This window comes from Chrysemys picta, chromosome 4 (assembly GCF_011386835.1).
Source record: "Chrysemys picta bellii isolate R12L10 chromosome 4, ASM1138683v2, whole genome shotgun sequence".
NCBI classification, from domain to species: domain Eukaryota; kingdom Metazoa; phylum Chordata; order Testudines; family Emydidae; genus Chrysemys; species Chrysemys picta.
The window spans coordinates 19058320-19174677 of record NC_088794.1 but is presented as its reverse complement, the minus strand read 5'-3'; the positions used below and the strand labels follow the sequence as shown (position 1 = coordinate 19174677).

At 47.8% G+C, this 116358-nt stretch overlaps 2 protein-coding genes across 3 annotated transcripts; both read right to left on the bottom strand.

Annotated features, from left to right (window-relative positions):
* Nucleotides 1–18727: 18727 nt before the first annotated feature.
* PM20D1 (peptidase M20 domain containing 1) lies at nt 18728–37805 on the bottom strand. Of its 2 annotated transcripts, none has more exons than XM_005306469.5 (13): nt 37565–37805; nt 34336–34422; nt 33432–33664; nt 32501–32587; nt 31542–31675; nt 28210–28329; nt 27237–27312; nt 26879–26940; nt 26493–26571; nt 23759–23830; nt 22119–22287; nt 21293–21392; nt 18728–20424 (listed from the first exon to the last, which is right to left on the bottom strand). In XM_005306469.5, the coding sequence occupies exons 1-13, from the start codon at nt 37770–37772 to the stop codon at nt 20295–20297; spliced, it is 1557 nt and encodes a 518-aa protein (XP_005306526.1). In that variant the 5' UTR covers nt 37773–37805; the 3' UTR covers nt 18728–20294. The 2 variants fall into 2 exon arrangements, with proteins under 2 accessions (XP_005306526.1, XP_065447576.1); XM_065591504.1 differs by lacking the exon at nt 37565–37805 and adding an exon at nt 35013–35086 and having other exon boundaries at nt 33432–33638.
* An 803-nt stretch (nt 37806–38608) lies between these two features.
* Nucleotides 38609–85925, bottom strand: SLC26A9 (solute carrier family 26 member 9). Its single transcript, XM_008172728.4, has 21 exons — nt 85799–85925; nt 72853–72995; nt 70231–70370; nt 69509–69619; nt 69020–69195; nt 66346–66510; nt 64686–64838; nt 63283–63365; nt 61072–61219; nt 57568–57681; nt 56279–56356; nt 54927–55022; nt 52172–52278; nt 51434–51503; nt 50508–50600; nt 49196–49315; nt 47893–48210; nt 47445–47499; nt 46024–46169; nt 43242–43319; nt 38609–42219 (listed from the first exon to the last, which is right to left on the bottom strand). The coding sequence occupies exons 2-21, from the start codon at nt 72975–72977 to the stop codon at nt 42172–42174; spliced, it is 2424 nt and encodes an 807-aa protein (XP_008170950.1). The 5' UTR covers nt 72978–72995; nt 85799–85925; the 3' UTR covers nt 38609–42171.
* Between the last annotated feature and the right edge of the window lie 30433 nt (nt 85926–116358).

The following is a 116358-nucleotide window of genomic DNA, read 5'->3' as shown; positions in this document are numbered from 1 at the left end:
AAAATCGGGACAGGGGGTGGGGTAATAGGAGCCTATATAAGAAAAAGACCCCAAAATCGGGACATCTGGTCACCCTAGTTCCCAGCCCTAGCGGGTGGGGGGATTTAGGAGCCTGGATGCCTGGGTTATAGTCCCAGTGCTGGGAGGGGCATGAGGTCTAGTGGTAAGAGCAGGGGGCCTGGGAGGCCTGTCTCCTGGTTCTATCCCAGTTTGGAGAGTGGGGTGAAGTCTGGGGGTTAGTGCTGGGAGCTGGGACTCCTGGGTTGTAGTCTGGCTCTGCCACTGATAGAAGAATACTTAGCAGCATCCCTTTACATTTCTAAACCCGAGAGACTTAGGTGATGTTTTGAAGTTAATTGAGAATTTTATTGCAGGATCAGTCAGTGCTTGGTGTGCCGTCTGGGCCCCACACAGAACAAGGGTCAACAGTAAACAGGGGTCATGAGTGCACTGTTACATTCCAGAAAACAGAATCATTACAATCATACTTTATCCCTACAGAGCACCTTTCTCTTCAATAGATCAGTGCACTTTTCAAACCTTAATTAATAAGGCATGGGAGATCATCACCATTATCTCTGTTTTGAAGATGAGGAAATTGAGGTGAACCCAGCAGTAGAATCCATCTCTCCTGACTCCCAGCCCCATGCCATAACCCCAAGCCCATACATTGCTCTTTGATAGCTCTTTACATATAAGAATCTCAACATGCTTTACAAATGTTAATTAATTAAGTCTCCAAAGACTTGTGCCTTGAAGACCTTAGATTTTTTTATCCCCATTTTATAAAGGGCTATGGTGGTGAGCCACTGATAGGTGACACAGCCCCATGGCCACTGAACAATTGTTAGTGGCAGAGTTGAGAATAGAACCCAGCTGTCTAAGGCAGGGGTCGGCAACCTTTCAGAAGTGTTGTGCCGAGTCTTAATTTATTCACTCTAATTTAAGGTTTCGCGTGCCAGTAATACATTTGAACGTTTTTAGAAGGTCTCTTTCTAGAAGTCTATAACATATAACTAAACTATTGTTGTATGTAAAGTAAATAAGGTTTTTAAAATGTTTAAGAAGCTTCATTTAAAATTAAATTAAAATGCAGAGCCCCCCCCGGACCGGTGGCCAGGACCCGGGCAGTCTGAGCGCCGCTGAAAATCAGCTCGCGTGCCACCTTCGGCACGCGTGCCGTAGGTTGCCTACCCCGATCTAAGGTATGGTCTACACACATTTTTTAAATGGTATAACCATTTTGGTTAGGGCTGTCATTTTTTAATGATAAAACCCCTGGTGTGGATGCAGTTATATAGGCAAAAATATGCCCTAAACCAGTATAAAGTATTCCCCTTCCTATATGGGAATAGCTATACCAGTATAAAGCCCTTTCCACTGGTATAACAACATCCACGCTAGGGCAATCATGTTGCTTTAACTGTACTGTGATAGTTAGTGCAGTACAATGTATGGTGTAGACAAGCCCTTCTAGACTAAGCTCTTCGGGGCAGGGACTGTCTTATGTTTGTACAGGGCCCAGCATGACGGGGCTGAAGACCTTTGGCACTACTACAATGCAAGTAATAATAATGAGTCCTGGCTTCCTGGCAAAGTCACTGGGAAGGGAAGGCATCACTTATCTTACAAGTTTGTTAATGCTGTATTTGTGCTATGAATCCTCATGGAGAAGTTGAGAGAAAAGAGATGGCAACTGGCTATGGACTTTGTGGACCTGGAGAAGGCGTACAGTCATGTACCAAGAAAACGAATTGGGTAGAGTTTGTGATGGAAAGGTGTGCAAGAAAGCTGTGTCCAGCTTATCCAGGATAGGTATGATGGAGTGACTACTGTAGTCCAGACTAAATGGGGCTACAGTACAGAATTACCAGTAATCATTGGCCTGCAGCAGTGCTCAGCGTCAAGCCCCTTTTTGTTTGCAATTGTCATGGATGTGATAGGTGAGAATATATGATGGCAGCTGCCTTGGAACTTGCTGATCTCTGTTAATGATAAGTGCAGAAGATGGTGAGACCTTGGGAGGCAACTTTGAACAGTAGCAACATGGTTTTGAGCGGGCTGGACTTAGTGAACGTTGGTAGACCAATGCTATGATAACTGAGGTAGGAGGACTCACCATGAAGGATATCACAGACAGAAACCGTAGAAGAAGAGTGCAAGACATTAAATACCTAGGATCAATGGATGCTGCTGAGGGTGCCCTCCTGAGTGATGTCTGGCATTGTACTAAGCTTCGTGGGGCAAATGGTGTGAGCTGACTCCAGTTGTCTGTGACACAAAGAAGCCAATATAGTTAAAAGACCGCATGTATACAATTGTAATTTGACCCATCTTAATGGAACAGAGACTTGGCCAGCCACAAGAAAGAAAATCAGTGTGCTGTCCACCACAGAGCTGAAGTTATTGAGATGGTCAAATGGTTGGACACCATGTTAGGATATGAAATGGAATTGTAAGGGGCCTAATGCAGTTTGTTCCAATAGAAGACAAGTTGAGGGAGGCTAGGCTACCTTAGTAAGGGTTTATCCACTGGAGATCGGGAAGCTGTATCGGTAGGATGGCTCTTGCAATAATTGTGGATGGAAGATGACCGAGGGGAAGACCAAAGATTCAACGTGGACTGGATATCAGTAGACCTCGGAGAGGCCAATCTGCATGACAGCCTGGCCTATGTTCGTGAGTTTTGTATGAAGGCTATAAAAATTGCAAATCCTGAAGAGGGAAGTGGCACGAAAGAAGTAGTAGTCCTGACTTCTACTCCTCGGCTCCATCCACCAGACCCCATTGATTCTATCAAGTATAGCTGCAAAGGGGAAAATATACCGATAAGGAGATACATGTTCTCATTCCCAAATCCTGTTTATGGCAAACTCCCTCTTCCCCCAACAAAAACACACCAAATGCAGTAATTCCTGCTGCTGAGAACTCATTGCTCACTGCTCTGTAGGATTCAATTTCTCTGAATGAAACCAGCTTGTCTGATTCAGACAGGTTTTTTTTTTTTTTTAAACTCACCAGTGGAACTTTTGACCAGTTGTTGTTTTTCCTTCCTGCCTTTCCTTTCCTCCCAGGAAATGGTCAACGGCAAGTTACTATCCAGAACTGATTACGTGATCCCAGGCTTGGTGCCTTAGAGACAGTGGCATCTGCAGCACAGTAGTGCAAGGGAGGGGGGAAAGGGAGAGGAGAGGATGGGGGCAGGGGTGCAACACAGGAACTGCTTCTGGTCTGCTTCCCCATCACACACAGAGTGAATCTAATATTACTGACACTAGTGACCTCATCTCTTAAACTACAGAAAACAAGGCCGTCGAGGTTGTGGAACAAGAGAGGCGTTCTGATGGAGACATCTAAAGAGTTATGTTTTGTGTTATTTAACCCCTCTGTGCTCAGGGAATTACAAGCTAGTTTTGCATGGGGAGTTGTTTTTCTTTTAGTATTTGGGATGGTTGTTTCGGAAGGGCACAGTGAATCAGACACTCTTTAAAGCGAGATTGGCATTAATAGATAGAATTAAACACCAAGCTGCCAGGTATCAGGTAAGCTTTTCCCACAGTGCTCCACTGATGAAGATCGATCTTGATACAGGTACCTATGCACAGCTCCGCCAGTGCACCTTGGTCCCAGCACTTAATTCACATTGCCACTGAAGCCTTGCTCCCAGTTCTGCCAGTGCACCTTGGTCCCAGCACTTAATTCACATTGCCACTGAAGCCTTGCTCCCAGCTCTGCCAGTCCACCTCAATCCCAATTTTTAGCACCTACAATTATTCCAGCGGGGGTTCCTGCACACAGCTCTGCTGGTTCACCCATGGTCTGTACAGAGAACAATGGATTTCTGATCAGGTCACAAAACAGACACCGAATGCCCTGCCTATATATATGTATATATTTTGGTCTAGCGTGTGGTGAGTTGGCAGTTACTGTGGGCCCTAGATAGCCATCTAATCTACCTATCTATTTTTCATATAGTGCTCATCCTCCTGGTATCTGGAATCTGAGATGATGGCAGAGGAGACTTTGGAAGGTCAGATCTTTAGCTGGTATAAATCAGCATGGCTCCATTGATCACAATGGAGTCAGGGCCGGCTCCAGGCACCAGCTGAGCAAGCTGGTGCTTGGGGCGGCAGATTGTTCGAGGCGGCATTCCGCCCATACCGGGACGGCCACATTTTTTTTTGTTCCGCTCCGGCCGCCCTGTAGGAGGCGGCGGCGTGGAGAACCAGAGCGCCCTGCAGGGCAGTCCTCTTCCTTCCCTCCCCGGTGACCGGAGCGGAGCCCTCGCGGCAGGAGGTGGCGCAGTGGGAGGGGCCGCGTGGCAGTGCCCCTGCTGTAGCCCTGGCCGCCCCCTTCTCTCTCTCTCCTGCCTGCTCCCTCCCTCTCCCCTCCCCCCCCAAGCCGGTCTCCCTGCACCTGTGCTCCGGCTGCGCCGCAGGTTTTTTTGTTTTGTTTTTTGCTTTGCCGTTCTGGCCGCCCCGTTGTTGTTGTTGTTTTTTTTTTTTGCTTGGGGCGGCCAAAAAGCCAGAGCCGGCCCTGAATGGAGTGATCGCAGTAGAACTACACCGATTTACACCAGATGAGGATCTCAGCCATTAGCTCTTTGCTGATCTCCAAACTTGCCCTCCCCTATCCCTGGTCAACTCCTGTTTTCTTGATTGCTCTCCCAGACTCATGTGAAGTGGTGATCTGTCCTCTCTCTTTTTTTAAAAGAGCAATGGCATTGAATAAAAACCTGGATCCCGCTATCCCTGAGCTGTGGGGAAGTTCAGCCCTGGATTCAGGTCTGGTTTTGCAGTTTGGGCCCACCCCATCATTTTAGGAAAGTGCCACTCCTGCACTGCATGAAAACTGCGGTTTAAACTTTGCACATGTGTTTGCTCCAGCTTTACAAAGATCCACATAGGATTTATATTTGCTTTGTTAATCTGGAAATAGTAGTAGAAGAGTGGGTGTATACTGTCCTTCTGAAAATCAGCTGCATGACGCATGCAAACAATGTAATCTATCAACATGGCAGTTAATGTAAATGTTAATATAAACCTCTATTGGCTGAGAATGCACCCGCCTTGTTTTGCTCTGTGCCCGAGATAGGTGTGTGGGGCATGCCGAGCTAGCACTGCATCTACAGTGTGTAAATTTCTTTTGCATGCAGTGCTGGAATGACCAAATGAGGAACAGGGAAGGAACTCAGCAGCTGATCCTGGAGGTTACAAAGACAGCTGGTGGCATTTAAAATCCTGCTGTCATTTACAGTGAGGAGGAAAATACAGCATTGCTGTTGCCACTGAAAGGGGAATTTGCCCCATGTCTTAGACACAGACCAGAATCAAAACCCTACATCCAAATATCCCAGAACATTGGGAATGCCATACATTGGAGCCAAACTTCACGGGTGAGCCGCATGTGTCCACTGAAGTCAAAGGGAGTTTTGCCTTTAAATACAATGGAATCAGAGTTCTGTCTATGTCCTTATTTAAGCACCATTACCATAATAATCTCACAACACACATTAGAGGTAGGAAAGTATTATTCCCATTTTTATTGATGGGGGAACAGAAACACAGAGGAACTAAGGCCCAGATCCTCCCAATTATTTAGACTCTTAATTTCCATTGAAATCAATGGAAGTCAGGAGCTTCAGTACCTTCGAGGATCTGGGTCTAAGTGACACAGGAGGTCTGCGGTGGAGCAAGAGTTTGAACCTAGGTTTCCTGTGTAGAATGACTGGCTACTTCCTCTTCCTCCCTTGTCCTGTCAGCCAGCCATATCCAAACTCCAGCTCTGAACTGTGGATGGGAGGGGATCCAGGTCCACTTTCCAGCCCCCTCTCTGTGTAAGACGAAGCTGAGTTCTATTTTATGCTCCCTCCCTTAGGGAACGGATTCAGAATTGCTTCCTTCGCAGTCATGTTACAAAATGAATCCGTGTTTAATGGAACGATAAAAAGAAAATGAAAATATCAAACCGTCTGGATTTATTTCCGCTAAAACGACACCAGGCCAGATTTTCTAACCTTCTATAGCAAAGCCTTGAGGCCCTTTTAAAATACTTCACTCCTTGGGGCATGCAAGTGCTAGAGCCAAATGCTCAGCAGGTATAAATCAGCAGAGCTCCACTGGGTTTGATTGACAGTAGCTGAGGGTCTGGCCCTGGATCAGTACCAATCATTCAATAACCTCCTGCCCATTTTTTCAGGGGGAGCTACATCTCCCATTGACCACCACTGCACTCATAATCGCAATGCAGAGAAGTGCAAGATCAGGCCAATTAGTTAATCCTCACTACCTCTCCACTGTGAGGGAGGTAAATATGAATCCCATTGTACAGCTGGGGAAAGTGAGGCACAGACAGGCCAAGTCACCCCCAAAGCCACCTCATATTCATCCTAGAGTTGGGAATAGAACCCAAGAATCCTGACTCCTGCTTTGATGCCTTGGCCACAAGATCATCTTACTTCTTTTGTTCAAGAAAACCTGACTTTTAGGACTCTCTTTGTTTCCCCCTTATCTATGCCTTTTGTACAGGTTTTGAAAATCCATGTGCTATGAACGCTTGCCCTCCCCACCGAACACAAAAACACCACACACAGAAGTGTGACCTTGTTTATTAACGGCCGGGCCAGCTGCATGCTCAGGAAGTGGAAGCATGAAGGAAAAAACCCCTGAGATGAGAAAACAGAAATAGATAAAGTCCAAAAAGGCTGCACTGACGTGCAGAGATCACACAGGCAGGAGGATGAAAGGGCAGGAAATGGGTTTCCAATTGCTGGGCAGCAGGTACAAAAGGCAGCAAAATGCTTAGGAAAAGAAACAATTTACAATCTGGCCACACTGGATCTCAGAAGATTAAGCCCGTGCATTGTACACCAGCCACATCATTTTTATCAGTACTAAACTGTGACTCTGGAGAACCGCATTGTGCAGGAGCCTATTAATGGCCTATGGAGTCATTAGCTACTAATTGGATCAAAATGGAGGTCCTGTTGTGCTGTATGCTTTACAAACAAACAGGAAGAAAGTCCTTGCTCTGAAGAGCTAACAGACTAAATAAATAAGATGGACAAAGGGCGGGTAGCAGAAAGGAAGTGTAATTATCCCCATTTCACTAATGGGGAACTGAGGCTCAGATGCTCAAAGGTACCTAATTACCAGGCCTCTGAGGTGTGCAATTCCCAGGTCTTAGAAAATTTGGGACAGAAAGTTTGAGTGAGTTGACCAGGGTCACACAGAAAACCTGTAGCAGAGAGAGGGTTTAAACCTGCATCTCTTGTGTCTTAGTTCAGACCCTCCTACAGTTCCAAGTCACCAGACTGAATACAGCCTGGGCTGATAGTGACTGAGAATTCTGGTCTATCTATAGCTGGGTGTGGAAGGAAGGTGCTAGAGCTTAATCTAATTCTTCATGGGCCAGGTGTTCATATTATGAAGAAACCACACCGTGGTTAACACTAACTGCAGTCTCAGCAGAGAAGCCAACGGCTGAATGGGTCATGGAGCCTGAATTATCCCTAGATGGGTCACTCCAGGACAGGGTCAATTCACATGGGCAGGAAGCATCATCTGATGTGTGCCCTATTCTGTAGAAAAAACACAGGACTTGAGGGCTGTGTTAGGGTTACCATATTTTGTGCCTCCAAATGGAGGACACTCCACGGCCCCCGGCCCCGCCCCCAGCCCCGCCCACACCCCCGTCCAACCCCGCCCCCCCAAAGTCTCCGCCCCCTCCCCTGCTTCCCGCGAATATTTGATTCGCGGGAAGCCTGAAGCAGGTAAGGGGGGTGTGGGGGGAGGAAGCGCGGCCCAGGCTGGCCCCCCGGCGTTTCCAGCCTGGGTCGGCTCGGGCCCTGGGGTGCCGGCCCCGGCCGACCACCCCCGGCTCGCCCAGCACTGCCGGCCCCTGGCGGCCCGGCGCACCCCCCGGCTCCCGGCCCCGCGGGCCCGGCTCCCCGCCGGCCCGGCCGACCCGGCTCCCCGCGGGCCCGGCTGACTGGCTCCCCGCGGGCCCGACCGGCCCGGCTCCCCGCGGGCCTGGCCGACCCGGCTCCCCGCCGGCCCGGCTCCCCGCGGGCCCGGCTGACCGGCTCCCCGCGGGCCCGGCTCCCCGCCGGCCCGGCTGACCCGGCTCCCCGCCGGCCCGGCTCCCCGCGGGCCCGGCCGACCCGACTCCCCGCAGGCCCGGCTGACCCGACTCCCCGCCGGCCCGGCTCCCCGCGGGCCCGGCTGACCCGACTCCCCGCCGGCCCGGCTGACCCGACTCCCCACCGGCCCGGCTCCCCGCGGGCCCGGCTGACCCGACTCCCCGCCGGCCCGGCTCCCCGCGGGCCCGGCTGACCCGACTCCCCGCCGGCCCAGCTCCCCGCGGGCCCGGCTGACCCGGCTCCCCGCCGGCCTGGCTCCCCGCGGGCCCGGCTGACCGGCTCCCCGCCGGCCCGGCTGACCCGACTCCCCGCCGGCCCGGCTCCCCGCGGGCCCGGCTGACCCGGCTCCCCGCCGGCCTGGCTCCCCGCGGGCCCGGCTGACCGGCTCCCCGCCGGCCCGGCTGACCCGACTCCCCGCCGGCCCGGCTGACCCGGCTCCCCGCCGGCCCGGCTGACCCGACTCCCCGCCGGCCCGGCTCCCCGCGGGCCCGGCTGACCCGACTCCCCGCCGGCCCGGCTCCCCGCGGGCCCGGCTGACCCGACTCCCCGCCGGCCCGGCTCCCCGCGGGCCCGGCTGACCCGACTCCCCGCCGGCCCGGCTCCCCGCGGGCCCGGCTGACCCGGCTCCCCGCCGGCCTGGCTGACTGGCTCCCCGCCGGCCCGGCTCCCCGCGGGCCCGGCTGACCGGCTCCCCGCCGGCCCGGCTGACCCGGCTCCCCGCCGGCCCGGCTCCCCGCCGGCCCCGCCGGCCCGGCTCCCCGCCGGCCCGGCTGACCCGACTCCCCGCCGGCCCGGCTGACCCGGCTCCCCGCCGGCCCGGCTCCCCGCGGGCCCGGCTGACCGGCTCCCCGCGGGCCGGCTCCCCACCGGCCCGGCTGACCTCCCGATTTTCCCGGACATGCCCGGCTTTTGGGGATTTCCCCCCGGACGGGGATTTGAGCCCCCAAAAGCCGGACATGTCCGGGAAAATCCGGACGTATGGTAACCCTAGGCTGTGTTCACCAGCTCTCAAAGCAAAGGGGAGCACCCATCAACTTTTCTTTGCAGAGGGGTAGGTTGGGATGTGACTGCCCAGCTCGGATGTATTCAGCTTTGACCCACATGCTGCGCAGGGCGTGACGAATACAGTTAACTGTCTCCCACGCAAATGTCCAGTGCTTGCCCCTGTGCTGAAGCATCTGGGCAGAGCACAGCCGGAAAGGCCCTCACTTCCTGTGTTCCGTGAAGCCAGGGGTTCCTGTGTCAACAGCTGCTGACGTGGCGACCGAGTGGCCACCTGTCATGTAGAAACGGGAGGACATGCCTAAAATTTTTTCACCTCATTCTGGGTACAGCCCAAGAGCTCATTTAGATTCATAAAATGGGCTGGAAACAGGATGTTATCACAGGAGAACTCACAGGCCTGATCGGGGGGTGACGGGGTGGGTGGGGAGGGGCTGATATTAATGAACCTGGAAACAACAGCAGTGCCGTTCAATCCCTTCACCCCCCCCCCCACTTGATGGGGCTGCAGCCTCCTCACAAAGCCCCCAAGGAGCAGTGCTGGATTAATCTTTTGTGATGCCCTGGGTCAGCACTAAGGATGTAGATAATGAGAGCACCCAGAACTGTAATAATAAGGATGAAGAACCCATGAGCTTTGGAAAGGATATAAATTCTCCTGCTTCAGGGTATAAGTCCACTAATGGGGGTGAGGATGAAACTTCCCCTGGGTGCAGGTTATCCCATAGCTATCTCCTGGGCTTCACGCATCTTCCTCTGAAGCAACTGGTGCTGACCACTTTGAGACAGGAGGCTGGACTGCATGGTGTGATCTGGTGTAGCAATTTCTATGTGCTTATTTTGCTCTCCTTCTCTGGTCTGCTCCACCTAAGAGCAAGGTATGAAAATAACCTGCCCCACCCTTTGCATCATGAGCCAAATGGGTAGCTAGCATCCAGTTAGCCACACGGTTACCACTTAGTCATCCTCTCGGTTGTGGAGCAGCCAAGGACCGGTCTGCACTACAAGCCGGAGCTGGCTTGTTAGATACCAGGTTAGTGTGTGACCCCGACATACTGGTATGTATAATGCAAGTTTGGGACACTGTATCCAAGAGATGTTCGTGAACATCCCCTGGGCTGTAACAAAGCACAACGGAGTTGGAGTAAAAGCACAATGGAAACTGTATGAAAAGCTGCCAGTGTCATATCTGGTGGCTTGGATGTTGACTCTCATGTCCCATCACCCCAGGCAATCCATCATTGCTGAAGAGCGCTTGCTCTTTCGACTCCCTCCCTGCTTTAACCGCCCCTGGATGCGGTCATTTCCCTTCCTGCTGAGAACTGGACATAGCTTCCTCTGGAGCCCGTCATCACCGCTCTTAAATCAGTCATAGGGGTCTCTATTGAATGATGCAGGGCACTCCCTTCCCCACCATGCTGAGCTCATTATCTCTGCAGCCCCTGCTGTCCCGGGGAAGCCAGGAGGCTGGAAACTAAACCCAAGCCTCCTGCACAGCAGCTTGGTGCAGGTGGGGCATGTGTAATTGAAAAAATTTCCCTGGGACAGTATTTCTGATGGCCACTAGCAGGATTTCTGCTCCATAGGAGGCCCTGTTGTTAACACCCAGCTAGCTCTCTGCATCTCACTGACTGCACTGCAGGAGAAAGCCTACAGGGCACGACAGCATGGCTACTTTGGGAGATTATAGGTAGAGTGTGAGTAGCAGGGACAATGGATCAGTTAGTGGCGATAAACTTCTCAGCTTTCTAGCTCAGCTATATCCCTGAATGGCAGGACTGGCATATCAGGGAGGAGTGCAGATTAGGACTAAAGTGCATTGGCAAGAATTTGTGTGGGGAGCTGTGATGGGTGTTTACCCCACACACAGTGAGAGAGGTTAATATGGATCTAAGAAGCCAATTAACCTGCCTGCTTGCATCTGGAGGATAGGCCAGGATGAACCCGTACCAGATGACTGGCAGATAGCTAATGGGATCTCGATTTTTTAAAAAGGCGCCAGACGCAATCCTGACAACTACAGGCCAATAAGCCTAACTTCAGTACCAGGCACGTTGGTTGGAGCAATTGTAAAGAACAGAATTATCAGACACAGAGATGAACACAGTTTGCTGGGGAAGAGTCAACACGGCTTTTGTACAGAGAAATCATGTCTCACCAATCTGTTAAATTTCTTTGGGGCGGTCAACAGGCATGTGGACATGGATGATCCAATGGCTATAGTGTACTTGGACTTTGAGGAAGCCTTTGATGAGGCTCTTAAGCAAATAAGGAGTTATGAGATAAGAGGGTGTGATGGGGGTGTACCCTCACACAGGCCCTGAAGGGGTTAATGTGGGCCCGAGGGGCCAATTAGGGTATTTCCCTGGATCTGGAGAGCCAGGCCTAAGTGAACAAGAATCCCAGCTGGGCAGGAGTAGGCTGGATTATAAATCTAGGAAGTTTGCAGTAGAAAGGGGCTGCATAGAGAGATTTTGCAGTCCGTCTCTGGGAGCAGAGAGGAGGGGAGGAGAAAGAGGGAAAATAAGCCCTGGGGTTCTAACCCAAGACGAAGGCCTCAGAGGTGTTTTAGGAAAAGGACGCCTGAGAGGACTAGGTAGGAAGAAGCTGAGGGAAATAGCAGTAAGGGGTAGGACTGTGCAGACCTTGGCTGCTTGTTATAGGGTCCCTGTGCTGGAACCCACTGTAGAAAGTGGGCCTGGGTTCCCTATCAACTGCTGGGAACCGCAGGAGCATTGGAGATGCCAACTGGACAGCTGGTCTGGAGAGACCACGTTACCCCATGTAGTGATCCCTGGGCTGGGAGGGAGGCCACTTTGTAGCGCTGCATCTGGTAACCAACAGTCACCTGGCAGTCTATGGCTCTGGCCCTCTGGCAGGCAGAACAGTAAGCGGTCCCTAGCCCAGGTGGCAATCACAGCCTTGGCTCTGGCCTTCAGGGCAGGGAACAGACTTTTGCCTAAGCCTCCTGGCTAAGGCAGCCAGCAAACACAGTCTAGGCCCACAATCTCCTGGCTGGGGCAAGCCACAAACAAAACACAGGCCTTCTGGCCTAGAGGTGAATAGGCCACCACCCCAGGGGTGGTGTTGGCAACCAGGGGACCCAGACCCCCCTCTACTCCACCAGTCCCAGCCCAGGGCCCTGACATTGGCAGATGGTTCCACCAGTGGGTCAGCAGGGATCCCACCAAAATACAGTGTCTCATGCTCTGGCAGCAAAACCGGACTACAATCTGGTTTCCCTGGGCTACTTCCTACCACAGACTGGGCGTAGGGCTCTGTATTCCCAGGGTCCTCCAGCTTCTCAGAGTACACGGCTGCCAGCAGTCTGGGCAATTCCTCTCACGGGTTGGTCTTCTCTGGGGACAGGGCGCTGCACAGCGCAGTTTCAGCTCCAGAGCTCTGCAGCAGGCTGGAGACATCTGCCTCGTTCTGTGGTAACAGCCCAAGTGAGCTGCAGGGCCAGCCCTTTATACTACCTACCACCAGGGCCGGCTCCAGGCACCAGCCTGGCAAGCAGGTGCTTGGGGCGGCCACTCCGGAGGGGGGTGGCACGTCCAGCTATTCGGCGGCAATTCAGCGGACGGTCCCTCACTCCCGCTCAGAGCGAAGGACCTCCCGCCGAATTGCCGCCGCAGATCGCGATCACAGCTTTTTTTTGGCTGCTTGGGGCGGCCAAAATCCTGGAGCTGGCCCTGCCTACCATGCCCCTCTGCTTCCGGCACGGGGGCTGATTTGGAGATGCCAACTGGGCAGCTGGTCTGGAGAGACAATGTTACCCCATGTAGTGGTCCCTTGGGCTCAGGCTCAGAGGAAGGTCAGTCTGCCTCACTACACCCCAGAAGGGGAGGACTATCTAGTGACCTGGCCGGAGGGCCGGATCAAGAGAGAGCACCCCAAGCCGTGAAGAAAGAGAAAGGGGTCACAGCTTGAGTAACTGACTGAAGAGGGTGCCAGACCTGGTGAAAGCTGATCCCCAGAGCACGACAAGGAGGTGCCATCTATGGTGAGTGAACCCCTTCACAGAGGGAAGGCCCTCACATGGGTCAGTAGCTGGCTAGGAAACAAAGGGTAGGAATAAATGTTAAGTTTTCACAGTGGAGAGAGTAAATAGCAGGGTCCCCCAAAGATCTGTACTGGGACCTGTGTTGTTTAGCATACTGATAAATGATCAGGAAAAGGGGGTAAACAGTGAGGTGTCAAAGTTTGCAGCCGATACAAAATGATTCAAGGTAGTTTGCTGAGGGCAAAGAGCTACAAAGGGATCTCACCAAACTGGATGACTGGGCAACAAAATGGCAGATGAAATTCAATGTTGATAAATGCAAAGTAATGCGCATTGGAAAACATAATCCCAACTATACATACAAAATGATGGGGTCTAAATTAGCTGTTACCACTCAAGAAAGAGATCTTGGAGTCATTGTGTACAGTTCTCTGAAAACATTTCTATGATTCTGTGGCCCTGGAAGGGGCAGGACTCTGCAAAGTGGACTGTCCAGAGGACTCTATGGTTAGAATAGGCCAAAAGACAGCTGGGGAAACTGAGGCAAAAGTCGCTGCAGCACCACAGCCATCCAGGAGGGGGCATGTTGGGCTGGCAACTTTTTCACAGGACCCATGCTCTAGAACAGGAGTGTCAAAGACCAGAACTGAAGGGCACTAGCAGAGCTGTGTATGTGGAACCCTTCTCTAGAATAGCAGGGATGCTGTATGCCAGAACTGAGGATCACTGTCAGAGCTGTGAGGGGAACCCAACTCTAAGATAGCCAGGGATGCTGCATGCTGGGATTGAGGGGCATTGCGTAAGCTGAGAGGGGAAGTTCCCACAGGATCTGCATGAAAAAATGGTCTCACAAGCTCTACAATCTTAAAAGAAAAAAGAGAAGGCAAAAGAGGAGCCAAGACTGCAAGATGGCTGGAGGAAATGCTTTTGTAAATACTCTGTTCCTGCCTGCTCCTCTCACTCAGTGCTTGACAGTCATGGACAATCATCCACAGGCACCCAGGGCTCAAAATAAACCCGGCCCTTTTAACCAGAAGCCAGTAACAGAGCTTTCTTTAGAAAATGCAGATGTGGAATTTGGCCTTTCCTTAGCTGTGCTGCAGTCAGCCCTGTATGCTCTGGTGTGATCCAGGCCCTGCTTGGCTACCTGATGGCTGTTAGACAACCATAGACATGTTCATATTCACTTTTGTAACCATTGTCAGAGGATTGTGAGCTTCATGGACATGGGATGGGGGGTAAGGGGAAAGGACAGGGCAAAGCTGAATACAATAGGGAGAGGAAAACTTCTCCACATACATAAGAGGATCATAGTAGTTCATGATGTAATGAAACTGAGTCCAAGCTGCAAAGTTGAGATTCAGAGCAGAAGTTTCCCAAAGTTCATGTGTACTTGGATCAGGAGTTCTGGCTTAGGCCCATTTCTCTACTGGATGATAGTCCATAGTACCTCATAGAGCATGTAAGAGAATGAAGCCATAGTATCCAGCGAGGTTTCTATACTGTGCTCCGTTCCATAATAAAAATTACTTACCCATGCCAGGCTACATTTGATCTTTACAAAAAAAAGCCAATGCATCATCCTTACACTGCACTTTATGCATTACCTTAGATCTTAAATACCATTTAAATGGGAGGCATTTTAGGAGGCATATAACAAGCCCGTGGGAAAGACTGAATGGGATGGAGAGAGAAGCTATTCTGTAGGGAGAGATTTATAGCTATCAGGGTGATGTGTAACCCTGTAAAAACCTAGACAGGTTAGCGAGATTTGACGGCCAATAATGGCACTAGGGGGAAGGAGAATAGGGGTAGGGGAGTCCTGGCTGATGGGGGACACCCCACGCTCACCATAAAAATACGGCTCAGTTAGGAAGTGGGGCAGCTGGAGCAATGGGTTAATACTGCAGGCCTGTACCACTACAGACCTCAGGTTAAAGCCTATCGAAAGCACCTGAGTGTGGTGGTTTCAAGTTGCATCTCTGAACCTTTATCTAGGACAGACACTGTACAATCCCAGCTTTGGCTCTGGGCTGGAGGAGCAGGGCCTAAACGAGGCTCAGACCTGAGGTGCATTGGCAGAACGGTGTGGCACACATTCACCCAGGACCTGCCACAACCAACCCTGCCTGCCAGTGCTATTTGCCCTACACTTCCCCTCACAGTGAAATGTGCTTCATTGAATCTCATTTAAAGACATAACCTTGCGTCAAGGCAGAGGGAAGTTTGTGTGGTAGCCGGACACTACAAAACGTAAAGGACATTTTTGCCTGGCTTGCTTCCAGCAGGGCCCTTTTGCTCAGATTGCTACAGACAACAGGGGGCAAATCCCCCTTTTCAGGCCACGGTATTTGCTTATACAACAATGTGACCTGAGTTAGGATTATGCAAACCTGCAGCACTCACTTTGTTTATGCCATGCCAAGGCAAGAGGCTGAAACTTTCAGAGCAGAGACCACTGCTGGCGCCGGTCAGAGGAAGCTGCCTCCCACTTTTGTGGGGGAAGAGGGAGGGAATGGGGTGTGCTACATTCATATTACTTTTGTTGTTATAATGGGTGCAGGATTAACGACATTATAGTATGTGGACTGAAATTACATGGAGGACAGATGACTGGAGTGAGTTCCTGCCCAATCTTATATATTGCAGTATGTCATGCCACAGACGCAACTAACTTGGGGCACTTAAAAATGAGTTAATGTGACTAAATACAACAAATACTTTAATGTAATCGATACACCTCATTATGCCAGCTTTACTTAATTGTATCATCTTATAGTACAGGGCATTTACTTCTGCTGTGTGCTAGTGGGAAAGGAGAATTGGAACCAGTGTTTTCACATTGTTAGAGCATGGGACTGCTCCGCTTTCATTTCACCGTGTAACCTTAGGTGAGTCATTTAGGCCCTGATCCTGCAAAGCACTTTAGCACCTGCTCAAAGTACAGGAGAAATTGTACTGGCATCAGCAGGGATAGGGTTAGTCCACTGCCTAAGTGCTTTGTTGAACTGGAGTCTTAGTCTCTGTATCTAAATTGTCCCATCTGTACCCTGGGAAATAATTCCCCTTACCTAACTTTGAAAGAGGCGTTATGAGACTAAACTAGCTCTTTGTAACTCATCCGGAGATACTTAGCGGAAAGTATGGCCCCCGGGCCAGGCAATATATTATTTTTATCTCCATATACATGTGTAAAGCCCTTAGCATCAGTAACTAATGTTTATTATATTCGTATTTATATTCTAAAGAATCATCTGTAAACTCTAGTACAGGGGTAGGAAACCTCTGGCACGCGTGCCGAAGGCGGCACGCAAGCTGATTTTCAGTGGCACTCACACTGCCCAGGTCCTGCCCACCACTCCAGGGGGCTCTGCATTTTAATTTAATTTTAAATGAAGCTTCTTAAATATTTTGAAACCTTATTTACTTTACATACAACAATAGTTTAATTATATATTATAGGCTTTTATAAAGAGACCTTCTAAAAAGGTTAAAATGTATTACTGGCATGCGAAACCTTAAATCAGAGTGAATAAATGAAGACTCAGCACACTACTTCTGAAAGGTTGCTGACCCCTGCTCTAGTACTTATACTCCTACATTTAATGGTTGCATAGCTCCCAAACCATCATTAAGGAGAGACAGAAGGATCAAGGGGTAGAGCAGGACATTGTCAAGTTGCACTCCAAATACACGATCAGCTTGAAGGTTTTTTTATCAATCCATAACCCACCTAATTCTTAAGGTAAGAGTTACCCTAGGCAGGCCTCTGCACATCTCTCCCTTGCTGTTTCCCTGTCAAATGGGATGACACTTACCCTATCTCACTGCAGATGGGTACTTGTGAGAATCAGAGGACTTGATCCAAAGGCCATTGACGTCAGTGCATCTCCATTGACTTCAGCAGACATTGGATTGAGCAAACTAACTATTTGTTGAAGGGATATGAGCGGGACAAGATTGCATTTGTCAAGGCTGCAGAGAATGAGGGGGGGCGGGAGATCAGGCTGGAGCAGGGAAGAGGAACTGGCAGGAACTAATGAAAGCCCTGATCCCACCACAGTTCTAAGCCCAGAGGCTGAGGTCTGCTCACCCACAGCTCACTGCAGGATTGCAGCCTATGTAGTGTTAACAAAATGAAGATGAAACATGCTCTATTAAGCGCTAAGTCTTATTAGAAGTCTGGCTGGGAGCTGCTCTTTAATTTACATTAGCCTGATTAAGATAATTATGTGCTATGTGGAATGTTACTTTGTTTCATGCCCACTGCAAACAAGGCTGAATCCCGGGAGAGTTGAAGGTACTCTACCACTTCAGAAACCGTGAGGGGTCCACACAAAGCTGTGCAGGCAGGGGAGAAACAAAAGGCCACTTAGCAAACTCCCCCACCACTAAAGACTTAATGAAACCTCAACATTTTCTCTATTCCTTTCTAAACAAATCAATGGGGACATTTTGGGAACATTCTGTTGCTCTTGGCTTAAGGCGGAATGCTGTGAAAGTGGTGATTATGGTTTCTACACTTCTTAATCTTCCCCTTTGAAACATGACAGCTCCTGCACAGTTAAATGGTGCTGCAACTTGGTGCGTCTGAATCAGTAAGGGAGGTGGTCTGCCTCCATCTCCAAGGCCTTGCCTACCTGCGATTGCAGACATTGTTGCAACTGCATTGGTGCAAACCCCTAGTGTAAATAAGCAAAATGTCAATCAGCCACAGTGCATTGGTGCAGCTCACTCTGCTTGAAACCACATCAACCTGCATTGGTGCAAATGGCAGCTTTGCCCAGAACTTAGTGTGTTAACCACTAGGTTCCCCCACACAAAGGTGCTTCCAACACCACCTAAACTATGAGACCACCATTTGGATTAGACGTCCATGTGGGTCTTCAATGTGCCGATCTCTGCTGCTGAAGGGTGAGTGCGGATAGGAATCACTGGTGTAACAGATACAACAGTCCTACTGTTGAGGGCTCCTGGCTGGTTCAATTACCAATGGTTCGTCTCTATTTTAGATTCAGCCTGATACTTCAAGGGACAAGGGGGTTTCAGGGGAAAAGCTATGTCATTGCAGCTTTCTAAAGCCACACAGGTAGCTTGTGAAAGTTGACTTTGGGGTGGTAGTCTCCCTACTTGAGAGCTGCCACTCTAAGCACAACAGGTTTCTTCTCAAGCCAGCCACGTGGTAGCACAAAGGAGAGATGCACTTGATTAAAGGCTTCTTGCTACCTAGCTCAGTGGGGGTGGGGAGTGTCAGGTTCAAGGGGAACCTCCTGTCACGGAAGTGGCAAATCCTGCTGGATATTTAGGCAGACCCCTAAACAGTTTATGGAAGGAAATAGACAAAGTTAATTGACACAGGCTTCGTACAGAAAGGAGGGCACCAGGGAGGGGAGATGAGGGCTGGTTGGAAAAATGTGGGTTTTTTCCTGTTTTGGCAAAAATTTGTTTTGATGGAAATTTTTTGACTAGCTCTAGTGAGGACCCAGGTGTGGAAATGACTGATGGCAGGGAAGAGATGAACCTCTTCCCAGCATTTATACATTCATGTTAGAATATTAAATAAAGACCAGGAAAAAATCTGCAATCCCATTTTTATTAGTTTCAAAACAAGAGCAGGTTTTATTTTTTATCAGTAATTTAATTTTAGTACATCTGTTGCAAAAAAAACCAGTGTGCACATAAACAGTTTGGTAAGAAGGAAAGTACAAGAATCAGTTTAATTATTTAGTTTTTTCCAAGATGACATTTCATTGTACCGTTCCTTATTCCTATACATTCTTCACCAAGAATACAGAGAGCACCTTCCATTCCAATGTATAACTTGACAGACATCTATGGAACAGTGCAGCTGAAAGAGGTTTTAGCTTGTTTCCAGCATTGCATTGCCTGTGTTAGTAGTACATGAAGTGGCTTTCACCCTATTTGCACTTGGGGATAGCATCTGGATCAGATGCCCCTTCTTGGCAACTGTTTGTTTAATAATGGCAACTTTAGTGAAAGGGAACATTTTTGCAATAGCCTAAAAGAAGGATACTTAATCCTGGTCTACATTAGCACTTTCTGGGAAATCTCCCTCTGGTGCAAACCCCTGGGTGGTAACAATGATGAGTGCACTAGTGCAAAGCATGTGGGGTTAGATGACATGGTGGTAAAAATGCCAATGGCCTGTCTACACTTAGGCTGCCATCATTACTAGGGCAACGGGGGGTGATTTCCTGAAAAGTGCTAGTGTAGACACAGCTTTAGCGTGCTAGGGACCTTTCCAGTAAAGTGCAGAGTGTTCTCGGCTCCACCTGACTGGAAGGGAACTGGAGTCATTCTGCACCATACAGAAACAAGCTAGGAAAGGAAAACTAAAGATGAAAAGAGAAGAATCACACCTTTTCTTAAGATTTACTTTTTCTTAAAGCTGCAATTCATCATTCTGGCACCACGATCATATAGTGCCTCATGGAGCTTACCAAAGAGAGCTTCCATTGACCTCAGCTCAGCACCTTGCAGATCAGTGCTTGAGTGTTTTGGGAATACATATAACGATCCATTTGGATGAAATTCGCCAATGTAGAGGGCTGGGACAAGGTGTAGGCACCACTTAAATCCTAATTAAATTCCTACTTTAGTGGGACTTAAGCCCTCCAGATAGGACTTGGGTGGTGCCTAAGCCTTGCACTGACTCTTTCCACTGGGGTGAATTTCGTGGTACAGTAAAGGAGTGGGGTTATGAAAGGAGATGGATTTTTCCAGAAAATAAATCTTTATTTTCTGGCCATTTCCACAGTTTTTCCATGTTGTGCTTGTTCTGTGTCTCCGTAACATTCCCTCCCCCAAGCTCCATCCCATAGCATTTCCCTTTAATATTAGCATGTATCTAATGGCTGCAGGTGAAGGTGAGGTGGTGTGAAGATCAGAGGCTTTTTCCATTGCTCCAATTCTCTTCTGCCATTTCAAGTTTCCCTTTACTTTTTGGCAGGCTTTGTATCTGCTGACAGCAGCCTCATTGCTTTTCATCTCTATGCAAATTACCATCCACAATAACCTAGTTCCAGAACACAGTGCAATGTCAATAAGTAGCTGTTTTGTATACCCCAAGTCACTGCCATCCCATGAGTCACCTCAATAGCTGCTCCTCTCCCCATTTCTTTTGTCTCACAGCTCATGGGAGTTTGCATGAGGCTCTGGGAGCTTGTTGATATCAGAGTTCTGAATCAGCTGGTAGAGAAACTCCACTTGTTTCTCATAGCCCTCAATTGAGATCCTCTCATTCAAGCCATGGACTCTGTTAAAGTGAGAAGAATATTTTTCATTACAATATGCATGAGCCACCTACATGGGAACAGCAAACCCAGTCCAGACTGCTGATTCCCCAGTTCTCTTTATAAAGGCTCGGGAATGTCAGGACTTAAGTAGGAAACAGTGTGAGACAAATACAAAATCTACAGAACAATGCACTCCAAGCAAGATCTTTTCCTGAGGGCAGCACAAGTGGCTTACTGATTCTAAGGCCAGAGCACAGTGGGTAAGACCATGGAGTGGGTAGACAGGGCAGGAAAGTGGAAGTATAGCAGGCACTGTCGGTCCCTGCATTAACATACCACAGGCCCTTTAGGTCAGAGTGCAGAACAGCTACCTGAACACTCTGCTCCTATTTCAGTTCCACTCGCATGGAAGATAAAATTGATGCGCTAGCAAGTGAACCAACTCCTAGCATGGTTAATACTTTTGTATTCACATAACTCCCAGCTTTAAAGGGTTAATCAAGTGGCAGTATCATGTTTGTGCCGGCATGTGGACATGCATATTAAATAAGGGCTTCACACTAGAACCAAACCTTTCAGAACCCAGAATTGTATTTGTGATCCAGCCAACCCTGCAAGTTCAGCTGTCCCACTGGAAGGAATGTTTGAACCAGGTCCTGTCTACATTTTAAACAGAGAAGAACCGGGGCTAACTCTCTCCCATAGCAGTTCTCACCCATTATGTATGCAGCGGGACTCCGCAGGAAATGGGTGGCTTTTGTGATTCTGAGGCACCCATACTGCCACACCACGGTATACAAAGTTGGGTTTCATTCTCTAGGCCAGCACATGCTAATTTGCTTTGACAATAGTCCCTAGAGCATTCCCCACACAAGCAGAATAGAATACCTGGGTAAATCGTCCGGTTTAAATACTAGTGGGTTAAATCGATAAATGGCATCTGTGAGATTAGTGAAGTGCCGGCTGTCTGTGTTTCCAATACAAATACCTGGAAAACAAACCCACAGGTCAGGTTGTCTCAGCACAAGTGAAACCAATTAGCCTTCAAGGAAAAAGGCTCGGCTGATGTTACATTTCTACACTTTGAAAACTTAAACTCCTTTTGAAAACAAATTATTGTTCCCACATCAGCACAGGAAATAAAGAATGCGGGAACTCTTTCAGCAACGAGAGGAGCTGAGCACCACACCTCGTTGGCTTCAATGGGAGCATCTGTCAGGATCAGGCTCTTATTTTTCTGTGTGTCAATTTCAAGCTTAAGTCCCTATCCCATAAACTGTGTAGCGTGGAACAGCTTGCATGATAAGGGCTTTAGATAGTTAGGTACAGCACAGATGAAGAAAGATGGTTTTTCCAGTCATGGAAGTGCAAACTGAAGAGCTAAAATGAGAAGACCTCCCCTGCCACTCCTTACATCCCTGAAGAGATTCCCTGGTATGTTTTGCAGGGAGACTCAATTCGAAGTTCATTGTTTCTGCCTGTTCGCTTTTTTCTATTTCCACCATAACTCACCACCCACCCACACACTCGCTCGCTCTCTTTTACTTTAAAGCAGAGAGATAGAACCTAACAGAAGAGGGAACAAGTTTCCAGTCGTTAACAGCTGGGGTGGAGGGATACACAGAAATGGAAACAAAGCAACTGGGGGGCAGGGGGAGGGTCAGGAATGTGGAAGTATAAGAGGAAACAATAATCATCATGTGTTTGCTCTTACCTGGAGCTACATTGCTGACATCGGGGAAAACATCCAGTAGGGTTCTTTGGATAATCTGGACTCCAAAGACATGATTATCCCAGGGGCTGACAGGGAGTGGGTCAAAGGCTTCCTGTAGATGTATCTTTACTCTGTCATCAGCAATAGTGTTTTTGACTATCTCTAGCACCTATGAACACAGCCAGAGGAACAAATAAGCAAAGGGAATGAGAGTTTTCCTTGTGGATGTCTGTGCAGGTGCCAGTTTCAAGGCTTGCCTTGTAAATCAATTGCCAGCTATGGCTCCAAATGAAGACATACAATCAGGACAGGGGCCATGTAGTGGCCTCATGGTGGAAGTCTGTTTTCCTCTTACACAATGCGCTCCTGGCATTAAAGGTCGAAGTACTTCCAAGGCAATCATTTATGGGTCAGTGCCTCAAAAGGCCTTCCTTAACCCCTTCAGTACAAAAGGACACCACTGTGTAGCTGGATCAGTCAAGTGAATGGAATACAAAAAAAGCTTTCAGCATGATTGTCCAGAGAGAGGGGTTTGATATTATTCATAGATAATGGGCTATGTCAGACCTACTCAAGTGTGAGAGATCAGGTCACCGTCTAGTGGCTGCAACTGACAGAAGATAAGCCCTAATACTATTACATAAGCATGTATGGTCCATGGCAAGATTCCCAAACCATGGATCACCACTGGTAGCATGTGAGCTCGATGTTTCATCAATTCACTTCACAATTTTTTTAAGGCGGGGGTATGTGAACCAATGAAGTGTGGGAGCCACTTGTCTATGGGTTATTCTGAAGAAGAATGACCCCCAAAGGCTGCTTAACATAGCTGCAAGTCTATATTTCATAGAGGGTGTCCCTCAAAATCCGTGCTGTCTCCTGTTCTCCATATTTAGAAGGTAGTGTTTAGTATCCAAAGTGAGTCTTCAAAAAGAGTCCTGTAAAACAAGCCACTGAGGGTCTCTCTCATTTATACTGCATTCATCACTGTGATATCTAGCACATATAACAAACATTAAAGCAACCAACAGGCCCAAAGGGACAATCTCCCCTGGTTACAGGCCCAAATAAAGAAAAAGACACAGTGGACACGTGCATCTTATGCTATCTGCTCAAAAGGAAAAAAACCTTGGATAAATTTGGCTCTGGCAGACTGCAAGTTGCAGAACACTCCCTTCCCCTAGACTCTAAACTTGGGGACAGCCAATGAGAGCTTTCTGATGGAAAAGACCTGCTGCAACGGGGGATAAGGTATTCTCAGCTGGCCAGATGCCATTACACTCAGAGATTTTCAGAAGACAACCAATAGCTTGACTTGCAGCTGGAAGCATAAAGGAAGCCAGCACAGAGCACAGATATTACATGCTCACATCTGTCATCTGCAAAATGCAGGCAAGCAATTTTGCACTATATGAAGCTGCTGAGGGGTCATCTATGGGAACCCTAGGTAGAGTGTATTACAACTGCGCAGTCTGGAGATGGCAGAGGCAAGATCCACAATAAAGAGGAAAGCTTGCAATCTCCAGACCAGTCAACAACTGTCTATTTCAAAGGTACAGGAAAGTTAAGTAAATGACACGTCAGGGACAAATGTCATGATGAAAAAAAATAGGTGACCAAATGTAACATGCAGACATTACCTCTTCAACCTTTTGTGATGGGTGGATCCGAAAATTCACAGTTGCTTTTGCGGAAGGTGGGATGACATTGGACTAGGGGAAAAAAGAGGCTCAAACAATACAGAGAAAGCCATAAGCAGAGTCAAAGGCCAATCACAGAACTGCCACTGTAATACTACATCATCCTGATATGCACTGCTATCAAAAAGTTTTAACTACTGCTCATGCAATTCCAGGGCTCAGGATATAAGGCCCCAACCAGCTCCCACTGAAATAAATGCCCAAACCTTCCACCATTTGATCTCTGTAAACATTAGTCATTTACAACACAGGTAGTTATATAAGGATTAGGCACTTTTCATTTAGAATTTTTTCTCTATGTGAGGAAGGGTTTGGCATTTTTTTTTTTTAAATAATAACTTCATTTTATCTGATGTCACTCTTCCAAAAAATCCTCCTTTATAGCTGAGTCCATTTCCCCAAAGGACACCAGGCATGACCCATGTACGTCACTTAACAGCATAAGTACAGATATGGAATTCCTGTTTTCTACAAAATATATTTTATACTTTGTTAAGTATGCAAGTTACACAGTCTTTGAACACACAGTAAAAAAGCAAGCAACATGTTATTTCTCTTCTCACCACTCAGTGTCACTGTTTACCTATTACATCTTGTTTTCTAGACAAGTGATCCTTTTCAGTAAAGATTTCCTTTGAGGAATGCACGAAGTAGGCCCAAACTATTAATTGCTCTCATAGACATAGACTTAAGGTCAGAAGGGACCATTATGGTCATCTAGTCTGACCTCCTGCATAACGCAGGCCACAGAATCTTACCCACCCACTCCTGTAACAAACCCCTAACCTATGTCCGAGTTATTGAAGTCCTCAAATCGTGGTTTAAAGACCTCAAGGTGCAGAGAATCCTCCAGCAAGTGACCCGTGCCCCACTCTGCAGAGGAAGGTGAAAAACCTCCAGGGCCTCTGCCAATCTGCCCTGGAGGAAAATTCCTTCCCGACCCCAAATATGGCGATCAGTTAAACCCTGAACATGTGGGCAAGACTCACCAGCCAGCACCCAGGAAAGAATTCTCTGTAGCAACTCAGATCCCACCCCATCTAACATCCCATCACAGACCATTGGGCATATTTACCTGCTAATAATCAAAGAACAATTAATTGCCAGAATTAGGCTCTCCCATCATACCATCCCCTCCATAGACTTATCAAGCTTAGTCTTGAAGCCAGATATGTCTTTTGCCCCCACTACTCTCCTTGGAAGGCAGTTCCAGAACTTCACTCCTCTAATGGTTAGAAACCTTCATCTAATTTCAAGTCTAAACTTCCTAGTGTCCAGTTTATATCCATTTGTTCTTGTGTCCACATTGGTACTAAGCTTAAATAATTCCACTCCCTCCCTGATATTTATCCCTCTGACATATTTATAGAGAGCAATCATATCTCCCCTCAGCCTTCTTTTGGTAGACTGAACAAGCCAAGCTCTTTCAGTCTCCTTTCATAAGACAGGTGTTCCATTCCTAGGATCATTCTAGTAGCCCTTCTCTGTACCTGTTCCAGTTTGAATTCATCCTTCTTAAACATGGGAGACCAGAACTGCACACAGTATTCCAGATGAGGTCTCACCAGTGCCTTGTATAATGGTACTAACACCTCCTTATCTCTACTGGAAATACCTCGCCTAATGCATCCTAAAACCTTATTAGCTTTTTTAACAGCCATATCACATTGGCAGCTCATAGTCATCCTCTGATCAACCAATACTCCAAGGTCCTTCTCCTCCTCTGTTACTTCCAACTGATGTGTCCCCAATTTATAACCAAAATTCTTGTTATTAATCCCCAAATGCATGACCTTGCACTTTTCACTATTAAATTTAATCCTATTACTATTACTCCAGTTTACAAGGTCATCCAGATCTTCCTGTATGATATCCTGGTCCTTCTCTGTGTTAGCAATACCTCCCAGCTTTGTGTCATCCGCAAACTTTATTAGCACATTCCCACTTTTTGTGCCAAGGTCAGTAATAAAAAGATTAAATAAGATTGGTCCCAAAACCGATCCCTGAGGAACTCCACTAGTAACCTGCTTCCAGCCTGACAGCTCACCTTTCAGTATGACCCATTGTAGTCTCCCCTTTAACCAGTTCCTTATCCACCTTTCAATTTTCTCATTGGTGTTCCAGAGCTGCAATTCTCAACCGTGCAGTTTATCAGGTTAAGACCTTGACTGTACCAGCCAGAACCTGCTGCCTCTCACTCTGCTGTGCTTGCTCTAACCCATTGTGGATTTAGGGATATCAGTCTTGTGACCATGGGACAAAGGTCCCAGCTATAGTAGGAAGTTGTCCTGTTGCTGACAATGGGTGGTCCAAAGTCTCAATCACACTCTGTGTAACAGGGTTGAAAATGTTTTTTATCCTGTCTACATTAGCACTTAAACCATTTTCAGCACCAGTTTAGAAAGAACTGGATAACAAATATTGTCATCAGTGAAACAATTTTCTATTGTAAACCCTAAGATGTGAACTGGGCTATACTTTCAGATGGAGTGAGGTTGGCAAAGCATGAAGGCCCAGTATAGAGGCTGAGTTTAAAATTAAGTGTAGGAGGAGACTAGAAAACCAACCATTCATAGTGGTACATCTAGTAGTATGTGGGAACCACCATTCTAAATAATACAAGCGTTCTCCTCATGCTACGTGGAGGAAAAATCAAACGCACACATGAAGCTACCTTGATTCCTGCATTAAACATGGTGATTGCTGTGGTGGTCCGAATCAAGGCATTAGTGGAGGGCTTCTGCTCGAAAATTCTGCATGAAAATAAGTTTTTAAAAGGAGTTTTGTATTTATAAAAGATATAAATGACAAAAGTGAGAATTAAATTGATTAGACCAACCTATGCATTAGCAGAGCAGCTACAGTATGTTTCAATTATTAATTAAAGCAAGGTAAATGCTTTATAGTCTGATAAACTGAGAAATAGGATGGCTGATTTCCAGGGAAGATCAGGCTAATTGGCAAGAAAGCTAGAGGACTAAAGTTTCTAAATGGACATTGGTTCCCATGTTTCATGGGGGCAGAGGCTGGGAGTGTGAAGAGGGGATGTGTTCCCTTTACCTGCTGACGATGGGCGAGAACAGCCACAGGTTGGTCATGACGAGATTGAGAGGAAAACAGAACTAAGTGGTAAGAGAAAACAAAGATACACCAATTATCAAAATTCCAGCTTTGGAGACTGAAGTGATGTCACGACTCAGTGCAGAACACAGGGCTAAGGGATCCATCTATGTACAGTATGAGAGGGATGCTGCAGAGGGAGAACTATTGCACTTAAGCTTTGAATTCTCCTTTCTGAGTTAAATGATTTTAACAGAGATTAGGAAAACCCCCTAGGTAATTTACGTCTGGGGCTACTTTTAATTTATTAATATCAATGATGTGAAACTTGAGAATGAAGCTACAGTTGAATACTTACCTCTGAAGCCAAGTGCTCAAGAATCATGATTTCTGGTCCATGGCCAAACAGATTGGGCATGGGATTCTGCTCCAACCTACAACAAGCAAATGAGCATTTGAAAAAAAACTCCTCATTCTACATTATTGCAGAAAACAGGTTGCATTTTGATTCATAGATTTGACCAAGAGCTTGAAATGTAGCCATATCTCTCTCAGTTCACAAATCAAGGAGAACAACTTCACCACGGATTTCAGAGCATTCCTGTCTCATCCAAAGATGATATTTTGGGGAGGATGAAGAGATAGCCAAGGCTGGCTCCCAATGGGAAGGAAGGGACAGTAAGGGAGATGTGGAAATCTATAAAAATGGTAGGCCAAAACGATAGCAAGTCTCTCTTTATTTCAGGCACTTCTATAAAACAACACCCTTGCCCCCATCAATCTATTCTTTATCCATTGGGATAGGGAGGCTGAGAAGCAGGAGCACTACCTTGTACCACAGCCTACAGGATATAACATTTTGATACCACATCATGTTTATTTGCTTGCATAGGTTCACCTGTAGGCAGCAAATACAGTCACAAAAGATTCTTGGAGAGAAATTCTGGCAACAGACAAAAGGACAGAACAAAAAATAGATTCCTGTCACCTTTGCGGATATCCAAATTCTAGGGCTACTGAGTGACATTTAGGCCCCTGGCGTAAGTCTGAATAGCCCTGATGATAATCTAATTTATGCCTGGCTTTTTAGGGTTCCTAGGGACCATTCCAGGAAGTGTGAATAGCTGGAGTGCAGAGGTGCTCCAGCCATGCCCTCTTCCCCTGACCACAACCCCTCTGCAGGGGTTGCATATCTGCACACTTATAAGAGCCATAAGCTTCAGTTTTAAACATACACAGAGAGGTACAATATATAGCGCTGAGGTCGAGTCTGTTTAAGGAGATTTCGCATGACAAGCTTAGGTCTGTTACACAGCCAGGTAAACTCTCACCTGGACAATGCCGCTGCAAGAATACCGATACTCGTCTCCTTAGGAGGCACAGAGGAATGACCTTGCTCTTTTTCCACACTGAAGTTCGCTGTAATTGAACCCTTCTCTGTGATAGCTATTCTGATGAACAAGAAATAACTTCATCAAGCCAATTCCAAATATTACATAACCGGAGTTCTTCAGCCTCTACAGACTGTAGACCAGAGGTTCCCAAACTTATTTGGCCTACCGCCCCCTTTTCAGAAAAAAAATTACTCAGCGCCCCCCTTTTCAGAAAAAAAATTACTCAGCACCCCCCTGGAAATCTACCTTCTTTAAGCAAACAAGCAGAAAGATGCAGTGACAAACTTGTGTTCTTTTATGTATCTATATTTCTACCTACGTCCTACAATATAGTAAAGAAAGATGTGTTATTACAATATCGCCCACGACATCAGGTATACAGTGTTTTTTGCGTAAGATGGCAAAAGACAACCAAACTAAAATACTAATGAAACTAATAAACTGGGTTTTGTTCTTTGCTCAGCATTAGATATATGTATTTGATATTAAACTGTCAAATATCAAACTAAATTTATCAAGAAATAATTAATTAAAAATAATCAATATGCAATTAAAAATCAGTTAATAGTTTTAATTTAGTTTGCCCTTATTTAAATAATTGTTCCTTATTAACACACGCCTTATTTACCAATTAACACAGATGATTCGATAGATATAAATAAATGTTAATAGTTAAGTTTTTTACGATTTCATTCCCGTTTTCGTTAATATTGTAATAAAAAATATGACAAATATATTGACTGTACACTTCAAATAGTACTGTACCGACACAAGCCTGCTACGATTTTATTATTAGTAAGCACTAGAGACACAGAAACGTACGGTAGATATGTAAGAAAATGTATAAAAATACTCACGTGTAAATTGCTGTTTTATTGAAACAACAATAATACAATTTGCTTTGTATGTGATCCGTAATCCGTAAAGATTGAAGGTATTGAATATGAATAAAAAATTTTAAATACTTATTGCACTATTGTTAACTGCTTTTTACACAATTAAGAAACAATCTAAATTAAACATGTCGCCTATTTATAGTATCGTATTGTAAACAAGTCATTACACGCACATATTCCTGCCGATGCATGCTGGACTTCCCGACAATGCGCGACACGCTCGCCTGCCAACACTTGCTTGTTAAGAGCTGTTGGCGGACTTGACACCTGATCGGTTATAATTTGTGAATTTATTTGGAAAATAAAGTAATCACTACAACTTTAACTCTATGTTACACAACAGATGAAACATGTACGAAGGGTTTTTCAAAATTTTCTTATATTCTTTCTTTATGCTTCCACCGCCCCCTTATTTTTATTCAACGCCCCCCAATTGCACCTGAGGCTACTACTGCCCCCCTGGATCGTTCCAGTGCCCCCCAGGGGGCGGTATCGCCCACTTTGGGAACCTCTGCTGTAGACAGAGGGAGCTGATATGCTTATTTTTTAAAACCAAATAAAAATACTCTAACAGCAGCAGCGGCAGCAACAAAAAGCATTTAAAGCCACACCTGAGTGGTAGGAGCACTGAGGTCTTAGCTCTTTCTCCAGATTTCACATCACACAACTAACACACTTGCTCTGGCACAGCTGCAGTACCCTGCTTGTGACAGCACTGCTCAGAGACTGAAAGTAAGTGCAGTCGGAAGGCTCTTTGCTTACATTTTGCACCACGGCTGCAGTATTGTTGACAGACCAAGTGTCTTAAAAACAAATGTCATTTAAGTATAACAAGAGCGTTTCATGGTAATTAAAATGAATGAATGATTACAAACACCTCTGTGGAGGTTGACAATAGGAAATACTTATCCTATGCAGTGTTTTTAAAAGCTTAAATGAGAGCATTTTAATTCTTGTTTGATGTCAAGAGCCAATTGCTGTCTTATTAAAGCTAAACTGCATTCATATTTCAATATATAGGTATTATATTTTCCACTGGGAGACTGGCCCATGCACTTGTCCATTTTATATGCTCCCACAGCCAACACGAAGATTATGGGGGTCTCTTTTTCACTACAGTTCTGCATGAAAACCAGAATGCTCCCCACAAAGACTGAATTGCAGCTTTGAAGAAGGAAATAGATTGTAAAACTGAAACACCTATACGCAGTCAGATCTGACCCTTCTATCAACAGTGTCTGATAGTGCCCATGCTTATCACATTTGTTTTGTCACCAAGTTCTTTATATCACAATTCCAAATCCCATTAGCGCCTGGTTGTCTTTTCCCTGCTTTTTAGAACAACAGATAAATGAGACTGACTCATCACAGGGCTTCCTAAATTAACCACCAGGTCTTCAGAGGATTGTCTACCACAGAGGGAAAGGGACAGAATTCATAACTCAACAGATAGCCCATTTCCTCATTCTTTCCTACTCAAGATAAAGGGTCACCTTTGCATTCCCTCAGAAAAGGTATGAATCAAGCTTACAAGCTGCATGCCAAAGACAAACTTTTGTTACATAAACACTTCACAGGTAAATCAGGGTTGCTATCTAAGCTTTCCAAAGAGAAATAGCATTGACTGCATGCCCCATCCTGCCATATGCACAACCAGCAAATAGCAGTCAGGAGGCTGACACACTGATTGCCACAATGGTGAACCAGCCTCAGGTTCTGTTGTCAAAACCTCAACTACACATCAAAGTTACTAAATTTTTATCTAAAGAAAAAAAACATAAAATCCCTGGGGAGCTATAAATGACAGCCTAGGAGACAGCTACGTATAAATATGGGCATCTCCATCCTTAGCACTGTGACTCAGCTGTAACCTAGCCAAACTCACCAACTCAAGTAAACAAAGAGGTATAACAAGAGGGTGATACAGTGACTGGTGGGATGAAAACCTAAGGGTGGGTTTCCCAGCCAAGTGCTCTATGCATTAGCTAAGGATGCCTAATCTTTGCAACACCGAGGGCTGCAATGAAAATCTGACAGGAGCTTAAGAGCCACACACAAATGTATGTAAGTATGTAAATGTTCTTCATTATTAAATATGCACACAACCCAAACATTCGCTTGTATTTATATTTTCACTGAGATGAACAGAAACTGCAATCAAGTCACCAGCAATAAAACCCTGTAGTTCATCGGCTGTGTCTTCACCAAGGAAGAAAAGAGCAGCTGCAGGCCACATTTTAAGACGCCATAGAGGGCCTTTATTTTGTATTATGGACACCGCTGCATTAGTCCAAACTAGCAGAGTCTCTCATACTTACCCATAAAGCCAGGGATCAAGCCCATTGTGTTAATTTCTCTTCTTTCCTTACTTACACTGCTACTGGATTCTTTATTCCCACCAAGAACCCATCTAAGATAACGCTTCCCTCATCTAGCAGGAACGAAAGCTTCACTCCTCTAGTTTTCAGCAGAGCTGCAATCTTCATTGCTCCCTTATGACCAGATACCTACGAGAGTCCAAATCAGAGGAATTGCCATATTGAATCGCACAAGCAGTCCATCTAGTACAGTATCCTGACTGTGACAGTGACCAGTGCTACATGAGAAAGGTGCAAGAAACCACAGAGTGAGCAATTAAGAAATAACCTGTCCATGGGATGAAGTTTCTTTCTAACCCCTGTCAATTAGTGGTTGCTTATGTTCTGAAGCAAGAGAGTTTACATCCAGTCTAATATAATTGAAGATGTTCTCATTATTCATGAGCAGCCTCAATGCTACCCCACAGCAATGAGCTCTACAGCTTAATTAGGCATTGTTTAAAAAGGTATTTAATTTGATCATTTCTTATCTTTCAATTTCACTGAATGCCCTTCTTGTCTTTATGAGAATGGGCAATTCTGCTACCCTATCATTCTCTATTTCTAGCTCTATGTCATTAATGAAGACTCTGTTAGATAACGGTTCACCTGGAACAATCAAATACATCTTAACCTGGATTTTCACATTTCACTCATGCACTGTACTTTTTACGTCTGACAGCCATAGAAAAGCCATACCAAAGAATAGTACAGATTTACCCTTTTCCTCTCTCTCCACTGAGTAAAACCCTGATGCCCAGGTCACTGAGAGCTGAACTGTCAATATATACCTATGACTGCAATGCTCTAAAGAGTGATTTGTCAATGCAACAGTGATCATCAGGGGGTTTCACGGTAAATAATCCTTAGAAAGTTGATTTAGTCAAGTATAAGGACAATGCAGGCAACTGGATATCCAAGAATCAAGCTGCTCTTATAGGAGGAAACGAGAGAGAGACAGACTGAGAGAAATACCTCTTCATCATGTCCAATGCCAATATAGAAAGATCTGCAAGGTCTGTAGTCTCTTCTCAGCAGGAATTCTAGAGCTTGCAGAATACCCTGTGGAATAGAGGCAGCATGTTAGTCACTGTGTCCTTTTGCTCTCTGAGGTTGCAAAGAAGAGCTACTTCATATGGCGAAGAACATGAAGATGTAAAGGAAATCCAGTACTTTCACAGTCCTCAAGCAGGCTTCATTCTTTTAACTATTTCAGGGTTTCTTTTCACTCCACCTAGTTGATGATAATCATATTCTTTTGCAAACACAATCCAAGAGACTTAAGAATCCTCAAGACTCAGTGTGTCACATAATATCAGAATAAATATATAAAATAGTATAGGCTTGATCCTACTCCTACTGGAGGCCAAGGCAAACTCCAACTGACTTCAAAGGGAGCATGATCGGGGTCTCTATGCCTGAAAAACCCCCACTTAATTGAGCCTTTTTATTGCATCTAGACTGCATATGGTATGGCTCTCGCTAGTTGTAGCAAACCCATTACTTTAATGAGGATTAACTTTTTATACAAAAACATTACTAAGGAAGAACAAAGAAAAATAAGAACAGTGGGGATGAATTTTGTAATCTGTTAACACTTGTGTTTTTTCCAGTCTCATCTATTTTTTTTTCTTCCTAAACTGTGGTCATTGTCTGATCAGCAGTGGTTAGTTTGTATTTCTGCTGTCTTGCCGCATCCATTTTGCCTCATACATTGCAATGGTTAATTTTGATTTAGTTGTTTATGGGATTATTACTGCCATTCTCAAAAGCTAACTAGTTCCAAAACAGACGTTCTCAAATCACAAAACTATGGGACTGTTAATTATTTACCCATCAGACTCTGAACAAAAACATTCCTTAGAGTTTTTCATCGCTCTGAAATGAGGTGACGGAGAAGACATACTATAGCAGAATTTTTGTTGTCCACTGTTCCTCGTCCATAGATGAAACCATCAAGTTCCTTAGCCGAGAAAGGAGGGACATGCCACCCCTCTTGGGAAGCTGGGACTACATCCATGTGAGCAAGCAGCATGTAGGGCATGAGCTGGGGGTCAGAACCCTGGACAGTGAAGAGATGGCTGTATCCCCCGATGATCTCATGTTGAATGAACTTGGTAGAAAATACAGCAGGAAAAACTGTTTAAAAATAAATTCAAAAGAAGAGAGAAATATACAAAGGAGAAAAATCAGCAAGATCTTTTCTATTCCACCACCAAAATTATTGGGAATATGACACGAACCTGTTAGCGGAATTTTGCCACGGACTTTAAGGGAAGCAGGGTCTATAGTGAATTTTAACATGCATGGCAATAAGACTACAAAGCTTGATACGTTGCAGGCAGCAAACGTGCAAGCTTCTCTCAAACAGCTTTACCAAACTGTCCCAATCTGCAGTGGAAACTATCACTAGAGCCTTGTCTCCCTTGGCAAAACAGGAGCTGTAATTCACCACCACTGCAGTTGTATTGGACGATGGAACCTACAGACAGGGCTCAGACAGGTTTAGGCTTTTTTATCACAAGGTTGTCTAACTGTCTTCAGAGCAGGGTTATGACATGGAAGTAAAAAAACACCTATGCCCTGTCTATGCTCAGTTTCTACCATCAGTGGAAATACACCACAGTTGAACTGCAGGTCCCATTTTGGCCCTTATGGTAATCTAGTCCCCTTTTGAGAAAAATCAAGATAAAAAGTGCTACACCAAAACCAGTACTATTCCATTATATTCAGAATCTAAACCTTCTTCTCAACTTGTTGCCAACCTCCTGCCCTTTTATTAAAAATATGTAGGAATGTAAATTCTGTACCTTTTTTAATATAATTCCCAAATTCTGCCAAGGCTGTTGTATTTTGGTCCTCTGGAGAGAAGGAAACTGTTTGGATTTTGATGGCACCTTAAATGAAAATATGGAGTAGAGGATTTTTGGCAATGATGACAATCGGTCTGACAGTCCTTTTAACTGTAATTTGAATAGGTAGGAAAACTAAGATCCTGAGTATTTTGTAGACTTTACAGATCCCAAGACAGAAGGATAGAGGTAGTATTATCCTCAAAGAACTGACCACATTTTAACCTCATTAAGTACATTCTGGCTACCCTATTAATGCCTGTGCAGTTTCATATAGAATGTTCTTCTTTATTACTTGTTCTAAATTGTTGTGTCTTGTTGTTACAAATTGTTAAAAATGCTACTGCTTTCCACTCTGGAAGCAGCTGCATTTCACTGGATTGTGAAGATTGATTCCTTGTCAACATAACATTTTAGGATTAAATGCAACTATATTACTAGATGGGAATTGAAATATAATTGCACCATCTTTTTCAATAAGCTTCCTAATGAAAAACATTACTTTGGGCTCAAGCCTGAGTACACTCAACTCTCACTAAATGCTTAGCACCTCACAGGATCTTGCTGAGTGGAAAATGTGAGTTGCCTCATCAGATTTATATGGGAACAGTGGTGTTAACTGAATCATCCTTTACCTCAGACGCTGCTGCTCCATGATGGCTCATTATGCCCCACTATGGGCCTGCTCCTGCTCCCATCTACTTCATCAAAGGTCTCTCTAAAGAGGATTTTTTTGGTTTCTAATTAAAAAAAAACACATTTCCACCTGCTAGGTAATAATTCCATCAACTAAATACAGAAGAGCTTTTCCTCTATTTTAATAGTTGTAACTATTGTTTGATGCCTGTGTCTGGTTTTCTACTAGCTGCCACTCCTAATGTAATCCATATACCCCACTAGCTGTATGACAGGATGTCTGCAAGGCAGAGGTACAAGATTTGAGCGAGAAAGGAAGAGGGGGCACTAATTTATTTAGTGTGGCAAAGGGACATCTGAAGATGTACAATTGCAGAATGCAGACAAACTGTGTTTTGTATGTAAGAGGGATGAGGTATTGGAGAAGACTGTCAGTGGGAGGAAACAAAGGCTGCAGGTGTGTGAAATTCTGGTTCCAGTTAAGACAAGAATATCTGCTGTGGGAAAGCATAATAATTCATTTATTGTCTGGTTTTATCTTTGCAGTACAATCATTTGGCAGATTCTAAAACATTTATACAGCTTTCTGGACAAGTTTTTCCCTGCCATCCACTGCAAATATGGTGCAGCCTCATGGATTCACCTACTTCTTATCATCCCTCTTCTATAGACTTAATATTATATTTATGAACAAGGGATGAGGAATGGGCCAACCAACAACAACACTAGCACCTTGCATTTACAGATCATCTTTCATCAAAAGTGCTTTATAAACTAAAACAGCTATACCACTCTGAGACATCCAGGCCCCTGGTTGTGGAATCCCTCAATATCCTCTCTTCCTTTTTCATTAATATCTACATTGGACCACTCAGCAAGATTGTTAGAGTCAGGTGTTACCAATACACAGATGAGACTCAGGTGTATGTGTCCTCCACTATCTCCAAGACACATCTCCAGGTTTTGCTTAGGATATCTAGTGGGGTCAAAGTATATGGCTGCAAATGTAAATATACCAGGTATTTTGAGACAGCCATTGCATCATGCAGTGCTAAAGAATCTTAACTGATAACAAGCAATGACTTATACAGAGGAGCTATTAAAACAATATTATTCCCTTCTTTCATTTGTCAGCAGAAGAAATAAATCCTCTTTTTTTTTTTTTAAAGAAATGATTTTCAATCTTTTTCTTCTGCAGTTTTTCTTTCTTCCCTATCACCCATAGCATGTACTTTCTGCAGTGTCATGGAAGCAGGGTAGGGAAGGATGTAATACACAAGTGAAGTGCCTTATGGGGATAAAGGGAGGTTGTCAGTTTCAGGGTGGTGTCAGCTGCCTCAGTTGCTGGAGGGCAGTCAGTGGAGGGGTGTCAGAGCTTGAGGATGGGTTAGCTGTTTCCTTGGGCATGTGCCAGTGTCTGAGAAGTGGTGCTGGGAGGGGAGCAGGCCAATGTGTAAGCAAGCAATAAGGGGCTGAATAGATGCTTAAAAGTAAAGTGACACAATGGGAAGAAGACAGGGGGGGGGGAGAAGATAGTGTCAGTTGAGGGAGCCCTAATGCTCAAGCAGTTTCTGTCTGTGCCTGAGGGTGCATGGTACACATGGGAGAGAAGTGCCCACTGAGGAAATTCTGCCAGGGACACCAGACTAGAGAGGTCAGTGCCCTGGGGGTTTCGGTAAATGGATGGCATTAGTAGCTGATGAGGAGGCATCAGTACTTAAGGGATTTCTGGGGGCTCAGTGTCTTCAGGGCAGGCTCAGGCCCTGGAGAATTCAGGTGGAGGATGAGTCCTGAGTGGAGGGGGGTTTCAGAGCACTCAATCTCAAGAGGGCCCTAGGATGTTGTCTTAGCCCCAGAGGAAATGGGGGGAGGCAGCCTAGTAGAAGTTGCTTGGGGGAGAGTCATGATGGAGTTTTGGTGGCCAAAGGTGGGGCAGTTAAGGAATGTAACTTTAGGGAACCAAGGGGGTGCACTCCTCAGCAGAGATGGCGTGCTGGTCCGGGCGGGAGACTTAGCCACGAAGGGGCAGGGGCTGAAAAAGGTCCGTCATCAGGGCGGATCATCAGGGATGGGGGGAGTGGGGGTATTTGGGATGGGATTACAGGGTCCAGGATTTGTCGAGGGGTGGAGTTGGTTCTGCTGGTGGGAGCCTGCCGGGAATGGGGGTTTGGCCCCAGGGGGTTAGCCTGGTTGGCGTGTGTGTGTGTGTGTATGTGGGGAGGGGGGGTCTGTGGAAAGATTTAGTCTGGCAGCAGGAGTTCTCGGGAGCAGTGTTGGTTTGGGGAATCCCTGGTGGGGGTGGGGGGCTAATCTGGGGGTGAGGGGTTGTTTGGTGGGAGAATTAGTCTGGGGGTGGGGATCCCCGGGGGCAGTTCCCCTGGAGATCAGAAGGGCAGTCTGAGGGGACTGGGGAGTCCCGGGGTCCCCCCGGGGTGGAAATTAGCCGGGGGCCGGGAGTCCCAGGGGCGGGGGTTGGCCTGGAGGGTACATGGGGGCCGGGGGGGGGGGGCTCCCCCGGGGATGGGGCTCTGAGGGGTCCCGGCCCCTTCACCTCTCAGCGCCTCCTTCAGCTCCTGTCTGTCGCGGGCGCTGAGCTCGAAGCCCAGCGCGGCTCGCCGCCCCCAGAGCCGCGGGCCGGGCGGGGGGCGGAGGACGTAGGCCCGCACCAGCAGCACGGCCAGCAGGGCCAGCGCCGCCCCGCAGAGCCCCAGGCAGGCGGCCCAGGCCTCCCCACGCAGCCGACACCACCGCTTCGCCATGCCGCTCCGCGGGCCTCGCGCGCCGCCCGCCAATCACCAGCCGCCAACTCAGAGACACTGGCCAATAGGCGGCTTCGTTCAGCCTTCGCGGCAAAGCCTGCTGGGAGTTGGAGTTCCCTGGCCCTGACAGCTGTTTCCGGAAGCTGGACAGCTCACGTGCCGTGCCCAGAGCAGGGGGCTGGAGCCAGGGCTCTTGGGGTCTGTTCCCAGTCCCGGGCAGAGTGTGGGTCCCACCCTAGGGGCTGGGGTCTGTTGCTGCTGACTCCCTTTGTGACCTTAGGCAAATCACTTCACCTGAGTATCCCCATGTGTAAAATGGTAATCGTACCTACTGGCTAGGGATGTTTTGAAGCTTAATTAATCACACAGTTTAACACACAACGGGATCTGCAAGTGAACACCACCATTGAAGTGTATAATTCTGTATGTTACATGTGTTGTGTTTGTTGCTGCCGTTAGCAGCAGGAGGGCAAGATCTGTTCTCTAACATAACTCAGTTCACGCTCATCTAAGTGCAATTTCAGTGTACCTCTTGTTGGGGCCAGCAGACTAGGAAATCCAGCTATGGCATTAACAATATTTTTAAAATGAGAGAACTCTTGAGAAAAAGGAGCACCCTTTACTGATAAATAACCATGTGATTTATATAGGAGAGTTGTGTAGCGTGGATTCTATAAGAGTAATTAATTCTGCAAAGGCGTAGAAGCATACAGAAACTCTAGGATAGCACGGGTAAAATAAATTAACTATAGGCATACTACCACCATACTACCAAGTAGAATTGGCATAAGGGTTCTGGGAAACTGTACTCCCAAATCAGTAGATAAAGCATATGATCAGTCACATATTGTTTATTATCAAAAAAAGAAGAACCAAACCAATATTAAATTAAATAAATTACACAAACATTTTGAGCTGGTTATGCATCATGCAAGTATCAAATAAGGCTTCAAAGTAATTACATATTAATATCAATAGACTTTCAGAGACATAAAAGGTCATTGGAAGTTTAGAATTTTCCACCCCAATGGACTCTCTTTCTGAGTTTCTCTAGTTCCCTGGTCAAGATACCCTGGAAATGAAGCTTTCTGAGCTGGCCACATAGAACCTTTGAAAGAGAAATGCAAGTCATGCTAACTTGTCATTCTGTTTTGTTCAGATTGGTGAATGTCGCCTTTGAAACTAATGTTCGGGGACCCATAGGCTTGTCAGGGTTCTACATCTAAAACATTTGTGCTACTCAGTAGCAAACTGGTGACAGGAGTTATGCTTTCAAAAATACCATCAGTCAGCTGCCGAGGGCTGCTTTTGTCACCAGAATTGGCACTGGGCTACAGAAACCAAGTATCCCTCTACCCGAGACTTCAAGGTGGCAGAGTATGTAATTATTGCCACTACTTTCATGGCATCATTCGTGACATCCCATCCATCATGCTGCTGGGAACTGCAAAGGAAACAATACATCCTTTGCACAGGGATCTGTCGCTCTGAGGTTTCCTGTATTTGAACTGATACTTTGGCTACCAGGCCTGTGGGACTGTGAACTGAATCTTTAGCAGACACACTCTGATTCCTGAATTGCAATTAGGAATATCACTAATTCAAAGTGAGGTCACCACAGAGCTTTTCTTATAATGAAAAAGTCCCTTGTTCCATTGCACCAAGCTGTTTGTTTATTCAAAACAGCAAGAAGGAGGAATGTTCAGGCAGCAGAGAAGTAGACCAAGAGTAATTAATTATGGTGCATTAGCCTCAAGGATAATTTGAAAGAATTAATGTTAGCTTGTAGGACATGACAGTCCCAGCAAAATTATGATTGTCTCACTAAGGTCAGAATGAGCAGTAACCTTTTTTTAGTGTGTTGTTCTTCTCCCATCGAAAGAAAACTGTACTTCTGTTTGTTTTCTCCTGCACCATGTAATCAGAGACTGAGGTAAAGCAGTGGTGACTTAATTAATGAGGTGCCACACAAAACCCAGGCAGCTCTGATGTTATAACATGGAATGTTTGCATAGCCTGGATGAGTCATGCAGCTCTATTTTCATTGCAAGTGGGGCATCATTTATCTGGGAGCCACAGTACAGCTGCATTTTCTTTCCCTGATAATGTTATCTCAAAGACCCTTTTATCAGGGTGGTTTAAGACTGTTTTATGAATTAAACAGATTTAAAACCATATAGTAAAACACAAAAGTGTTATTAACATCTTAGGTTATTAGAACAGAAATAACTTTTTAAAAGCAAATTTTCTTTATATTTATTAAGGCCATTATTTATTTTTGCATTCCCAAAAAACAGACTAGTCAGTTTCACATTTGCTTCTAAGCAGTTTCATTTTCTGGCCCTTATGCTTTATCCCAAGGCTGGAAACACCACGTTTAAAATCCCGACAAAAAACTGTTTTCATCAGAACTTTAAAAATATCATAGACAAAATTCTGCTAATCTTAATTTTTGGAGAATTGTTTTTCACAAAACCTGAATTTGAGGCCTAAATGTATTAATAAGTGTCCCTTTAATCCTCAACATACTGTATTTTTCAGCATTTACATATACTTTAAATGCATTTCCTCTAGTCATAAGCTTCAGAGAATCAATATGGGGATGAAAGGAAGGAACTATAACAGAAAACTAAAATAGCAATAGTTATTAGCATCACTCACACTTTTATATATAAAAGTATTAGGATTTAAAAAAAAATTAAAAAGATCTCATCTGTCTATGGGTTATCGAGTCAGGCTTGTTTGCCCGAGAGGTAGATTGTCCTGGTAGCATCAGTTTGTGGTGATTTTTATTCAAATTCATATAGCGCATGAGGGACCAGACACCATAGCAGACCCAGCAGATGAGCTTTCTCTTGTCACTTAGGTGATTACCTAAAATCTCTTCACCTTGAAGCTCCAAGTTTGGAGAGGTTAGTGCTGGGTATCACAAGAGCTGCTGACTCCTGGCATACCCAAAATATGCTCAAACTTTAATTATACTTCTCCTGAGTTATAGCATCATCAAAAACTATTGGATGTATGCACTGAGCTGTCCCTAAATTTGCTAGGGATGGGCAAACTGGTTAGGAAAACCCACTCACCCTGAAACACTTACCTATTTCTAGAGCTGAATCTAAACTGAACTTTTTAGTAATGTCCAGATACTGAGAATAGGAAAAGGAAGCATCAAAATACCACAGGAATAGCTGCTCTCGTGATATTCCCAGACTAAAGGCCTGACCCAAATCCTGTTAAAGTAAAAGGCAAGATTCTCCTTGACTTCAATGGGCTTTGAATCAGGCCCTAATTCTGCCGGTATTTTGAATAAGCTTTATTTTAATTCAGGGCCGCCCGGGGGTGGGCGGGGGGGACGGACGGACGGGTGGAAGTGGGGCAATTTGCCCCAGGCCCCGGGCCCCGCAGGGGCCCCCATGAGAATATAGTATTCTATAGTATTGCAACTTTTTTTTATGGAAGGGGCCCCCGAAATTGCTTTGCCCCAGGCCCCCTGAATCCTCTGGGCGGCCCTGTTTTAACTACCCAAACTATTGGGAAGGCCAGTGTGTGCATATAACACCCACTAGAGCTGGTAGGAGCTCTTGGTCATGTGAACTAAGGGTGCCTGATATCCAAAAATAGTCTGAGCATGTAATACAGAATGCAGCATTACTCCCATGCAGTGGTACCAAGGATTTTAGGGTAACAAAAATAGAGGTACCTGTAATAGACAGGACAGCGCAGGAGGGCCTGTAGGGTAATAGAGAATACAGAGGTGGTTTTGGGCGGCAACCCCAAGAAATTCACAGGCTTAAATTCAGTGTGCAGATTCCCAAAAAGTCAGTGCACATTTTAAAATATTATCACCATGCAAACCTGCATCACTGTATCTTGAGAGGGTTATTTGTGGTTGTGAATTAAAGCCAGAAAAGGCTTGTAAATTTCCTTATATTTCACCTCATTGGAAAAAGGAAGGAAAATAAAGGTGATGCCTAGGTTATGCAATCCATATGACTGGGTATGTGAGTGGGTTCTGGAGGAGGAGAGACAGAGATAGGGTTGACAACGATGACGAATATTAATAATCCTTCTGCCTGGAGGCACGTGCCATTAAATGAAGTTGCTGCTCTTCTACACCTAGATGAAAGTTATTTCCTGAGTTCCTGCTTCTGTTGTGTTCTGCTACCTGCTCCAAGAGTCTGTTGCTCTGAATTCCACACACAGAGGGAAGGAGAAGAGAGGATGTCAGGAGGAGAGGTGTGACTGCCCCTTGCCTCGCAAACTCACTGCTACCCCGGGTTGGAAGCACAGAAAGGCTGCTCTGCGCACCACTCAGACAGGGGAAGCATCTTCATAAAGGAATATGTGAGAATAGTCAGTTCCGGAGGCTTTGCCGGCACTTTAACATTCCCCCAGACACTCACAGCGCTGTCTGGGCCTCCGAACGGAACATGGTTCCAAACATCTCCTAATGGGACAAGAAGATGGGTTTGGTTAGAACGGTACCAACGATTTACACATGTTGGTGTCCAACCACACAGCTACTACACTTGATCTCCACATCTCTACCCAGCATGACACCTTCTTCATTTCCTTTTGAGGGGTAAAGCTCAGGAAGGTTATTGGCATTGTGACTGCCTGGTTTCTAGGGTTTTCTTTGCATTGTTCCTTAATAGGCTGAAAGGGTCAATTTTCCAATGACTGTCTTTCTTGAGCTAGACTCTCAGCGGACAGAAACAGTGTAGCCCCCATAAAAGTCAATGGAGCTACACTGATCTATAGCAGCTGAGTGCTTGGACCAAGATCTAGTGATAGGCCTCATGCTCCACACTCTCCAATCTTTGGAGGCCTTCAGGACCTGAACTTTGTGGCACAGGCCCATCTCTAATATGAACCCAGGAGTTCCTCTACTGGAAGCGACCAACAGCCCATCTAACCCGGTATCCTGTGACACTGGCCAGTGGCCGATGTTTCAGAGGAAGACATAAACCATCCACCACAGTGTGTAATACCATACCACGGAGGGTGAGGGTTTCTTCCGGTCCTCACCCCACCCACCAAGCTTCTGCATTTAAGCACGAGGACTGATAGCCCACCAGCCTCCAGGCACATGACAGATAAAAGGCAGCAGACACAGCAGCAAAAGATGAATGAGTCTCTCATGAGAGGAAGGACGGTCTTATAGTTAAGGCACTAGACTGGGAGTCAGGAGATGCGGGCTCAGTTCCTGCTGCTGCCACAGACTGACCTCTCTGTGTGACCTCGGGCCACTCACTTCCTCACTCTGTGCCTCAGCCTCCCATCTGCAAACTGCATAACACCTCCCCCTCTCACCCACCCTTGGTCCATCTCATCTATTGTGGTTCTAAGCTCTACGGGGCAGGGGCTTATTATGTATACGTACAGCTCCCAGCATAATGAGGCATCAGTCTTAGTTGGGGCGGCTGGGTGCTACCACAATACAAAGTGATTCCTGGTCCTATTACTCACCTCCTCCAAGTTCTTGAATTCTGAACTGCTTTCATCCACAGATTCATCATAGATGGAGAGCTCCGTCTGACTTGGTCTCTGCATGGGAAGAAGTCAAAATCAATTATTAGCAGGCACAGGACCAAAAGGGATAAAACTGTAGCTAACCCATGAACAGCCTATGAAGTTGCCCTATATAGTTTGGAAGCACAAATTATTCTTCGACATAGGCCTGGACCAAAACATCAGACCCAAAACCAGTAAAGTGGATACAGAAAATGAGTGGGCAAGTGCATTGGTGCTGATTTGCATTTACACTAGGGCTGAACTACACCACTCTGGCATTACATTTACCTTCACAGCCACTTTGTGGCCCCTTTTGGCTGTGAAAGTGATATAAAGAGGCAACGCAAATGAGAATCAGACCTATTGCCTTTTGGATCTTCTTTGTAAAAAAAAAAAGGAAAAACCAGTATATTTGTTTCAGTGTGAAACTACCTCTTTAAAGTACAGTTACTGGAATCTGGGGCCCAACTGAGTTAACAGTGACCCTGAAAGACACCCACCGCCCGCCCCAACATTTAGATTCAACAAACAAAACTAAAAAAGAGTCAGTTGTTTCCTTGTCCTAAATCTCAGTGGTAGCCAGGCGGTTTCACCTTCAGCAAATCTCTTAAAAAGCAAATAATTGCTGTGCGGCAGTGATAAGGTCTTTCCTAGTATCAGCCCAAGGTTGGGGCTGCAGAAGTTTTATCAGGTGTAGCAATGCAAATAAGTGGGCTGGGAGCAGCCCATGGCTGTGAGCAGGTAGTTACAGTGTAGGCAAGGGAGAGGTCAGACCACAGTTCGCTTGTTCAGGGAATAGTGAACTGCAAGACTGGTGTTCAGAAGCGGTCACTTAAAGCTGTGTGCGTCACGCTGTTTGTGTTGGTTCACATACAAGCGTTCATCACTATGGTGTCTGATTGCCTCTCCTTCACCAGGAGAAGAACAAAACAAATGATTGCACAGCTCTGTGTCTATCTGTGATGCCCTCATCAGCACTGCAGATGTTATACTTCAAATTCCAGCTGCCCCGTGGTTCCCTGGGATATTGCCCCAAGCTGCTCGCCCCAAGCCCTCCCTGACCCTCGCACGAGGCTGTCGCTGCACAAGGCTGTCATTGCTTGCTCAAGCCCTGCCTCCCCCTCTGCGCAAGGCTGGCATCGCCCCTTGCCCTCCCCCGCACATTCCTTCGCACCCCACTTTTTTGACAAAAGTGGGCCTTTGTCCTGTTTGCTCTTGCCAACTGATCAAGTCAGCAAGAGCAAATGGGACAAATTCCTCCTTTTGGAAAAAAAAGTCAGGACGACTGGGACAGGGCTTAAAAAAGGAACTGTCCCGGCCAAAACTGGACGTATGGTCACCCTATAAGACTGTCTAACCCCCACTCTCTTGAACATACCCCATCCTATTGGTTGCTTTTCCTGCTACTCCCCTTGGGGTGTAAGGTGCACATATTGTGTGCACCCACTGAATGCCTCATTAGTGCACGGGCCAGGAGTCAGTCGCGTACGTTGTTTTAGGAAGGTTTTGCCCTTGTGCTGGGAGCTAAAAAAGCACACCATTTTTGTGTTTTTCGGGAGACAGTATAAACTAGTGGATAGTGCACTAGACTGGGATTCAGGAGGCCTGAGTTCTCTTTCTGCCATGTTGCCGTGCCCATATCACTTCATCTCTCTCTGTGCCTTTGTTTCCCCTCCAACCCTGTGTCTGCCTGTCTATTTAGGTTGCTAGCTCTTTGGGGCAGGGACTGTCTCTTAGTATGTGTGTATACGGCACCTAGGTCTCTAACAGCTACTGCAATGTAAATAATATGTGGGTGATCAGAAAGGGAGTATGTGGTGATTGACAGTGAGAGGACAGTGAGAGGGTAATCATAATAATTCTTCTTCTTCCTTCCAGGCTGCCATGGAGTCCTACAGTGCCACTGCTGCTCTTTAGAAATGCTGTCTCACCCACTCCCCCCGCAACCCTCCAGTGGCAGTAGCCTATTTCCCCTGGCTGAGCTGCTGTTTGCGCACACGCATAGTGGCAAGTCTGGATGTTTTAACACGTTATCATGAGATAAACTCGGCAGCCTGGCCATTGTTTCCATTCGAGTTACTATGCAAGAACCAGCTGGTATCTTACTGAATAACCTATGTCACCCCTGTATTTACAGCACGTGCCACATTGCTGCATGTCACTTTCCTTGCCCCTCCCACTGGTAGTCTCATCCAGTAGAGAGGGATGTGTTCTGCCTCTAGTTTCTATGGACTGATCTCTGCCCTTGTTTGCATCTATGGCTCCCCCTTGGTAATCAAATTATGAGCAAAATCCTGCTCCCAGTTACACCTGTGCAATGCTTTTGACTTCAACAGGGTTGGACAGTGACCCCCATCTGGATGTCTGGTCTATACACTTGGGCCTCTGCCACTTGAGCTAATGCAGGGGTTCTCAAACTGGGGGTTGGGATCCCTCAGGGGGATGCGAAGTTATTACACGGGGGGTCGCGAGCTGTCAGCATCCACCCCAAACCCTATTTTGCCTCCAGCATTTATAATGGTGTTAAATATATTTAAGAGTGTTTTTAATTTATAAGGTGGGTCGCACTCAGAAGCTTGCAATGTGAAAGGGGTCACCAGTACAAAAGTTTGAGAACCACTGAGCTAATGGAATAACAGTAGTAGGTTCTTATCTTCTCATGGGTAGTGCATGTGTGTAGCTGAGGGCAGAATGCAGCCCTGCGGTTCTGCAACCTGGTGGAAAGCCCAAGGCGTACCTCTTCTAAACCAGGAGGACGGAAGACTCCTTTGGCATTTGCCAGTGCAAACAGAACAGCATCATGGATGGTCAAGAAGATGTGACTTGGGTCTAGGCCCCCTTCTTCGAAGACTCCGCCTGTGCTAATATCATGGTACACCTGGGCTGCAGAAGGGGAAAAGACGTTATGAGCAAAGATAAAGCGACTGAAGGAGGAGCTGTTTGAAAGTAAATGGGGCTGATGGAGAGTTCCTGAACCTGTAGCAATCCCGGTGGGCAGACGCTTACCAGATCAGAAAGGAAATGGTTGGGAATTCTCCCGTACGCAGAGCAGAGTGACTGCACAAAGCCTGTGCATTACTGGCATCTCATTTAAAGCCGGAGGGCCCACTGCTGTTGATGCGCCTGCAGGTGTGTAAATGAGGGCAGAATTTTGTCCTACGTTCTGTGCTATGGTTGGTTTCTGAGGCTGTGACTGAAATAAGATGGTTTGTTGGGCTGAGCAGGAGGGAGGTGATTGTACTGGCATCCCAGGGAGGGTTTTCAGTGGTTCATGGGGGCAGCAGTAGAGAAGGATCTGACTTGGACAGGCAGTTTTCCATGATTTGGGGATGGGGAGGATTCTGGCAGAATTTTGGTCCTGGGGTGAGGCAGGTCAATAGTGCAGGCAGGGTGGTTGGAAGAGAGAAAAGAAGGGTGAGGAGAGACAGATTTACTGCATATATATGTATTCTTTTAGGTGCAAACTATGGTACTACAGCTATATCCAATCCCGGATAAGATGCTTACATTTATACACACCAAGCGCAGACTTTTTCCAGTCTACATTCCCCCTCCTTTCTTCCGTCCCATCTGTTCTGATTTGCTCTGACATGTCAATTACACATTATTATGGAGAACAATGAAGCCCAGGAAAGTCTAAGTATAATCCTGTCCTATGGTGGGCCGATAAACTTGCATGTTTATAACCATTAGCCACAGCCGTTAAGCTCCAAAGAGAACACAACGGGGCCTGAAATAAATGTTTTCAAACGGAAAACATATCCAAAAGCCTCAATCACAAAGAAAACCATCCCCCTTTTCATTTTGCCTTTGTGTAATGAAATAGCTCTGTAAACCCTTTCTTCTTGCTACAAGCTTGCTTTATTCTCAATGGCCCTGAGCTATGAAATCCCGCTTCCTAAAATAATCAGCATGGAGTGGCATGTGACGGAAACCTCATCACTTAGGAGATTTCATAGTAGCACTGGGGAATATACTGTAGGGAACAATCCTGCATTAGTGACAGAAGAGGACTAGATACCTGAAAACTTCTCAGGTTCTCTGCAGTTTCCTCCCACCCTTTCCATTGATTCAATATAAGAAATATATCACCACTATGCTTGTGTCTGAGAAATGAGGGAAAGAGCACAAAGAAATAAGCTATGCTTGGATGCTTACCATGCACGTTTGCCAGGAAGACTTTAATCCCAATCTTCTGGTAGCTGGAACACAGCTGGATGGGAAGATGGAGAAAGAGGATAATAAGAAACAATAATAATATTTAGAGATGCTTTGGACTTATATAAGGACTTTAATCCAAGGATCTGAACCCCCTTTGCAGATGCTAATTCATACACCCTCACAAGCTGCAAGTGAGGAAGATAAGAGGAAGTTACTGACCTGTAACTGGAGATTCTTCAGGATGTGTGGTCCCTATCTGTATTCCACTGTATTCCTTCTCACTGGCTCCGGGCGCATGGTGCACCCGTGTAAACCCACAGTGGAATACAATAGGGACCATCACTTGAAGAAGTATCTTTATCCCCATTGCATGGAAGGGAAACAGAGTTGCAAAAAAGTGATTTGTCCAAGGATTCACATGCTGAATTAGTGGCAGAGAACTGACCTTCCCCAGAGCTTTTGTGCCCATCAGATCCACGAAGCACACTCCACTCATGTCCAGGATAATGGTGTGGAAGCTGACATAGGGCGGTGCTGTGATCATCAGGTCAACGTTGGCAGCTGGGATAACACTGCAAGTGCTGCCCCGATGGCTCGAGATGCTGCCCTGTTCACTTGAGGTATTGACCTGCCCGGCATTGTTTGCGGGGGGGTGGAATGTGATGTAGGAGATGCTGGTGCCGTTGGCAGTCGTTTGATTATTGTTGGTGTCCGTCGGAGAGGTGCTTTCAAAATCTTTCTGGAGCTCTTGCACTGACAAGGTCTGCAGTCAAACAAAGGCAACCAGGTCAGGATGCGATTATCAGTGCTCTTGAACCTACCTCATGAGGCCAGCATCCAGCCCAAATTTTGCAGGTGAGCTACCGCATGTATTTTAGAAAGACATCCATCAGGCCAGTTTCATCACTAGCATTACTCTGTACAGTTCAGTGGCATTACAGCAGGCACGAGCTGCTTTTTGCTTGCGCCCAAAGGATCAGCCAGTTTGTCAAACATCGTCAACGTCTCAAACTGCAAGCTGCATTCTGGTCACCAAGCCCCCTCCCCCCCACTCCCACTCGGCCCATTCGTTACCCTTGGCTGGGCATTTAAGGTACCCAGCGGGCAACAGGACATTCGACAGCTTCCCTGACCATGAAAAGAGCAGCCAAGGGGCGAGATGGAGAAAGCCCTCAGCATCCAGTCAGGAGGAGAACAATGTGGAGGCACAGTCAGGGCTGACACAGCCTCTGCTTCCTGGATCCTCTAAGTTGTCTTCCCAGGTACCAATTACCTTGGCCAGCTGTGTTCAAACACGGGAGGCCACTTCGACAACTTGCCAAAAAATTCCTCGGGGCTAGATCTACTTTGCATATATATTCACATACATTTTAATAGTCAAGACTGGATACACTGTGCCCATATTCGCCCCCTTCCATCACAGATGTCATTTTGGATTCACTAGCCACAACATGAAGAGGAGACCAGATCACTAATGGGTGATCTTTCCTTGCAGCTACAAGCTATGGGCTCCCAGGCTGGTCATTCCTGAACTAGACACTCTGGGCAAATTGAGCTGAATCCTGCTCCTACCGAACTCAATGGGATTTTTGCCCCTGAGTTTGGTGTGAGCGTGGTTTGGCCCTTTTTGTAGGTCACTGTAGCATGCGCTATAGGTAAGAGAGGGAACGGGGAAGCACCCCGGGGAGGTTGAACACCTGGACGTATGTGGGGCTATACAGCAATCAAAGGAACCCAGAGTGAGTTACCTTCTTGTTCCCGAAGAACAATTTTTGCAGCTTCGTTGTTTTTTGTGATGCCGCCTTCTTCTCCTGGTGTTTCACGTATTTTTTCCTGGCTAAGTACACTTTGCTGGGGTCTACCCCAGTCTGCGGAGAAGGAGAGATAGTGAGTTGGGTTTGCTTATGTAGCTCATCTGTCAGTGACGTGAGCTCAAGAGCCTTGTACCCATATATGAGAAACAGAAACGGACCACTGCCCATGCTGGCCCATGGTCCAACAACACTTTCCTTCTCAGGAGCACAGAATATGAAGGCAGCAGGACTAGAGGGGCTGGAATGGAAGCGATTGTGCTCCCAGCTTACATACTCCCCATTTCAGGGTGAATCTCTGCCTCAGCTGCTATGTTCACACTGCTATTTTTAGCGTGCTAGCTTGAGTCCTGCGAGTGTGAGTCTGTCCAGCTGGGCTGGAAGGCTTGCTCCCAGCTGCAGTGTAGACATACCCTGAGTGGAGCTCTTGTAGCAAACTGCACAAAACTTGGATGGAGGAGCACAGGTTGCAGGAGGAGGGAAGAGTTTGGAGGAGGCACTGGGAAGTCAGTCTGTGTGCACATGGCTGGTATGCTATCAGCCATTGCAGCACCTCTGGCAATAGTTGTTTTAATAAAGAGCCGGTTTAGTTTAACATGTAATCATCTCATGTTATTACCCAGCATGTGGTACATGAGATGCGATAGTAACAGTGGGATTACATTGCAGCCGGTACACTGTGTCTGAGTCAGGTGACCAAAAGTCACATGACAGCAGCCAGGAGGGTGCATCAGAGGAGGACAGTAGAGAGACCCACTGACCAGGGAGGAAAAGGACTACGCCCTGGAAGGGTAGAAGGGATTATTTATGAAACCCTGCTGATTGGGAAAGGAACTGCTGGTACCTGAGAAGGCAAATGAATTGCTTATATTATGGAACCCGAAGGACTTAATAAAGCAGGCCCATGCAGGGGAAACATTAATTAAAACTCCTGGGTGTTTGTGACATGATTGGACAGCTAAGCTGGAAAATGGAGGCCATGTTGCTATGCTGGGAGGTGGTCTGCTGTCGACCGCACTCTGCAATGCTCCTTATCAGCAGAGGCCTCAGCAGAGCTCCCTTCCTAGCTAAGGTGAGTGACATGAGAAATGATCTCTGCCCTCAGAAACTGAACACACAGTCTCCCACGGTGCTCCCAGGCCGTGCTGGCTTTGGGCAGTCAGATCGGAGGCTGAGAGCCACATACTTTTGAAACCAATTAGTGCTTTCCATCATCTCTGCAAACAGAAGCTGGCTAAGGTTTTCTTACCTTCGCTATAACCTTCTCCCTGAATATCTCTGAGTTGGCAAAGTACAATGGGGAGCAGTAGGTCACAATTTTAATCCCATCAAGTTCCTGGACCTGCAACAGACATCAGAGTTCAGACTATGCACAACAACTCAAGCCTTTGCATGGGCTTGTGGGGTTTGGGGTTTTTGCAACAAGAGAAAATACAGGTGGGGTGAATAGATCTGGCAAAGAAATCTCAGGTAACCTTCAATAAGTGCTTATCTGTGGGGAACACAACTAGAGCTGGGCGAAAATTTTTGCCTGAAACTTTTTTTGGTGATAAATCCAGATTCGGCGACACCAAAACGTTTCACAAATTCATGTCCGTTTTGCCAAATTGTTTTGGCTGGAAAAAAAAAATCAGAAAAAAAATAAAAACATTCCATGTTGACATTTTTGAAACAAAATGTTTTAATTTTTTTGACTCCAAATGACTTTTTGTTTCAAAATTTCTTTAAGTTTTTATTACAAATCAAAAACGTTTAAAAATGGACAAAATAGAAAGGAAACGTTTTGCTCGACCCAAAGCAATTATTTCTGGGAATTGCCAGTGAACTGAAAAATCAGTTATTTGCACAACTCTAGACACACTGTCAGTTCCCTCCGCTTTACTATGGAGTAATAATGTAACCAATGAACCAGCCCTGCAGGTGGGGCAGACGGGTGGAAAATCTGGGGGCCTTCTGCTTAAAAGGAGACCGACAGGTAGTAAATGATCACAAAGGCCTCCACCAGAAGGAGCAGGTCTACTGTTATGGCTTCTGAAAATAACAAGCTGAGCTGAATCAGGAGAGACAGTAACACAGCCTACAGCCCCTTTGAATCACTTATTGGTCAGGTCATGCAGGAATGAGAAACGGGGGGCCTCGCATTTTTGGTTGGGAGATTTTAGCTTCCACACTTACCTTATTGTAGGTTTTGGGGTTCTTGTAAATGTCGGTGGAAGTTACCTGACCCAGGGCAGAGCCGTTACGACTAGGGGGAAAAAATACAACAGATAGATTCAATTTAAGACGGGGAAGAAAAATGCTGCGTCTCTTGCTGCCATGCAAGTGTGCAGCATGCGAGGATTATCGTTTATTTATATTATGGTAACACCTAGAGGCACACGCAAGACTGGGTGCCTCAATGTGTTTGGTGCTGGTGAGAGCAAGGTTAGTTCACAAGACTGCTCTGTTCTTTGGCTGAAATTCACCCCTGTGCAGAGGGCCAGCTGGACGCCTATACGCCAGTTAAGGCCTATGCTGAGGGGAGTAAGTAGCACATAGGCTTTGTGCCAGGCTCTGCACGGGGTGGATTTCATCCTTTATGAGCAGTGGATTCCTTAGGGAAGGACACATGGAGCTGGTGTTTTTCTGGGCAGGGTAAATAGCAGCGGGTAAATACATCCGCTTTGGAGTAGGCACCTGAGTTACTGTGCACAGGAATAGAAACCAGGTAGTAATTAACAACTGACATTCCTGTTTGCACATTGAGATGGGAGGGTTTGGAGCCTCCATTTTCCCAGGGCCTCCTGTCAGATCGTCCTTTGAAAATCTAGCTCGAAGGCCATTGATACAAAGAACCCCCAGGTTGTTTTGTAACTGGAAAATGTTCTGCAGTTGCGTGCCCATATTGCAGCTTGGCACCGAGATGCTACTTACAACTGAGTGTGGAAAACCACCACCAACACAGAAAATCCCACTCCGACAGCGAGTCCGAACGGCAGGCCCAAGAAGAAAGCCGACAGGAAACTCACCACCCAGACCAACTGTGGAAAGACGAGAATGGCAGGTCACTTCTCTGTGCCATAGGCAGTGGGCACTCTGATGAAGCGTTGGCAAGGACAGATGGACCAGAACCAAAATACCTATGGCTTGGGGATTAAAAAAACCTAAATCTAAATTTTGCAGCTTAGACCTTTTTCTACTTGTAAATTGCTGTTTGGTGCACAAGAAAAGTTTTCATGTGCAGTGTCTGTTCTTGGGACACTGAAGCACAAGTGCCATAAACTCAAGTTCCTCAGCTTTAGCAAGGTGTCAGTACATTTGTACAATACTTCAGATACCCCTCAATACCGAGACTAGCTCACTCAGTTTCACTAGTCAAGACAGGACTTTTGCTGCTAAGTCACGCCTTTCTGAAAGCCCCTGCTGCGGCTAAGTCTTTTAGTAGAGATGTGCATCTACTTGAAAACATTTTTTAACAGCTGGTATAAAAGACCTAGATATGTATCTGATGCAGAAGCAATGCCCTTTGAGAAGCGTTTTAGAATCCTCATCCCACCCACAACAGGAGTAATTGGCCTGATTCTGATTTCATTCACACCAGGGGGTAACGCCACTGAATTCAAATCCCAGATTGACTCTGGTATAAGAGAGAAGCAGAACCAAAACCTTTCATTTGATCAGTGACTTCCCCCTCCTCATAAGCCCTTTATAAACTATGTGATACCTGAAGAGTGATCCATGCAGCCAGCTCTGAGGTGAAGCATTACAGCCATCTGATATCACATAGCAATGTCATGACAACAGTTTAGGACAGGAAGTGGAGAAGGTCACTGTATCCAATTGAAATTCCAGGGAAAATTTAGGTCAGCAGAATGCAATTAACCTAACTGAAATTTGGCCAGGATACTGGGATCAACATCCCTTGTGTTACAAAAAAGGGTAGTGCTATTTTTCTTGACCACAGGTGACCAGATAGCCCTGCTTTATTATCTGATCCAAAAGACGGCACAGCTTGGTCTTATGTCAGTAAGATGGATCTGAATTCAAAAATTGGATCTAAGCCTCTTGAACTTTATGGAAGAACACAGATGGATCCAAACTTTGGGTCTGTCTGGACAGGTGTTTTTAAAATTGGGTTAGGTAATAGGACTCGAGTTTGTCTTGACTAGGAAAAGTGGTCTGGTTTAGATTGAGTTCAGTGAACAAGTTGTCTAAGCCCAACCTAAACTCAAATACTTTTAGTAGTCAAGACAAATCTTTAGGCTCTCCTCTAGGCTACAACCAAACCAGCTGGCACCATTTTAAAAGAGTTAAACTGTGTCTAAACTAGCTACTAAAGTGGTGTTTCAAGTCAGGTGAGTTCACTTAGTTTAGAAACGTACCTTTTTGACTAGTCAAGACAGAGAGTTTGGGTTTGTCTATGCTTAAAGGTTTTGTTGTTTTAACTATGCCATAGTGTGGATGCAATTATACCAGTATAAAAAAGTGCTTATACGCGTATAGCGTATTTCAGTTCAGGCATTTAAATAAGCCATACAGGTATAATGCACCTTTATGCCAATAGACCTGCATCCAGACTAGGGCTTTTACTGGAATAACTATGAATATGTCTACGCTACAAGTGCCGCAGTGGCACAGATGCAGCACCATAGTGTAGACAGTTACTACCATGATGGAAGGGGTTTTTCCCTCACTGCAGTAAATCCACTTGAGAGGTGGTAGCTAGATTGACAAAAGAATTCTACAGCTGCACCACAGACCTGAGCCATGTGGCTAGGTCGAACTAACTGTTAGGCACACTCCTAACCCATAGGTATTCTGGGACTGCTTTTAGATATAGATCAGCCCTTTGTAGCTCAGAGTCTTTGCTAGTGTGTTGTTATGTGGTGCATTCATGTGATGGATTGAACTATTCACACAGCTTTAAAAGACCCTGCCTGGAATCATTACCCATCTCCTCTCCAGCACCTGTTTGAACAGTATTTTAGGAAAGCTGAAGTGAGTCCTTTTGGATTCCTTGTTTCTCTGATAAAGCAGCTTCCTTGGGATTTGGCAGGCTATTCTGGCCCAGTTTGCACAGATACCACCCACCAGCATAAGTCCTGTTCAAACAAAATCTTTAAATGTCAGACATTTCCAAATTCCTTTCTGTCTCCCCCATGCTCTCAGATTGGGTTTATATGTCAACCAGTGCCTGGGATCCTTATCTTTCATGATGGCCTCTCCTTCCCCTGGAGGGCTATTGGCTGAGTTTTTAAGTCATGACTCGGAGATATTGAGTAGGGCCGGTTTGGCTTGTTCTTGACAAACAGGCTCTTAACGTTGATTGGCATTTAAATAGGGCAAGTAATAGTTCAGATCTCTGCATTACATGCATTAAGTGCGACAGGGCTCGACTAGACCAGACAAATTCGACATTGCACCTTACTTGTGATCATCAAGCTAAACGCCGACTAGCACTGAGTCGGCGGCGTTATTGTGCTTATAGGGTGAAACTCACCCTTCTGCATGCGGCCAGCATGAGGCCTATGCACTATTTGAGTCCTATCTAAGCCCTGCTTTGAGGACTCAAGTGGTGGTGCCTATGTCTTGGGCTGCCCCACCACGCAGGGGTGAGTTTCACTCCTGTTGAAAAACATCATCAGATTCTGCTCCTTCTCCCCCAGGACTCTCGCGGTGGGGGACTCACACAATCCAGCTTGCTTTTCTTCCACAGGTAGAAGGGATCAGCCAGCTGCTTGAGGGAGTTTTTCAGGTTCACTGCTATCAGGGCTCCCAGCACAGCCTGCCAAGGAGACGGTATCAAATTAGACTCCAAGACAGGAATCATGAAAGTGTTATTGCTCAAGGGGAAACTGCTTGTTGCAAATATTGCCTGCTCTCAGATCTGGCTGCCAAGAGGGATTAGCAATGGGTGATGAAGCTAACGAAGATCATACTTGAATCTGGATCCAAAATAATTTGTTTTATCCCCACCAGTTCCCTTTCGTCTGCCAGAGAATCAGTGTGGACGTGGCCCCTTCACACTATGAAACTATGCTATGGGGTGGCTCGGTTTACCTGGGCTTTATGCAGAGGCCAGGGACCATATTTTTGTTCTGTGTTTGTACAGCGCCTAGCACAGGGGAATCCCAGTACATGATTAGGGCTGGTAGGTGCTACTGTAGTACAGCTAATCATAAATAATTAACACCAGCTAAGTGTCATTATTAGAGACAGGCCTGAACCAAATACCTGGTTCTGAACACACCCAACACTAGAGCAGCTTGGCTTCAGTCTAAATAAATGGACCAAACCAACACCCTGAATCCAAAACCCCAGGGAACTTTGGGCCAGATTTCACAGCCCATACTTAGTTACTAAATAATCACATAATTACAATAGTAAATAATTTATTGATAGGGCATCCCCCACCTGGACGTACATAATTAAAGTCAAAATGACGGGAAGAAAAAGGCAGCATGGTCTAATACTTCCCTGAACTCAATGCTTCATTTGTAATGAAAGAGGTGCTAGGGCTCAAGCAATTAGGTGCCGGGACTCGAACAATTTTTTTACATTCATAACTGATGCAGCGAGCCCAGAGGCACCGGGGCTCTGACCTGCCAAGCCCTGGCACAAATTAAGCACTGTCCCAATCCCATCACTTTGCTCCCTCTGGGTTTCAAGTTTTAATAAACCCAATTTCTAAACTCCAAGTTCACGCCAAGCCTTTCACTAGTTTTTGTGCTGAAACCAGGAATTAGCTCAGGTTCTCTTGACACTTGATCCAGATTCACTCAGTGGACCTGGTTTTGAGAAAATCCCAGATCAAATGAGTTTCGTGGGATGGGGATGAGGAGTGGGGAGGGGAGCGTTGTTTATTAGAGCTACGTGCAGCTTCATCTGGTGGCTCTTTGATTTACAAACAGCAAGGAAGGCTGACCTGGTTTGGCTGGACACAGATGACACAGGAAATGGAGCAGGTTAGTTATACCCCGTGGTGTCCCTACTTACATTCCCTCCGCCCTCCATGGCCCTCCTGGTTGCATGTGGTTTTACCTTTGGAAGGGGGTCGAGGTAGATTCCCAAAGCCAGCATGGTTATCATAACCACCAGCGCTACAAAGAAACTTGCCATCTGAGGAAACAAAAAGAATAATTACAGTGGTAACCTGGCGTTTTTAAACCTTATGTCATTCCTTAAACTGGGGACCAATTAAATTGGGGCAACTACGGAGCTAATGGATTGAGCAGCAGAATGGGGCTCAGGATTCTGGGGTTTTATCTTAGTCCTGCCACTGATTTGCAGTGAGGGCTGGGGCGTGATACCTAATCTCTCTGGCCCTCAGTTCACTTGAGCTCTGTGCTTTTGCCCAAGACTTGTCCCTGGGACAGGCCCCCATTAAAAGTCACCGCTGTTGGTGCCAGATGAAACGAAAACAGCTAAATAGTGAAGAAGGGTCTGGCATCACATGGAGATCGTAAGGAGCAGGGAATTCTTCTCGGGGGACCCAGTGGAATGACCAGCATGTTAGACACAGGAGTGCCTGCTGGCATGGAGAAGAAGATCTTTCACGCTGAATGCATTTAGTATTAGTGAAATCTCCTGGATTAGCAGCAATGGAGAACAAAGTGCTTCCCTTAGGCCTGATCCTGGGAGGTGCTGAGCACCCACAATGCCCAGTGCAGTCCCAGGGAGCTGCCTCCACTGAACAACCTTAAAGATCAACAGGTGCTTGCGCCACAGCATGGGCAGCAAAAGTGCCAGTGCTAATGTGCCCCAACCCTGACGAGGAGGAACCCCGCTCTGTGGGAGAGACGGCAGTTCGGTCTTGGTGGCCCATGTGTCCTTGACCTCTCTGCTGAGTCTGTCAGCACGACGGCCAGTCAGGAGCATGGTTTTGGTGATGTAGACCCTTGCTCAGTGGAAAATGGATTGAGATTCACCAAACCCATCCCATACAGAGGCCATTGGAGACATCCATCAGATGGTAACAACTTCTAGCCAGATAGAGATCCAGTCTGGATTCCAGCTGGCACTCTGGGGAGTAACAGCTCTATCATCATCATTAATCATGTGAGCCAGCTAGCCCCTCAGAAAAACAGCCTTCAGGTTCAAATTCTGCTCTCAGTGACAATGGTGTCAATCTGGAGTGACTTCGCTAAAGTCAGTGGAGTTACTCTGGATTAGCAACAGTGGAGTCTGAATCTCTGGCTCTGAATTTTAGCAGAGAATGGCTCCACTGGACACATTCAGGTGCCCCTCTGTGGCCGTCTATACACTAATCGTGGAGGTGTCATCACGGTTGCTAGTGTGAAACTGGGCGCCAGGAAGAAGAAAGTAATAACCTGAGATTTTCCTCCAGCCCCGTCCACAGCTAGGGTTACAGACAGAGCACAGCAGATCACATGGATTTTGAAAAAGGATCCAAAGAAGTTACTGCAGCCCAGGGCAAGCATTTCCTGTGGAGAGAAGAGGAAGGTGTTTGTCAGAGGAGGAAGGAAGCACCTAAGTTTCCTCTAGCAGCAATTAAAGGGAGGTGAGAGAAGTAGGTCACTGGGATTCCCCTCCTCTGCTTGGTGAGCGGCACTGTCTTTGCAAAGCCTCTGCCCTGCACACAGCAGTCATTCCTGCCCCTCCTCCTCACCCAGAGGATTGCTCCTTCTCCTCCCAGAGGCATTGCTGGATTCCCTAAGTTATGCCCATGATGACACATCAACTCCAGCCAGTGCCTGGCAACAAGAGACCCGCTGGATTTCTCTATAAAAACTAGGTCTTTAGGAAGTTTTAACAAGTTGGCAAATCCTTGCCATGCAAACATCAGAAACAAAACAATCATCACAGCCGTTAGCTTTTGTTTAAAGAGACATTATTCAGGAATATAGTCATCAGATCTTTCTGTCTCACAGGGTGTTACCATGTTACAGAGTGAGCATCATTACAACACCGATACTATGTCGTCTCTAGCGATTTTATTAATACTCCCAAAAACTGGACAGGTGCTAGAGTGTTTTTTTGCAGGTGGATGTACTTTGTCTGAGTATTGAATAAAAGGTAACCAAATATCTAAGTATCTATCTGTCCTCTGCCTATTTCCTAGGTACGTAATTGGTGTGTTTCCCTAACCACAACCTCCCATTGTTGAAGGCCTCAGCAGCCAAGCAACTATTAGCAGAGCAGATGAGAGATTAATTCTTCATTTCCTCTTGTCTGACCATTTCTGCTGGGAAGCCCCAGGAGGATTACCAAAGGTTCATTTGGTAACAGAGAGCCAACGATTTGTGATATTTGGTTACAGCCAGGGCCGGCTCCAGGCACCAGCCCACCAAGCATGTGCTTGGGGCAGCACCTGGATGGGGGCGGCGCGGCGCGGCGCGGCGCAGCACTCCGGCCTGAGAGCGGGGCTGCAACTGGGCTCGCCGCCCTCCCTGCGGCGCTCCGGCCGCCGGGGAGAGTGGAGCCGCAGCGGGCTCGCCGCCCTCCCCCGGTGCTCTGGCCGCCAGGGAGAGCGGAGCCCCGGCCGGCTCGCCGCCCTCCCCCCGGCGCTCTGGCCGCCGGGGAGAGCGGAGCCCCGGCCAGGCTATCCGCCCTCCTCCCGGCACTCCAGCCACTCGGGGAGAGCGGGGCCCCGGCCAGGCTCTCCGCCCTCTTCCCGGTGCTCCGGCCGCCAACGGAGCCGCGGCGGGCTCACCGCCTTCCCCCCGTATATACATAAAATCTCCTCTTTCACTGCAGTTTCTCCAACATTTATCCCTATTCAATCGCTATGTATTTTTTAGCCTGATGGGTTTGAGATACCATTGAAACAGTATCTTAAAGACATTTTCTTTTATTGTGCTACAGACTGTGCTTGCTAGTCCTCCTTTCCAGATCAAACCCCATTCCTCTGGTGTCATTTGTCTGTCTAGGTCAGGGGTTTTCAAACTGGGGGTCAGGACCCCTCAGGGGGTCATGAGGTTATTACGTGGGGGGGTCGCAAACTGTCAGCCTCCTCCCCAAACCCTGCTTCACCTCCAGCATTTATAATAGTGTTAAATATAAAAAAAGTGTTTTTAATTTATAATGGGGGGTCATACTCAGAGACTTGCTGTATGAAAGGGGTCAGCAGTACAAAAGTTTGAGAACCACTGGTCTAGGTCCTTTCCCCAGGTGTTTCACCGCTTCTGGATGATTCAGTGCTGCAGTGAGGCTGATAGCTGGACCCAGTTCCCAAATATCCTGCCTTAATTTGTGTCTGCGACCAGCTGCAGAGGCATTTTAAAAAGGAGGGAAAATGAGGAATAACAAACGTTTGGAATCCCAAATGAATCTAACATCTTTACAAGGGTGCGTTCTGCATGAGTCAGACAGGCAATAGTCTTCCCCTCCTTCGCACTCTGCCTGAAACACATGGCCGGAACAGAGAGCCGTGTGCTGATCAGGGGTGTGCCTTCTGTCGCACGTGCAACTGTTTCCTTGCATAGGTCTCGAGCAGATCAGGGAGCCCTGATATTAGGGTGCCTGGGAAAGGAGGCCTCCCGATGCGGTCAGTTGGGCGGAAGGAGAGAGAGAGGTGGGACTGTGGTGGAGGGAAAGCAAAGCAGGGGGATCACACCCCAAACTCCCCCCAATCCTGTACAATCTCCCTCTAGCCCACAGACAATCTGCATACAACAACAAACCAGTGCACTTAGCCCCGGATTCATGAGCAACCCTACCACTATGCAAGTCTGAGCGCAGGAGAGAGAGACACAAATTTCAAAGAAACAGAGTGTGTTTAAAAGCTCCCAACTTATTAAATAGGCTTCCATTTTCACATCCATTATACCCAGCAGCATCTTGACCAGAGGTGGGCAAACTATGGCCCTTGAGCTCCCGGCCGGGGAGGCTAGCCCCCGGCCCCTCCCCTGCTGTCCCCGCTCCCCCGCAGCCTCACCTCGCCGCGCCGCCAGCGCTCTGGCCCACCACCCTGCCAGGCAATGCAGCGGTGTGTCTGGCTCCGGCTGGGCGGTGGGGCTGTGAGCTCCTGCTGCTATGAGCAGCATGGTAAGGGGTGGGGAGCGGGGCAGGGAGTTGGATAAGGGGCAGGGGTTCCCGGGGGGCAGTCAGGGGACAGGGAGCAGGGGGTGGTTGGATGGAGCAGAGGTTCGGGGGAGGGCAGTCAGGGGATGGGGAACAGGGGGGGTTGGATAGGCATGGGAGTCCCGGGGGCACAGCCACCCGGGGGGGGGGCCAAGTGGGGCAATTTGTCCCAGGCCCCGCAGGGGCCCCACGAGCCCTGGCCAAGAATCCCTGCTAGAGGCGCCTTTTTAATTTTTACTCACCTGGCAGCGTTCCGGGTCTTTGGCGGCATTTCGGCAGCGGGGGGCCCTTCAGTTGCTCCGGATCTTCGGCGGCATTTTGGCGGCGGGTCCTTCAGTGCTGCCGAAGACGTGGAGCGAGTGAAGGACCCGCCGCCGCCGCAGACTCGGAGTGCCGCCCAGTGAGTATGTCCGCTCCCCCGTTTTGTCCCAGGCCCCCTGAATCCTCTGGGTGGCCCTGCCTGGGGGGGGCCTGTCAGGGGGCAGGGGTGTGGATAGGAGTCGGGGCAGTCAGGGGACAGGGAGCAGTGGGGGTTGGATAGGCAGTGGGGTCCTGGGGGGGCTGTCAGGGGACAAGGACCAGGGGGAGTTGGATGGGTCAGGTGTTCTGAGGGGGGCAGTCAGGGAGCGGGAAGTGGGAGGGGGTGGATAAAGAGTGGGGGCCAGGCTGTTTGGGGAGGCACAGCCTTCCCTACCCGGCCCTCCATACGGTTTCGCAACCCCAATGTGGCCCTTGGGCCAAAAAGTTTGCCCACCCCTGATCTTGACTATATCCCTTTAAATAAATGTTACCTGGTTGGGGTCTACGTCATAGCCATGTTTGGTTCCTAGGGTTCGTCCCATGGCCAGGTTGATCACGTAGCCCACAATGGCAAGTGAAAAAGCTGTGCCAACCATATCTTTCCACTTGCTCACCAGTGGGAGTGTGGGGACTGGGAAGCTGCAGCCAAAGAATAGAGGAGAAAGCTGTCAGGACATAGGTGTTTAGAGATGGAGCCAGTGGACCAGGATTTGACTTTATATATACAGGATTCACTTCACCCACTACTAAAATGCAGTCACCTCTGGGAGGAACACAGCAGCTGTTTAACAGTGCACAGCAGCACTGCGCAACTGTTCAGGAAAATGAGTGAAGAATGACCCATCCAAATGAAACTGCAAGGGAAATTTAGGTCAGTGGACTCCAGCTGGGATTTGGTCAGGATGCTGGGGCTTTTGCAAAAAGTGCCAGAGGATTTTAAATGATCTCAAGTGACCACATCTTTTGTTCTCTCTTTAATCTGAAAGACTGCACCTCCAAGCAACACAGCCCCCTCTAGTGCCATGCAGAGCCATTGGCTCAGAACCAACCAAGAGAGGAGTGCCAGGAACTGCATCACCAACACCAAAGAATGAGAGCTCCTCAAAAATTTTCCAGTGGAAGAGTCAGAAAATTTGACTAAATCGAAACATTTCACAGGAATGAGACAATGTCGATGAAATTTCATTTTGAAAAAAGATCAAAACGATTCATTTTGATAAGGTTGAAACCATGTTTTGACTTTCTCATTTTGAAACAACTTTTTCATTTAGACTTTTATTGTATATGATATAGTATAATATGCAGTGTCGTTGTAGCTGTGTTGGTCCCCGGATATTAGAGAGACCAGGTGGGAGGTAATATTTTTTCTTGGCCCAACTTCTGTTGGGGAGAGAGACAAGCCTTTAAGCTTACACAGAGCTCTGCTTCAGGACTGAAGAAAAAAGAGCGGAGTGCCTCAAAAGCGTGTCTCTTCCACCAACAGAAGTTGGGCCAAGAAAAGATATTACCTCCCACCTGGTCTCTCTAATATCCGGGGATATTACCTCCCAGCTTGTCTCTCTGATAGAATAATTGAAACACAACATTCCAATTGAACCTAAATGGAATATATCTCTACAAAGAATACCAACGTGATCCCCAGACTTACAGAACTTACCGTGCTTTGCACATGCTGAATAATATCCTAGACACAATCCCAACTCTAGCCTTGTTTATTATTTCAACACAGGACTGGTGCTGTGTGTCCCTTGTAATTATAAGATTGTGCAGCGCAGTACTGTATGCTTTGCACAATTATAGCTTGGTAATTATATGCTGCCCTTTATAATCCACTAATGCATTGACTCAGGTAAAGAAAGAAGGATTAGGAGACATTTTCCACTCCAACCTGGCCTAGATTCTGTTCTATTTTGGTTCTTATGCCTCACCCTGCACAATGGTATCTGAGTGCAGTGCTGCAGGGCTATTGCTACCGCCTGGGGTTAGTCCTTATCCTAGGATATTGTAGGATGATTTACGAATGCTCAGGCAAATTAGTGCCCTCTTTGGATACCAATCACAAAAGACAGTCGCTCCCTGCTGTAGTTATTATTACTTGTTACAAGTAACTTGTATTATGGTAGCGCCTAGCGGCCCCAGCAGAAACTGTTGCCCCATAGTGCTGGGTGCTGCACAGACACAAAGTATAAGACAGACAAAGGAAGGGAGGATTTTACATTTCCCAGATGGGAAACCAAGGCCTGGGAAGATAAAATGACTTGCCCAAGGTCACTCAGGGAGGCTGTGGTAGATCTGGGACGCAAACCCAGGTCTCCTGCGGTCACTGTACATACCCCACTGGAGACAAAGGTCACATTCAGCCTTGTGCAGAACCGGAACCAGGGTGGAACCCCTCTCTACCCCCTCGTAGTGCCCAGTGGTGCCTTTCTGCATGAGGCTGTTTGTTAGGGGCATAGATTTCGCTGAGGACAAGGCAATCACTCAGGGAGAGCTACGGAGGAACCTCAGTAAACAGGGCGAAGGTCAGTAATAAAATGGTGTTCCTTTCACTGAGTTCTCTATTTCAGCAGGCAGTGTCCTTCGTTATCCCTCACTTCTGTGGGGGTTGTATCCCAGATTGCAGCACGGGCTGGTAGGGGACTATCCCTGGTCCAGAAGGAATCAGCCCTTGGAAATGGATTCAGGCCTGCAGGCGCACTTACCCCATCTTAATCTTCCCAACGATTGGCATGTTGTATTTCTCAGGCATGTTCAAGCAGCCGGAGACCGCGGTAGCTACTATGACCTGAAATCACAGAGAGTAAAGGAGCTGTAAGGGGAAGTAGCATTGTCAGATCCTTACGCAGCGTTGCACGGACTTAGCTGTGCGGGATGGTGAGATAGTGGCTAATGCCTACTACAGACGAGAACGATACCTGTAAAGCCAAATTCAGCCCTGGATCAAGCGGGAGAAACATCCATCTGCTTCAATGGGTGTTATGTCCGTTTATGTCACGGATTAGTTTACCCCCATTGACGTTAAAGGAGTGCGCTGGCAATCCAAAATATGAGGAAGAAACAATGCGGGGGAGGTTTTCTCCTCCTCTTGAGGATATAATAATACTTGGGCTTCCCTATCCCCTTTCATCACAGGATATCCAAGCACTTGATGAGTATTACTGGAGCCACACAAGACAAGGTTGATCAGTCACGTCAACTGAGACAGAGCCCTGAAATAGCAGCGAGCTGGGATAGTGAGGAATAGAACCCAAAGTTCCTGACCCCTAGTTTCCTGTCCTAAAATCTCGGTAACATTCCCTCCCCCATGGAAGCTTGTGGCCATTCTACACATGCTCTGAGGGGAGACTTAGTCCGTATATGGTTGAGAGAGAGCTCACAGCTGGAATGCGGCTGGCAAGGCCTCTGCAGATATGAACCTAACCCGCTGTGGCTCTGTGGGGGCTGGGGAGATGTATAGTTTGTCATGGTTTCACTTAGAGATGAACCACAACAGGGTGACTGAATCCGTCACACACCCACCTGGGATTTGGGGGTCCTCGAGCCAAATGTTCTGACTCAGGCCCAACCCTCGTTCTGACATGAAATTCAGTGGGGTCAGCAGCTTCTCTCGGAGATTCTGGAGCTGCTGAATTTCTGAAACTGCAGCCAAACTCAGGGGCCCCGGTGTCCCGTCGCCCTTGAATTGTGCACCCGGTCAGTGCAGGGTGTAAAAGTCAGAGCAGGGTGTAAAAGGCAACCAAATCAGAAGTGTAGTGCTCTACACCCACTTCGTCCTGGTGTAAATGACCACGTGAAGCAGGCACTGGTGCACTGGGCTCAGCGGTGCGAGCCCCCCTGAACCGCAACCAAAAAGTCTAATTAGAGTGACACTGCCGGTGCCTCCTGCTTCCCCAAGCATCCAAGCCATGCAGGTGCCCTGAGTCCGACATCATGCCTCACCAGGTGTCAAAGCAAGGGTGCTTTGAAATCTAGGCTCTTTCCCTGCCTGTCCTAGAGAGGCACCTTCCTGCAAAGGCTGGGAAGAGATGAGGGGAAAAGGCTCTTTCAGGGAAAGGTTGTTTCCTCTCTAATGGACAGAGGATGACAGAGCTCGGGTGTCACTTACTATGACAATCTCCATGGGGATGGGCACCCGGATCTTCTTCATGTATTTCATGTTGAGCTCTTTCACAATAATCAGGAGCACAGTGCTGATCAGGGCGAAGATCAAGGAGGCCACGTTGGTCTTGGGGAGATTTTTGCAAATATCAATAAATGTCTAGAGGGGGGAGAAGGGACAGCCGTCAGCAAAATGTTGAGAAGGGCTACTTGGAATTCCAGTGGGCAAAGCAGCGAACACCCCCCCAGCCCATTCTGGCCTCCCCATGGACATCTCTGAGCCCCAGGTGCTGGAACTAGGGGTGCTGGAGGTGCTGCTGCACCCTCTGGCTTGAAGTGATTTCCATCATATCCAGGGTTTACAGTTTGGTTCAATGGCTCTCAGCCATTCCGTTCCAGCCCCCCTGCTCTGAGCATATGAAACAGGCACTGGGGAATGAAACAAGCACCAGAAATCCCAAGACAGCCTGCTTCTGTGTCTGGCTACTTCAGTTACGCAGCCAAACTTCCAGGTGCATAGGACCCGCGGAAGTCAATGGAAAGGACTATGGATCGGCCCCAGAGAGGGGCGTGGCCATCTCCTCAAGTTCGCGTAAAGCACATCTCCACTGACTTCAGTGCAGCTACCCCATTCATAGCCGTTGAGGATCTGGGCCTATATATTTAAAAACATTCAGTGCCCTTACCCATGCCCCTAATGACATCTCAAAGCATTTGAAAAAAAACAAACGCTCATTTATGTTCCATCGTTAGTGCTGATTGCATCCTTTTTTGTGTTATTTCGCTCATCTGGGACAGTGAAAATAGATTCACCAGGGCCTGATTCCCCTCTCATACCAGTCTTATGCCACGGTCACTCCATTGCCATATATCAGTCAGAGGCGGATGAAATGTGGATCAACCCCATATGGGTCTCTTTTTTTTTTTTTTCCCAGTCCCTAATTCTCATCCACTTCCCCAGTGCTGCAGCACCTGACTGGCAAAGAATGCTGGGAAATGTTTAAATCCAGACGGAATACCTGCGTTCATTGGAATACTAAAAATCATGGAGGGATCTCTAGGGATTGTAGGTTTGGATTTTCCTGCATCGGCCCCAGGGATGCTCTGACATGCCCGACTCTCTGCTGACTCATCTGATTCTGTGATTCCAAACCTAAACAGGCTAAGGTCAATCCAGCAGTGTCGCCTCAGAGGAACTGCCAGGCTGGACCAGACCAGAAGACCATTTATTTCAGTGTCCCATCTCTGACAGTGGCCAGTACCAGATGGATCAGAGGAAGGCGCAAGAGATCATATTTATGGGATAACCTGCAGCCACAGGTAGTTTCCCCCGACCCCTAATAGCTAGAGGCTGGCTCGTGCCCTGAAGCAGGAGGGCTAATATTCCTTCCAAGACTCATCAATGGTAATAATTAAAAACGATCAGGGCTCAGGTCTGATTGTGGTTTTATTTATGACAGTAGCGGCACAAGGGACCCTGGGTACAAGCTGAGAGTGCTGGGAATGGAGCGGACTGCCATGTGCTTGCACCCTCTCAGCCCTCTGCTCATTTGATTTAGGATTCATTAAGTAACGTCCCCATGTATTTGCTGATGCAGTGTCTGCAGCGTGCTAGCCCCTGGGCCGAGGTGTGGAGAGAAGGTCCCTACCCCAGCGAGCTCACTTACATAGACGATGGCCAAGGGCCCAGTGTAGGCCGGGATCGTCAAGCCAAAGACATATTTGAGCACCGAGATGAGGATCTGGAGCCCTGCTGCAGTCATGAAGCCCCGGATGAAGGATTCCGAGAGGTAGATGGCAACGAAGCCAAACTGCACGAATCCCAGACAGATCTAAGGATGGACGGACACACGCATCACAGTGAAAACGTACTGGAAACAGCCCAGACCCCGTCCCCAGGGGCCATTGCAGAGATCATTAACGGAGAGCTGCTGCACACGACAGGCTGGCCCCTGCAGTGTGGGGCAGCCACTTGGCGCTGGGCACTGGGGCGGTCTGGAGACAGAGCCAGCGTAACTAGCCCAGGGAGAGTCATGCCAGGCTGGGAGCATGCTCAGGTGGCAAAGAGCCAATACAGAGGCTAGGGGAGTGTGGCTGGGATGCCGTTTTGTTCCCTTGGGGCCACTAGTGTCGCCCGGCGAGTGCTCTAATCAATGACTATCTCTGCTCACAGGATTGGGAGAGTGCACAGGGTGAACTTTGCACCATCTTGGCAACTGCATCCTCCCCCCAGCCCTGCACCATGAGCCAGAGGCCCGCTCTGAACACAGGCAGTGGAAACACAGACTGTGTCCAGGGCTGGTGCAACCACCAGGGCGCCAAGTGGTTGGGGGCGCCAAAAAGCGGTGCCCTGGCTCGGCAGGGAGGAGCCGCCTCCCGGAGGCACCGGAGAGCCAGAGCATTGGCTTGCGGGGGCGGCGAGCCCCAGCCATGGAGGAGTCGGCGTGGCGCACAGGGGCAGCAGCCCTGCAAAGGCGGCGGCGCCGCTAGCTGGGTCTAGCCGGGCCCCCCACTCCGCCTGCCCAGGCTGCGGCCTGGCGCCCCCCCCACCCCCAGGGGCTCCTGCAAGCTGCAGCAGATGCATGTGGGCGCCGGCCCCTGTGCACCCCCCAGGTCCCCCCTAGTCCCGCTCGGGCTCTGCGACTCCCGGGCATGTGAGTTGCCATCACTGCTGCCCCTCCCGGAGCTCCCCGCTCCCGCTGCCTCAGCACTCTGCAGGGGAGGGGCTGTGCATGCGGTGTTTTGCCTCCACATGGAGCCAGCGTCTGACCAGCATGGGCATGGTAAGGGGAGTCACGGGGGGGCAGTCAGGGAGCAGGGGGAGGGTTGGATGGGTCAGGAGTTCTGCGGGGGAGGTTGTCAGGGGGTGGGGGTGTGGAGAGGGATTGGAGCAGTCAGGGGACAGGGAGCAGGGGGGGTTAGGTTGGGAGTTCTGGGGGTCCTGTCAGGGGGTGGGGAGTGGGAGTCCCGGGGGTCTGTCTGGGGGTGGGGTGTGTGAATAAGGTTTGGGGCAGTCAGGGGACAGGTAGGGGGTGGAGTTCTGGGGGGCAGTTAGGGGCAGGGGTCCCAGGAGGGGGCAGTCAGGGGACAAGGAGCAGGGGGGGGTTGGGGGTTCTGAGGGGAGCAGTCAGGGGGTGGGAAGTGGGAGGGAGTGGATGGGGGCGGGGCTAGGGCAAGGCTCTGCCCCCCCATCCTGTTTTTTTATTGTTGAAATATGGTAACCCTAGGTGAGCGGGGAGCCGGGGGGCGCATGGGGGTCGGCGCCCACATGCATCCGCTGCAGCCTGCAGGAGACCTCCGGGGGGGCAGGCTGCAGCCTGGGCAGGAGGGACGAGGGGTGCAGCCACTCCCCGCTAGTGGCGCCGCCGCCTTTACAGGGCTGCTGCCCCCCTGCACCATGCCGGCTCCTCCATGGCTGGGGCTCACCGCCCACACAAGTGGGATGCTCTGGCTCTCCGGTGCCTCCAGAAGGTGGCTCCTCCCTGCCGAGCTGCTGCAGCGGCCCAAGCCCAGCAAAGCCAGTGAGTGGACTCGGGGCGGGGGCCGCCAGGGTGTGGTGGAGAGGGCTCGCGGGGGGGGGGGGGGGGGCTGTGCACCCTCCAGGGGAGTTCGGGGGAGGGGGAGGGTGGAACCTGGGCTGGGGAGCAGCCCCTGGGCATGGCTGGCCTCTGGGGTCTATAAAGGCTCATTGGGATTTGCCCCTCAATGAACCGATGTGTGTGTGGGTGGGTGAGGGGGGGCGGCACAAGGTGGAAGTTTTGCCTAGGGCGCAAAATATCCTTTCACCGGCTCTGACTATGTCTCTAGCACACTCCCTGCCTAGCACACACCATGTCTAGCACACGCCATGTCTAGCATACGCCATGCCTCCTATGGGCATTGCCACGTGCTTCATTTTCTACCACCCCATGTGCTCCCATGCAAAGTGTCTTTGGAGTAAAAATACACCTGCAATTGCTATGAGCTGCTGATCATGGAAGAACAGAGACCCCAATGTGCCTCTTTTTTGTTTAGAAACTTTAATATAGGATGGGTCCATCTATCCAGATCCCTATTATAGTTTAGGAATCACGATAGTGTCTGAGGTCCAATGTTTCTGAAGTCAGGGCCAGGACCATAGGACCCTTCCAAACCCTTTGTCTCCAGGTATCACCTACTTGGAAACAGTCCCAATTGTTGCACCTGCTGGCATTGCCATCCCCTTCCTCAAGGGTGTAGAAATGACAAAATCCCACTGCAGTTGTCCTGCGTAACCAGTCACTGTTCAACTTCATACAAGGGGAAGGGTTAGGCTTAGCTCAGGCAGTGGACACTGTAGCTTTAGTGCTGAGATGTCCTTACTTGTATGATGGCTGTCAGACAAGCTAATGTGGCGGAGATCTCCAATCTGGCTGCCTCCATGGCTGTGTTGTTGATGTTGATCTCATTGGTGGTATGGTTAAAGTATTGGAAATCGGATTCAGGAGCCAGATCATGGCAGACGCTCCCAACGATAATGCTGATGACAGCAAAGGTGCCTGCAAGACAAAACAGTAACAGGTGACTTACATGTATGCAAAGCATCCCATCCTGAAAAGTATTAATGTAGATTGGGAATCACCCACCACTGCAATGCAGCCAGTTCTGTAGCAGAACATGGCAGTGGTTTATCAGTTCATGGTGCAATGCTATACAGCCGGCATCTAGGACCTTGATTAATGCACCAGAGAACGGGCTTGGTAAAACAGTGCCGTATCAGGAGATATGGTACAGCTGGAGGAGGTGCTCGGGCAATGAACGTAATTGGAATGTACAGACATTCAAATCTCAGAACTAGAAAGGGGAACTTACCTGGGACCATCTGGTGGATGCCACCTAGGATGAAGTAGGGTATCAAAGGGAAGAAGGAGGAGTAGAGTCCATTGATGGGAGGCAGATTGGCAAGCAGCGCAAAGGCCATCCCTGAAAAATGCAAGTGAAATTGACTTCAGATCGTCCATCTCAGTTACAGCCGTGGTCCCTGAGAATTCCCTTACGGGCACGGAACCGTGGCCCGGCTAGTTCTGCAGCCTGTCTTTGACAATGTACTAAATGCTTCAGGGGAAGATGCAAGAAAGCCCATAATGGACATTTACGGAGTGGGCTCCTGTCCCACGGCAGCAGGATCTACCAGGGATGCAGGACTCTCCTAGTAGTGACTCATCCTGTTAGCGGAAGTTAAAAATCTGCACAAAGCTGCTGCGTCAGTTCTGCTGGGTCTTTGTGGCAAGTGCAGCTTGTTAACTCTCCCAGGCTATGAGATGTGACCCTCTGGTGAGAGGGAACTAGGGGCAGAGCCAGGATAGCCCTGCAGGGAAACCCAGGACGAGCCAGCTTTAAGGAGAAAGCTTTGGCTGAGGTTGTATGTTCTGTTGTTACTAATAAAGCCAACCCCAGGAAGGGGATAAAATCAGCCATCAACAGCATGTCCGGACTTTAATTGGAGCAAGGTGGGAATGTTCTCTCCTCACAGCTGCTCAAGGAGGGGGAAGTGACTTCCTAACCCCCACTAGGGAAAGGAAACCTGGTCTCACCTTGTGGCACTTGTATTGTCCCCGCACTGATTCCCCCGAGGATATCGGGCACAATGTAGTCTTTAATTTTATATTTGGGGAGCCAAACGAGTATTGGAAACAGACTGTAGATGATGACTTTGAACCTGGATGATGAACATCTAGAGAGGAAATGAACACAAGTAAGGAAGGAGGGTCCTGATAAGAAGCATTTCCCCTCTCTACGAGGTTTCCTATGCAAAGGACAACGGTCCTGATTTTCATTGCCTCTTGCCTTAGGAAGCCATTTACACGAGACCGGAGTAGATACGAAGCCAACCTGGGTATGAAGCATCACCAGTCTGATGTGGCAGCGTTCTGCACACGCTTCACACTGGCACAGGTGTTGACACAAGGAGCAGCGCAAAGATGAACCAGGCCTTTTACTCTTAGCTGCTATATTGCTGTGACCCAGGTAGGGATGGGTCAGAACCATTTATCCAACCCATCCTCAAACTTTGGAGCAAATACTACCTGGATCAAAACTGTGTTCAATTCTGCTTCACACAGCAATACACCAAAACGGGAAACATAATCCAGATCTGCCTCTCTCCAAAGCTTTGGAGGTTCAGATAACATGGGATCTGGATCTGCCCCACTTTCTGACTGCAGTTCTGACCTTGCAAAATCCAAACCCAACCAGTGAGGTTTAGCATAATCTAAACTACCTCTGGTTTGCCCCAGCTCTGATCCTGGATTATCAGAAGCCTTGGACCAATACATTTTAAGACTCAGTCTAAAAACAAAGAATTTGCAGCTTTGTTGATCACATCCAGCAGACATAAAACTAACAAACAAACAAGTATTGGAAACAGACCGTAGAAGTCACATAAACTAATTAAATATTCCCGAATAAACCATTTGAGCAAACACAGGTTCTTGTGAAAAAACAGGGACGGACAGACATTCCTCAGAAGCTGCCCCTGATTATTAGCACAGGCTGAACGTCACACGAGTTGGAAAAGGAAAGTGGATCTCTAGGATTTGTATATTACCCTAGAATGCATGGTTAGACAGGGTTTCTATTTGAGAAAGAGCAGGTGAAGTTTCCAAAACAATTATAGGGATTTAGACACATATCTGCTATTTAAATTAGAGTAAGATCTTATGAACTGTTCAAGGATCTCAGGCAGTATCTTTCTTCAGTGGTTAGAACATAGGACTTTCAGGGTTTCTCTACGCAGGGTTTCTCTAGGTTCTGTTCTCCTTTCTGCCACTGACTCATTATAAGGCTTTAAGCATGTCAGTGAACCTCAGCTTACCTATCAGTCCTATGGATTTAACAATACATGCACAGCCTTCCTCAGTTAATGTCTGCAAAGCCTGTTGAGATACTTGGATGAAAGATGCTTTCTATATAAATGCAAAGCAAAAGCATTCTTCTGAGCACAGCCAGGCTGCCTTCATTTCTGGTGTCATGGCACAACTGCAGACTGATTCATTTGAAGTGAAAATCATAAACTCCATTTACCTTTCAATTACACTGCAAACCCAATCAAATATGTATTCATTACTCAGCTCTGGTTATTCCAGATGGATTAATCACCAGCAGCTGTGATTGCATTTTCTCCCTGGGTTGGTGCTGTTCCGTACTTCAGCGAAGTGAGATAGAGAGCAGATATTCCAGGGGCTTATTGAAAAACTCCCTCCACTTAAAAAGCACCTGGATGCCACCCAAATCTAAAGTCAACATGGGAACAGCCACAGCCTCTGAGGCATCAATGTGTCGAGTTTAACAAAGGCTCGCTAGCCTATGGCTTTGCCTATCCAAAGCCCAGAGAGCACCTCAAACAGCCGCCCATCTTGATTTCAGAGTACAGAAATCTTTCCACTCCAAATATCTGTGCTCAGTTAGCTATTAGCTTGCAGGGCCTGACTCTCCATTACTCCATTGCTGTCCTGGGGGCAGAGCCAGGACTCTATACATGTTGGAGGAGTGTTAAAGTGGCTTTAAGCCAATTTTGCACTCCCTGTATTCTGAGGCAGGGCCCTGCGCCCAATGTAAGTGAAAGCAGATGGCCTACGCTAGACCCCGGGAAGCAAGGACAAGGCATAATGCAGTGCACTCCAGCCTTGCCCCCGATTCACTCCCTATGCTGGGAGCTGATAACAGGGCAGATGCAGAGCCCTTACACTAGGTCTATGCCAGTTGAGGAGTCCCTAGACACGTGGGGGTATTTTCAAGGGGCCATTTCTGATTATTTCAGGGTCCTTTTATGCAGCTAGAGCTGCATGACAGAGCCTTTGTGTGTGTGTGAATCAAACCTCCAGGGTCGTGGGCTAGTTCACTGGCAGCTGGTTGCCTACCGCCCTTTGTGCCTTTGAAAAAAACTCTCTACTAATTGTGAAATTGATTAGAAAATTACTAACAGGTTGTCATTGCTTCCCCTATGCTGCAATGCCTGGTTGTAAAATGCCACAGGAGACTATTTATTTGCTTAAAAACATGTTTCCCCTGGAATTTTTTTTAATGGAAATGTTGTATTGATCTTAGGGTTCGCTTTCTCTCCTCCCCTTCTCTCCACGCCCCCGAACACCGCACTGCTGAGCCAAATCTGACCTGGCAACATGCTCCGAAGGAGACTCAGTAGCATTCCACATTACCTGAAAAGGTTCTTGACTTTTTCCCCAAGCGGGTAACTTCTCTTTTTCTTCTCAAACTCTTCATCAAAGAAGTTGACAGAATACGCAGCCCGGTCGACGACATAGCGAGGTCGGGCTTGGTTCATCTCGGTGTCCTTCAAATCCTTCCGAGATAAGACAAAGGAGAAGAAAGGAATCAACGTGAGCAGAGCTGGCCACCAAGTGAAGTTATAGGAGAAGAAGAAGAGAGACTTGGTCTAGCCTCCTTCATCCAGGCATTTAGGATTTCCTCTGGCGTATTCTGTCTCCTAAATGTCTTCTTTCCCCTTCACAAGCAGGCTTCTGGAGCAAAGGATTGTCTGTTTCCAAGCTGGGTCACCACCTCTGGGACAAAATGGATTTTTGTCACCTGCTTTATAGTGAAACTCATAAGCGAGGCAATGTGGTCTAAAGGAATGTGCACAGGACTAGGTGTCAGGAAGTACAGTTCTAATCTTGGCTCTGCCAATGACTTACTGTTTGGGCTTGGGAACATCACCTGATCTTTCCATGCCTCAGTTTCACCATGCATAAAATGGGGTTAGTGATACATCATAGCACTGCTGAGAGGATTAATTAGCATGTCTGTGAAGCACTGTGCAGAGGGATATATTAACATTACGAGTACAGAGCAGCTTTCATCCAAGAGGTTCCAGCTATAGTGCCTCATTAATTCATCTACAAACATAACATCCTTAGTGTTTCATATTTGCATTTAGAGACGCTATTCTGTCCTGCTCAGAGCTGTGGGCTAATATCCGATTCCTGTCAGAAGCTGGGAACAATTTTCTCTCACACAGAGATGTAACAGTTGCTGACCTATTTGTATGATAATGATGCCGAACAGTCCTGTTTGACCAGTCCTATGCAATATCTAGGTGTCGGCAGGGGAAGATAATAAACTCCCCATGGCTCACTTTAGTGTAAACAAAGCCATCAGAGGAGAGGGGAGAACCATTATGAGCTGATGAGTCTGAGGGTGGGGAGGGGGAATGCATAAATTTGAAACAAGGATGTGGATAATTATTTTTGTCTGGCATTTATTTAAGTATGTCATTGCCCATCGCACACGCCGAGGGCGGGAAAGAAGCTGGGATTTCAGGGAATAGTTATCAAGAAATGAAATGTCCATTGCTGAAAGATGTGAATTCGGATTCACAGGGCCGGCTCCAGGCACCAGCTTCTCAAGCAGGTGCTTGGGGCGGCCGCTCTGGAGAGGGGCGGCACGTCCAGGTATTCGGCGGCAATTCGGCGGACGGTCCCTCACTCTGCCTGGGAGTGAAGGACCTCCCGCCGAATTGCCGCTGCAGATCGCGATCGTGGCTTTTTTTTTTAAATTTTTTTTATTTTTTTTGTTTTGGCTGTTTGGGGCGGCCAAAACCCTGGAGCCGGCCCTGGCAGAATCTTGTCTATAGCTCCATTCATGTCAATGGAGCTATGTAGATTTACGCCTGGACCATTGTTTCAAGAGACTGGGCACAATAGGGTCAGGTTTTGATTGTGCAAAACCTTGTCAGTGGATATTTGGGCCTTACCGAACCAAAACCAGAGTAGGTTTTTATCCAGATCCTGTTTTACCAGAACTCTAAATTTTAGAGGAAATCAAATAGAAGGTTCTGGAGTTGACCCATCTGTGTAACAGCTAAATCCAAAGTGGTTTTGGGTATTGCATTGGCTGTGTTTTAGTTTAGAACCAGGTGCCATTTTACATCCAAAATTCTGGGAGTACTTGAATAACAAATTCTCCTTATGTCTGTCTCGAAATTGTTTTCGACTGGGCCCAGGAATATCCAGATCATCCAGTGTAAACTAGGATTAAGGCCTTGTTTGCAGGGGGAAATTGAACAGAAGTCTACAGTGGAATAAACTATTCCACAATAGCTCCCTATAAGAACACTCGGTTCCAGAATAAAAATCACTCAATTCCAGAATAGTGCAATGATAGAAATAGCTCTGGGGTTCTCGTACTATGGGTCGTGACACCTAGTGGGGTCATGCAACCAACGGATGTAGTCACGGCTATCCTGAGTGTGTGGAGGACACCATTTTGCTCTGCACAGCATAACCTCACACATACGGTGCGTGCAAGGTCACGCTGCCCGGAGGATGCCATTTTTCGCTCCAGAATGGCATCTTCCATGCTGTCGGGGGTGGCAGGAAGCAAAGCGTCTGGAAATAGGGTCATGCAGGCAATAAGGAACTGCTGCGATAGCTCTTCCAGTCAATTTCCCCGTGTAGAGAAAAGCCTACATGACATTGAGCCCATCCTCTGAGAAAGCCTGAGGGAAAGGGGTGGTCAGAGAGAAGGAATAAAGGTTTCCAGAGGAAAAGCTATGTGCTGGCTGCATCGAGTATATTGTCAACACCGCAATCTGAGGCGTGATCGCAGCTTGGTTAGACATACCTGCTCTAGCTTTAACTAAATTAGCAGTGTAGACATGGCAGTGTGGGCTGTACAAATATGCCGGGCAACCTGGGCATGCGTTCCCATTGCTAGCCTGCTCTGAATCTCGTGCCGCCACATCTACGCTTCTAACTTTCAGCCACGCCAGTGCAGATACAGCTAGCCCTGGTATATCTATTGAGCTGCAATCGTACCTTGAATTGCAGTGTAGACAGACCCTCGGTCTGGGAGTGATGCCATTAATGTTAAATGTTTTGGGCCCAATTCATCCCCGGGGCAGCCCACTGAAGTCAGTGGATGAATTTGGCTATTTGTACTTTCTGTGTATTTTCTGCACTGTAGCCCAGTCCGAGTTCAGAACGGAACTAGATTATCTCACGTGACTGCCAAAAGGAAACCATTTGCGTGAATGAGGGTGGTAGGACTGGGCTTGCTGTCTGGCATGCCAGGAGAAAAATCTCTCTGACTGGGCATGTCTTGAGGTGGATAAAAACAATGTGACATCCAGGCCACAGATCTGGAGAGACGCTGCTCCTAAAATACCTGAACACAAGGCACATGGCCTGGGGCAAAAGCTAGTCAGGAAAAGGGAATCATTATAGCCTGCAAGGCGCTTTAGAGGCTGTGTATGAGGATTGCACCATGCACCACTGAAATGCAGGGCAGAAGATGGCACCTGTTCAGGAGAGCACATCAGCACTACACAGCAGTTTGGGATGGGAAGCAGAGGATACTATATCCAACTGAACACATGGGATGATTTTAGGGAGGCAGAATGTTAATTAACACCCTCAAAATGTGGACAGAGCACAACCAGCAACACCCCATCTCTTGTGAACTAGGGCCTTGTCTACACTAGAAAGGGTTTGCTGGTACAGCTATATCAGTATTGCTATCCTGGCAAATCTTCCCAGTGTAGACACAGTTTATACCAGAAAAGAGCTCTTCTGCCTGTATAACTTATAACAGTTGTCAAATGAAATCAGCTATACTGGCAACTGCATCTACACCAGGGCGTTTGCTGGTATCAGAATGTCATAAAAGAAATCACGCCCCATCTGCTATTACTACTAGCAAACATGTCTAGCATAGACTGGGCCTACGTGAGGCTAGGACTGTGGTCTTCCATTATTCGAAAGATGGAATCCCAGCAGCATAGCCCCATTCCCAGGCCCTGGCTCAGTAGTGACTCAGGGGAAAGAGTGGTTTCCCTTTAGCGTGTGTGTCATCCCTGTAATCAGAGGCGCGATTGCAGCATGTGGAGACATACCCAAGAAAGCTTTGATCTAGCTAGCTGGAATAACTATCGTAGGAAAGCCATGGCAACGTGGGAGTGAAGCCCTCCCAGTTTAGGCTAGGAGATCCTACATATGTGCTCAAGCATCTAACTGATGCTTGAGCACATAGGCAGGCTTCCTAGCCTAAACGGGGAGGGTTTCACTGCTAGTGGTACCCGAACTAGCTAGTTTAAAGCTAGCTCAGGGTAGGACTCCACAGATCCAGAATCCAGGCCCTATAGAACAACTAGGCAGCAGACAGCAGCAGGCTGCCACCCAGTAGCAGCTGTAATTAGCTTGCACTCCACTGCCCATGACCTGCTATGGACACAGCCCATGGAAAGTCCTGCATCAAGGGGTCTGACCGGCAGCAGCCCCAGGACTCATCATTGGCTCCCCACTCGATATAAACCCAAAGGACATTTATGGCTGCCATGACCATCTTTTCTCCCTGTGCAAATCCTGGCTTTGACCTTGGTTCGATTTTCACTTTGCCTTCTGACTTGGACTCTGATCCTTGGACTCTGATCCTTGGTATCTGCCCTGGCCTGGAACCTGACTATGAAAGTCCTCTGCTACTTCCAGCCTCAGGTTTGATCCTACTCTGATCCTTGGCCTGACTGCCCTTGTTGGGATCCTGACACTCAGGTATGTCTCCATGTGCTGCAATCACACCTCTGATTGCAGCATAGATATATCTTTAGAGGTCTCCAAGTCCAACCCTGAGAGCTGATGAGATCTTAGCCCAAGGTCATATGGCTGCAGGCTATAACTTTGTACAGAGCAGTCACACACCCCTATGGGAGTCTGCTGTCCCAGCCTCCTAAACTGTGCTTTCCTTCCAGGCTTTCTCCAAAGACAAAGGTTCACGCTCATAAGAACAGAGCTGGAGGTGCAGATGGGACTAGACAATCTCAGTCAGACAGCGGCTTCCAGGCAGCCCACCTTTCACCCCAGGCAGGAAGATTATTGAGTGCAGTTGGGGTTTTTTGCAATGGTTTAACTCTTTCTTTCTCTGGACACTTCTGGCCCTACCCATATGGACTATTGTGGAACAAGCACTTGGTAAAACCAGGAGCCTAACAGATTGCCTGGAATGAGTATAGACCATGGCTTGCTCCCATCTATACTAGCTCCCAAAGCATTTTCCATTCTAATAGAGAGGGACGTTAATGGAGACCAATGGCTGACACCACAGCAACAGGGCTACTTTGTGCAGATGCGCCTTCTACATACCTGTCTAGTCAAGCCCAAAAATATCAGGCCAAGTGTGTTACACACCAGAGGACTGAGCCAGAGAGGTGCCAAGCATGCTCAGCACCTATAGCCTTTGCCCCTCAGGCTCGACTCTGCTCAGGATCAGGCCCTAAACATACTGGGTGAAATCCTGGCCCTGTTGGAGCCAGGATTACACCCATAAGTGTATGCCCAGAGGAATGACGTCACTGTTAGCTGAGAGGTGGAGTCTGGAAGATTTGAACAACGTGCAGTAACATAGCACTGAAGTTTGGGGCAGGAAGCAAAGGATAATGCAGGCAGCTGAAATGGCTGGGGGAATATAGGTCAGCAGTATGATGGTACTAATGGAAATTTGGCCAGGAACCCGAGGTTGACAACCCTCATACGGTGACATGTGCTACAAAAACTCTAATGATCACATGGAGCCAGACCTAGGTTGCACCCATCATCCAAAATACAGCACCTCCAACAGCGCTGGGCTCTCTAATACCAGTCTTGGGCGTGGGTCAGTGCTGACTCAGAGGAGTGTCACTTACTGCATGACCAAGACCATTTCCCCCTGTCACTAGGTAGGTCTCTATCCATACTGACCCTGCCTGGCTTACATGACCGGGAAAGCAGTGAGGCAGCCGTGGTCTGACCATGTGCAAGGAGACCTTCCCTTCCTGCATCATTGGTCACTGGGTTCAGAACCCTCCAGGTGTCAGCACTTCGACTGGCATCCCCTTTCTTGTTTTTTCCATTATGAAGACAGGGTCATTTGAGACTTGGCTCAGGCTCACCCTAAACACACCCTCGGGCTGGACCCAGATTTCAAGTTCATTCCCTCCAGGCTCATTCTAGATTCTTTAATCCCCGCACTCCTGGGCTTGCTCCAGATTCCAGCTCCCCATAGCTCATTCTGGAAGCTCAGTCACTCCAGACTCACTTGAGATTCTCAGTCACTCCCCGCTGGACTTGGTCCAGATTGCCAGCTCACCTAGGCTCACCCCAGGAGCCCCATCCCTCCAGATTTCCAGTTCTCCCTCCCACCCCAGGTTCACTCCAAAATTCTCAGTCCCCTACAGCTTGTTCTGGATACAGAGTTACTCCTGGCTTCACTCCAGATTCTATAAGTCACCCCCACCCGGGCTTACTCCAGATTCTCAGTCCCCCATGGCTCATTCTAAAACCCAAATCAAGTCTCAGCAAAAGATCACAAACTTCAGTGACCCTGGCCTAAGTTTCAGGTGTGTGAAGCTTTATTTCTCAATCCCGTTGCTCTCTGAGCAGTGTGCCTGCCATGCCATCAGAGGGACTGAAGTCTCGCCGCTGAGCAAAAGTGCTGGTAAATGTGAAAAAAATAATAAACACAGCAAGTGTGGAGAGGAGGGAAATATTCTCATGATTAAATTCATCTTGAACAAACAGGCTGATGATGTCAGCCTCTCGGAGAGAGTCAAGTTCTTGAGTTGGCTTATCAATGGCCTTGCCCTAGATCAAACAGCAGGCTAAACCTTTGAGATTTCAGAAATAAAGAGCAGGAGTCACCTGATTGTGCAGTGAACGAAAGGGTAAGCCAGCTGTCGTGGTGGTGAAGGAGTAACACGGAGGTGAGCAGGTGGAGACATACCCAAGATAGCGTTTTGCCTTTGTCACAGCAGCAAAATGCTGACCAGAGACAATGCAAGTTATCTACGGGGATGGGATCCCAAAGCCAGTAAAATGCTGTGCTGCCAACCATCATTTTGTTAACTAGGGGCCAGATTCTCTGGAGAACTCAGTTTCTGTTTAGGGTTACCATACGTCCGGATTTTCCCGGACATGTCCGGCTTTTTGGGCTCCAAATCCCCGTCCGGGGGGAAATCCCAAAAAGCCGGACATGTCCGGGAAAATCGGGACATGCGGGGCCGGCGGTGCTGGGCCGGGGGCCGGGCCGGCGGTTGGTGGTGCCGAGCCGGGGGCTCGGGGGCCGGCGGTGCCGAGCCGGGGGCTCGGGGGCCGGGCCGGCGGTGCGGTGCCGGGGGCCGGGCCGGGGACCGGCAGTGCTGGGCGGGCCGGGGGTGTTCGGCCGGGGGCCTGGGGGCCGGGCCGGGGACCGGCAGTGCTGGGCGGGCCGGGGGTGCTCGGCCGGGGGCTGGGCCCCGGGCCGGCACCCCAGGGCCCGAGCCGACCCAGGCTGGAGACGCCGGGGGGGGCAGACTGGGCCGCGCCTCCTCCCCCCACACCCCTCTTACCTGCTTCAGGCGTCCCGTGAATCAAATGTTTGCGGGAAGCAGGGGAGGGGGTGGAGTTGGGGCAGGGACTTTGGGGAAGGGGCGGAGTTGGGGCGGGGCTGGGGCCCCGTGGAGTGTCCTCCTTTTGGAGGCTCAAAATATGGTAACCCTAAAAGTTTAGGCACCAGAACAAGTGGCCAGATTCTCAGGAATCTCTGCATGGTGGAAACACCTTGAGTGCGGAGCTGTTTTGAGAAGCCAGGCCCATCAGTGTTTCAGTGGGCGTTGCAGGGTGCTAAGTGCAGTGCAGTGGGAAATATGGCCTTGATTATAAGTGACGAGCACATGGTAATCTAGGCCTAGAGAGTGAAAAGTAAAGGAACACTCCAAATCCTTAAACCAGGGCATACAATTCTGAGCACACACAGAATTGAGGCAGAACTGTTTCACAGCAAGGATATGGAACAGGCAAAATAAATTGTTCCGTAAGGTCAGACAAGCACAAAGTATCAGCTGAGTTGCAACGTTGCATGGTGCCTGTGAGCTCCTGACCAGTTAACTCGTGTCCTGCCAGTTTCAAACCACTCCAGGTGTGCCAAGCACAGGTTTTTCTCCTAGCACCCGCCTCGCTGCCACGAATGGCAACCCCTTATCGCTTGTCCCGGCACTGTTGATAGCTGTGTCTGGGGAGAGAAAGTCACATTGAAGTTTCTGCTCAGTGTTGATAGGATCCGACAGCACAAAACAACTGTTTGGTGCTGACAGAGTTGGAGCAAGAGGGGAACTTCAGATCCAGGGTGCATGAGTTAAAACTAGCAAAACTGGGTGGGAACTTGACTTTCTCTGAGAGCAGTTGGACTGTATCTTGTTTAAAATAGGGCCAAATTCACCCCTGGAGTAAGTGAAGGGTCTTCAGTGGAGCACCACAAAGGAGGAATTTGGCCCATTATGTTTAGGGAGAAAATGCAAATCATTTATATGTGACTTTTTTTACACATGATGTGTGTCACTCCCGCCTCCTGTGGTTTTCTCCCTGATTTCTTAATGTCTCAATAAGTTCAGGGTCTCCAAACCTTAGATTAAGCTTCATTAAAAATGTCTTTTGCCTCTGGGTCTACACTAGATGAGGAAGTTTTACAACAAACCATTGCACATTCAAGGCTGTCCAAGCAATGTCTGCAAAACCTCATGTACCCATAAAATGCCCACCACAGGTGTAAAGCTTTGGGTGCAATACCCAGAATTAGGCCTATTGGTTTAGTCCACGTGAACCAGTGCTTTCTAACCATGTTGGTTCCTAGTGCACATGGGAAACCACAAGCACTGCAACTGCACTAGCTCACGGGAGCCTTCTCTGTCCCACTTTGCAGTGCTGCCTCTAGCCGTTCTGGTCACTCCTACATAGATACCTCAAGGGGCCCAGCAAGCAATGCTACAAACACAGCTGCAAATGGAGTGTGGGAGTGGATGAGCCTCAATGCCTCTGTCAGAGCCAGCAGCGCTGTAGGGATGCCCTGGAGGCCGCAGGGATGGACAAGGGAACCAACCATGTCACGCAGTTGGGATCCCTGTGATGTTTTCTCAACATGCTGTGGGTGTGACTCGGGAGAGGGGAATGTGACTGTGCTGAAGAAACTTTAAACAAACCAAACCTGCTAAAATCATGTCGGGTCACTTCCTGCTGTCCCCCTGTGGAAATTAAATAGAAACCATTGAAACGGCAGGGAATTTTTTGAGACGATTAAGGGCCAGATCCTCAGCTGGTGTAAACTGGTGCAGCTCCACGGAAGTCAACAGGGTTATGTAGGTTTACCTAAGCTGAGGATTCAATGCTAAGTGTATTTCTATGACAGTCCCATAGTGGCAAGTTCACTTCATTTAGCCTCTCCTCTGGTTAGCCGATCACACAGGATCCAGGAGAAAAAGGGTTTTTTTCTAAACCAATGCAAGTTGTTTCAGAATGTCATGTAGTTCACTCACGCCAAGGAATGCTGCTCAAACTCACTCCACCTTCCTGCTCGTGCTGGTGTTCACTATCTGCAGTCTAGTACCACCTAGAGGACTCAGTCAAGATGAGGCCCCCATGATGCTAGGGGCTGTACATACATATTGTAAAAAATCCCTGCCTCAGAAAACTTTTTCTATTTCTACTGCACTCATCTTTGTATCCCAGCATCCCCTACCATGACCACTTCCCCAGCCTCTCCTGATCATGTCCTCCCAACCCCAATGAGTTTACCTAGGAAATGTTCTAAAATCCACAGGTTTGTCCACTTCCATCTCCAGTCCTTTTGAAACCCAGAGATTTCAGTGCTTAGGCACTTAAAAGTTTTGCTGCTTTTATTATGCCAGCATGGTCAAAGCAGAACCACAACCCCCCATCTCCACCCCCCAAGTGCAGACATAGTCTTACCAGTATAAAAGTGCTTATAACAATAGAGCTGATTTTGATTTGGCGATGCAAAATCAGTCATCCCAGGATACAGCACCTTATACTGGTAAAACTGCACCTATGCTAGGACTTTTACTGGAATAGCTATACTGGTAAAAAACAAAATCCACACCCTTAACTAACATAATTCTGCTGGGAAAACTTCTTACATGTAGACCAGAACTGAGACATGAGTGGCCACTTTTTAAAGTGCCCAGTGGGAGTGGTTGGGGGCTGCTAGATGTCCTGGTATTAGGGGCTTTGTTTTATGGTATACTACTAGCCCTACACACACACACACACACACACACACACACACACACACACACACACACACCTGGCCATATAATAAGTGCTGTAAGGAAGAATAAAAAACCCAAAGCTTGATCCCAAGCAAGAGATTTGACCCCCCCCCCCCAAAAAAGAAGAGGTGCCAGACACTCCCTGAAGTCCCCGGGTTTTATTTTCTGTGGCGGTGGGTACAAAACCCTACGGTGATTAGGTCGCTGTGGCAGAGGTGGAGCATCTATGCCCTGTTCCGCACCTCACCCTTCCATAGCCCGTATTTTCTCACATTCTTACTCTCATCCCCTACAGTCCAAAGTGAGGAGTCCAGTGGCCATCGTCTGGCCCCTTTGCTTCACAGCAGCTAGGTTTTGAAACAATGGTTTCTTTTGGTTTAAATATTTGGGAGTGTTAATAGATGATTTCCATAGACAGATGGTCCTTGGGGTGGGCGGGGGGAGGTAGGAACAAACCTGAGCAGTACCGGGCAGGAGCTCAGGCTCTGCACTCTCGCTGCTACCGTTGGGCCAGTGCCAATATTTGTTGTACCACTTCACAGGCGTTTCAAACCAAACTAGCTGTGCACTTGGTAACCATCATAATAAGAGCTGCAGACATCTGCCAGTTACTGCAGGTGAAGCCAAAGCATTTGGTTGAAAAGGGGGTTTATGAAAGAAAATGCTTCCACTCCCTGGGCCACATTCTGGTCTCTGGTGTAAATCTGGAGTAACTCCTTTAGAGTCTGTGGAGTTACTCTGGATTGACTATCTTATAAATGAGACCAGAATTTAGCCCAGTCTTTCTGTGATTTGTTTAAATAACCCACTTGCTCTCAGCCCTGCCCCAACGTTTCATATGCACAACTTTTCAGCTGCATCTAGTCCCAGTTTAATTATGGGAAGAAGGGGAGGCTGGTAGGCATGTTACGAAGGAACAGATTTGGGGGTGCAAGGAGGCTTGGAGCCACGTGCTTGCCAAGCAGGAGTAGACATCAGGGTAGCAAGTGTGGGAAGGACCCACTCCCTGCACTAGTCTCATGGAATAAAAAATGAGCAGCTCTGCCTGCTCCAATGCAGCGCTGCTCCAGTGCAGAAGAACAATACACTTCTTGCGTCAGAACAATTCAGTGCAGGTGCCAGGGTGACAGTGCTGGAGACTGACACCCTCTGTCCATGGGCACCACACAGATGCAGCAGAATGCTGCTTTCCCCATCCCACGGGGCCTCAGTCCTGATCCCCCAGGAGGCATCTCTAGGGCTTGGAGAGGAGCTGAGTCTCCAGGTCCTCTACAATCCTTAGCCTCTCTGCTGAGACTGCCAGCCAGGGGGTCAGTAACAGTGGTGAGGCTGATACGTCTCCAGTGGGAAGCCCATGCACTCCTTCCTCCAGACCACCAAAAATAACACCACCACCACCACCAGCAGCCTGGCTTCCAAGGGCCAGGCCAGTCCATTGACTTAGTGCAGTCAGAGCTGATCTGGAGCAAGGTCAGCAGCCCCTCGGCAGGCTACAGGGTTTAAAAGCCATAAGAACCCCTGGGGACCTCTCTTCTCTCAAGTGCTGTCAGGTGGGTGGCTGCTGGATTCTACAAAATCACCCAGTTTAGGAACAGTCTTAGGGGCAAATCCCAGTGTTGCGGGAGTCAATGGGAGTCTTGCCACTGATCTCAATAACATCAGCGTTTGGCCCTTGGAAAGTTTTCCATCACAGCTCCCTGTCCCCTTATGGAGGCAGCATCTCCACAGCTCTGCGGGAAAGGACTGAGAACTGACTTAAAGAGACTAGATGGGTAAGGGGAGAAATCTGCCCCCCAATAGATCCCTCTGGCTAGGTGTTCCCGGAACACTGAGACTGCTACTGCCCTTTGAAGAGCACATGGGCAATGGAAAGTCTCAGGAATTAGGAAGTTTGCAGACTGCAGCATTCCTGCAGCACCTGAGAACACTCTTATCCAAGTTGCCTGCTTAGTGCTCTCTCATGTACACAGACACACTCCCTCCCCCAGTGAATCTGATCTAAGAGAAGGAAAAACACCGTGCGGGTCACCTAGTCCATCGTCCCCAACAGTAAGGGCAGAGGAGAGCATCCAGGGTTTGAACCTAGGCAAAAAATCATCTCCGCCCATACCAGCAAGCTCTTGAAAGCACTTTCTGCTGACCAGCAAATAACAATGTAGGTAAGAGCCTCTTCAGGGATCGTGCCAGGGGAGAACCTGTCCCAAGGTTCTCAGCTTATGCACAAGGCAGAAGTGGATGGATTTTAGCAGCACACAGAGACAGAATCACCACATAGTTCCACTGATCAGAGTATAGAGAATTGGAACCCTAATTAGGGTCCATGTTGGGCAGGACTGTTTCTTATCATACCGATCCTAAGGCTTGGTCTAGGCTAGATTTAAAACTCCCAAACAATGGAAATCCCACTGCTTCCCTTTGGACACTGTCCCTACATCTCTGATAGGAAGCACCTTCAGATTTCTAGCCTAGAATTTCTTCTTAATTTCATCCCACCTTAAATAATTCCCCCCTCCTCCTTGGTATATTAGGCTGGGACAGACTTTTATACCCCCCCCCCCCCAAGCTCCTGCTATTTATTCCTTAGCCAAACTATGCAAACGCCACCTTGCAAACTGTGGGGGGAGAAGAGGGGAGCATCGCAAAGTCTGATTTTGGTTGCAAACTCCTTGGGGCAGGGACTTGCCTGCAAAGCACCATGGACTGAATGGGTGCAGCACAAACCCGAGTAATAGACCAGACCCACAGGCTCTGTAATTACTAGTAATTCTCCATGCTCAGGCAAATTGACACCAATCTCAGCGGGAGTTTGTTTGAGTAAGGACTGCAGGGTTTGATCCCATAATAATTAATTCCCATATTTGGCTCTTGTAGCCTTCCTTCATAACTCAGGCCCCTTGATCTTTGCTGTTGCTAATTCCTTGGCATATCTGCTGCTGCAAATCCCCTTTGGGGGAAAAAAAAATCATTCAACAACCAGGTCTCCAAATATTGAAATTCACACCCTGTGGCTGTGCAACCACAGTGCGAATCCCCCACGCCCACCCAGACAAAGAGCACCATTGTTGGGAGCAGGGACTTACCTTCACCTTTGCTGGAGGGAAGAAAGGGCTAATTCTGCCAGGTGAGCTGCAAATGTGTCAAGAAAGCCCAGGCAGAGAGTTGCTCCCCAGGTAGAGGTGTGCAGAGGACTGTGCTCAAATATAAACCAGTGAGTCATTTATAAATCACCTCAGTCAAGGGGACTGAGGGCTGTGCTTGGCTCCTGATTGGTTTGCTGGGCTTGTTACGAAGTGATTGCAAGCAAGTACACCCAGGCTAAGCCCAGGAGATAGGAAGAGAGATAAGGAGAGATCTGAAGAAGGACAGCTTTTTTAGCCCCCCCCCTTTCAGAATTAGGCTGTTTGATCCCATTGTACAATTCCCTCAATACACCCAGGCCCTCGGAGACAATAGATGATATTGAGTGTCCCCACGGGTCCCCCCAGCATTCGGATTCCCATTGTGGGGAGAAGATGCTTTTGTTGACCTGGGCTACAGTTTCCTGGTGCATTGGACAGTGACTCCAGCCTGTCTTTGTGTTCTGGCTGCCTCTCAGCATCGGACAAGGACAATGGAGTGCATTGTGCCAGGTCCTGGACTCCCAGAGGTTGGGCTTTGAACTGAGGATTGGCAAGGGAAAGCAGTTGCTTTCTTATTTCCACATTCAAAGGGATGAGAGGGGTGGAAAGGACAGAGGAAGCCACGGTTGGTCTGTTAGGCGGCGAGCACTGAGATTCCCCACACCGATGGGGCTCTGCCTGGAGAAGAGATTGAGAGACTGTCGTGTGAATAAGAATCACATCGGCAGTGATGTTATAGTGAGAGTAAAGTTGGCCAGGGCCATCAATCCTCATTGCCTCAGCGCATGATCTCCAGGGAGGGTCAGGAGGGAATGTTCATCCACTCTCCCGTTGTACAGAACTGCACATGCGAGTGCAAAAGGAGAGTTTTACAACATCCTCAAGTGCACCCACCATGGGATACTGATGGAGAGTAGTGATCAAGCTGTAATCCATTGGTCTCTTTCCATATGGTCCAGAGGTTGGGTCCAATCTTGTAAGGTGCTGAGCACCCAAGTCTCTTTGAAGGTGACCAGCACCTCAGAAGATCCAGCCCTTAAGATTTTAAAAATATGTATTATTATTATTTATTACTTATTTATATTATCGTAGCACCTAGGCCCTCAGTCGTGGCCCAGGAGCCCATCGTGCTAGCCGCTGTAGAAACACAGAACACCGACGCAGTCTGCCTCCAGGAGCATAAAATCTAAGTATAAGACAAGAGGCAACATACGGGCATAGTCAGATGCGGGAGCACAAGGAAGCAATGGTCATCATGACAGGCAGTGGTATCTGTACATCTGCAGCCGAGTTGTTGTCAAGTTTGAAAAGCCAGAAGAAAGATACCAGTGTGGAGTGTGTGTTGCTGGGGAGGACTCCAGCTAGGATTGGGGCATGTTCATGGAGTTCTCTTCTCCAGACGAGATACGTGGTTGCAATTCCCTTGCCTTTCAGCCTCTGCACTTCTTCAGGATGGGTTGCGGGACGAGTGGATGAGGAGCATTATTATTTCTTTGTATTACGATAGCCCCTGGCAACACCCAGTCCAAGCTCAGGGCCCTGTTGTGTGAGGTACTGTACAGACAAGTACCAGATCCTCCCCCAGCAACAAGGAGAGCAGAGATTGTGCTGGCCCCAGCCCTGTTCGGCCCCAGGGACACCAGCCTGTCCAGACCAAGGGAGGGAGCAGCAGGAGGTGCCTTTGTGGGGACATATCAGTGTCTCTGAGGCTAAAGGAATTGATAGATTTGTTCCAGTGGAGATGGGGTGCCCATCTCCCCCCCACTCCTGATGGCAAATGGAGATTCTCCTGGGGAGAGGGGAGGGAGGGGCAATAGTGGTTGTTGGCATAGAAACGAGGCCCTGTAGGCTCAGGCATTTGGGCACCAAGAGGAGAGACATTCCCTCCCCTCTGTGGATTATTTATTCAAAATGAACATCTGAGACAAGGCTGCTGGTGGGGGGGCATGACAGGGAAGTGTTTTGGTGGTGGGACGAAGGAGGGACATAAGCAAGCCCTTCTCCCTTTGTGAATGAAAAACTGGGACAGCCCACAGTACAGGGCAGGGTGGGAAGATGTTTAAAATCCAGACGGGATGTTTTTCTAAATGCTCTGCTCTAGGAATTATTGTGGGGCAGGTCTCTGGCCTCTGTTACACAGGAGGTCAGACTAGATGATCACAATGGTCCCTTCTGGGGTCAGGCAGGACATGACAGGTCGATGAAAGAGACGGATGGGCTGGGGAGGGTCGGAGGGTGAGGTAACCAAATGAACAGAGTTAAGCAGGAAAATAGACATTCTGGCTAGCCATCTGCCTCACCAGTGCCCAAGGCCTGTAGGCATCATGGCTGAGGAAGGTTTCAAGGAGGGGTTCAGCCTTACTAGTTTTCTTAAAACCCACTCTCAGGATGAGGGCTTGAGGGGCTTTTCAAGAAATAACTCTGGCGCAGTCAATGCCCAGCTTTTTGGTGTTTGGCCACATCCAGCTCTCTGCGTGTGTGACCCACAGAGCACGGACACTCGGTGCCAGAAGATGGGGAGGGACCCAGCATTGCCATTCTGATATGTGCTGCCCACTTGTGAGCTCAATAGCGCTCAAGACTCATGTTTCCCCAGGTGCTCACAGAGAACTGGTAAGGGAGCAAACTGAGAGTGAGAGGAAAGAGAGGGGGGCAGAGGAGGCAAGGAGGATGAGGGGGGGATGGAGAGAGCTGAGTTGGGGTGACAGAGGGCAGAGAGAGGGATGGGGATGGGTAGACAAGGCAGAGATATGACACTTTATGCCAAGTTCCCAGCAATTAACTTGCCCTGAGATTCCCTGGGGAAAGAACTCTGATGCCTTGTTTATTCCAAATCACAGGCCCCATAGACACCATCAATTTCTCACCATTAACCATCATTAATTCAGGAAGCTAATCACAGTGTCCAAAGTGAGCAAAAGAAACGTCCTGCCAGTCCAGCCGATAAGTGGGAGCCGGGGGTTGATTCATTGCCTTCTGAGAGACAGAGGCAATAATTGCCCAGTGGTTCTGTAAATATCATTAATTACCTGTATCACTTTCTTGTAAAAGGACAGCTTGATATTAATGATCATAGGGCACCCTCAGAAACAGGAACCCCGTGAGGGCCATGGGCAAAACCATTCCAGGCTCAACAGCTCAATGTGGTTCTAGCCCAGCTCCCTTCAGCAGCAGGGATGGTGATTTGACTCCTGAACTCCATTATTAGTATCATTTGCGTGACGGTGGCACCTAAAGATCCCCACTGAGACTGTGCTTGGCTCTGTACAGACAGTCGTTGCCCTGGAGAGCTTGCCATCTAGACAGACAAAAGAGTGAGAGGGGAACCGGAGGCTCAGAGAGGGGCAATGACTTGCCCAAGGTCAGTGACCAAGTTGGAAATAGGACCCAGGAGTCCTGGCCGTCCCATGCCTCCTTTCTAATCATGATCCCGCTCGTTTTGTAAACCTTTTAGCCACAGCATTCGCAGAGTATGTCTATTAGAGGGGTGACTGCAGCATGTGGAGACCAACCCGAGCAAGCTTGGATCTAGCCAGCTCCTATAACAATGGCAGTGAAGCCATCCATGGCAGCATGGGTTAGCCACTCAGGTATATATCCAGTGTCCCAGACAGGTCTGTATAACCCATGCTGCTGTGCTACCAGGTCTTCATTGCTATTGTCACTGGAGCTAGCGCGATCGGAGCTAGCTCAGCTACGTCTACACGCGATGCAGTGTAGGCACACCGACAGTTGGCAAAACTGGATGCTTTAGGGTTGCCAACCCTCCAGGATTGTCCTGGAGTCTCCCGGAATGAAAGATTAATCTTTAATTAAAGAGCATGTCATGGGCTGACACCTCCAGGAATACATCCAACCAAAGCAGGCAACCCTAGGATGCTCTCTCTGCCCTGTAAAGCCCCTGCTACTCCCCCAGCAGGGAATGGGGCACCATGGATCCCCCTGAATGCACTGAGCAGTGTGTGTGCCACAGCAGAGTATAGGCGTCATGCATGGGGCCAACCCAGACACTGAGCTCAGGGAGGAGTCCCTGCCCTTGGTTTAGACTTGACAAAAAAATCCAACCGGTTTGCAACGTACCCAAAAAGTGGAACCCGATAGCCAGTGTCGGCTCATTGCAAAACTGAGGCCACAGGTGCAGTCTAAAGCAATGGCAGCAGCAAGTGAAACATAATCGATTCCAGACAAGGAATCTGCCGTCACTTCTGCCCCTTTGCACGGTGTGCTATTTGTGTCAGGCCGTGGTGCTGCGTAAGCTCGTACGGGCTCCCGGCAGGCACGGGACGGTGGGCCCAGAGGCCTATTTGCTGAGCTCTGGCAGATGGAATAAGAGTTTTTAAAGATTAATTATATTCAGATCCAAACTCTGAACCGTTTTAGTGACCCGGCAGCAAAGCTCCCAGGCTCTGAGCTATTGGCAAATGTGCAGATCCAACCCCTCTAGCCACCTGTTATCCTGCCTCCAACAATGACCAGTCCTACGTACCTTGGAGGAAGATATAAGGAACCTTGTAGCAGACAAGTATGGAATAACCTGCCCCTAGGGGAAGTTTTCCAGTGACACCCTCAGCCCTATGCTACCTGTGTAACTTCCTAGAGAGCCACTAGTTCAGGGGTCCCGTATGCACAGAGCCACAATCCCCTCGGCCTCGTTCTGGGTGCAGAACAACCTGAATGAGGACAGCACACAGGATACGGGATGCAAAGCCCTGTAAAACCTACCCATGGCTGCTCCTGGTGCTAGGTGCTTTGCAGGACACCAGCTTCTCAGATGTGCTCTGTAGATAGAACATTTGCTTCCTCCAAGATCTCCCCAGCAGGGTGTGGAATAGAGCAGCCTCTCTAAACAGAGGCAAGTCACTAGCCTTTGTGGCATGAGAGTGGTGGTGTCAAGGACAAAACCCAGGTTATTGAGAGCATCCGTAGAAAGCTGCAAACTGGGGCTTAGCCTCCACAGAAAGAACCCAGGAGGCAATAGCTAGTGGAGATCCCAGCTCAAAGGGAGGCAATCCAAAGGCAGAGGCAATCCTCCAAGCGATTGGAACTTCTGTTCCGGAAGTATGGCAGTTTCCCCCTGCACGAGGCATTACACCGAATTCCTGGTGGGCGTGATCCTGTGAGGTGCTCAGCCCCCTAGCTCAGCCCCCTACTGGATCAGGCCCCATAGGGCTATTGAAGATCTTTTGCCAATTCTTGCAAGAGTCGGCACCACACTGCCGACCTCTGGCTCAAGTAACTATGATTCTGCCTTCAGTTCCCCGTCTCCCCAGCCCCAGCTGGAGGCTGCATTTGCCTGTACTTCCTGTCCTAAACTGCAGGGCTGTGAAACAGCTGCCATATTCCACCCCATTCCGTGCTGGCTGGGATGGAGAGAGAGGGTGTGCGCCCGTGTGTGTGTACGTGAGAGACAGAGAGAGCAATCAGTGTGCAGGAAGCTTTGCGAGATGTCAGTGAACACTGAAAAGATGGGAAAGAGGAAATGGGGCTGCTCTGGCTCGAACCTCACGACCCTGATTGTGCATGCCGTGCAGCTCTTTATCGCCTGCCGTGATAACAATACCAAGCAGGGGCTGTGTGGGTTTGTTTACAAGTGATTAATATTAGTGGATGGATTGCACTCCCTGCAGTAATAATTCAGTACTAATTTATTGCTAAGAACCCTGGGAAACCTGCCCTGGAGTTCATGGCTGTGACTTACAGGAGGGAGGGAGACCGGCTGCCTTGGGATGGAGGGGACAGGAGCACACAGGGATGCATGGTGGGGTTACTCATATGGAGTTGCTGATCCTGGCAGGTGTCCTGCAGTCTCCAGGGATCCTAGTTGCTTCCCCTTTCTGCGGCTCTAGTTTTGCTTCTGGGGTTTCATTTTGGTTTGTTGTGCAGAGATGAGTCCTCCAGGCAAAACGAACATCTGGATTCCAAACATGCCAAAGCTCATGAGCGTTGGGATTTGGGTGTGGGTCAGACCCATTACAAAGCAAAATTCAATCCATGCCTGGAGGGGGTAGTTGACACCCCAAATAGCAGGGGTGCTCTGATCAAAGATTATAATAATCCACCCCGTTATAAAGAGAAGGGGGCAAACTGGGTTCCATACCGGGTTTCTGAAACTTGCACGGCGAGGGGTCCGGTCCTGGGGAATCAGTTCAGACCCAACCCTTGTCCTGTATTATAAGTAGAATATCACTTCATACCATCAATGATGAGCCTATGACAGCTTGTCCTGAGGATGCTCCTAATTTATTGACTGGTCCCTCATTGTCCTGCTGGAGGATGATGGGGGCAGAGACCTCTAGAAGCTCAGAACCTCTTCTGTGTGTGCAGCTCTGATTACATTCAGTTGTTGTTTTTTCCTAACTTGCCTCTGGACTCTGTAACTCTTATTCCAAACACCCCTGGGCTTATATACGATTCAGTAAACAACATTCCTTTTGCTCAAAATGGTACAGAAAAGTTATCTGATGCCCTGTAGTTCAGGCTACCATTAGCCTGATAACTCTCCCTCCCCCAATCCATGCTACAATCAGCATCAACATTTTGCCCCCTCCCTCCTTGCATTTCCTTCCTTTCTGCTCCCACTTTGCTGCCAGTGGCATAAAATAAACTAAAAGAGTTAAGAAGAAACAAAAGAACATTTTCTAGCCTCAGAACTGAGTTTCCTCTTTTCCTTTTTCTGTTTCTATTTCTTGTTCCCGTTCACGTGTCCTTTCCATCTCTTCTTCCACCATTTCCTGAGATTGGAAGCTCCTTGGGGCAGGGACCGTATTTTTGCTCTGTGTTTGTGCTGCACCTAGCACAATGGGCTCCTGATCCAGGACTGGGGCCCCTAGGCACTGATGATCATTTTCATTATCAGACCATTTTCTCTTTTTCATCCTGCGGTTGTTTCTCCCCATGGGTCACGGCAGCCTCCCCACTCTCTGTCTATGTGGGTTGGGCGTGAACAAGCCAGAAGTGCCAAGGATTTTCCAGTGGAATAGGTGAAAATGTAAGATGGTGACTGGAGGCTAACTAGCTTCTCCTAGCCACTGCCCACCTGATGTTCTGAGCCACCCTGCAGTGAGCCACCTGCTTACCGTAGTCTCCTTTTAACCCAGGAGTTGTACTTCTTGGACAGGAACCAGGAAAACAAAGTGACCCAAAGTGTTTGTGAAAACTCTTTTCTTAGCAAAGCTGCTCCCTTTCAAAGTATCTGCTATTATCTCCTTCATGCAGCAGGGGCTCTGGGATCTGACGTGCTCTACACAAACGCACAAAGGCATTTTGATGCTTCAGCATTAACATTTGTAAGTCTGAAGATGGGGTGATTTCATGCCGGTGATTAGGAGACATTCCAGTCAAGGCCTCACACCCTGGACATTGATGGGTTTGGGAGGAGGGGGTACATTTGAGCATTGGTTATATACACTGCCGTAGGTGTAACTAGGTGGGTGAATTTTCAGCTCCTGGTCACATTGCATGTGCCCATGCAGACCTTTGCAGAGAAAAGAGGGATGAACCTGCCAATGAAGCCTTCATGAAACAGGACTGAACACATTGGGCCAGAAACTCAGCATCGCTCCATAGGTTTCAATGGAACTCCCCTGATTGACACTGGCTGAGAATGTGACCCAGTTAGGCCTTGCCTCCAATTGCAAACAAACCACGTTTGTTCCCCGCGTAGCTGCATTTGTTGCTGACGCCTGTGGACAATTTGTACATGACATGTTCTCGTGCAGAGAAGAGTTAAGCAGCTAGCACTGTATTCTCTCTCCCCACACCGGCTTCCTGCAGGGCAGGGGCATGCGGCCATACTCTGCCTCCTATAAAACGACTGGCCTGCCTGTGACTCAATTACATGAGACCTCCCAAGAGCGTGGCTGAAGGTTCCAGGTCTCCACAGAAGACCCATTGTTTCAGGGAAAGTCCTTTCTTATCCTTTTATTTCATTTAATCCTTCTTGATCCTCTAGCCGTTTTCCCGCTTTGACCATCTTGGTTTGAAAAACAACAGCCAAATACCCCTATCCGCCATCCCCCATCCCTCACCTTGGGAACCCATCCTGCACCTTTGCATCATCACATATGCCAGAACAATGAGACGGCCATTCTGATCTGGTAGCTTTGAGGTGCATTGGCCATTCACTTCACAGTGGGGTAAATGATGGCACAAGGATGGAGGGAACTGGAGAATCAAGCCCTTTCTCTCTTCCCCAGCAGACAAAGAACCCCAAATCTTTAAGCTGAAGGTGGCCTAGATAACCTTGTCTTCACTGCAATGCTGCGAGGTCTGGTTTCGCAAACTGGCACAGGGGTCAAAAGCGTTACCCATGTAGGAATGAGGAACGGAAAGTCCTGGGAGGAAACAGCTGGATTATTTACAGCACCAGAATAAAGGACAGCATGCAAAGAGGCTCCCAGCTTTCCAGTTTCATGCAGCTCCAGCAGGACTCTTGATGCAAAATTACTTAAGGGACTGGATTTAGTGCTGGTGAAAGGCATTCCTTGTATAGGGAGCCCTCTGTTTATCTACAGGGTAGGTTTCCCAGTTCCCACACACATACTGTCAGCCTGGCTCAGCCCTGATGCATAGGGGCACTTCCTCTGTTGTTGACAAGGGCAGTTCCCGGCCTGTCCACTGAGTCTGTCAATTAATGCAAAGCATGGTGGTGAGACCTGCCAAACTCATCGCATCAGTGCCACCAAACATTTAGTAGATGGGAACAACTTTTAAGCCCTAATGAGCTAGGCTGGATGCATACAGGTGCGAGGGTCTGCTGCTCCTTAACAATGTCCTGAGGCATCTAGCTTCACCAACGATACCCTTTTGAGAATGAGCCTTGCTTTCTGGAAAGGTATGTTTATTAAATCAAGCTCTGACCTCTTTGGAGCTTACAGGCAGGGTCTGCCACTCTCTGCATACACAGGCAAAATTTCCCACACATCTCCTTCAGACAAACCCTATAATTACTGGTGCTCCACCCTGCTCTTTAAAGGGACAGCTCCCCAAACTAAAACACTAAAAATACAACAATCAGACTGCTATGAACACATCCTCCACATGTGCCTCCAAATACATTGTTTTGCAATATAAAATAATTTCATCCATTATTGCAGGGTCGTCACGTTATCCTATGTATACATCTCCCACACAGGTCAGCGGCAGCATTCCAACACAGGACTTTGGTCCCAGAGAATAGTCCTTATCCGCTTCAGCTGGGGGGGTAATTGGTGGGAACACACGCCATTATGCTCCATGAGGGTCGACAGGACACGCAGGCTTCCAGTGTCTTACCCAACTATTTGCAAACTCACATTAGCATTCTGGGGCTCAGGATTCCTGGGTTCTTTTCCTGGGTCTGGGAGCAGAGTGTGAGCTTGCGGTTAGAGACACCATTGCCAAATATAGTTTGCTCCTTGTGGGGAATGTCTGCAGGGAGAGGATGTGGGATGTTTGGATCTAAAACCATCAGTCTTTATGGCTATGTCGGCAGAACCTATGTCGCTCAGGGGTGTGAATATTCCACCTCCCTGAGCGACATAAATTACACCGACATAAGTGTTCATGTGCACAGCGCTATGTCGGCAGGAGAAGCTTATGCTTATGCTGCTCGCAGAGGTGGGTTTTTATGCCAAGGCGAGACCTCTCTCACATCGGCATGCATCGTTTTCACCAGACGCGCGGCAGTGGCCCAGCTTGATTGGTACAGCCGTGGCACTGCAGCGCTGTACGCACAGACATGGTCTAACACTTCAGCTAAAGGACCACGCCCATTATTACAGGATCCTCCCCGTCGTAGGGTCCCAGAGCTTGGGCTGCAGCCCAAGCCCAAATGTCTCCACGGTTTACTGTCCCACAGCCCAAGCCTCGTGAGCCCGAGTCAGCTGACCCCTGCCAACCCCGGATGTTTAAATGCAATGTAGACGTCCTCAAAGATCCTCACCGTGTTAGCATGGGTTATACAAGTGCAAAATTTGGGCTGTCTGTTCCAAAAGGCAACATTGCAAAGTGGACGGGACCTGAATTTGTTGTATTAGTGACCAATGTTCTATTCCCAGCTGCCCCTGAATTGACCTTGTGCATTCTCTCAGTTATCTTATCTGTAAAATAGGTGCAGGATAATTGCCTCCCCTAAGGTAGCAGTGTGTGAATGCTGAATAAGGCTTGTGAAGGCACAGAAATATTAACAGCACTCAGCAGTAGAGTTGGGATTGGAAGTCATGCGAGCCAGGCTTGATAGCTCGGAAGGTGGTCATTGAACAGGTGTTAGATTGTCATCTGGTAACTGCATCCAGACCACACTGACCTAGCCTAGATTTGAATGGTCTATCTTCAATTCCTAGAGGACAGGTGTGCACATAACCAGCAGCATAACTGCATTTGGCACCATACTACCCTTATCTCCAGCATTGGTCCCCATAAATCAGAGCTGAGTCACTGGCAGCGGGTGCTGCATGAGTGAAGCCTGTCTTGTCATTGCAAGAACGATCCCCATTCTGGGGATAGATGGAGGACTTTAGTTTAAAGAGCTGCCAATATGGCACCTTTCGCAAACATTAATTTCACTCAAATATTGATTTAACACACCCCTTACCCCAGTTATACGAGCCTCAATGGCCAAACATAAATCCTCTTTCAGAAAGGATACTTGTAGGATACTGTTGCTCTCACAGGAAGCTGGGAAGGGGGTATCCCTCAACACAAGGAGTCTGTTTTTGAAATTAACACAAAAAGAAATTAAAGATCTAATTAAAGTGTTCATATGGCAGAATACCAACCCCTTGAAGAAGTCCTGTTTGCTTAGCTTTTCTGACTGCACCAACTGATATAGTAACTGGCCCATGTGATCCCTGGTGATCTGACTCCTCTCGAGAGTAGACTCCACTCCGACTCGCAGCAGACTCTGTGCATGCAATTCCTCCACACATTGCATTACATGAGCGTCACACAAGATGAGTGTCACCTGGCAGGTCTGGAGGTTGCAGAAGTTTGGGAAAAGGGGCTTACCTGGAATCTTTGCTTTGCAGCTGAGCCTACTTCAGATTTTCTTTGATTTTCCTGAACTTTCACCATGGTTCATTTCTCTTCCCTTGAAGATCTCTTTCCAGACCCTTCCCCTCCTACTTTCCTAACTGCGAAAGGCTGACAGGCCTAAGAACTCTGGACCTGAAAATACCTTTGCCTGACAGTGAACATAAACAGAGAGATATCGTTGAAGCCAATAGAGGTGGAACCTTCAATGAACCGACACACATTGCATTGCTGTGGACATCGGGCAAGAAACACTGAGAGAATCTCAGCAGCTCGCTAAGCTCCGTCTAGTCCTGTCGGTGGTTCTGAGAGCTATTGCATAGCCTGACATACTTGAAAGTAGGCTGACCAGATAGCAAGTGTCAAAAATCGGGACAGGAGGTGGGGGGTAATAAGTGCCTATGTGAGAGAAAGACCCAAAAATCAGGACTGTCCTTATAAAATGGGGACATCTGGTCACCCTACTTGAAAGTGGAGGAGAGAGAAAGAGAGGAGAGTCTGGAATAAGGAAAGAAGAACTTGCAGCCTGGGTAGGCCAATAACTGTGTGTGGTTATAGCAGCGCTGCGTGAGTCTGGCTTTTTGTATTCTACTCCTGACTACTGCCCTACTGCACCACGGCACCACGGCAGATGTATCCTGGAGTAACTGAGAGCAGAATCCAGCCCACTATCACTCGTAAATAAAGAACTGAGAGCCTGTTCTCACTTATACCAGTTCTAGGCAGGCTCTGACTCCATTGTAGTGAATGGCGTTACTTCTCGTTTATACCAATGTAAGTGTGCCCAGAATCAGGCCCTGGGTATATGTCATTTACCCTAGAAAGAGTTTGCAGGCAACATGAGTTTAGAGCTCAGTAAAACCCACTAGACAAGCACAGTATATTTTCTAGCTGGGAAATCTGGCCCTTTTGTCATGCCAGGGCATACAAATCTTGAACGGCTGCACGCCTGTGCCTCATCCGCAGTTCTAAAGAAAATCTTGACGAGTTTAGGGCTGGCCTATGCACACTTTTGGTACCAATATAATTATATCAGTTTAGTTAAATTGGTGCAACCCACTACTCTAGTGTGGACACGGCTACACTGGTATAAAGCTGTAAGTAAAGTTACACCGGCATGAATACTTTCATATGGGTGTAAATGCATGGACACCAGGCGATATAATTATGGGTACAAAGACTGTGTGTAGATCAACCCTTAAAAGGCCTGTTGGCATTTAACATAGAAGTCACAAGGAGGGATTTTCATACTTATTTTTCAGCAGCGGTGTAGCTGACCTGGTACTGCCAACAGGCTATGAGACGCTAAGCTTAACCTTTGTGATCATTTTATCTGTAGAACAGCTGTCCCTGGCACAGGACTGAATCTTGTCTGTCCTGGGTCAAAGGCAGGAGAATTTGGGAGAGTAAAATTCTACATTTTGAAAATAATTCTGCATTTGAAAGTAGATACATCCCCATGGCTAGGAGAAAGTGCTCATAGGGTTGGAATGTCAGAATAAGATCCACTGGAACAGAGTTGGTGGGTAGAGGGCGGGTGAACTGGTTAAAGGTGCACAATAAATTCATTCATAATATGGCATGGCACCTCATCACATGGTTCTGCAACTGATCACATGGCTCTCACCTCCACATATACATATACATGCGGATACATGAGTTGTGTAATGTGTATATATGTGTATCCCTGTGCATATCTAAGCAGGACCAGATAGCTTGCATCCAAAATTTTAAAAAAGCTGGCTGAAGAGCTCACTGGACCATTAATGTTGCTTTTCAATAAGTCTTAGAACACAGAGGAAGTTCCAGAAGGCTGGAAGAAATCTAATGGTGGGCCAATTTTTTAAAAAGATAAATGGGATGACCCAAGTAGTTATAGGCCAGTCAGCCAGACATTGATCCCAGGCATGAGAATGAAGTGGCTAATAGGGGACTCGATTAACAAAGAATGAAAGGAGTGTAAAGGAATTAATGCAAATCAACATGGCTTTATGGAAAATACATCCTGCCACACAAACTTGATATATTTGTTTGCTGAGATGACAAGTTTTATTGGTAAAGGTAATAGTGTTGATATAATATGCTTAGACTTCTGTAAGGCATTTGACTGGATATGCCTGCCATTTTGATTAAAAAAATTAGAACAATATAAAATTAACACGGCACACATTAAATGGATTAAAAACTGGCTAACTGATAGGTCTCCACATGTAACTGTAAACGGGCAGGTGTTTCCAATGGCATCCCGCAGGAATTGGTTCTTGGCCCTTACACTATTTAACATTTTTATCAGTGACCTGGAAGAAAATACAGAATCATCACTGAATAAGTTTGCAGGTGACACAAAAATTGGGGAGTAGTAAATAATGAAGAGGACAGGTCACTGATACAGAGCCATCTGGATTGCTTGGCAAGCTAGGTGCAAGCAAGCAATATGCGTTTTAATACTGATAAATATCAATATCAAAGAATGTAGGCCATACTTATAGGATGTGGGACTCTATTGTCGGAACCAGAGACTGAAAAAGATTTGGGGGTCGTGGTGGATAAGCACCTGAACACGAGCTCCCAGTATTACGCTGTGGCCAAAAGTGCCAATGTGATTCTGGGATGCATAAACATGGGAATCTCAAGTAAGAGTAGAGCAGTTATTTTACCTCACTATTTGACACTCATGCGACCGCTGCTGGAATACTGTGTCCAGTTCTGGTGCCCACAATTTAAGGAGGATATTGACAAATTGGAGAGGGTTCAAAAAAGAGCTATGAGAATGTTAAAGGATTAGATAACATGCCTCATAGTAATAGACGTAGGGCATGTCTACAATTACCTCAGGAGCGATCGATCCAGCGGGGGTCAATTTATCGCATCTAGTGAAGACGCAATAAATTGACCACCGAGCGCTCTCCCGTCAACTCAGGTACTCCACCGGAGCGAGGATCATAGGCGGAGTCGACGGGGGAGCATCAGCAGTCAACCTACCGCAGTGAAGACACTGCGGTAAGTAGCTCTATGTATGTCGACTTCAGCTACGCTATTTTCGTAGCTGAAGTTGCGTTATTTAGACCGATTTGCCTCCCCCCCCCGTTCCCAGTATAGACCAGGCCTTAAAGGGCTCAATCTATTTAGTTTACCAATGAGAAGGTTACAGGGGTGACTTGATTACAGTCTGTAAGTGTCTATATAGAGAATAAATATTTGACAATGAGCTCTTCAATCTAGCAGAGAAAGCTAGAACATGAGCCTATGGCTGGAAGTTGAAACTAGCCAAATTCAGTCTGGAAATAAGGCGTAAATGTTTAACGATGGGAGTGATTAACCATTGGAATGATTTACCGAAGCTCATGGAGAATTTTCGATCATTGACAATTTTTAAGTCAAAATTGGATATTTTCCAAACAGTTCTGCGCTAGGAATTACGGTGAGGAAGTTCTGCGGCCTGGGCTCTACAGGAGATCAGACTAGATCAGTGGTTCTCAAAGCCGGTCTGCCTCTTGTGTGGAAGCGGCAGCCAGCACATTCCTCGGCCCGCGCCGCTTCCCACTGCCCCCATTGGCCTGGAGCGGCGAACCGCGGCCAGTGGGAGCTGCGATCGGCCGAACCTGTGGACGCGGCAGGTAAACAAACCGGCCCAGCCCTCCAGGGGCTTTCCCTGAACAAGTGGCGGACCGGCTTTGAGAACCACTGGATAGATGATCCCTTCTGGCATTGGAATCTATGAATCTATTTCACCCACTACTGAAATGCAGCCATCTGGGGTGCTACTTCCCAGCATGGATGCTTGTTTGATTAAGTTGGTAACATACAGGAACAGGATTGTTGGAGTTACAACATTTGAGTTGCATATTTTAGACTCTGAATTTAAAGTATTCTCTCCAGGAAGTGAATGCAACTGGTGAGGGGGTGGAGGTGCGGGGGCTTAGTCCTAACACTGAATGTGAACTAGAGGACACTTCTCGAGGCCTTAATTCACAATTATTTGTAGCAGAGTTTGTGAAGTGAGTTTCCCTGGTTTATTTTGGTCCTAGGATATTTAATGATATAATTATATAGCACAGGAGATATTTGATGATGTCACTTTTACAAGCCATTGCTAGCTACCTTTTTTGTAGGGTGTAGATTAAAATGCACTTGAGATAAGATAAGGATTATTTGAATGAAAACAGACCCGATACTGCAGAGGTGAGGAAATCTCCTGAAACTGGGTTGTGGAGCAGGTAGTTTCAGAAATCCTTTTCTCACACATGACTATTATATTACAGGATAAAACCTTTCTTACATATGGCCCCGTACCAAAAGACAGGCCCAGAGAAAGAATGCAAGAGAGAGGTCCAAATGTAATAATAATTGCGGAACTGAAGTTCCTTCTGAGGCAAAGCTCACTGGGTGAAATGCCCCCCTGTGCCAAGGACCAGAGTAATTTGAATGTGCGACATGTCCCCATCTGTGACTGATCCAGCCTGAGTCAGTTACAGCCACACCTAGGGAGCTACGGCGTGGTAGCAGCTCATGCTTTTAGCTTTGGACAACCCTATTCAATCCCTGGTGCACTGGCGAAGCTGGCAACCATCACACATGCACAAGGGTGAATTTCACCCTAGCCGAAGCTAGTCCGGACTCTGTTCTGCCTCAGGGCTTGTCTGCACAGAGCAGCAGCGCATGCCGGAAGGGTGTTAATGTATCCTTAGGATGATGCTAACTCGAACTAGGTACCTTTTAGAGTGGGCCAGCAGGGTCTACACTGGACAGTTAGAGCACAACACATTAGAGCGCCTTACAAATCACCCGTCTCTAGTCAGGGGTGGCTCTATGTTTTTTGCCGCCCCACGCACGGCAGTCAGGCAGCCTTCGGCGGCGCGCCTGTGGGTGGTCCGTGGTCACGTGGATTCGGTGGCGTGTCTGCGGGTGATCTGCCGGTCTGGCACCTTCGGTGTGCCCGCTGCCAAATTGGCGCTGAAGCCGCAGGACCGGCGGATCTCCCGCAGGCATGCTGCCGTACGCAGCCAGACTGCCGCCCTCACAGCAACTGGCAGGCCGCCCCTCACGGCTTGCCGCCCCAGGCACACGCTTGCTGCGCTGGTGCCTGGAGCTGCTCCTGCCTCTAGTGCACTTTGCCAGTGCTGTGAGGATGAGCCCTCAGACTGCCTGGATATGTCTATGCTGCATTAAAAACCCGCGTCTGGCCCCTTGCCAGCTGACTCAGACTCGTGGGGCTTGGGCACAGGGACTGTTTAATTGCAGTGTAGACATTCAGTACGCAGGCTGGAGCCCAGGCTAGGTGGGAGGGTCCCAGAGATAGATGGAGGTGTATGTTCAGCCTGAGCCCGAATGTCTACACCGCAATTAAACAGCCCTTTAGTCCAAGCCCCGCGAGCCCCAGTCATCTGGCACAGGCCAGTTGCGGGCATTAATTGCAATGTAGCATTCCTATGACTCCGCTAGCCTCAGTTTTGAGGACAAAACACTCCACGATTCAGCCGTGCAATAATACTTAGCATTTAGGCTTTGCAAATGGGAGCTGACTGGAGAAGGGTAGACAACACTCACATCCACACATGTAGGGCTGCGTACTGCCCTGGCCAGGGCTGCAAGGGGGAGCAGAGACGCTGCCCAATTCATCTTGTGCAGAAGACTCTGGTTGACTAGAACCTGGTTCCAGGAGGACAGGTAGGCAACTAGTTGAAGAGAGCACTTTGCTGCTTCTCTGAGTAGCAAGGAAGTGTGCCGGAGGCCAGCACTTACTGCTGACTTCAGCATATACTTTAGCTGGCTAGGGGGACTGCCCACAACCCCAATCCTCAATACGTGCTGACTTGCAGATGTGGTGTGTAAAGTGCTGTGTAAGTGCAGCCCAGCTGTTTGCACTTTCCTTGGCTACAGAGAGGTCAAGCCCTATTGCTTGGAGAGAGAGAGAAAGAGCCCTCTGCCCTCTTGCCCCTTAGCACACCACCTGAGCAAAGCTCATCTATACTCTGCACAGATATCTCCTTTCTCCCCTCTCCGTAGGGGAAAGGGCTTTGTCTGCCCAACGTGCCAGGGGATTGAGTGCACTGGTGAAAGGAACAGTCAGGCTACAGAGGTGTTTCCTGCTCAAACAACAATAGTATCTTCACTCCACCAAAGGGAAAAAGAAAACCCCACTGAATAAATAGATAAACCAAAAACAAGAAGGAGTCCGGTGGCACCTTAAAGACTAACAGATTTATTTGGGTATAAACTTTCGTGGGTAAAAAACCTCACTTCTTCAGATGCATGGAGTGAAAGCTTATGCCCAAATAAATCTGTTAGTCTTTAAGGTGCCACCGGACTCCTTGTTGTTTTTGTGGATACAGACTAACACACCTACCCCCCTGGTACTAGATAAACCAACAGGCATGTAGGCAAGTGCCCTTTGGGAGAACATAGTCAAGCCAAAATGATTTAGTTTTCTCCTGGAGGAGGGGGGACACATCTCCAGCCCTTGGCACTTTATTAGCTCTTAAAATTTGGCAAACAATCTCAGTCATTTTTCTGCCCATCTTTTCCTGCTCATGAATTATCTGCCTGTTTGGGTCAGGAACTATCCTTGCTGTGTGTTTGTGCAGGGCCTAGCACAAACTAGTGGTTCCCCGATCTGAGCTGACATCTAGAGCTGGTCAGAAATTTTCCACCTCAACATTTTTTCTTGGGAAAATGCTGATTCGTCGAAACCAAACCTGTTTCAGGGAAAAGGTTGGTTCTGACAAATCTCCCGATTTAGGGGAAAAACTTTGAAAAAAGAAGTTTGGGAATTGTCAAAATGTCCTAATTCAACATTTTCTAAAGGAAAACTTTCATTTTTCAGTTCAAAATGACTTTTTGTTTTGAAATTTTTAATTTATACTAAAAACGGTCAAAAAATGTAAAAGATCAAAATCAAAACAAAATGTCTCAAACTTACCAAACACAAAACAAAAAAATGTTTTGATTGACCCAATCCAAAATTGTTTTCAGATTATCAGGTTCCCCCAGGTTTTCAAGATTTCAACTTTTCATCACAATTTGAGATTGGAACATTTTTTGAAGTCGCAAAAATTCTTCTGGTACAGGAAAACCATTTCCTACCCTGCTCTCTGCTAAATATCACTACAATAATACCAATACCAATGGTAATACCATTTCTAATACTAAAGTGTAGTATTCATAAATATATTTGTTATCACAATTATTTGTGCATTTCTTTGGCATGTAATATGATGTAGAGCCAGCACTGGGAGAAATATCTATCCATCCATCCATCTATTCATCCATCCCGTTTTCATCCATCCCCATACGCCTCTATCTGCTTTTCTAGGGCACCCATCATCATAGAGTCTGGGTGCCACATGGGGGGTCTGATCCTCCTCTCATTCACACTGAGGCAAATCCAGAGTGATTCCTTTAAAATGAACGGAGATACACTAGTATCAAACTGATCTGAGAGGCGAGTCAGTGCCATTGATTTTGCATAGGCCCTCTAGGTAAACATTGCCATCCCTGTTTTAAAAGAAAACCAAAAGCCATCCCATTTTCCCATGGCTCTGAGATACAGACCCTAATGCTGAGACCTTTGTGCTCACCCCACCACTTTGTTGTAGCCACCTCTTGGCTCATCATCATATACAATTGTAAGCCATCTGGGGACGGGACTGTCCTTTCATTGACTGTGTGTATCACACCTCGGACAATGAAACTCAATCCCTGACTGGGGTCTCTAGGTGATATAAGAATAAAAAAATAATTAATAGAATTCCTGAGGCTTCCAGGAGCCTAGATGGATTTCCTGTGTGGTGAAAGGCAAAACATGGCTCTGAAGTATTTTCTCTTCATGTTAGCCTCTGCTTATTCGAAATCAATGACCTGCTGTGCCCTGGTAATTTACAGTACATGGGCTGTAACCCATTGATCCTCCATTAATCTTCCAGGTGGTGAGATCATTACCCTCAAGCTAAGGACAAGCCAGGCCTAATAAGGCAGGATAGTCATCATGTCAGCTGAGTGCTCAGATAGAAAATAATATAAAAGCCATTGCGGTGAATGGTGAAGAGGGAACATAAATAGTTACTGTAAATAGGAGGACAAATAAAGCTGAGGGCCTGTGTATAGTCTTGACTGTGCTCTGAATTGTATTCCAAAGAAGGGCTAATTCTGTATCTCCAGACAGTCTCTAGGGAGGATGCTGGAGTGGAGTGACACAAACTCCCATTAATGCCCTGGGCAACCAACTTTATTGATGGCCAGTTGGGGTGGAATAATAGAGCAGTGGCTGAGTAAAGGACGGTAACACAAACAATAATACCAACAATACTGACTGTGACACTCCACCTGGTGAAGTGGGAGCACCTGTTTGGAGATGCAGATAAGCAGCAGGACCCTCTCTGAAACTCATCCTCCTTCTGCTCAGACACTTCACAGCAAAATCAAACAGCTCTAATTAAAGACCTCATTGTGTCCCTGCGCTTCACTATTGTGTTTCCATTGTGGCTCCCTTGATACTGCATAGAAGCATCTGTTGGAGTGTGTTTGCTGTGTATATTGTAATGATGCCATCCCTGAATGGGGCAAAAGGATGAACTAATCTCTCTATAAATATTACTTTTATCTAATCTGGGAGCACGGACACTCAAACCTTTAACTCCTAATTTTATGGCTATTGCTTGATGTCACTAAAGGGCAGAGTTGAGGTGATTTGGGGGCCGCAACTGTATATTTCCATATCTTTACAGGCTTGGATTTCTTCAAAGTTTAAACTTGATGTTGAATTTTCTGGGTTTAGAATGTTTGTTTTTAGGTCAATGACAACATTCTTATAATGTTTCATACCATGGATAAACTGATATGTGCTCTCAACTATAAATTCAGTTTAACACAGCTGTCTTGGAATATAAATAATGAAAATGTTGGGTTTTTTTAAAACCTATACCTTGGGTTTAAGCTACCAGATAGGGTTCCTTTAACTTATCTTATGTAAGTTAATTTAGTGCCAGTTGTACAATTTATATTAAATCAAACCTAAAACCCTACCAAGACAAGAGACTTCACTGCAGATGCTTCTCTCCCTGAGGAGAGGACAAGAGACCAAACAACACATGACAGATATTCGTCATATTGCTTAATGGAAAGACAAGGTGCGGGAGAGAATATCTTTTATTGGACCAACTTCTGTTGGTGAGAGAGACGAGCTTTCGAGCTTACACAGAGCTCTGCTTCAGGTCACCAACAGAAGTTGGTCTAATAAAAGATATTATCTCACCCATCTTGTCTCTCTAATATCCTGGGACCAGCATGGCTGTAACAATACTGCATATTCCTTAATGGACTGCTGGAAGGCGCTCAGATACTCTGGTGATAAGTACCCTGAGTGCTGGGTTTGAATGACATTCCCATGGCTGTACATTAAACTCCTAAAAGATTCCTGGGATTGTTTGAAGGACGTGTTTACAGCCAAACAATTAAAGATAAACCACAATCTGTGTGACATTCAAAAAGGCAATTTGCAATGCAAAGCAGTGGCGCCACCTAGATCGATAAACCTGGAACCAGTCAAATCTGAACCAGTCCAGTAAGATGGGTGCATCTGTGTGAGATAAAACTTGATGCACTTGGCATTAGAGTGCTTCGAGGTACTAGAGGGAAAGAGGGGTGTTAAGGAATTAAGACTCAGGTGCATTGGAAAGAGATTGCAGCAGTGAGTTAAAAGTTTGGGGTTTTTTTCAGTGTCAGGATTATAGACATTAAGCAGCATGTCTAGAGTTGGCCCTTAGTCACAATTTTTGGCCATGAATCTACATTTAGGCCTGAACGTCTCCAATTATTATCATAATATGGTGGCCCACAGAGGCCACAAATGAGACCCCCCATGGGGCTAGATGCTGTATACACACATAACAGGAAACACTCCCTGCCCCAAAGTGCTTACTGTCTATACAGAGAGCGTGACTATCCCAAGGTCACACAGCAGGGAGGTCTCCTGATTGCCACTCCAGTGCCCTAGTGATCTGCTGAACTGAACTTCTTCCCAGGCTCACCCAACGTTCTCACGTGTTAGTTCAGGGTCCATTGCTAAAAGACTCCTGTCCCAAATGGCCTCTATTTCTGCAAGTACCGGCGGTGTATTTAAGAGGTCTTGCTAGTTTCAGCAATGTAGTAAGGAATAAACGAATATTTCCTGGGACTTTATTTCACCTAAACTGCTAAACCAATATCCAGGACTAGACAGACCATCACCTAGACACATCTAGACTCAAAATGTATGTAAGAAAGAAAGAAAGAAAGAAAGAAAGAAATTCTCCTAATATTGATAGAAATGTTTTTGTGGATTTGGTGTTATGTGGTGTTTAGGCAGTGTGTTTGTTTGTTTGTTTTTTGTAATTTTAATTCATATTTATTCAACCCACACAATGCCGCATGCATTAACTAGTGAACAAGAACCTGATGTTAATCTGATCAGGCTAATTCCACTGTCCAAGCCGAATGAAAAGAAGTAACATCAGTACTGAAGAACACATTAGAATTTTAAAACATATCAATCTCGGGGGATAACACAGGGAGTGGATTGTTTATTTTGTTTTTAAATATCTAGATGGGACAGATCTTCAACCGGGTGAAGCAGCACAGATCCACTGATTTCAAGGGAGCTGCACTGTTTTACACCCACTGAGCATCTTTCCATGATTTTCAACCCACGGGTATCCTTTCGATGGACGGAACCGACAGCTGACTGTGTTAATCTTATATGCAGTGGTGTTGTAGCCGTGGATATTAGAGAAGCAAGGTGGGTGATACTACCTCACTCACTTGTCGCTCTTGTTAATCTTGGGTATTTCAAGACTCTTGCCTCGTCCTCTAGTACATTTCAGTTTAGGACCCTCTTGGCCTGATATGCCAGCATCCTACTTGGCACAATGTCTGCCTTAGCTTAGAGTCCGTGTCTTCCTGGAGAGACCCTTTCCTGGGGTGATAGTGGCGGACAGGTAGAATTGATCGAGCCAGAACAGAGTTAATAAACTAGCAGGGAACCACACAGACATTTGTTTCTTGTTTGAAAATACACGAACAAGGCCAAGAATGAATGAAGGAAAATGTCAGAGATGGTCTGAGTATCCAAAGCAGGCGCTGGAGGCGGGAGGGAGTGTGGACACCTGGAGAGAGAGACCTGGACACCTGGCCTAGCAATGCTACCAGCAAACTTACATCCCGGTGTGCAATATAGTAGGGCCAGATCCGCAGCTGGTGTAAACCATTGCAGCACCATTGACTTCAGTTAGCACGTGTGGTGGAGGCTTGTGTTTTGGGAGCAGTGGGCTGCTGTGCGAGACAGGTTGAGTTTAGCTGGAGACTGGAGCAGTGCGGGCTGATGTTAGTGTTCGAGTGAACCCTGGCCGTAAGGAACCAAGTCAGGGGAAGAATGTGCTGGCCCCTGGACAGAGGGGCTGTGTGAGGCCCAGGAGCCGGAGGTGTGGGGAAAGACTATAGTGGTGAGGAAGACTTGGCCTGCCCAGCTGGGGCTGAAGACTCAGTTGACTTATGGATTTCTGTTGGGCTTTGATAAAGGACTCTCTGGTTCTGCATATTGGTCTGGCTGGAGGGCCAGGACATTCTCATGGCCAAAGGACAGTGGGGGAAACTGAGGCAAGGGTACTGTAATGCCACTGCCAGCCAGGTGGGGGTGGGAGTGTGTATACTGAGGCAGCAACTTTGCCATACCGTGGTTTTACACAAAACCCACAGCATGTAGGGACAGGCCAGCTGGGGCATGTGTACTGTGTCCCCCACAGATATTCGTCTGGGCCTGGTGCATTGACTAAAGCTGCCTTAATGCTAAATCACAGATGCTAATTCTGCATTGCTCTGCACCAGGCCTAATCACTTACACCAGGGCAAAGTGGGTATAAAACCCTCCCATTCTGCCCTGGCAGCATTTTACACATGCTTTGGTAAGCGTTTTACTGGTGCAATGGAGAGTCTGATCCATTGGGCCTGAGTCTCTTTTACACTTAGCCGCACTTTATACCAGCACTGTGGCAGCGTAAAGGAGCCTTCAAGTGGACATAAACTCTCCAAGGCCTGTTACGTTGCCGAAGTGATTTAAAATGGCCTTGCTCTAAAAGAGAACCAGGCCGGTTGTTTATTAATTGAAGGCTCCCCCTCAGGTAGGACACAATAGTGTGAACTCGTGAAAAGCCGTGTTTTCCACTCTGCTTTCTCACTTAACAGTGCACATAGCTACTGCAGCGTACCTGGGTCTAGAGCTCGGGTCTAGAGCTCCTCCCTGAAATTCACGGTGCACTTGAGAAGAACGGCGTTTCCTACGGACAAAGACTCTCAGAGAGTCCTGTTAGCAACAGCTCACCTCGCTGGGCAAACAGTGCCACAGCTCAGAGCGATCTTGAAGCCCTGGCTCAACAAATTCTGCAACAGAGTCAAATACTTCTCCTTAAGATCGGCTTCGCTGGCCAAACAGTGACTAAGCAAGTTTATGATAAACATCTTCAGCTATTGGAAGGGAAAGGTAAGCAGCAAGGAAGGTGATCCAAGTGGATGGAACTAGGGGTGATGGGATGAAATGAAAGAAAGAGGAATCTGGGCTGAATAGCAGGAAGTGTGTATGAACGGGAAGAGCAGTTCGACTAGGGAATAGTTTCCCAAGGGAAGAGGTAGGAGGCTGGTCACTTGAGTCATTTGAAATTGGACTGGACAAAACCTCTGCAGAATTAACGTAGGAACACGGGACATGTCAGGTTGGATCACGGCAGGGGTCCATCTATTCCTGGCTCCAGTGGTGAATAGACTAGATTTGACTCTACCGGTCACCTTTGACTCTAATGTAATGATTCTGTATTAGACCATCCTGAATTGTTTGGAGTTATTTTGTGTTTATTCCCCTCCCGCACACATACTGGCCCCCAATATCTTTCTGCAAATCAGGCACCTGGTCACTAAAAGCCAATTCCTGCTCCTGTCAAACTAATATAGGCATTTTGCCCATTGTGGGATCAGGAGTTGGTCCTGGGACTCTCTGTGGGCCAGATCTTCATCCGGTGTTAGTTGGCCTAGCTTCACTCCAGTCAATGGACCTGCCCTAAGTTACACTAGCTGCGGATCTGCCCCATTGTTTTTTCCATTTAACAGCAGCAGCAGCAGCAAGGCATTGCTTCTGTCTGCCTGTCGCCCTGGGTCAACGATTTGTTTGCAGCAGTTTTTCTCTACTTCTAGGTGCATGACTCTAGAGGAGATCCCTCTAGGGCACGGGCGAGGCACTCTGGTAGGATGGGGCAGTGTGGAGGAAAATCTTGCCCATGCCATACCCATCCTGTACAGAAACAGAGGACTCTAGTCTCCAGGGGCGTTAGGCTAGTGCCTACCACCAGCAGGAAATTCACATGGAATAAAGCAAAGGAGGAACAACACCAAACAAACAACTAACCCAGGTTCCCTTCTTGGGAAATCCAGAATTCCTTTCCTCATTCCCATCTCCTGCTCCTCCGGGTCTCAGGAGCCCAGTTGGGGGTGGGGACAGGGAGGGAGAAGAATTTTAAGCACAAAACAAAGAACATCACGGAGACAGCTAGAAAGCCTCTGTGGATTTAAATGAGAAAATGGTCATTCAGAACCTCCTCCCACAAACCAAGGTGAGCTCAATTCCAACCCCGTGCTGGGAGATTTGCCCTGGAAAAGCTGGTGTGATCTGCCCAGCCCTAGTGTTAAAGTGATAAGATGCTTCTTATGTTTCTCCAGCCCGAGAACTTACTACGCAAGGCAAGGAGAGTCAGATTCATCCCTGGCATAAACCCATTGATTTAAATGGACCTACATCATGGATGAATTTGGACCATTATGTGTACTCTAGCCTTTACTTCTCACAGGAACTGAGGATCTGAGGTCAGTCTAGTACAGTATCCTCTCTGCCAGTGGCCAGCACTAACTGCTTCAGAGGAAGGGCAAGAAATCCCACATTTATAGATGTTCTTTCTTTCTGTCTTTCTGTCTTTCTTTCTGAGTCAGTTACCAACTGGCAACCAATGCATTCTGCACACACAAATTAGTCCTCATCAGCACACAAGGGCTCTAGATTCTATATGCTCTGCTCAGTTTTGATTCTGGCTGCTTCAATCAGTCTGGCTGAGAAAGCAGCAACTTTTGAGGGCCATCAGGTGGCATAACACATTCCTCAGAATGCCCGTTCCCGTTGGGAAAGGATTGATCCAGATTCTGAGCCAGAGCCAAGTTTACGGCTCGGGCTGGTCTCTGATCACGGCATCTAATCGGGGTTTGTTCTCTTGTGAGATCTAGGTGTGGCCAGCAGTTTTCCCTGAAGCACAGAAGGAAGCAAGGAGTGGCCGTTTAATTGGTTTGGTTTGTTTGATTTGGTACGGTTTTTAGTGTCCAAATGACAGCTAGTCGGCACAAACCAGATCGGGTTCCCATCCGCTGCCTGCATTAGGAGCAGCCAGCGCAGAGGTGCAGTTCGACACAATATTGACACTCGCAGCAGCACTTAACCTCCATGCTGTAAACTTGCCAACCCTAATGCACTGGAGTGATATATTTAGAAACACGGTGACTTGGCTGTATCATACCATGCAGCCTATCGCAGGGTTATTATAAGGAGGAGATAACTGGCCCAGGTGCAACTTGCAATGAACTAAGGGAGAGATTGTAGCCTCTGGCCCCATTACGTGAAGCCCTGCCTCCCGTTAGCCATGTAGGGCTGAGGTGACACACACGCTGCTCGGAAACAGCTGGACAGGTGCCATTCACTGTCCCTGCGGTTTTAGGACAGAGGGAAAAGGTAAAATCAGAGCTCAGAGAAGAAATATTAGCCAAAATGGGCTTCCCCTCTCATCTGCCTGCAACTCCTCTCGCTGGCTCAGCCCCCTAGTAAACAGGCTGAGTTCAAGCACAGTTGTCAGGGGTGGGAATCCTCCCCACACAGGCCCGGGTGTGGCAGCTGCTATGTCCGTCTGGAGAATCATGGACATACCGTCCACACTCCTGCTGCCTAGGGGTCAGTATGCACTCAGCCCACCGCTTGTATGACACCTTGCCCCCTCCATCTGCTTCCTCAAACGATACCCGCCCAAGCCTTTCCTCCCATCAGCCCATGCAGCAATGGGAGAGCACGTTGGAGTCTATTTTGGTTATGTGTCACCAACAGAACTGAAGCTGGGGTGGTGGGGGGCAGGGAGGGAAGCAGGAGCAGTGCAGAGGTACAGGGTCTTCACACTGTGCATCCATCCCACCTGATCTCAGGGTATCCACCAGCCCTGGGGGCAAAATCCCCAAGATGATCTGCAGGAAGCCAGTCCCTGCACCTACTTCCTCACCCCTCGCTATTCTGGGGGAAGCGCCAGGCCCCCCCTGTGAGTTTTTCCATAGTAGGAGGCAATTCCCACTCTCCCTCCATTTGGCTTGTAAGCTGAGCCCATAAAGTCTGCAGTTGTCACAGCGAGAGGCCAACCATTGATCCCACCAGGGGATTTTTACAGAGTTGTGACTCTAGTTGCCCTATAAGCCAGAACTCTGGCAACACCCTGGCCCAAGTGCTCTGTGAGCGTTTCACAGCCAGGGTAACACTAGGAAAGAGCTAGTGGACACTGTCAGGCAGCATACCATTGTCTGGGGGGAACTGTTTGGAAGCCATGCCTCCGGGGGAACTGTCTGAGAAGCCATGAGGCCGAAAAAGCCATGTTGTAGGCAGCCACACCAAAGCTGGAATTTGTTAATTAACCCTGTGTCAGAGTGAGATGTTACATGTCAGAAGAGCCAGACACAATGAAGCATAAAACGTGGTAATAATCAAGTCCTAGAGAGCAGTTGAGACCGTTCAGAGCTGCACTGCAGCAAGCAGAATGCGTCTGTGAGTGCACAGCTTGTTTGCAAGACAAGGCTGATAACAGAAAAATGGAGGGGCTGAAGCCTTCAGGGACATTAAACCTGGAAGCTAAGAAGTTAGCACAGGCCTGGAAGAGTTGGAAAGAGGAATTTAACCTCTGTGTAGAATGGCTATGGCAGATAAAGAGGATGCTGTGAAAATAAAACTCCTTTGTCACCTGATTGGAGAAAAGAGATAAATAAGACCCTGTGCGCAGAAATTCCCCAAGCTCAATGCACTTTAGAAGCAATAATGGTCTGTTTTGATACTCACTGTAATCCCAGGAAGACAGAAATGGTGGAACAATATAATTTCTTTACTTGGGATCAAGCAGCCGGGGAGGATGTAGATGAGGACAGCATTTAAAAGTGCTACCAGTCAGTTGCAATTTTGGAAATATTAAAGATTCACTGATAAAGAGACCAGATAGTGTATGGGACACGAGACTTGCAAGTGAGAGCGGTTGCAGAGGGAAGTTGACTTAACTTTGGGGAAAAGCTTGGTGATAGTCAGGGCGTCTGAGCTATCCAAAGAGAGGATCAGAACCCTGGCAGGGCAGTCAGCAGACTGTAAGAAAGAGAAATCAAAACCAGATACATCAGTAGATGACAATGGTATAGACACATGCAAATACTGTGGGAGAAAACATGTAAGTCAGAAAGAAAAGTATCTGGAATATGGGGGGGAAAGGCCAGATCTGTGACAAATTTAATCATTTTGCAGCCAAGTGTTTGTCCAGAGAGAGAAAAACAAATCCAAGGTACACACAGTAACTGAAGAAACCACCATGGGTTAGAAGGACTTTATGCAAGTGACCAAACAGATGGTAAACCCAGAGCAAGGAGACCCTAGGGCTGGAGCACCCACAGAAAAAAATTAGTGGCTGCTTAGCACTCACCAGCCACCAGTTCCCCCTCTCTCGCCCAGCACCTCCTGCCCGCCAAGGTGCTTTTGGGGGAGGGGGCAGAACTGGGCGGGAAGAGGCAGGGTGGGATGGAGTGGGGGCAGGAAGAAGCGCTGTGGGGTGGAGCCTGGGGCAGAGCGGGGGGTTGAGAACCCCTGGGGCCCAGAGGAAGCCGGCGCCTGTGACTACAGCCACTGAAAAGTGAACTGCAGAATCATGGAATTATACAACCTGTAGAGAAGAGCACAGACTGAATGAACTGTCTTGTGGTGGTAAAAAAGCTGTCCGGAAAACTGAGAGACTATGCATAGATTCAAAGCCTTTAGAGCAGGGGTGGACAAACTTTTTGGCCCTAGGGTCACATCGGGTACAGAAATTGTATGGAGGGCCGGGTAGGAAAGGCTGGGGGAGGCTATGCCTCCCCAAACAGCGAGGCGTGGCCTGGCCCCTGCCCCCATCTAGCCCCCCAGAACCTCCACCCCCATCCAACCCCCCCCCCGCTCCCCACCCCTGACTGCCCCCCGCGACTCCCGCATCCTATCCAAACACCTCTGCTCTCTTCCCCATGACGATCCCCCGGGGACCCCTGCCCCATCCAATCTCCCCTGCTCCCCACCCTCTGACCACCCCCTGGGGCCCCCGCCCCCTATCCAACCCTCCCTGCTTTCCCTGCCCCATGCTATCTATGGGGTGGGGGAAAGAGGGGCTCAGTACTTTCCCTGTGCGTTTCCCCTGCTCGTTTGGCTGCTTTCCCTGGCAGTCGGGCAGGGCTCGCTCCCTGTCTGGGCTCGGCTTCTGGGGACAGGGGCCAAGCATGCTGGGGGTGGAGGGGGGCCCTGGCTTGCTCTTCCCCTGTCCCCAGCCGCATGGCCCAAGCCCCTTGACCGCCCCCCTGCAATCCCCCCGGAACTCCCCCAGATCCCCACCCCCTGACCGCACCGCCCTGGAGCACCAGGTCTGGTGGCACTATAGTGTGCTGCCCGGCAGGAGTTGCAGCCCAGGCACTGTGACAGCGAGGGAGGCGGGTGGGGGGGGGCAGGGGCTAGCCTCTGCCCCACTCACCGTGCTGCCGGGGAGTTGGGCTGGTTCCTCCGCAAGCCTGTCCTGACCCCATTCCCTGGCAGGAGCTCGGGGACCAGAGGGAAGGTCCTGCGGGCTGGATGTGGCCTGCGGGCGGTAGTTTGCCCCCCTCTGCTTTAGAGAAAGCTTTGAAATGGAACCATTTCCCTCTGCCTACAATTGAGGACATATTACCAGATCTGTCTAAAGCAAGAGTCATGACAGTGTTCAATGGAAAAAATTAATTCTGGCTTGTCGGATTGGATGAAGATTCCAGTTACTTGACAGCCATCACGACTCCACTTGGGAGATACTGATGAGTAAGGATGCAGTGGGAATCAGTCTGGAATCAGAGCTATTCCAGAGCAGATTGACCAAGCGTTGAAGGGCCTGACGGGAATGCGGACAATAGCAGATGATGTGCTGATAGTGTGAGAGAGTGATAAAACAGAACAAGCACAACAAGATTGTGACTACAAATTACTACAGTTTTTTCAGAGATGCAGAAAGAAGAATATTAAATTGAACTTAGACAAGCTCAGGTTGAAAGTAACCAAGGTGCCATACGGTGGATATATGTTGATCTCCAAAGGACTGAAAGTAGATCCAGAGAAAGTGAGGACAGAGAAACGTCAAGACCCAGTGATGTTAAAGGAGTCCAGATATTCATGGGAACGATCAATTATTTAGCACAGTTTTGCAACAATCTGTCTGAGAAATGAGAGATCTTGAGACAGCTGATACATCAAGACATCTTATAGGCGTGGAAGGACCAACATGAGCAAACATTCAGGAAAGTAAAAGAGATGACTGGTAAGGCTCCTATTTTGAAATATTGCAACACAGAGGCGCTTCTAAGACTGCAATGCGATATAGCTGATTAGGGCCTGGGGGCTACCATGTTGCAAGGGGGATTACCTGTTTCATTTGCAAGCAAAGCATTGTTCGTGACAGAGAAGGGCCATGTTCAAATTGAAAAAGAGGTATTAGCAATACTCTTTGGAATGGAAAAAATTCACCAATCCAGCTATGGTCTCATCATGGACATACAATCTAACCCTAAACCTCTCAAAGGCATTTGGAGAAAGCCATTACTCAGTGCACCAAAGCACTTACAGCAGATGATGATCTGACTGCAGAGGTACACCGTATAGATCAAGTATTGCCCAGGGAAAGATTAGGTGTTGGTGGACATCTTAAGCCGTGGATACCTGCCAGAACCCAACAAGGAAAGGCCAGAGGTGGAGACAATAAATATGGTACAGGACTTACCTATCTCAGAAGAAAGGCTGAGAGAAATACAGAGAGGTACAGAGCAAGACAGAATGCCGTAGACATTGAAATGCATAATTCTACAATGATGGCCAGTGACAAAATACCAATTACCTAACAAGATAACACCATTCTTTCAGAAAAGAGACAGTTTGTGTGTACAGAATGGCATTATATTTCAGGGAGAAAGAGCAGTTATTCAGGCAGGTTTTAGGAATGAGATTATGCACAGAGTTCCTTTGTCACAATTCTGGGAATTGAAGGTTGCTTAAGGTGAGCCAAAAAGAGTATGTATTGGGTAGGAATGAATTTGCAATTAAGGATGTTTATGAAAAAGTATAAGGTATGAAGGTCCTGGGAAGTTGTGGAATCTCTATCATTAGAACAGGGGTGGCCAACCTATGG

Coding starts and splice junctions, on each gene's coding strand:
- PM20D1 (XM_005306469.5), bottom strand. CDS start 37,772: ATGGCGAAGCGGTGGTGTCGGCTGCGTGGGGAGGCCTGGGCCGCCTGC. Junction 34,423..37,564: donor GCTGAAGGAGGCGCTGAGAG/GTGAAGGGGCCG, acceptor TTTTCATTTAAG/GTGCCATCAAAATCCAAACA. Junction 31,676..32,500: donor GCATTGGACATGATGAAGAG/GTATTTCTCTCA, acceptor GGACTCTCGTAG/GTATCTGGTCATAAGGGAGC.
- SLC26A9 (XM_008172728.4), bottom strand. CDS start 72,977: ATGAACCAAGCCCGACCTCGCTATGTCGTCGACCGGGCTGCGTATTCT. Junction 69,196..69,508: donor CATCCACCAGATGGTCCCAG/GTAAGTTCCCCT, acceptor TTTGTCTTGCAG/GCACCTTTGCTGTCATCAGC. Junction 49,316..50,507: donor GGGAGAAGGTTATAGCGAAG/GTAAGAAAACCT, acceptor CCTTCTCCGCAG/ACTGGGGTAGACCCCAGCAA.